The sequence below is a fragment of the Lates calcarifer genome, linkage group LG8 (genome assembly GCF_001640805.2).
Source record: "Lates calcarifer isolate ASB-BC8 linkage group LG8, TLL_Latcal_v3, whole genome shotgun sequence".
In the NCBI taxonomy this organism is placed as follows: Eukaryota; Metazoa; Chordata; class Actinopteri; family Centropomidae; genus Lates; species Lates calcarifer.
In genome coordinates, this window is record NC_066840.1 from 16,494,311 (window position 1) to 16,632,467 (window position 138,157).

Here is a 138,157-nt window from a genome sequence, read left to right on the forward strand (position 1 = left end):
CAACTTAACATTTTCTCAGAATGTGTTTTATGATATTTAAAGCTAATTTCTAGAAGGCAGGATTGAGCTCAGCAGAGCACAGGATTTTGAACCCACATCATGGTTCTGGGTCCAGTCTCTCTTAGCACTGCTAATAAATCTGTCAAAATATATTTAGATACACTTTTCAAACTGCAGTAATGACTCCAAACCACAAACAGTAGAGTCCCGGCTGTATGTTTGTCTGCTGTGTCTGCTTCAGTGGAAGTAGCTTCATGGTCACAGTTTACTAGAAAACTCTAACTATAATGACCTCAGCTGCTGGCAGCTCTCCACAGACCTTTCACCATGTGCCAGCAACACAACTCAAAAGACAACAAAAGGGACACCCGAACAAACCTTTGGCTCTTTCACATACTCACCATCTCCTGAAAAACAGTGCAGCTCTGTGCTCAACCTGGATATTTGACATGTTATTATCCCATTAGATATGCTTCATTTACAGTCCAGACAATATATGAGAGCACAAGCCAACCGCAACTGAGGCTTAGAGATAGAGATCAGCTGCTCCTGGCTGTGGATTTAACCAACCAGTGTTTGTTTTTCAGCCTATTAATGGTCACTTATAACTTGTCTGAATGTTTTTTATAGCAACAAACCATTGAAATTATTTTCCGTTTAGGGTTAGAAAAATAGTTAATGTATTTATCAGACTGTTGTGCCTTTGATTATGGGACTCATTAGCATAACAAAGTCTATTAATGATTCAAAAAGACTTGAACCTCAACTCTGCCCAGCAAAAACTAACTATTTTGATTGTCTTTGGAAGCTCAATGCTTTTGACAAGACTTTACAGTACATTTTAATATGAACCAAAGAGTTCTATGCTATCTTTAGAACAAGAAACATTACATTTTAAAGTCTTGTACCTAAGTTGCACTACTTACATAGTTAATGGTGTTTGGCCATAAATCACATTGTCATAAATCATTTTTAAAACATTTTTAAAATGAGGCCACTGCTTCCATACCCTGTCACCTTGAGGTCATTTCATTTTCAGCCTGAGTAAAATGTTCCTTTACACACTGAATGTTTAGGTACTCTGTCAGCATCAAGCCAATTGCTTCTCTGTGTAATACAAAGCATGAGGTGGGAATGTAAAACATGTTAAGGAGCATGGATGACTCTTGGATGCCATGTATCAACAGATCCCTGAAATTTGTTTTGACACAGCTACACATACATCTGCTTGGGGTACCGGTTTCTAATAAGTCACTCTTTAAGTTGCACCTAATGGCTTTAATAAATCAGTTACTATATCTTTGAAGATCAGTTATGAACCATTAACAAGAGCAACTTTTTGGTGACCAGGTTGTGATAAATCTCTCAGGCTGTTGACTCATTAAACACTCAAGTTATTAAGAGAGGGTCAAGAATTTCTCCCTTAATGAGCCATCAAGACTGTAGTCATGAATGTTTGTAAGGCATCAAGAGTAATAAACATCAGTAAAAGTCATTTAATCATGTGCAGCCATAAGCCATTAATGAAATGTTCTTACATTAATCCAGTTCTGAAGTTATGAATGTTAATAAGACACTTTGCTTTATGCTAAGCTAATTGGCTGTAGCTTCATATTTACCATACAAATATGAGACCAGTGGCAGGATGTCAAATGAGCATATTTCCCAAACTGTACCTTTAACAGGACATTATGTGCAGTTCCTACCCCCTGCCATCAGATCTCACATGTTCTTCAACACAGTATGTATGAGATCTGATGTCCCCATTATAACATGTACATCTCTCAGTGTCAGTAATATTGACATACACACAGGTCTCTTCTTATCTATAAAAAATTTCAGTTGTGTATAATCCTCAAGACTTTGAACAGGGAGACAGATGTTTATGCAGTCGCCATGGCAAGTGTCCTTTATTGAGGAAGCAGCAGAGATGCACTTCACCCTTTCAGAGAGTCATTAGACAGCCCCGGTTGTGTCAGCGTCTGAAATACCATCCTCTAAACAGGGTGGGCACAATCATTTGGGAACGAGGTCACGTGCTGCAAAATATAGACTGAATTTATTTTTACATAAATTGCCTTTTCACCCCAAAACATCAAGGGAGCCACTGATAGCTTCTGCACATGATGAAAAGTAAATATTCCCACAAATGAGGACTATATCCCACCGTAACAAATACACTTGAACTTCAGTATTTTAGATTCTGTGTATTATTGCTTGCATATTAAGGTTTCCTTCTCTGCAAGGTATTGTATATCCATAAACATAATACACTCTAAAAATATATTTTCTCATAGAAATAAATATAAACAGATTTGGGCTAAAAGGAGGAAACTGGTTTGGATTTCCTTTGTTTCTAAAGTTAGCAGTGCCTGAGATATATCCATAAAAATTCACAAGGACATTGTGTGGTCATATTTTAGGAGGCCATGGTTCTAATTATCAATTAATCTGCATTATTATTCTCCTTTACCAGAATCAGGCAGCACATATGTGCTGTTATGTATACAGGATACTTTGATTACTGCTAATAAAAGACCTTTTTTCAGTCCTACCATTCACAAGTAATTTCCTATAAAAGTTGCAATTTATTCAGGTTTACTGTTCATTTCATAGTACAACAACGTTTTTTTTTCGGGTACTCACATGAGAATAATTAAAAACATATATATTGTTAACATCACGCTCAAGGCTACTGGCAAAAGCAGTAGAAAATATTGACATGTGCTTAGAGCTGGCCAATAAAATCAGGGGTTTCAGTGCTGTGAGATCTTTGAGGTGCATATCTGGCGCTCTGTCTGGCCCCTTCTCCAAACATTTGTCTTCATCTTGCAGGATGGCTGCTGGCCCTGGCCTCGCCGCCAGCTCCTCACTGCTTGTTTGATGATTAAATACATTCTGATTTGCCGGGCCATGTTGTAAACTTCCTGTGTGGTTGCACCGTCAGGTCTGTGTTCCACACCGCTGCTCCCCAAAGGCCTCGCGTGAACACCATTATTATCCCTGCAAATTAGCCCAGTTAACCCGCCCCTGCTCCAGTTCACTCTTTGTTAACCCCTCATTTTTCACCATGTCTGGACCTTGGACCAAAGGATTGTAGAAACTGGTTTCCCTGCCCCCTCCCACTCCCAACCATCCCCATCCACCCCTGTCCCAGCAGCTCCTAACCCCTGTGAATATTAAACAGCACAGACTGCAGGAATGCCACAGCTAAATTGGCAGCAGATGTTGTTGAGGGGATTTGGTTGTGAAGTGTTTTGTCTGCAAACTGAGCTGTAAAACATCGCAGGCCTGACAGGTTCTCTGGTGAGCCTCTAAGGTGAAACGGCACAAGGGCAATGTAGCCCTGTAGTCGCTCTACTGAGGCTCACTGGTGGCTGAACACTCAACCATCCATTTAATGGTCACTTATGAAGAAAGATTTCAGGAGACAAGCTGAACAAAGAGTCTGCTTCAAGGTTGAAATACAACAAAGATTAGGAGCATTTGATGTGTCGCACCCAATTGTAAATAAAATCCCAAAGTCAGAATTGGTGGATAACCTACTTAACACCACAAAGTAATCTCAGTTGTGTCCATATGCTGTTGCCCTTTACATGACACTGAAAGGTTTTTGTCAAATAAGACAGATTTCAATTTAAATGTGAAAATCATGTCCACATACAAGCAGATTGCATTTTAATGTATGCTAAAATATAAGTTACATGTGATCCAAGTATGGAAAATCTTGCTTACCTGCCGGTCATGTCAGTTTGAGAGGAAGCAGGCCTGAGATGTCTGGGTGTCTGGGAAAAAGATGAATGACTGGTGCAAAAAGAAAATGATTTCGTAGTTTGTTCCAAATTCTGAACCAGCCATGGCTCCAGGCTACGGCTGCCGACATAAACTGTGGCACATGTGATTTCTTACTCCCAGCACAAATTATGATAGTTTGGACTACTGGTGCTCTGGCCCCAAGTCCTCAGAGCCACAGGAAGAGGAATCGATTGTGGGCTCAAATGAGTCGATGGATGGTAACAAGAATAAATGTTTTCATTCACAAGCAAAACAAAGCATTTTCAATCCCAGTACATGAGTTTTTAATTATTTAAAGCTGCACTTATCGATGTATTTACATGAACAATGGGTCAAATGTCTATGTGTAATGTGATGCTTGTGGTGATGAAAAGATAATTATCACACACCTCTGCAGTTCCTCTCATCTCTATGGAACATTTTAGTGTCTTTCAGCTTGTTGTTTTGGTTCTTACGGCCCTCAGTTGTATTGTTTTTGCTCACTTTCTGCTGCTGCTCTGAACAGCTGTTATCAGCAACAAAAAACCCTCCCCAGCACCAAGTGACTAACTAGACAACAGTAGCAACACATTAACAAACAATAGCATTTAGCAGCTAAAGATATTTCCAAATATTCTTCTCAGGAGTTGGTGTAGACCAAAACAGAGCAATAAAGTTGGTGAATATTGGATGTATATTCATAAACTGTACAAAAAAAAAAGTTCTCGATATCGAATTGATAGTGTCAGTGCTTACATACTGTACCACTGCCCCCAAGTGGCCAAACCCTCAGAAAATGCAGATAAATAAAATACATTTTTGGCCAGACTTAATCTGAATATATTGCAGTACAGAATGTTCAGATTGAGGGTCCTTCTGATGTTCTGTAAATGCACTTAAGATGTTGTGTGTTCCTCCTTTACTTAAAAGAGAGATTGCTGTATATAATATAATTCAATCCAATTCATTCCTATAGTGTATTTATATGAACTCATTGTATATCAGAGTATGCCATCCATCAACAAAGAGATTCCAGAGAAAAAATCAGTTTAAGTGCTACAGTACGGGGGAAGACCTCTTGTAGCAACTATGTGGTATGATTTTCGTCCAACTGATAAGAAACCATTACAACCAAGACATAAGTTCCTATATGTAGGGTAAGTGCAGGGAGCAGCCCATTTACTGACAAGGTGAAGCTTAACATGAGAACTCAATTCAAGGGTGGCCAAGATCCACGCAGGCCATCTGCCAAGAATCCAATACAGCAAATGGTTGAATCTGTGTAAGCCCTAAGCTGACAATAAAGTCACTATGCTTAAAAAGATACTAACATCCTTTAATGGGTATGAAAGCCACTGCAGCAGAATACAAATCCTGGCTGTTTTTTCTCCTGTTCCCTGTAGCCCAGACTTTTATCCGCTTCCATCAAGCACGCCCTGTGAAGTTGATTAATTGAACACTTTGGGACAAAAGAGAAACTTTTATCAACTTTGGCTGTGACTAACCCCACTGTGTGGAGTTTGGGGAAATTAAAAAAAAAAAAAAAAAGCTGCTTTGCTTTATCTCCCGATCACAAGACGAAGGCAGTGAAGTGTTTGCCAAGAAATAAAGGTATCCAAAATTCACATATAGATGGCAAATCAAGATGAGGAGTCTCGTGTCAGTGGTGTTTGCCACCTGCTGCGGGACGGACGTGAGGGGGAGCGCGGGGTAAATGTGGGGTCACGGCTGTCAGCAGTCTCTCAGTTATACAGGCCAAGTGGGACTGCAGATATGAGGAGGGCAGAAACTACAGCGATGACATGATGGAGGGACCTGGGGGTAATACAGTCACACTACCACCATCTTCATTCAGCATTGCAAGGCATATAAACTCTCTCTCTGTGTGTGTGTAAACATTCCTTTAAGCAGTTTTCTCTCAGGACTCTGCCTCTGTCTTATGTGATGCTCCCACAGTGGAAGTCTGTCCACCTCCCCTATAAAAAGAGAGGGATGCCCACTTCCTGCTACCCTCAGACGTGCCAGTCCTGCCTCAAGGGAGAGGGGCCCCATTATTTATTATTTGTTCCCCTCTTGTTAAGGAAATACTTTCTCAATAGCTCCCTCTCCTTTGTATATTTTCACTATTCTTATTTTCTTCCTTGATTCAACCCCGTCCTCTCTTATTTATTTGCTTTCTAAACACCGGCTTGGTTCGTTACATCAGAGCTGCCATAAAGAGACTTTAAAAAATTACTTTTGTCCTCACTGAAGACAAGTGTTTATTTGTCTGAGTGAACCTGCAGGGATAAGAGTATTTTCAGGGTACCTATGTGGGCTGAGCCAGGCAAGCTGACCTGGGTTAACATTACCTCAGGCCTTAATCAGATTCCACTGCTTCAGATTGAAGATATGTCGACTGATACAATGAGCTCAGATGTCATAATTTATCAGCCTGGCCCCGTCACTCTTAATGTTAGAGACATTCCTGCTCCATGTGAAGTTAATAGGATGTTATGGCCGCAACATATGTGGTGTGAAATGGTTTCTTTCAGCACAAGCAAACCATCAGTGAGCTGAAATGTTCAACCTCACACCAAAAGGGACCAAACACCACATTTATTCCCAGAAGAGACTCCTTTGTTTATTGGTGTTGGTCAGGTTTTTGCTGCTTTTTCAACCCCCTCATCCACTAAAGGAAAAAAAAAGGTGGGATGAAAAGGCCAAAGCACTGGCTGACCACTGATGCATGACTCAGCTTTGAAAATCTCCGCCTTCAAATCAAATTGTCCGGGCTTCAAGGAGCGGTGGTGCCCGCAGTCCTGCCCCGGGCCGCTCAGTGTCACTGACCAGCTTTGAGGGGTTAACGCGCATTTTTCTCAGTTGTCAAGGACGTGTGATGGGGGCAAAGGAATAAGGAGGAGCACAGGGGTCACCACACTCGCAAATATTGAGAGTCTTTGAAATACTTAATTGTGTTAGAAAAGAAGCTGGGACTTTCCAAATCCAAACACAAGATATTTAAGATCTAAGCTTTTTGCTTTTATGAGAGCACCCTGACAGTCTATTTATTCAGCCTGTGTCAGTATTTGATCAGAGTTGGCTTATCATGAGGTTTTTTGTGGTATCTTGTGCTGTGGATGTTCACCATGTTATTGCCAATGTGGAAATGAATGTTTTCTATACATAAGGTGTGTTTTCCAATGCACTACTTCACTGCTTTATATTTTTTGAGAATAATATTTCCTCAAGAAGCTCCTCAGAGCTCTGCAGAGGATAAAAGTGGAAAAACTACTTATAGCAAGACAATTACTCTCCTTTATCTTTTTTTTTAAAAGATATTTTCATATTCACCACAAGGCAAAGACAGTGCAGCACCATGAGATTAGGAACACTGTGTGGTCCGTTGGCTTTTGATTTGAGAGATACAGAGTGGAGCGCCAAGGGAAAAACAATGTCCTCTGGGTCCTCTCCTCTGAGGTCTTGATTGAGCTCTGCAGTCCTGAGAAAACAGACACAGCGGCTTCCTCCTGAGCTGGCCATGTTTCATGTCGGGGACAATTAAACAAGTCACATGCGGCCACCGAGCAAGCCCCCCCCCCCCCCCCAAGTCCCCTTCTCCAGACACTGAACTCAATTATTACAGAGGCTAACTCCTCATCACCACAAGTTCACTGAGTGTGGCTAATCTCATCTGATCTGTTATTAGCAGCATTTTTCATCTTTATGGCAGAGCTAACAAGCCTTTGAGATTGTTAATAGCTGGGAATGTTCAAATCTCATGTTAAGCATGAAGATGAATGAAAGAAGGATCACTGAACATAAATCACTCTGTTCTCCGCATAGTTTTAAAGTGCTGGAAAAAGTCTTAAGCTCTGGGATTCACAAGAAATCACACAGTATGAGGTGATCTCTCAAACAACTAGTTTTATTTAATTTAAATCTAAAACACATTCTGACGCTTGTGCAGAAGCAGGAACAGAAATGATTTATCACAGACAGCTCGTTTAGGAAATAAGGAAAAGATTACTAAAGAATGTATTACCAAATGCTTATTTCTGAAATGACAGCAAAGTGGGACATTGCTTTTTTTAAAGAAGGAATAATGAATCACACAGGCTGTTCTTGTAGAAAGATCCAGGTGCTGGATTTGTGCGAGCTGCAGAGAAAAAAACTTCATGAACCATTTGAAAAGCAAACTCGGTTATATGTAAAACTAACAAGAAAGCCTGACTGTAAAAGCAAAAGGGACAGTGAGATGCTTTTAGTTACCAAAGAGAGGGAGCTGTCAATACGTTTGTTAACAGTGAAGGGGTCAAGGGTTAAGAGCTGGTAATCAGACAAAGTTTAAGTGATGGACGAGGTGGTATTAAAAGGGGAGTGACTCCACAAAGTGTGTGTGTATGTGTGTGCGTCTAATTTGTGTGCGAGACTTGTTCGACAAAGAGGGGACAAAACATTTATGAATCATATCAGTGAGCCGGTAAAGATAAAACCCACTTAAGGAAATATCACTGCCAGACACTGAATGGATACACACTCATCGCAGAGCCCACGTCCTCCCACCTCCCTCACAGTTTTAGACAGCTCCATCTTTCTTGGAGTCTCGGGGTCGTCTGCCAGCGACCTGTTATCAATGGCCCGGCTTAGGCCTCCAGACAGCATTAATCTGTCATGATAAGTTTACATCTGCTCAAATTGCTGTGTTGGTACCTCAAGCTTCATCTGATTTGGGTATGGTTTTCCCGATTTCTTTTCTCTGTTTCAAATCCATGTGTGTGTGTGTTTGTGTGTGTTGTGTTGGGGGGTCTTCCAGCCAGTCTCCACTCTTTGGCCTCATCTCACATGTTGCACAGCCTATCCTCCTCTTCCTCCACCAGACTCCTGAACCAGAAAAACACATGAACACAAAGAACAAGTGAGCAGGTACCCAGCTGAATTTTGAATTACTAACAAACACATGAACTCATAAAACTGAGATGCTTCAGCTTTAGAACATTTGTCAGTTTGCTTAAAAAATTACTAAAATTATTCATTGATTATCAACATATAGTTGGCAATTAACTTTCTGTCGATTGATCATTTTGGCTTGGGTAAATTCAGTAGCTTTTCTGGAGCTCTGGATTGTTTGTTTAAGTGCTATTAGTTCAGTAAGACTGAACTTTAACTCAGCTTTCAAGCCAACATCAATGGTCAGGATCATGTGATTTGATCAAAAGCACTGCAACAGCTACTAAATGGATGTCAAGGTAAGATCGTTTGTTGCAAATAACGCAGCACACAACTGAAACGTTGATTATCATTGTGCTTTCCTGATTATTTTCATCTCCTGTGAACACAACATTGACACATCATCACCTTTTAAGTTGATATGACAAACTTGGTGGCAAACAGTTTCCCATTTACACATCCAGGAGAAACATTATCATTCATTTAAAGCCTGTTTGCATCCAGCTGGTCAATGTAAGTCCAGTATTCACTCTATTTTCAACTCTGTTTTTTGTCTCCACCAGCTCCTGAGGGAAATATCTGTGACTACCAGCTCGTTTCTAACCATGTCTCTGTCTGCTGCTTAGTGCTGGGACAGGCAGTGCACAGTTTGACAGATTTTAAAGAAATTTCACTGAAAACATCTGTCTGCTGTATCTGGAAACTTTAGTGATGAGAGCAGCGAGAGGCCAGAAAACCAAAACAATGAGCTTGGAGATTAAATAAAGCTCATATTGCTTCATTGTTAATATAAAAATATTGATTACAGCAGCTTTAAAACAGACCCCACAGTCATCCAACTAAATGTACACTTAACTAAAAAGGATCTTGTCCTCAGTTGAGCTACTTGTTGCTGTGTCATGCAGCAGTGAGAGCAGACATCATTGAATGAATTACAGTATAATATGGTTCACATTAGCAGCGAGCATCTGCCCAAACTGCTCTGAGATGCTTTCACAGGCCATAAGCCACCCGGTAATGGCAGCCTGGGGTCATTAGGGTCTGTTGTGCAGACAGTTTGCCACGGCACGGAGAGAATAAACAACCACCATTTTCATTTCTTATTCATGGTTTTAATCACGGATGACAAAACATCCAGTAAATAAAGAAAGGGAAGAAGAAAAGGTTGGCACAGACTGTGTGCCTTTCCTGTGCCTAAAATGTCTTTGGGAAAGTCTGTTGGGTAACGAGAAAGAATTAAAACTGTGGCGAATTTAGGAAATGTGTGTAAGTGAAGGTGGTGGTGGTGGTGGGGGGTGCTGACATTAACAGGCTGGCGTGGAGAAGAGCTGGCAGAGGCCCAGCACACAGCACTGACAGTGTGAGGTCCTCTTTGCCCATTCTAATGAGGTATTGTGAGGGTCTGAGCTCAGGCCTGCAGCAGGGCCCCCTGGGGGGGTCACAGGCAGTCGGACGGGCGATGGAGGGTCTCTCCGGAGGAAGTCCGTGGCAGCGGACTGAGATGGCTGAAGTGCGTCACTCCGCATACCAGGACGGCAGATGGTTGAACAACCTCGGTGAACGGAGGGAATGGCATGAAACGTCTTCAAGGTCACGTACAGGAAACTGCATCAGACTCAGGAGCTGTTTCCTGTGACCTCAGCTGGCCCCTGATGTCAGCCTTTTGTCTGCAGAAATACCTTATTATGGACACTGCAGATGTCCAGGTGACACTATATGAGATGCTTGGACAATATTGGACTTATTCACAGGCTCTTGCGGAAATACTTCTTGTATTATTCACAGTGATGCTTTTGTAGAAACTCCTTGTTGATGTCAGAGGACGGACGGTGACAGAGAATGCGTCATTTGCACTTGGGTTTCCTTGTGTACTTTAAGACGAGCTCATGTGTTAAGAATGTCAAAAGTAAACACAAGCATCAAGCTGATTTAAATCTAATGAAATCATCCCAGGATCACTACGTGCTTTGCCCCCGACAGCTCATTCTCCTTGACAGGTTTAAATAACGTGTGGTACTTTATTGAGCACCGTAGGGGATGCCTGTTTTCATTTCGCCCCCTCCTGCCACAAAGATGGGAATCTACAATATACAGTGTGTCAGGGAAGGCTCAGAGACTAGAGATTTTAATTGCAATCAGAAACTGCAGCAGCTTTAACAGGAGAAGACAAACTAATCAGTGAAGTCACCTGGTTCAGTGTTTTTCTTGGAATGAAAACATGGTTGACCACCTTACTGACTGACAGCCTCACTAACAATTAGACCTCACTGTCCCTGAGTCTTCATATGTCTCTGGTATTACTGTATCATACTTTATAAGACGCAAGTTGTGTTGTAAAAATTTAAGAGTCTCATTTCAGAATAACAACCTGCAGCTACATAAAAATGACAGTTAGAGTCATGAAAGCTCTATTTATGGCAGCTTGTCATTGCAAAATGTGCAAAAGAGAAGTGATCAATACATTATGGTCTATTATTGCATATTAGGTCTTCACATTAAAATGTAATTATAGCTATAAAGTTAAACCCAGGAGGTAAGAATCAATTATATCTTTCAATCACTAAAACAAACAACTGATCTGAAAGACAGTGTTGTATAGCTGCACAGAGCTTCTTCAGATTGTAACCTGTTACCAACCTACATCAACAAAGAGCATTAAACTCCATCAAGTGTATTTTAGGTCAAATGTAATAATCCAAATTTGTAATGTTTCAGGCTTTTGTTTTAGTGTGGCAGGCAGTCGGATGGGCGATGGAGGGTGGCAGTTAGGTTTATATTATTAGTAATTCCTAAGTTAAGTATTAACTCAATAATTTTGAACTCGTTTCAAATAGTTTAAAATATATTGTTGTTTTTTTAATATTACTCATAATTTTGATATTTGTAACTTGATGTCCTGTTTTTTGTTTCATATTATTTATGTGTATTCATGAAGCTCACAATGACTTGAACTTGTATTAATAGAATCTAATAAGGATCCTATAAACAATAAACAATTATAATGATCCTCAGAAACTACATGCAAGTCTCTTACTGGCAGTGGTGGAAGAACTCAGATCTTTACAAGTAAAAGTCCTGAATTACAAATGTTATTAAAGCAAAAAGTACTAAAAGGAAAGTAAAAGTATTCACTGAACATAAATACTTCTTTCAGAGTGTTTTATTAAGAATAATTCATTGTATTATTGAATACTATTACTTAATGTTGTAATTTGCCCATGTTAGGTACTTTATATGCTACTTAGTAAAGCACTGCATCATATTTTATCAGCTCATCACATGTTTTGGTCATGTGTAAAATTGTAATCTGAAAAGTAACTAGTAACTAAAGCTATCAGATAAATGTAGTGGAGCAAAAGGTACAATGTCTCCTGAAATGTAGTGGAGTAGAAGTATGGTATATAGCAGCATCAAATGAAAATAGTTAAATGAGAAACAAGTACCTTATGATTGTACTTACTTGAGTATCTCTGTTACATTCTGCCACTGGTATTGGTTATTTTTTTTTATCTGATTGAAACCAAAACATCTATTATTCAGAGCAGCTTCACAGAAACAGAAAAAAAAAAAACATGTGAGCAGGTTTATTACATCAGACTGACCTGTAGGCAACTATCTCCATGTCTCTGGCCATCTTCTCACTGAGCAGCTCCTTGTAGTCTTCACACTGCTCCTTCATCTGCACTTGGAGGTCGGCCTCCTGGTGCCGCATTTCATCTATGGTACACTGAATAACATAGACACACACACACACACACACACACACACACACACACACACACACACACATACACATACACACACACAGAGGATGAGATTAAATGACATTATTAGTCCAAACCACCGGTCCATTAAAGCCTATGATTACATTAATCAGTCCACTCTCATACCTCCAGCTCAGCAATCTCATCCATGTACACAGCCTTCTTCATCTCAATCTCGTCCTCCAGCTCCTCATTACACTTCTCAAGCTCAGCAAGCTCCTTTTGTAGCTCTGAAATCTACAGAAGCACAAACAGCAGAGGTAATTCATTCAACATTCAACAAACATCCCTTATTATCTTGTTAATAATAATGTAACCTAGATTATAAAATTCCCTCTGTGGTCATTTTCAGGTCAAGAACATTAGCCCTGGAGATGGCAGGCACTCAGGGTCTAGCTCAAGAGCACTTCACTCCAGCTTTCTGCATAGATTGAGAATTGAAAACCAAACATCTGACGTACAATGTTCAACTTGTTATTAGCATTCATTTGCATTTTTCAGGCCGCCCGACAACTTCGTATTTTCTCATTTATCTGCTTTAGTTTGATCTTGCCATTTGCCATGAAACTTTGTACAGACATTAATTGCACCCACATGATGAATTCTACCAACTCTGGTGATCATGACATTTAGTCTAGCTCTACTGTGACATTCACAGATGATTTTAGGGTCAACAACTATTGGATGGATTGCCATTAAATTTGGTAAAAACAATCTCTCTCAGGATTAACTGAAGTAACTGCGATCCCTTGATGTTTCACACAGCGCCATCATGAGGTCAGAATTTTGATTTGTACTTTGGTTTATGATCAAACACCTGAAAAAATAAAGACACTGGAATCAGAAACAGCTGTGCTTTGTGTTTAGAATGAATTGGCAAATGTTAGCATGCTAACATGGTACACCAAGATGGTGAGCATGATACAAACATTATACCAGCTAAATGTCAGCTTGCTGATGTTAACTTGCAGCTCAAAGCTCCACTGTGCCCGAGTACAGCCTGACAGAGACACTAGCACAGCCATAGACTCGCTTTCTAACAGCTGCATTGCTGGAAATGTGAATGAGAGCAGAATTTTTGTGCCAAAAAATCAAAACAATGAACTGAAGGAAGCTAAAAAAGAGAGTGAAACAGCAAAGTCGGGTGATGATCACTGTTGGTTGGTCACTATACTACAACTTAGGTATGCCAATTAACCCGACTAACACAGATAAAACCGTTTACTTTACTGCTTCCACACACTAACTGAGGAGCATCCCTCCCCTGGGTCTGAGGCTGTAGTGTCCTGCCGTGAGTAATTACAGCAATCACAGAAGTTCAACAATTAGCTGTCACAGCCAGATGGGGATCCAGGCGGTCCTGCTCGTCATTCACCGAGCCGGCCAGTTACTACTCACAGGCTGATGATGACTCCCTAACCTGAGCAAGTCACTTACTCACACACTCCTCCGTTCTCCCTGGCATGATAAGTGAGGCCTGGCCATGTGTGTGTGTATGTGTGTGTGTGTGTGTGTGTAGGGGAGTAGTGGCGTACAACCCCATCAGTGCCTGCTCCATTATATACATTTCTGTGTCAGGGCTGATTTCACCGCAATCTGTTTGTTTGGCCATGTTGTGTCTCAGTGAGAAACCAGACCCGAGGCATCCATCACAGGCGAGAGAGGAAACAGAGCAGATCAAGCCGTGCTGTCCATCCGTCAGGCTGGATTGAGCAGAGCTGGGGCTTGTGTGCTGCATATTAGAGAAAAGTAGATGATGTTGGGAGAGCTGTGCTGTGGTTACAGAGGCTGAGTGTTTATTTAAAGAGCTGGAGGTAGAGCCACAGCCATAGTAATGAGAACCAAACCACCATGTTTGTTACAGATGTGGTTAGGTGTCAGCTGTGGTCAGACCACTGATGGATGTTAAAGAGATGAATGTGAACCAAGAGGAGGTAGTTTCTGTTTACTGGAGCCACTCTGTGATTTTACCTGAGTCACAATGCTCGTTTGCTTTCATGGCATTTTTCTGCTGGCTGGATGAGAAATATCCGACAAAGGTTTATTTCCTCTCCTCCATTCGCAGAGGAAGCCTCCAGTCAGTGTGTGTGTGAAGTTTTAAGACGTTTATGATGCTGCAGGCGCTCTGAAAGACTGTACTTAATAACTGAGGACGTGGAGGGCAATAAATCCTGTCTGAGCTGAAGTCGAGCTCTTCACATCTCCTGCTGAAAGTGTCCGCAGAGTAAACACTCTGGTCAGCAGGATCTCCCACATTGTTGCTCGGCTGTCACTCAGTTGCTCTCCACTCCCTTGGCCTACTGTGGGAAACCATTCATTTGCACCATTATGTCTGATTTAGGAGCTGATGGCCGACGCAGAGCCAGTTGTGGGCTGTAAGACTCCTCTTTTCTTTGTCGGTGAAGAGGAGGGAAATGTATTATGGGAAGACCTAAATCAGTAGGTAGCAAATGCAGGATTTAAATGATGTATAAACATGAGACTTAAGGGGTCGGTTCACCTCCAGAAAATACGTATTTTCTTACTTAGCAGTGGCGGTAAATATCCATCCAGGCTGAGATTTATACTTCCAACAGGAATTTTGTTTATGGTTCTCATAGCATTGAAAAATTACACCTAAACAACTTAAACCACAAGTTTCTTTCAAGAAACAATGTCCTCATTTCTGTGAAGAATCCACAGATAAATCCAAATATAAAGCTACTACTAGAAACCAGCTAACTTAGTTTAGGATAAAGGATGGAGACAGGGGGAAACAGCTAGCCTGGCAACCTCATGGTGATGATAAAACTTCAGAGAGTGACCACACCCAGTCAAGAAATAGTCCAGCATACAGTATAACCCATAAAACCTAAATCTGTTGTTTTTATTTGATGTTTTTTTGTTGTTTTTTTTGTATGAATTAAACAAACAACATATAACATGTTATTGAGTGAGCTGTAGAGGGGCTGGTAGGTTGATTTTGTTATCTCTGAACAGAACCTGGCTTGCTATTTCTCTATGTTTTCAGTCTGTGTGCTAAGCTAAGCTAACTTAGCTGCTGTCAATCTTCTCATCTAACTGTCAGCAAGGAAACTAATGTCCCCAAAATGTGGAGACACACTAACACAACATGCACAGGGTTCATTTGGAGACATTTCTTTTATACTTGTACATAAATCTTGTATGGCATTTAGAGTTTTTTTTCCCAACACACTGTTGAGATGAGGAAGATGTGTAGGACAGAAAGCTCAGAGACGGTTACCACATAAATAAACCCTTCCTTTATGTAAAGCATCTCTTGTGTAATTCAGGTAAGCTGAACCTTTAATGGGTTATTAAAACAAAAAGGGAGTCCACTCACCAGCATCTTCATCTCATTGATGTCCTTTATCTTTGGCAAGTCTTTGACCTTTGACCCTACAGCTTCTCCCACTTCCAGTTGTTTTCCATCACCTCTGCGAACGACAGCAGAGGAGACCGCACCACACTCATACTGCAAAGACAGATGGTGAGGAAATCAATGCATTTGTGAAAGTTTGTAGATATGACAACCTTTCAGTTTTAGTCTGCTAAAGACCACAGAGGGTAGTGCTCTCTTTTGGGCAGTTAAGTGCACTTTGACAGGGGAGCAAAGAGCAATCAGAGCCTCTCATGCGGGCTGATGGTTAAATCTCTCCTTGTGCACACCACATTCCTGATTAGATGGAACAAATGCAGCCGAAATGAGCAACATGAGGGTGCACAGGTGTGTGGGAGTCAGCCAGCAATCACCATTACTGTTCAAACCCAATAGCAATCATTTTAACATGGAGACAATTGCGTCCCGTAATCGAGGCCAGGCACAGACAGGACGGTGTCCAGCTGGCAGGGGAAGAGACAGAGTGGGAGTGAGACAGAGGGAGAGAGAGTAAATAGACAGGGTTTAAGAGAGAACAAGAAACACACCTTCGTATCTAGACAGACACACAAATATATAAATACGCCACATACCCTTCAGTTATGCCTCCGACACACATACACACACACACCAGCGTCCACTCCACTGCTGCCGAGGAGCCTGGGAAGGCGGCCAGCAGTCTGATTACAGCCTTGACCTTTGAACCGGACAGACATCCTCGCCCCAGAGGGGGTCAGACCCACCAGAGCTATAGTCTGACCCCAATGGAGCACCTCACACACACACACACACACACACACACGTACGCAGGTAGACAAAGGCATTCTGTTAGGGTCCAGAACTGCAGCTCTGATTCTCAAGTTCTTCCCTGGTGTTGTGTTAAGAGGAAAAGAAAACAAGTGGGAGTATCGCTGCGTGATTTGTGAAAGTTGAGATTTACATCTGGAGCTGACCGGGCCGTTTCAGAGGGAGAGAGAGGGTGATGTGGTGAAAATAGGAGAGGTCAAGTGGTCAGTAGGAGGATGAAGATGGCCGCTAGTTTCTGGATACTCTGTATCAGTGGTGAAAGGAATACTCAGATTTTCTATATTTAAATAAAAGTGGCAGTACAATGATGTAAAAATAACTCATTACTTCGTTTCTTGATACTGATGCATCCATGTGTGAGTGGTATTACACTGTTGTAACTGGTGGAGCAAGTATTAGATTTATATACAGCTCAGTTATTTACTCCACCTCCCAGTCCCCTCCAGGGGGTCACAGGATAAATGAAAGGGGTTGTTAGATGATTAATGTGAGAGAAAATAAGAAAAGGAAAAGTTCTACTACACAATTTTCAATTAATTCCTTTGACTTTTCTCTGATTTTTGCCCTTTTGTGAAATATAGAATAATTTTAACAGTTATGGAACCATATAAAGAATCAAAAGGTGACATCTCTCTTTGGTGCAACTATCAACAATGTGTGTTTAAATCTACCAGTTTTAATGTGTTTTTTTAATCTGTGCATAAAAAAACCTGGGGAAAGACCCTGCATCAATAAAAACAAAGTGTGACTAAATGCAATGGAAACAAAGTTAGCAAATAAATTCTGATATATACTAAGCAACTGATTTAAACATTCACCAGAGAGACTAAAAACAGCAGCAGATGAAAAGATCAGATCAGATCTGTGTGAAACAACAAGGAGACTGTAATGCTCCTCAAATCAATACATGAAACAAACATAAATGTCATATATCTGTCTCGTTTTCCACCATCTAGGGTTTGACTGGTATTTTTAATGACATCATTTAATCATGCCCTTTTCTTCTGCAGTGATTTAATGGCACCTTACTGGAAAATTAGTGTCACCAGCTGGTAATCTTGATGTGCTCAGTTCCTTTAATATTCACATAACAGTAGTGACTGGAGGCGTCCATTGATTACCTTTTCTTTGCTGATTTTAATATAGTATTTGAAAAATGAAAAGGTCACCACTGGTTTAATCAATAACTATGTATTTTCTCATCTTATCATATGTTTTGTTGATGTAAAATCTTAATCTGAAAAGTAACTGGTATCTTTAGCTGTCAGGTAACAGATACAGTATTCCTCTCTGAAGTTTTGTGGAGTAGGTGTATGAGTAGCACAAAATGGAAATACTCAAAGTACAAGTACCTTAAAATTGTACTTAATTAAAGACTTACTTTCCACCACTGGTGTGCTGTGAGGTTTGTCTGAGTCCACTCGTGCATGTGAGTGTATCTTAAGCCAGAAATAGGACTGTGACTCTAAAAATGTACACAGGCATGCTACTGTAAAGCATTTGGCACAAAAAGGCTTTCAATTCATGACATGTTTATGTGTTTTAATGCTACAGTGTGTCGTACCTGGAGGCTCTCAGCCAGCTGGCAGTAGTACTCCTTTACATCCAAGGCCGGAGTGATGTCAGGGCTGCTAAATCTAACAGCTGCCACCGCTGCTATGGTCCCTTCAGCCGGCTCCAGTAGACTCTCCACTGCCTGCACACACAAACACACAGTGGTGAAGAAGTATTCAGATGCTTTACTCAGTGGTGGAATGTAACAGAGTACATTTAGCCAAATATAGTTCTCAACTGTGATTTTAGGTACTTATACTTACTGTACTTATTGAAACAAATTCAGATTTTACATGCAAAACATATCACTTAATAAAATATGAAGCTTTGTACATAATCAAATTACCTAACAATATAGTGAGTAGTTGACTCCACCAACAACATTAAGATGCTGTTTATAACAAATCAATAATGCATAATAATTCATCACAGGGCCATTATTTATAATGAATACTTTTACATTTGATACTTTCAATTCATTTTCTGACTGTACTTAAATAACTTTTATTCAGTTAGATAGTAGATAGTAGATAGAAGTAAGACCAAGCAAACTCCTGCACTGAAAATGTTATATTAGTAACTGTATGTAAATATTAGATGCAAAATGACCTTAAAGTATAAAAAATAGCACCTGCGTGTGTTATAGTGTTACATATTGTATTATTAGATTAGAATTATTAACGGGGGCGACCCAGTGACTGAATGGTTAAGGTGCATACCAGATGCCCTAAGCAGCTGGCCCCTGACTCGACTCACGGCTGTCCAAACCTCCTGCTGCATGTTATTCCCCTGCTCTCCTTCCATCTCTACTGTCGCTATCAATAAAGGCATAAATGCCCAAAATAATACTAATAATAAAAGATTATTGTTACTGATGCGTTGATATAAAGTATCATTTTACTGTTGTTATCATGTTTTCTATGTGAAATCTTAATTTGTTACATAACTAGTAACTAAAGCCGTCACATAAATGTAGTAGAATAAAGTGCAGTTGAAATATAAAGTGGCAGGAAATGGAAATACACACCTCAAATATGTACCTAAATGCAACACGAGTAGTTAGTTACCTTGTACCACTGCAAATACAAACACACACAGTACATTTTGATGCATCTACATACACTGAAGACTCTGTCATGTGTGCCTACAGCTTTCTATATGTGGTTCAAAAAAACAAAAAAAAAACTCACATCCATTACAGAGAAAATGAACTGTTACATAGCTGCAGTGGCAGTCTGACGTTTTTCTCCTTTCCCTCCACCTAAATAATGACATGGCTGCCGATTCGTCAGGGGAATGTTGGGTATCTGGAAGTGCTGATAATAACAACAGTTAATAAAACAAAGGGAACTTCTGTTTTCATTTGGTATTCAGCCGCATTTCCCGGACTGTGAGTTATCGAGCGTGTCCCAGAGGGAGTGTGTTAAACGCCGGGCGGCCTGGCTTTGCAGAGAAAAACACAGAGTGATGGAGCTGCTCCTGCTTCAGCTGCCTCTCTCTCCCTCTCTCTGCCTACAGCCTCTAGATCTGATACTGGGGCGCGTCTGTCATCTCCTGGTGATGTGGAGAATACTGTAGAAGGTGGAGCACGCAGGGTGTGTGTGGATACAACATAAGCAGTGATGTGTGTTGTATACGGTTGCAAACATGTGCCTGTTTTAAAGGAGTAGGTCGACATTTTGGAACTATGCTTATTTGCCCTCTTGCCAAGAGTTTGATGGGAACATTGATGACACTGCCAGTCTGTTAAATGTAAAGATTTGTTCAGACAGGAAGTGAAGTCAATTATCACCTGGTGTCATTTGTGTGAATTTGGCCAATGTCAGTTCACATCTTTTCATTGTATGTATTCATGTATGTAGCCATGTCTAAAATTTGTTTTCGCATTTGGTCTGAAGACACAGTAAGGCTACAGCCCACGTTTTTGTAGGAATTAAACAAACAATATGTGTTCTTCAATGAGCTTTAAAGGCTCTAGCAGGCAGATTTTGATACCTTTGTACAGCTGTTTCCTCTTGTTTCCAGTCTTTATGCTAAGCTAAGCTAACTAGCTGCTGGCTGCAGCTTCATATTTAGCATACAGACATGAGAGCAGTATCAATATTTCAATCTAATGCTGCCAGAAAGTCAATATGAGAATTTCCCCAAATGTCTGACTATTCCTGTAAGAGACAGGAATATGTCCTAAAATGAACATAAAACATTAGAAAGGGCTTAATTCTGACTTGTTGCACTGTTTACTAGATTATATATTTTGTGTTTTAATCCTTCCCTCATATGTTTCTGTTGACAGTTGGGCTGTTTTTGGCAACAACTCTTCAACAAGGTGACTGGGGTCATCACAGCTGTGTTTGTCACCACAGATCCGGGCATTTCTCCAACACTCCTGTCTGACCTAAGTGCTACATTTCGAGTCATTTTTAAGGCTATAAACTGTTCCTGTTTCATCACACTGCAGCTATATATCTTCTCTCCCTCTCACCGTCTTGTGCTGGGCCTCCATGTTGGCCAGCTGCTCCTTGTAGATAGCCACTTGCTCCCTCAGCGCCTAAACACTCTGCTGTCACAGCATCCACTTCCTGCAAAGAAAATCAAGTTAACAGAGAACAGGGCTGAAAGTAAAGAAGTTCAACTTAATTTGCGGAGGTGTCTGAGAGGAGCACTCTGCAGTTTGGGGAGTAAATCACACCACAGGTTGAAATAAAGTGGAAAAGGTCTTTGATTCCACCCTGAACACCCATTTAAAAAAAAAAACACAAAAAAAACATCAGCACTGGCACATCCACCCTGTTTCACTGAACAGCAAGTAGACACCGCAATGCAGAGGAAGGGGGAGGAGGAGGAGGAGGAGGAAGATGAGACTGAGGCTAACTAGACACAAAAGCCCTGTCCACCAATCCATCCACCAGCAGGGGTTCTGAGCTCATCTACTCTTTTTAAAGAACCAGATTAATTGGTGTTGGATGCAATTACTGTGGGTGCCTGCATTTACATTTGGACACATGCAGGGAGGGTTTGGTGGTGAAGTTGTGGAGCCTCGCTGGGAGGGTGGCAGAGTCCCTGATGGACAGCAGTGGGAAAAAAGTAGTCTGCTGCTGCCTGTGTTCAGATATCATTCAGCAGCTGGAGACAGAAACTTGTTGTACATCATATTCTGTATAACTTTAAAGCTGTATTACTGATTATTTCTGGACACTTGAGGACAACAGAACAATCTGTAACCACACCACAGACATATTAGCACCTTATAAAGTTAATTTGGTGTCCAGGAGTTTTTGTCCACCTGACAGATTTAAGTCCAATATTCAGCCTTCTTTTAACTCTGCTTTGGTCCCCACTTACTCATAGGGGAAATCTCTTGTTCTGCCTAAGAGTGCTTGAAGATCTTTTACTATGAGCGTGACCATTGTTTTCACCTTCAGGAAAACCTCAATGAACTGCACTCACTACATGTATAACTGGCTGGCTTCTTCATTCATCCTTTGTATTTCAGTCCTGGTGAGGACTGTTTAACTCTGTTTACTTGATCTGTTTTACTGCAGCCACCAACATCTGGTGATGCAAGAAGATCACAGTGAGAGAGTGAAGAGGGGAAATTTGTGGGCCTTGAAAATGGAGCAGAATTGGCAGGAGGGAAGCAGCATAAAAGCCAGTAGTACACTTCAAAATTAAACCAAACGTGCCTTGTTTCATCAATGTCAGTCTACCATTATGTTGAGAGAACTGCAGCTAGTTGTGGGTTGAGCTGTGTAGTATTCGCTCCTCTCCTCCGCATCCCTGCTCTTCCTCTACCGCCCTGTTGATTTCCCACCAAGTCTTGTCACTCTGCAGCTGCTTCCAATTCAGAACCAGAGAACGGAGCCAGCAGGAACATTACGGCACCGAATTACAGCCTGCATTACATCTGTAAGGGAGAAATTAAAGCTTCCCTCACATCTGGTCCGGCCAGGAGGAGATGGCCTCTGGCATGCGTGAAGGAGGGGAGGGGTTTGGAAAAGTTGGTGGCTCAGGTTGCAGTGGGCCACCAGCCCAGACTGTGTGACTGCTGGTGATCAACACCCAATGGGTAGCGCTATGGAGGAGCAGCTGTGGCGGGTTTAAGCTGATTTCATCAAGACACTGAGGGGAGAGGGAGCTTGACAACACTGCCATCTAGTGCTGAAAGTACATTATCACAACACAGGCCTAAATGTATAGAACAAGTATACTTATAAAGTATACTGTAGTTTGTAAATTGATTTCTCATCATACTATTATATTAAATTATTGTCTGTTGTTTGTTTGACCATATAAAAATATTTCTGTTCTAATTACAATTAGAATATTCTCATCTGAGTCACCTTCAGTTATTACCATACATAAGCTTACAGAGAAGTGGTTTCAATTCTAAGGCTACATTCAGGCTGTCATGCCTTGTTGGCAACAGTATGCAGCCTGAAAGACAACACCCAGGGTTGAAAAAAAGTACATCCAACCGTTTTTCAGATTTAAAAAAAAAATCTTGAAACTATATTTTTTATTTGCAGATACCACTGCTGGAAAAAGAAGTAAATAAAGCATAATAAAGCTGTTTGTAGTTTGTAGTGTAAATACAAATGAAATATTCAGCAGAGTGAGTATCTGGTATCTACTTTATAAAGGAAACTAATATGGGTTATTAAGGCTACACTAGAGAGGTTTGGATTGCATTCCATTTTTTATTATACCACCATCATTACAGAAAGCACAATAACCAGTGTTGTATTTGTTTTAACTTGATTGTTTGAAAAAGAATAAAGGCTTGAAAGTGTGTGTGTACTAATGACTTACCAGGATCTATAACTGCAGGGTTCATTTGTTTTTAACTTTTAAACTCACTAGGTTGTTAATGTCCTTTGTTACCTTTGCATCTACCTTCCTTGCAGCTTTCTTCCAGCCCTGGCTTCCATTAACTTTTCAGTTGTCTTATTCCAACAAGGCACCAGGTACAGACACTGCTCTATTTACAACTGTTACCTGAACAACATCTTGTCTATCCTGCTGGAAGAGGATCCTCTGCTGTGCAGCCTCCTCGTAGCTCTTCCTCAGACATTCAAGCTCTTTCTGCAGCTCCTCAGTGTCACACAGAATCTCATCCTGCAGGGAGACGCAGTGAAGACAGTGATGGATCTTGACAAGGTTATAGATCAGGCCTGCCTGTCACTGTACAAACTGAAGGAAAATGAATGGGATGGGATGAGACGTGCACTGGACTGTCTGTGAGAAAATTTAATTAAGCCATGCCATCAGACAGAGAAACATGCAGCAGACACACCCAGCAGCAGCAGCAGCACCCTACCCTCTCCCTGCGCAGTCTTTCCACCACTGCATCCAGGCTGTAGTCAGGTCGAGCCACAGTGGAGGTGATGCCGGAGGCGGCTTGTTTTCTGTTCAGCTTCTCCTCTAGCTCCACAATCTGACATTCAAGAAACTCGTTCTCCCTCTCAAAACAATGGGCCTGCACAGAGAACAAGGGGGAAAAGTGGGGTACACGTATACATATAAATAGATTCACTGCTTCATTAAGCAAGAACAAAGGTATGACACAGCACAGGGAAAATAAAGTGCTGACGTGTCACTGGGAGCAGTCATACTGTTTGTCCTCACCAGTTCAATAAGCTTGACCAGGCGGTCATTGAGGGCGGAGATGACAGTGCGGTCCTGAACAAACCGGTTCAGACCCTCCTTGTTGAGAGACTTGGCAGCCACGAAGTCCAGCTTGTCACAGTCACACTCATCAACGGCCGCACCCCTGAGACAAGGACGCAAAGTACCAGAGACTGCACTGAACATTTGGGTGGACCCTAGAGAAAATGATCTGACCCACCTTCTAGTATACATACAGTATACAGACATACTCTCATTAGAAGCTACTATAGTGAACAAAAGCTATTACAAGTAAAGCATCATTCATCAAATGCTTCAGTGCATTTCTGCCCTACCTGCCACCGTAAATGAACACTGTACACCATGACACACATTTTTTCCATGATGACAAAAAGCATTTATCACCACCATTCAAACTAATGGGTAACACTTGACTTTAACCACCCCTACTTAGCATTTAAACATTTATTCAGTGGTTTATAACACACTATAATGCACCTCTCAGCAGGTCATTTAAATTGTTTATTAATGAGCAGTATCATTTTTACTACGACTGCTTTTATATTGTCATTAATTATCTGTTCATACATCCAGTCTTTCTACACTGGCAACAAATACATTAATAAACACTTCCTCCTGCTTACAACATTAAAGAGCGTTAAAAACAATAATTAATAAATTATTATATACTGCTGGGTTAAAGCCAAGTGTTACCCCCCTTTCAGGAACAAACAGATTAACGTAGCCCCAAAACATTCACTTCTGGTTCTGTTAAAATCTACATATTTCTGAATAGAACAACACTTGAACATATCACTATCATGTTAATATGTCAAAATTAGTAAGTCTAGATCAAACTAAGTCGCCCACACTGACCTGACAGAGGCCCGGTACTGCCCTGCACACTGCATACCCAACCCTCCATATCGACTCCAGCTATCATCCTCAAACAGCCTGCGGTATGAAGACACTCTGAGCATGGCCATGGCTTCAGATGGGTTCAAACTGGGCTACGACAAAAACAGGCAAACAGAGACAGTAGGTCCATGGCGGGGGTTTTATATTCACAGGGAATCAGAATGTGGCGCCGAGGTGAAAGATCTCTCATCGGCCGCCGAGGAGACTATCTATAGCGTGAACATCAGACAGTAACAATTTCACGTGTACCTGGGGATCGAGCCACAACATCCATAGTACAATTGTTGTTTTCTGTGAATTTATGAACAGCAAACACAAAACTACTTTATACATAGTTTTATTTCTGTTAAATAAATTAAAAGTACCAAAAAATCGGAAAAGTTGAAAACAGGTGCGAGTGTTTCCTTGCGTACCTTGAATTATTTTTATGAACAGAAACTGAAAACAAAAAAGCACAATGAATCCACACAAATACATCAGTTGGTACAGTGGCATAAGACAACACTTAAAATCAGAGGTTATTGATTATACTGATTTTTCCATTTGATGTGATGAGGGTAGTATTTCTCAAGACAAAGTGAATAACTAAATGGCTACCGTATATAATGGTTTTCCTAAATTTGAATCACCAGGAACTTTTCCTTCGGGCCAAACTCACCTTTTGGCAAAGCTCGTTTAAATTAAGGCCAACGGAAGAATCTAGTGTTGTGATGGCAATAAGGCAGAAGAAACTACGCAAGAATAGAGCAACTTCAGCCTAACAAGCTTAATATCCTTAATTTTAAGTGCCATGATTGTCAGCGTTGTCACGTTACATCATGTGCTCACATTGTCTCCAAAGATGAAATACTTTGAAGCGGAGCGTCTGGGAAGAAAACCTCTGGGTTTTCTCTAGCATCACTACCACTGCAGGAGAAATTCAGCAAAGTAAATTAATGTCATAAATGTGAATATTTTTGTCAAATGGGAAAGATAATGCTGACATCTCTTGGGAAAGGGAGGAAATACTGTTCATTATACCCAGCACAGAAGTTCCTTATTTCAATAATCATGACATGTTTTGCAACAGTGACTACAGAAAAAAAAAAAAGTCCTCTGTGGCACAAATGAGAAAAGGTGTTCAAAGACAGGCTGTATCCTGCAGAGTAATGAGCCATTAAATATTGTGCCCAGAAAATGCTGCATCGCTTAAAACGAGTATTACTCATCTGGATTCGCCATGAGGAACACAGCAGCTGTGTCTTGGCATCACACAGGCGTAAAACAACGAATAATGAGCTTTAAGATGCAGCAGAAGTGCGGGAAAGAGACATGTAAACAAACACAGACATTAACAGTACCACCTTCATGACAAACATGACAGACTGTAGACACCATCACAGACTCGCAACCACCATACCAACAGTCAAATAACCAGGAAACAGATCACTGCAGTATTTACACCATTTAAGACATCAAGAACCACAGAGGGATGACTTTATCTCTCTCTCTCAGTTGATTCCGGTTGACCAGGAAGTTAGTGTGTTAACAGACTTGTTTTGTGACTCAAGAGGAACTGGCAAAACGAGATGTAAGGCTCACGGCTGAAGTTAAAGGAAAACACAGCACACACTCACACCAAAGAAGTTTCTATAAGAGGATGACATAAAACGATGATGACGATGTGACTATTTCCAATGAAACTAAAATGAACTATTCTGCAGTAGGAACCAGAAACTCTACAGATGGTGCAAACTTGGAGAAAGAAAATATAAATAACAGTTAAAACACAGCGGATATCGTAACAAATAAATCTCTCGGATATTTTAATGTTGCCCCCTCAACTAAAATGCTCCAAAATTAATGATTGTCATGATTTATCTTAAGCTTAAACATTCTTAGAGATAGATTTCCACAATTATCCCGTTTCAAACTATTTAACTGCCTTGCATGTGTGTTCAGTCTACTTCTTAAAACTTTAAGGAATTTGCTTTTCTTTAGTGTAATCGAGTGTTTTCCTTAGCATCTATGGATACATAGTGTTTTCACATTCATACCACACACTACTCTGGGGTTATTTTGGCATGAGCACCTACAATAAGAAAGGTCAGCTGAGGACGAGGACAACTCTAGTCTGGAGGCACAGGTCCTTTAGGTCATCAGAAAGTGCATAGGCATCAGTCAAAAACTCTCCAGAGTGCTCCCAAATCCAGTGAGCAGGTCATACTGAGAACGAAGATATGACACCTGGTAAAATCGTCACAGTTCTAATGGAAGTCTGGGGTACCTCTGACGTGAGAGTTTGTGAAAGGTAGGGGTGCAGAACAGCTGCACTGGTCTCCAAAAGATGACAAAAAACCAAATGGATCAAGTTACACAGTGTCCTACAGGTCCGGGGGTTTGTGCCAACGGTAAGCCAGGATGGCAATCAGCTCCACACCCAACCTCATTTACTCCTCGTCTCCCGCCATGAGGAAACCCATGACAAAGTCGATGGCTTTCTGCCGCTCGTGTGATGTTTGCCTTCCCACCAGGTTGGGAGGTGGTCGGATTAGGAGGCTGGCAAAGAGGGTGGCTAAAATACGAACAGAGGGCCAAAAAAAGAAAGAAAATGATTAACCGTATGTAGGAAGAACACTTCTTGACTTCTGTAAGAAAAATACATGAATATCACATACTCTCTGTAATCACTAGTTTAACTAGAATATAAGACGTTCAACATAAAGATGATGAGTAAAATTCCAGACTAGCAGAAAATGTACATCAACATCATCTTTCAACTAGAAAAAGTTCTGCTCAGTAAATATCATTAAATATTATGGTCTAAATAATCTGTGTCAAAATGTGTAAAATGACTTTTGTCTGATATACCATTAGAGCTGGTATTAGTCAGGCTGTAGTTGTCCTGTCCTAAATATATGAAATACTTTGCATATTTGATAACTAGTTTGATAAGCTCTGCAGTGTGGTAACCAGAAATAAGTGTCTATGTCATACCTATGAGGTTGGCTGTCAGGTTGTTGTTGTGTGAGTGCTTGAGAAGTTCCTTCAGGAAGGCCATTAAGTAACGAAACACGTTGCGATGAGCCCGGGGCAGCTGGGAGATCAACTGCCATTCATCTAGAGAGGACACAGATTAGTCATGTAGAAAAATCTGCAATACTGCACTCTGGTCTGTGCAGTCATATGCAACACAATTCAAAAGTCTTCTTAGAAAACAAAGTCTAGCTTGCTATATGTCATACTTTGCAGCATTAACAAAAAAACTGGTGACCACTGCACCTGTTTGCAGAGGCGGCTGTCATGAGAGCAGTCTAGGCACCGTTGGTAGAGCTCGTAACAGACGACTGGCTCCGGCAAGGCCTCCAAGAAGATCAACAGAGCCTCAGCTACAGAGTGGTTACAACCAGCTACATGACGAGTTAAAGAAAAAATAAGCAAATATGGAGTCTAGTGTGAGCTTTGGACTTCGTCGTCTTCAAATCCTGTTTCTATCTCACTTAACTTTTAACCCTTGGTAAGATCACAATTACTGTTATTACTGTGAGTCATGCCAACTCATCCTAATGACAAAGACACAAGAAGATCCATGTTTTAGCTGAGTAAATATGTAAGTGTTCATGTGTGTCTGTTAATTTTTTTACTGTTTGGTATTTCAGTGATTGTAGGACTGGGTCTCAGTGAAATCTGGGCCAGTGTGAGTGGCTTCATAAATGAGGATACGGATGGTGTCTGGGATGCTGGTGTCCAGACAGTCGATGATGCTCTGCAGCTCCTCTTGTAGGCCTGGTGTCTGGAACAGGTCCTCCTGAGAGACACACAAAGACACAATATGGAACATTTCACACACAACACTTTGCAGAAGTACCTATCTAATGTGTGTACAGACACAACATGAAGCATCTTTTAGAGGCGGTAGGATTACATGCAAAGTCAATGGAATGAAATTTGATGTGTCCCAGGCCTTTATTAATCTGCTTCCTGAATGTAGGTCTATGTCAATGTAAACTTTATTATTGCAGATAGGGAAATTCATGTGGTCAAGGTGCAGAAATACACAGTCATAAAGACAAATATAAATGTAGAGACAGCAGAGAAATAAAAGAAAGAACTGGAGTTCCTACCGAGCTCCGAGATCAGTTGGAAGCTGAGCTGCCAAACAAACACAGCTAATGTCTTTACAACTGGTGCATCGACTGTTAGTGGCGAATCACCACAGGCTGCACAATGATCCAGCAGTCAAATTACACAGATGATGCAAGGTGAAAATTCACTTCACATCTGTGTCTGAACACACCTTCAGTATTTCAGCATCAGAGGATGCATTAGAGGATATTGTGAAATATGAAACTAGACTATCTGGGATTTAAAATAACACAGTTACTAGACCATTGTCATTTACTGAAATGAACAATAAATGTATCTATCTACTAAATCTGTTGGCATCTAAAAGCGCCAACAGCTATTTTCACAATATTACATTACATGCACATAAGCAAACAAGCAAATACTATGAAAATTCAGTTAGTATTAGTAGTATTAGTAGTTAGTATTTTTATGCATTACTCATTTGAAAAAAATAAATAAATAAACATACAGGTAGTAAAACACTTGCTTATAACTCCCAAAAGTTAACTTCACAACAGGTTTTATTCTCACCTGATCACAGGACTTGGTGAAGAGGTGGTTGACCAGAATCCACACCTCCTTGGGGATCTTTAGAGGTTTGTCCTCAGTACTTGCGCCATCCACCATCAGGAAGTTCACCTTTGACTTTTCCTGATGGGAAAACAATCACTATGTTTTACACTGACAGCACTGCAGGACAGACATTAGATCATTTCCTGGAATAACACACCAATACTTCCTCATTTATTCATTAGAGGAAAAATTATCTGGATTCATGACATTATGCTCATACTATGTGATTCACACTGCTCTGATCAAGTGAAACAGAGACAACTAGAATGGCTGCACATGACACATCTGATCAATTAGTGATGGAGTGGGAGCAGCAGTGAGGTAAAGATTATCTCTGGGGTCTGGAGACTTGAAGGAGAGCCATTTTACTAAGAGCTGGATATCACATTCTTTTTGTCTCTGCAAATGGATCCCTTAGACTCACGAGAGACATCCAAAAATAACCACAGCTAGTGAGGCTGCACATAAAGGCAGCAGAGACTGGAGTGGGCCTTTAAATTTGGGGCGAAGGGGATGCTAACATGCAGAACTAATGTGATACTCTTTAAACATCCAAGCTTTTCCTGTGATCATTACGGATATTTGCAGTGTGGTAAATCTTCAAATCCAAAAAGCTGGAATATAAAATGTGTTAAATTGCTACATTGTAAGGAAATGGGGACAAAATTATATTCTAAATGGCTGAGTGTTTACTCATGCAGCCATTTAGTTTCAGTAACAAGTTATGAAATGGAAGTAGAGACTTGTCATTAGGCTTCATGTGAGTGTCTGAGCTTAGCTGAAGAGACTCTAATTCTTCTTCTCATTAGCTTTAATCATGAGTATGAAGGAGCTGTGCAATGAGGGCGACCTGCTGTGAAATGAGATTTAATGTGTGTGTGTGTGTCTCTCGCTTTCGCTGGACTGGTGGACCCTGTCCTAAATGGGCGAGGGGAGATTTAATGGGTGACTGATCCACACAGACAGATTATAGCTAAGCTGGCATGGTCTGGTCTGTGATTGCCTGTGGGTTAACAACTGCTGCCCTCGTCAGCTTTCTGAAATGTAGAAAGAGTCTGCACTGATTCAGTTTTCAGATTAGCTTGTACAACTCAATTTTTTAGTTGTTTGCAAGCAGCAGTTTCAGTTTTCAATACTGCAGCTGAAGGGGACTGCATGTCAAAAGAATATTCAACATTTTAAGATATATTAGAATTTATTTAGGTTTGATACCACTCCTGAGTCTGTGCATTAATTATGGAGCTAGACCCATCAGGTGATTAGCATTGCTTACCATAAAGAGTCGAAGCAGGGGAAACTGTTATATAATTATATAAATAAACCTACTAACACTAAACCTTATCAATTGTTGTTCTCCAAGAAATAGTTACAGCACATACCCCTGGTAACCACAATTTGCTGTTTTTACATTTACATATGTGTAATGACAGACAACATATTAATTATACGGCTGTGTTTGACCATGTCCAAAAATGCACCCTCATCATTCATTTGTAATGAGGCCATGCAGTGGAGGTACCAACACAGAGGACTCTGTTCTGCTGTTTATGTCACAATGGTCATGATGAAAGATAACCTTGCATCCGAGTGCTATAAACCACTGTGTAGTCTTTTGGCGTCTGATAAGCCTTCAAACTCATGGATCTGTTATTCAGTCTGGACTTCCTGGATCAGATTTCTTTCTTTCTTTTCTTTCTCAGTGGAGCCTGAAGCAACGCAGCTCTTTTCAGTTTCACCACTGGGACGTTTCTGAGCTGAGCGCTACTTGGAGGTGATGAAGGCGTATGTATGACTTTGAGGAGAGAACGGCTCCCCCTGATTTCAGTCTTTATACTAAGTGAACCTAACTGCCTCAAAGCTCTTGCTCCATACTTAATATACAGATCGTGAAACTGGTATCAAACTTCTCATCTAACTCTCAGAAACAAAGCAAATAGATATTTTCAAAAATGGTTAAATTACTGTTATTTCTGCGTATTGGGCAACAAAATAACAAATTAATGGTTGAACCAAATTTATGAAGATTTCTATTGTAGTATGCGATCCTTAGAGATTAAAGTTACACATTAACAGGACATAGCCTACACTGGGGTTTTGTTGAGACCGTATCCTGGCATGACTGATTCTAATAATACTTGGCCCAGATTCTTTTTACAACATGAACAACTGAGGTGCCATAAAGAAGATACTGGGCTACAAAAATCTACGGTGATGTTGTGGCTGTTTTAGCTGATAGCTGATCAGTATCAGAGTTAATATTTTACCTTTTCCATGAAGCTGTCCTCTCCCTGAGTAAGAAGTCAGCCCACAACCACAGTGAAGAGTTGGAAAGGAATGATCAAGGCAAGGAGAGGCGATGAAGGGAAACAAAAGCAGAAAGAACTAAGTGGAGAGAAGTGCTATGTATAAATACAGAATCAGAAAAAGACGAGAGATTATTGATTGTTCTTGCATAAATCATTTGATCAAATACACCAGCAGGCCAGAAGGAGAATGGAACAGTTTAGAGGAGATAAAGGAGCACTGAATGATAGCAACACTATATTCCAAAGCCAAATCAGATTAAGTAAAAAATAGCATTATGGAAGCAGACAGAGGTGATCATGTTAAGACCAGAGGAGTCTATTTATATGAAGAAGGCTAAAGTGGGTCTAACCTGAGTCAGTTTTCCCTGTTCTTTAGGAGCTCCCTTCCTATGTTTTTGCCACTTCCTCGTTCCCTTGGCCCCTCATGGCCAGAAATATACAAGTTGAGACATTTTATGCTCTCCAAATATAGGCCTTCTCTGTGACTGAGTTTACCCTGAGGGAGTGAACAAGTCCTCATGTGTCCCTGCTCAGGTTTCAGGTAGTGAATAGCCACAGAGGCCCAGCCATCGAAATACAATCTGAGCTAAATTGCTCTGCGCAGGAAGAGGATGGTTTGTGTTTCACAATCAGGGCTTCAACATATCTGAGGGAAATATGCCTTTGTTCACTAATCCTATAACTTTTAAATTGCTCTGATTATGTTGCCCTTTTCACAAGCGGTGGATTAACTTTCCCTCACCAGGTCAATGAGTTTGGTGATGGGGATCTCTCTGATGGGCTTTTTCATGCGGCACAGAGTCTCCAGCGAGGTGCCAAAGCAGCTGGGCATGTAGTTGCCAGAGATGGTAATGAAGTAGTCCTTGCCACGGTCCAGATGGAGCACCAGAATGTCCTCTATGGAGTCCTCTCCAGAGTTCAGCAGCGTGACCGAATCTTTGCTGACATACACCTCCAGATAGATCTCCAGGGTCTCGGCTGTTCAGGAAGATAAGTCAGTGGTTTACAGAGAAACTTTCTGAGGAACATTGTCAGAGAAGCTGCCTCTGCTTTGCTGAGTTATTTATTGCAAACTAAAGGAACATTATCTTGCAAAGAACCCTAAACATTTTTAACTGTGCCTTATTTATCTGTAACTGGTTGAATCATGTTTTCCCTACTATTTGTCTTGTCAACCTTCAAATATGCACAGAAGAGTTGACAGAACACAAAATTATCACACTGAGAAATTCAGACAAGGTGTTGAGTGAGAATCCCACAATTTGAAAACTCCTAAATTTTTCTTTGAACCAGTTTGCTTCCATCTAGACATTGCTAATTTTGCTGGTTTAAACAAAATAATTAAACAAGGGTGACTTACATCATCCTTCAATATCATCCCTCAGCGACACTAATCCCCTATTTCATTCCAAATAACTAAAATGTTACATAATCATATATCTAAAATTTGCAGTGACAAGCCAAAGAACAATCAAAAAAAACAAGGGACTCATTAAGATAAAAGGACTTACTGGGCTCCAAGAATCCATCACTTGGCTCGGCACGCAGCCAAGGCTTGCAGTATTGCGAGTCATTGAGTTTGGGGATGAAGGCAAAGTGACAGGGGACCTGCCCGTCATTTGTTATTAAGAAGCGCTCCTTCTGAAGCTGCCGGAATTTGACATTCTCAAATGTAAACTGAGGGACCAGGAAAAAGAAGAAACATTAAACAGACTCCCAGTAACCGCATCCTAAGGGTTATTAGTGTCTGATTTTAGATGGAAACATACAAACAGACTCTCAGTGATGATGAACACATTTACCTCTCTCCTGCTCAGAGACACAGATGGAAGGAAATCATTCTCCATTCTGTCCATCGCTCGAACAATCTCCTCAAACACCTTTTTGTGTCGCTGCTCATTTACCACCTTCACCTACAAACACACGTCATTAAAGTATTTATTATATCATTACATACTGTCAAAATGAATGGCAGAACCTTGCATGTTTTTTATTTGACATCATAGTTTCATACCCCTATACTGAAGAGGGAGCTGACAGGCTTGTGGTCACTAGTTTGCAGCTCCATGTGACTTCGGTATTTGAGCTGCTTGACATTGTTGCCCCTCCAAAGGATCCTGTCACACCAGGCTGGGACACGGCACTTCCCGCTGCGGGAAACATTTGTAATTTCAGGGTGGAAATTCAGGGTTCAGACATGAGACACACTTATGCAGTACTGCTGACTCTGTGTTAGTGTAAGGATAAGGCCGGAAAAGGCTTCCTGACTCTCAAAATTTAATCAGGATTCCAAAGAAGACAAAGTGGAACTGAGGACAAACTGGCAAGAGTAAAACAAATCCTGGAGTGAGCTGCTTATTTAATCATTAACAAATACAACACAGGGATATGTTTTTACCTTGAGTCCCATCGATCTGTTTTGGGATCATACTTGTACGTGGGAATGAAGTTAATATCTCCCTCCATGAAGTCTGTGAAGGCTCTCTTAGTCTGCCTCTGAATGTTCAGCTACACATAAAAGTGGCAACATTGTCAAGTATTAGTTGCTGAAAGAGTCAAAACAAAATCACTGTCACTATAAACAGAGTTAACGAGGAAATCATAACAGATGCCAAACACTTTGTTTAGCAATCCTAAACATGTGTAACAGTGATGTTGGCAAAACAGCTTCCCTTATTTTTTGGCTTCATGGTTTTTATCAAGAAATATTTACTTCTGTTCTGCTGAGCTTTAATGTCACACATTTCACAAGTTCACATGGGAGGATTTCAGCTCAAGCACAGAAGATTGCTTGAAAAACAAACATATTTTACTAAAGCTATTGTGCAGCTACACTAGAGTTAGAGCCTAACAGATTCACCTAAGTGCTAAATGCTCTTATTTTATGTCAAAATGACTTGATACATGCCAAATTAGCTAATTAGAGACACACAAGCTGTAACAGGGCAAATTTTCTATATCTAATAATTATCGCAAAAGCTCTGACATTGTGATTTAAACCTCCTGAATTGTGGTGGTGAAGTTTTCTTTCTGCTGAATATGAGCACATAAACACAGAGAAAACCCACTGAGCTGGATAACAGACACACCTGATCAACCTCCTGAAGCTTCTTTAGCTCATTCTGAGCGATGAGCTGTTTGACATCAGAGGCATCGTACATGAACAGACGATAATTTAAATCCCCAAGCCAGATTACTACACTGAAAGACAGAAAGAGACAGAGGTGGCTTAAAAGCACAGAATGACACCAACAGTTTTGTATTGAATGTGATGATCCTCAGAAACACTAAAATCCTGTCAAAGAGAACTGCAGTCTGTGGCTCATGTTTGTAAATCTAGTGAAGGAGGTGACACTGATTAGGTTAGTGTTTTAAGTGATTAGAACTCTGAGGCACAGACTTCAGTTCTAGTTCGTAAAGATCAAACTGATGATACAAACATAATAAGTGAGTGTAAAATCAGATTTTGCACATTAATCCAGAGCCACGTTCTCACTCTGGACATGAATCACGGAGGAACTCACTCGTGCTTGACGATACTGAGAGGAGGATGTTCCAGTAAGTGGAAGGTCATGCGAGCGCATATGTCCTTATAGTCCTGGTTGCGGCGCTCAAAGTCTTCCACATGCGCTGCCAGATGTGAGTTCACGATGCAGAAACTAGTGTTGTGGAAAACAAACCTCACTGCCACGCCTCCTTTGTTCCCCTGCAAAAAAAAAAAAAAAAAAAAAAAAAAAAATCACATTGTTGTGTAGGATTAAACTCTGTGTAACACATTTAACATGACATGCATTTTAAAAAATGCAGTGTGGTGTAAATACTGTAGTTAGCAGAATCTCTTAAAACTTCACAGATTCCAGTGATATTTGGTGAAAAATTAGATCATAAACAAAGAATAAGTGATTTGTGTAGATGGACATGCAAATCTGGCAAATTTCAAAGTAATTCTAAACATATTTCTTAACATTTTATTCATTTCTAATGAGTCACTGCACTAAAATGCATAAAAGACACGGCACAATCACTATTGTTATTTTTATTTTGAAGCAGTCGGTCTAAATATTGTGTGAACCAACCATTTTTCCCATGATTCCTGTCCCCACATGCTCTGCAGCCACTTCTTTAATGTGATTCTTGTGATTCTTTTTGACAAAGACCACAAGCATCATCCCAACTAGTCGTATGATCCGAACCTGTAGACAAAAAAAACATCACATTAGTGCCTGTACCACATGTGTTCTGTCCTACTAACATGCAAACCATGCTTTCATCAACACAACAAGACCCAATAGCCCTAGAAAGTACTGATTTACCTCTAAGGAGGCATTTTCTCCTACTCACCCTCTTGTACTTGGCTTTTGGGTGCAAACTTCTCTCCACAGCTTCCACCCACAGCTGCTCCTTGGACGAGTCCATGTAGAAGAAAGCTTCAGTGCTGAGGTCCAGTTCCTGAAAACTAAAGTCATAAATCAAGTGGTTGTTATTAAAACAAGAAAAGAAGACGATTTTGTACATTTTCACAGTCAGGAAAGTGTTGTATAATTAATTATTACTGACCCCAGAGCATAAATATCAGGTGGTTCTGCGTCACAGCACAGCCACGGCTCAAGGCTGCTGTCAGGAGACTGGCCGTTCACGTTCCACGTACCCGTGAAAAACCTGAAAGAAAAACACATGGTGAAGGGTTATTGGTGGCAGAAGCAGCAATCTCCAGCATTTCTGAAATACAAGTCCCCACCCCCTGCATTGTCAGATAAAAACAAAATCAAAAATACACAGAATAAATACACTGCTCTTACTTAAAGTTCTGGATGTCCACATATTCGTTCTCCTTCTTCCCGAGGCGGTGTTTGATGAGGTATTCTCTTTGTCCTGCCTGGCTGGAGAACATGGCCTGTCTCATGCTGTTGGTGGTGGGACTCTCACACCAAGATGGTGGCCTGTCCACACGGTCAAACCCTGACCTAAAACTACTGGAATGGAAAAAGTGGGTATTATTTAACACCAGCAAAAACTTAAGACAGATTCCACTTTAAGAGCCTCCTGGATCTAAACAATTTTAATTGATATAAAATTAGTTTCCAGTGTTTCTGCTGTCCCAACAGTTTAACTTACTCTGGTTTGGTGTTAAAGGAGTTGTCTTTGGCCTGTAAGGACACAGCTCTTTCTTTAGGGACTGGTGCAGGAGGCAGAGGATTGGATGGAGTGTAGGAGGCTTTGCGAGGAGGTAGAGGAGGAACAGGAGGAGGCTCCCTGGAGGCAACTATGCGATTCTGGTGGTTCTTCTTTTCCTCCACTTTGAGAGCGTGGTTGAAGTTGTCTTCAAAGCCAAAGTCTGAGGCAAGTGACTGAACTGGATCTTCAAGTAAAAGTAAGTTAAAAAACAAAATAAAACAAAGGATTCAATCTAACAGCAAAAACAGGCTTTGTTTTCAGACCAGCAATCACTGATGCATCTTTTTTTCTGAATATAGACACTGTGTATCTGTATATTACCTGTGTTAGTCTGATTTGTTGAAGTGATGTTGTTGAGGTTGGGAGGCAGTGCACTGACAGATTTGGCTGGGTTGACTCCAGAACCCACAAGGTTAGCAGTCTTGTTTGCTCTTTGCGGTGGGATGGGGACTGGACCTCTTGGGGTCGTTGGGGCAATGGGCTCCATCGCTTTGGGTTTTGCGAGTTTGGATTGAACTGTGAAGATTAAACAGCGTTATCAAGAGGGAAACACACAACGATCCAGGGTCAACACAAGCAGTCGGAACATCTTCCCAGGAATTATCTTAGGCTGTGTAAAAAATAAATAATAAAAGGTGTTACAGGTTGCTCAAGAAAAACAAACAGAAGTATCATGAGGCAACTATGAATTCACATCCTGTTTCAGCTGTCCTCTCTCAGTGTAAATATGAACTCACATAAAAGCGAGCCAACACCCAGACTAGCTATGTTGTCATTACAGGAAGTAGAGGATACCAGTTAGAGGCCTGTTGGTGACAACACTGAAGAGGGCACACTTCCCCTGTAGTATGACTGAATACTACAACATGTTACTATCATTAACCAGTGAATGACGGCAAATGATAGTGGTAACAGTAAATCTGGGTGAACTGGCTCTCAGTGTAGGACAATTGCAACATTAAAACATTATTTCTCCAGGGTGCAGGTTAATGAGGTGGCAACCAAAACAATATGTCCCACAGTGATCTCCACAACAAAAGAACACACATGCTTACACAGCACAAGCAGTTTGTCTTCAGGAATGCTAGAACAAAAATCTGTTTTATCTTATTATTATGCAAATGTATGCAACACAAGACAGTTAAAGGGTAAAGGGTTTTCATGCCAACATGCCTGTCTTTTCATACTCCTTAAAGAATCATTATTTATTCCAGCCTACTACAGATGCAAATGTTCCTATTCAACTGCTTTTAAGCTCAAGAGCCTAATATCTATCTATACATAAATAGATTAAATATGTCTAAAAAAAATAATTTAAAAATACCACCCTTACCCAATATATTATATTTCTTTTCATCAACAAATTCAAAATATTCCCAGATGGAAATTCACACTACTTGGTGGAATTTTGTCACTGTACACTGGACTCACTGCCATATCTAGTAATTTGTTCATTCATTTGAAGGGTATCAGTTACACAAACAAAACAAATCTAAGTGTGAAAGCATAGCGATGTAAGCTTTATTCCCCTCTGTCTCCATTCACACAGGTGGGCTAGCACCTTTAAAGGTGGATCTGATTTCAAAAATGGCAGCCAAACTTTTCCGCCAATGTGGCAGAAAGACACAGGAAATCAGCGAGCGGTGTAATCCACCCTTTGTAAATAAATGTTAGATGAGTGATTAAATAATTAATCATCCAACTGCTTTGGTCTACTGACAGACAGTGGAGTCTTACCTTGCTGCTGAGCACTCTTCACCTGGGTAAAGAAAGTCTGAGTGCGATCGTCATCCTGCAGTTCCAACAGCAGCTCTGGGGCTTTTTCGCCTTTAATACGTATCCTAACAAAGGCTTGAGAAGGGTGCAGAAAACACACACACACACACACACACACACAAACGATGGGCACCTTCAGACTTTGCAAACACATAAGAAATGCAGACTGTCTAGAAAACAAAGCAAAGTGATTTAACATTGAACCAATTCAGCATTCTTTCAGAGAGCCGTGGCAACTCAGGACCTGCGTCTGCTACTAAATACAGACATTTAGCTGAAGGCATGCTCTAAAAATGTAATGTGGTTGAATAGAAGCTGTTGTTTTAGCTCCCTCTTGTTGCCACAATACAGGCCAATTTAATTTTTCCCAGCTTGCCTGAAGGGCCAAAACATAATCTGTTTGAAAACAAAGCTAAAAGAGGAATTATGTAACATGAAGAAAGGCAATAAGTACTTACAATCTGCTGAGAAGTCAATGAGAAGAGCTTCTTCAGCTTCTGAAACGAAAGAGGAACGACAACTTTAACGGTGGCTATGCAGTTCAAAGGTCTGTTGTGGTTGTAAATCAGTGGTGTTATAAGTTATTTCAACAGGCTCTGGTTGTCATGTGTTGATTTTTAAATTCTGGCTTCCAAGTGCAAAGGAAACGCTCCCCGGACTTTCACTTTTAGGCCTCTGTTCCATGACCCTGAGTAAACAGTGACACTACTATGTATAGGACTTAAAGAATCCGCAGTCTAATGCCACAGGCTGCGCGTGTTGGCAAGGAATCACAAACAGAGAACACAGAAATAAAAATAAAGAACAATCTGTAGCCACTGGCATCTTCAAATATCTTAAACATTTTATACTAAGCATACCTGGAGCAGTTAATACTGTGACAAAAATGAACAAAAATGGGCACGTACCTCTTACAATTTCAAAATTACCATTAATGGGTATAGACAGCTGAGGAACCGGACGAGACACAACAGCATCAGGGGTGGCCAAAACACCCAATCTGGATGAGAATAGCATAGACTCTCACTTAACATCAGCTCTGTGATATTTTAAAATCAATCAACATTATAAAGAAAATCATTTAAAACACAAATATGAACAGACAAGCTGCAGGGATTTTTCTTTTTTTTCTTCATTACAGCCATTTTCATGCAATTAAAATTGTGTTTCATGCACATCATTCAGTATGCAAATATTAGAATAACTGAATATTAGAGATGCAATATGTGCATATGAACTATCGGAACTTGATTATAATTATTAAGTGATTAAAATATGAACTTGCACATGCTCACATGCAAAAGTCTCCTCCAGTCAATTAAGCAGTTCAGGTATTTTAGTTAAATAAGCAAACAAGGGCACAAAATGGACTAAGAAGCTCCTGTTTCAGTCAAGTTTTGTTGACAAAACACTGTAAGAACCTGGAGCACACTTAGAGGGGCTAAGCTCTGGGGCATTAAATAGTCAATACACAGTAAGTAGCTTCATATCTTTGATGTGGGTTGATGTAGGCAGGGTCATGTTTCTCTCTCTAACAATGGCTGACTAACAGCCAGGGTCAAAGTAGCACTGCCCACACTTCCCGTCAACTTCAGTCTGATTACTGCTGAAAGGAAAATGATTCAGCTCCACCGCACTTCATGTGTCAAAGCAACTTGCAGTTCCCCAGAATCGGCAAGGGCCCCTCTGATGTTGCAAGCTACATGACAACCGATGACAGAGAACACCCCCTCCTCTAAGCAGTGGACAGAATGACCGAAATGCCTAACAAAACAGCAGCCCTGAATTAAATATGAATGTGGTGAAACTAATGGTGTCTGGGTTTAACTGAGGCTGTCAGGCATGTATAGCGGACAAGTCATTTATAGCTGCTATTATCTGTCCTCTTTGAACCTCAGTAAGCCGCCTTTATTATAACTGCACACGTTTACACAAGTATGAAGTGTGGCAAACAGAATAGTTTACACAGGAACAGACACATGAAAAACTGCACTAGCAAAGCAGTGGTAACAAGCAGATCCTCTGCAACACGACTAGAAGATGCTTAATGAGATCTTTAATTAACAACGCTAATATGCAAGCTAAAAAATTTAAACCAAGTTAAAAATATACAGTGTTTGGTTTTCTGCAAAAACTAAACACTGTCAGGTTTACATTAGTATTTACTGCAGGGCTGCTGTATTATAATGTGCATCTTCTGTCATACAATTCATTCAGCTGATGTCATTTTCACAGGTGGTCATGGGCATATGTTATAAAATGTGCACAGCACCAACTGAAACAAAGATAGCACCTGATTTCCATGACTCTTCATTGTTTCTCCCTGTCAGGGCCGCTCCTGAGTTCAGTGTGTGTGTGATTTTAACACTGTTAGCTGAGCACGAAGCTTGTGTGCCCATGTGAGTCTCATTACAGTCCAGGACTTAGTGGAGGAATTCCTGATAATGGGTAGTGAGCTGGCTAGTGGTGGGACTAATTCCTTTCTCCGTCACGTCAGTGCACAGCACAGCCTGCTACAAACAGACACTAAATTATTTAGCACAGCCTCTGCTTTTACCCACAACATCCTCTTTCATAAAATAAAAAAAACACGTGCTAGAGCTGACTGAGGGATAAGTCCCAACTGAGAGTAAATCTGATTGCGTAAAGAGTGTGTGAGTAGAGAGAGAGCCCCTCCCATTAGCTGGAGAACTTGGGTTAAAAACCTGTTGCTGTAACACTGATCCAAATCACCACAGCTCCTCGGTCAGCACTGTCTTGTAGCTCACTTTCTGACCTCTGAAGACTGACTGATTTCTACACCAACTTTCTTTTCAGCTAGGCTACTGTGCACATGACACTGCAAATTTTTACAACCATAACAGTAACATTTGTTTCAGGTCCTCAGGTGCTGTGTTTGGTTGCCTTTTCATCTGAAGAAAAAGCTAAATATTGCACCTTACTTACTTGATTTAGCCACAAAAATATACCCAACAATATTATACTTATCTAATGTCATTTGCTATAAAATGTAATCGCTACGTAAGACAAGACAACCAACACTAAAACACAGCAATAGCACAGTACAATCTGAATGATCTTGTCTATTATTCAATGTGACATTATCATGGTGCACACCCTACTGACATCACAGGCTGTAATTTGAACTATCTTGATGCAAGTTCACTTTCATGTGGCCCTAAATGCGGCACACACTACTTGGTGCATGCCAATTGAAGACTGTTTAAAATATAAAACACATTTCCCAAATAAAGAGCCCTGCCCAGGAGAGTAGGCCTGACTATTCAGATGCACCACAGCTGGCAACCAACTTCAAACACAGAGAGAGACAGAGACAGAGCTGTCAAAAACTTGGATTTCATCAGAGTAAAGCAGGATGCTGCAGATAAACATCAGAGCCTATCTGTGACATCTCACTTGTTTTATTTCCTGCCTGACAGAAACACATAAATAACCATAAATCACCAAGTTCCTCTGATACTTACATAAACTCTCCACTGCGCTCAATTAGCGACAGTAGCCTGGGCTCCTTCTGGCCAGATCTCAGCTCCTGACCTCTCACAGTGTGAGCAGCACAATCAAGGAATTATTGTGACTGAGGATGAGAAAAGGGCTTGGGCGCACATCACAAGCACCGAGGTGTTTATCATAACTGACCGCAGACAGACGCCCCTCTGCCGGATTTTAGGTTAACATTTGTGTGGTTAGACAGTGGTGATCTCTGTTAGAAGAAGCCATGCTAACTGAAAATTAGGAGGCAAAATTAATGTGACAGAAAGAGAGAAGGCAGTCCAGCGGCAGCTAATGGAGCTAAAGTTAAACAAAATCATGGCTAACGTTATTCTGTTCAAGAACAAGCGGGTTTAGTTAATTTAATTAAATGAGACTGGTCATAGTGTCATGGTTAATAGTGAGGTGAATCAAAGGGTAGCTGTGGCTGTAAATCAATCAGTTTGTTAAACTCATACTAGTCCAAGTGTCAAGTGATTTCAAGTTAGCCAAATTGCTAACGTTAACTGACGGCTAACGTTAGCCAACAAGCTAAAGCAAACTGGAAAGAAAAACACATTATAAAAAGGTTGTAACTTAATTCAAAAAGGATATTGCCAAGCACTCCTCGCCGCATATTCCCAAAGATGTATCCATTCTTACCAATATACAATAAATAGCAGTTTATCAGTGGCTAAAATGACTTGCTGGTTCAGTCCAGACGTTACGGGCAGAGAAAGTTAAATCTCCACCCGGTGCGGCGGCAGCAGCGGCCTTTCCGGTTGTGACAGCTGTTAGCTTGTTAGCCAGCTGTTGTTGTTGTTAGCGGACGCGGGTCACGGTTTTCAACAGAGCCCAGGAGTCGAGATACCCCGGTTGGTGTGCGCCATTCCGTCAGAGAGCTTCAAATATCCGGCTTCTCTTGCGCCCAGCTCGGTGTCAGGGAACAGGCTGGTCGGACTACATCGTAAAGAGTAGAGACAGTTTCCAATGTGGACTGCCCACTTCTCCAGTCCCTCTCCCCGCTGCACGGCTTCATCGCCTTCATTTTCAAGGTGGTAGGAAGAGACATAACGCCACCTCCTGCCTCGGAGTGTGGATCAGAGTCAGCCTCTCAGCACTGTAACACCATGTTGTAAATTCACAATTATTCTCATATCAAACTTTCAATAAATAGTAATAGATGGATTTCCGTGCCGCATTTAAAGCTACCATCTGTGTGCGTTGCCCTTTTTAGCTTGTCTGGGATCATCTTAGCCAGATTTTACAAGTCCAGGTATGGTGGTTTTTGTTTTTCTATGTGTGAAAATATCAGTGAAATCTCCCTTTCTTTCTTCTTATTAGGAAAAGCTACCTAAAGTATTAAAAGTAAAAAAAAAAGTTCCCTGTGACTGATAATATGATTATACATTTCATTATTAATATGGATACATCAGTGTGTGAGCAGCATTTTACCTTTGTAGCACCTCTGATTTGTTGGGTTTCCCTCTGTAAATTTTATAAGATAAAGAGTACGGTCTAGACCTGCTCTATATGTACAGTGCCTCATTACATTAAACATTAAACAGAGGCATTGTGTTCTGCACAAGTTTCACCCCACTGATACAATCTTTATTGGTTAGTGTGACTTACAGTGCAATACACTACAATTAACACTCAGCTGACACTTTATTAGATACAAATGTACAATTTAATTCCATCCAATACAACAGTCCAGCCACAACAATGATTATTTTTAATAAAGGTGACATAGCATGTCAACTTTGTGCATTTCCATCAAGTTCTTTCCTGGTCTCCCTCTCTTCTTTGAATAATGTTCAGTTTTTGTTGACATTGTTAGAGATGTGACTACAGAATATATTCTCAGTGTTAACACATACTGGTTTGCACTGGACTCTACATTTTGCATGTGATGTTAAAGAACAAATCATCCAATGTTAATCCAAATAATGATTAACCACCTAGTACATTAGGGCTTCATGTATTTGACTCATAATGTTTTATGACATAGATCACTGATAAAGAGGCACAGTTAACTCCATTCAAAAGTAAAACAAACGTCTGTGTATTGTATCAGTCTGCAACTTAAGTTTTATAGCAGAAGGTGCTGTAAAGTAGCTTCACTCATACATGACTTCTGTCAGTTGTTGTAGGTTTTAATCATGTGAATGGCGTAAGGGCTGGAGTCCCGATGTGGCCAAATGTCTCCATTGGGCAGATCCCTCATCTGTTCCAGTCCACGATCAACCATCTCCACTGTCAGCGTGGACGGACTGAAGATGTCTGCCGTGCGGTATGGACTGTGTGAGTCGACAGAAGGACGACGTGTCTGAGATCTCGATCATCATAGAGGCCCTCCATGAGCTCCTTGCGCTGTCTGCTAGACGCCTTCAGTTCGTCTTTCAAGTCAGAAACCAGATCCTTGACATCTCGCACTATTGTGGAGCGAAGACCAAACAGGCAGAGCAGGAAAACCAGACCAGCGCAGATACCAGAGACAAAGTACAGAGCCACTTTCTCTGGTAGACCTGGAGGAGAGGCAAGAAAGGATCATGGGTCAAACTAGCTTAAAAATATGTTGGTATTAGACAGAGAAAATTATCACAGTTGTTACTATTGCAGCAAATGGAACCCCATAGAAAACCATACAGGTGTTTTTGCATGTGTATTATTAAAGTATACATTCATTTTGTCCATATTAGTTTATTGTTCATCTTAAACTGTGGACACATGAATCCACATGGATGGATTATGAGACTGCGAAAGAATAAAAGACCTACCTACCAGTGTGTCACTGCATTTTTCAGTCGTTTGCTGTCTTTTTCCATCATATTTTTTAGGTTAAGTCCAGCTCTAAAGTTCTGTTTTGGTGGAAACTAATCTTCAATGTTTTGTTCATTTGGCCAACAAAACAAGGCTATTTTTTTCCCCAAAGCTTTATGAATTAGAAAAACAACAAATCGACAAATATTATAATGGTAGAAAACCATCAAAGGAAGCCTGGGTGCAGGTTATATTTTCTCGAAGTAGAGTTACTCAGCTGTCAAAGATATTTAGGTTACTCAGTTAATTTTAATACACTGTCACTGTACCTGTAATTGTGAAATTGTAAAATTTACTGTAATTGTAAAAAATTACTGTAATAAAAATAGTATCAGATCAGGCTTACAATTGCGTTAACAGGCCGTGATAAAATAATGTTACTTTGACAAAAATTAAAAGGGTTAAATGTTCACTATGAAGGTTTATATATCTTAAGCAACTTTTAAGCAACTTTGATTTTAATATTGTAATAAACTAGGGATTCAATAGGAAGAAAAAAATAATAACCTCATCATGTCAGCATGCTAAAGAAAATAATAAGCAGTATTACAAAGTATTAAGTACGATAATGGGCAAAAACACCTGTATGGGCCTTTAAGATATGACCTACAACAATGATAAGACCTGTACATGCAGCCCTAGCCTGAGGTCTACAGGCATCAGTGCACATACCCAATATTTTTTCAAGGATCTCCAGAGAGTTGGTTAAGAGCACATTTTGAGGCCTGTAGGTGGGGCCAGTGTACCATCCACCTGCAGGTGAGAGGGGTCTGAGCTCAGACACCAGTCAAACTCTGCTGCATTCCTATAAAACCTGTGAACATTCAGTCTTTTTCTGTTCTCACCGTGTGTGTAGTCCGAAATCATGAAGGGATCTGTTGACCCCCGACCCACATCTTCCAGAAGATAGCGGGGAACTAAAGAGGAAATGAGAGATTTTTACATAACTCAGCAAACCATAACTCCTCGGTCACGAGCCACATCGTCCTCTATCACTTACCACAAGTGAAGGACACTCGCAGGTGTTTCCTGGTGCCGGGGAAACAGGGGTCCCCAAAGGTTTGAGTATCAGCCAGGACTGAGCAGTTCGCTCTGCTGTGACACCTGCGTGACACCTTCCTCAGAGCTGAAGGTGACAGACACTCTGTAATAAATTAATATGAATGAATGAATAATTATAATAAGTGTAAGAAATAAGTGTAATTCTGTAAAATTATGATCTGGTTTCACCTCTAAGCAACATTATAATTGAGATTAAACAGTTTTACTTAAAATAGTCAGCAGGAAAATTAATCATCACTATGCATAATTTAACAAATGTTTTATTAATGTATACTAATGGATGAACAGGACACAGAAATTATTTATTACTCTCCATACAATGGACATGTGTTCTACTATTTGGCCACTAGATGAGGTTTAAGCGCCCTGTTTCAGACCCATGTCAGTTTGAGATCCGGGCTCTTGAGGACAGTGGGGACTGCCGTGCAGGAGGTGTCCAAACGTGGCCGAGTAGATGGCGAGGACAGTCTCATTTTTACATATCAGCCTCAGACGTTCATTTTCACACACCAGCCTTGTGCGGTGGTGCTCTGTAAGACAAATGAGTTTACAAACAGAGACATACAAAAGCATTTACAGTAGCAAAGCAACTTTCAGGAACATGTTGTACTGGGTCTAAAAACTATGGAACGTTTGACAGAATAATACCAAGTCAAGGTCCTCTTACTAGCTTTTTTTCATAGCTTTCAACCATATGATATCATCTCCATTAGAGGATGGATTTTGCTCAGTTGCAATGAAGATGAACAAAATGCAGAGGAAGTCTTAAAAGTGCAGTGGATGAAATCCAAAACGGCTACTGATCTCACATGTCTTCATCTCCATGACAAGTGAGCAAAATCAGTCTGTTGATGACGACTGTGTGACGTGGTTAAAAACTCAAGAAAAAACTAGTAAGTGGATCTTGAGTTATTACTGTTTAAGGTCAAGAATGAACAAGAATGACGTCCAGTAATCAATTTAAACACGCAAAACACAGTTTTGTTTGCTTAATACTATCAATTAAACAATATAAATAAAAAATAAATCACTGTATTTAAATGATGACACCCTGATCACTAATGTTTTGGTGATATTAGTGACCATGTATTTCATATAAGAGCTCAGTGGCCTACCTGGTCTGCACTTGTAGGAGACTAGCAGGTACTTGCTGGTGAGTGGACACGGGTCCTGTCCAAACACTGGACTGAAGACAGGGATGTGACATGTTCGCCGGTCCTGACACTCTGACAGCACTTTCTGCAAAAAGCAGGAAAAACGTGGAGACTGCTGTCATCACTGCGGTATGACACACTCACTGAAGCATTTTTAGGAGGGCAGAGTGAGTTCACATTCATCTCCCTGTGGCTTTGTGTACCTCGATAGCAACTGGCGAACTGCACGTTGTGTCCTCCTCCACAGTTGTGTTTGTGTTTGCAGAGGGGCATAGGTGCTGATTAGGAACACGTCGTCCATAGAAAGCTGATAGGACCGCCACAGACGTCCTGGAGGGACACTCAATAATGAGCATGTCTCCTTCACACGCATGAGCTGTGTGGTTCTTCAGGATGGTTTGAAGATAAACTGAAAGACAATATAAGATGATGCTAATTTCACTTTATGTGTCTGCTGATTGCTGAAATCAATAGCATAACTTATAGCAAATCAGCAGGCATCCAGACCCTGTGAATGGTCAACAGATTTCATTTACCTTTATGTCACTTTATTTGGGTGATCTGCCAGAGGGAATAACAGGGAATGATAGATGCCTCCTGAAAATATTGACTGCAGCAGCAACAAAAAAAGCAACCACTCATAAATGGTTACAGACCAGCCCACCTACAGTAGATAACTGACTTCAAATCATCAAAGTGATTCATGACCCCCACCTCCCACACTGACCACACCTATATATATGTCACGGCTGCAACCGCAACAGTGTTGTTGGACTGTGCTGTTCTCTTTGTCACAGAGTTAAAAAAAAAAAAAAAAAAAGTATGATGACAATTAAAACAAAAGCTGATATCTAATCTCAAACACACATGATTTAATGTGTCACTACTTTAAATACATAAGTAAGTATAACTCCTGTTTGATTTACTGTCAGTAATACAACAGGAGTTTCAGATGTGATTTGTTGCTAATAAGGCAATTATTTTCCCATGTTAATAAAGCATAAATGACTGGCAAACTCAGATTTATTATTACTGAATAATACAAAATTTAAAGTCCTCCATTGTTCATAATTTGCAAGTCAATAGTGTGACTTGGTTTTTTTTAGCCCTCACTGCTCAGTCCTGGTTGTTGACTGGGTGGTGTCTCAGTCACTGGGTGTAGCTGTCCAAGACATTATTTGGACTATGACCACACATACAAACATGAATGACAATGAAAAACAGACACTGAAGTAAGTCTCCCCTCCCATGTGTGCTTCCTGTACTTGGTCCCCTGTGTCATGAGTATGTGTGAGTTTATGTGTGTGTGTGTGTGTGTGTGAGACAGTTTGAAGCTTCAGAGAGCAAATACGAGGCAGTACCAGGCGCTCACTCACAATGAACTATTATTAGGCCCCTCTGAGGCTGCAGCCGCACAAAAAAATGGAGATCTCTCCCAGGGTCAGATAGAGAGATAGGCTGAGACAAAAGCTACCTTTGGCTTTGTCTGAATACATCATTGTTGTGATAATGTTATCAGTCATACTGTCCAAACAACAACTTCTAAACACAACTTGGCTGTAGTTTATTTATCACTGTGGGAGTATCTAGTCCTGTCCTGTGGAGATCTAAGTTCAGGACCTGTTCAGCAGCCTCTTCACCCTGATTCTGGTTCTTCAGCATGAGCTGCACCAGCTGTTTGGAAAGCAGGATGTGCAGATAAATTAGGGAATGTTGAATGTCTTTGTGAAGCATCCTTTTGCAAAACTGAAAAGCAAATGGTCAGCATTTTGACTTTCTTCAATAAAACCAGTTATTGATATGAAAAGCAGAACACTTACGAGAGAAATCAGGAGCCGAATGTGCGGTGTGTATCCTTAGAGCCAGAAGGAGAACCAGAAGACAGAGAGACCAGCAGAAACTCCATGGTACTAGTGTCATTGTGCATATCCTGCATGTCAGACCCCTGGGTTTTGTTGTAAGGAGCTGTTGTGCAGTTGACAGCCTGGGAGAGAGTGGTCAGTAGGTCAATGGCACCATTGTGTTTACAAAAAACAGCCGCCCCCCCTTAGCAGTAAAAAAAAATCACAGCTGACTGCTCTGAACGTGCGCTCAGATGCTAATAGATGAGCATCTACATTTAATTTCTAATTTTCATTGAATATCAAAGTAAATATGTAATGCACAGTTGGTCAGCTGCATAGGAGAAGTTGCACATTGCTAGCGCTACGTATATTTAAGACCTTTTTTTGATGGCTTGTTGCATCCTGTGAGCAAAAAAATGTTGCTGTACAGACCCAGAGGCAATTAGCTTAGCTTAGCTTAGTATGAAGACTGGAATCAGGGACAAAAACACTACTAAAACAAATTAACATATCAACACATTGTATCCTGTTTTTTAACCCAAAAATTGACAACAGATATTTTTCATGTCAGCAGGGAAATCAGATTTGTAAATAACTGAGTGAATGACGAAGTCCATTTAGCTGCTTCAGTTTCAGGGTCCTGGTGTTGTTTGTGTTGGCTTGCTGTCGTTTGAAGAGAATGGAGTCATTGTTAATGTTATTAGTAACACTTGTGCTTTTCCTATTATGAGGAGTCAAAATGTCTGCTGAGGAAATGGGCCTGTTTGTAGTTTAAGGGGGGAGTTATGTATGTGTTAGGGCTTGACTAACCAGAGTCACAGAGCATAACTCAACCTTAAACTACCAGTTAGCCAGGCTAGCTGTTTCCCCCTGCTACCAGTCTTTAAACTAATCTCCTCCCACCTCCAGCTTTGTACTCTCAGAAAGAAACTAAATAAGAAATTCAACATGTTAAACTGTGTTTAATGCCTGAAGAAGAAAAGAAGAAACGTCTCTTTTTCTTTATAGAAAAATCTGAACACAGACACATTTAATCCATTACAGAGCAGCAGTGACTCACCAGCATGTTTTTATTTTGTTTGAGGGATAACATCTTGACCTTATATGTGTGTGTGTGTGTGTGTGTGTGTGTGTGTGTGCGTGTGTGTGTGTTTAATGGCAAAATCAAGACTCACTTGTGGTGGAGTTGTCAACAGCGAGGGTCCTGTTTGTGGAGATAAGGTACTTTTTTCCAGGAGGTCATTTCCAGCTGCTGTGTGTGGCCAGTGGAGATATGTGTATCTCTCACTATGAGATTGGCCTTTCCTTTATCTTTTTGTCTGTAGAAGAGGAAGTTAAAGATCATTGCCATGTCACGCATTTCCAGAGCTCCCTTTTTTTTCCAGGAATTCTCAGGAAATCTCCCCCATCCTCTCTGTGCTGCCAGAATCTGTTGGTTTCAGTTTACCATAAGGGCTGTGATTTTAACCTTAATTTCCCTTTCACACATCCTCTCTTTCTCAACCCTCTGTGGTGGCTGTTGTCATACCAACCAAACACACTGACACATAATACTTGGGAAGTCATTCACCAGTGCTGAGCTCAGGACATTATCAGTGATCGCAGCCACTTGTGATGGTGAATCAAAATGAACTTTTGAATAGCACCCCAGTCATTTATCACACAAGCTGCAAGAAACACTCCCTCCATGGCAGCGGAGTGGACGTAACAACAGACGCTGATAATTCAAAAGGAGAAGCCCACGTTTTCATCGTGTGTTTAAGTAGGAGTGACACTCCCACATTATACTCCAGTAAAATTCCATCTACCTCCCTGAGGAAGTGTCAATAAAGTGACTAATTATTCATTAAAACTGTCTTCTGGCTGTCATGGAGGAGGGGTGGTACCACAGCATGGAAAGGGATTTTCAGATTGTTGGAAAATCTCAGGCTGTGACCCTCCCTGATTCTGTAGACATTTAAAATGAAGGAGGAGGATGTTTTTTGTTTGTTTGTTTGTTTCTACAGTTCTACACTTTCTTTGCCTCTGTTATATTTCCCATGCTGGTTGAGTGTAATTCATCAAATTTTCAGGATTTGTGTGGAATTTCAGTGTGATAGGTTTGTTTTTCATCCTCTGCCTCACTGATATAAATTCCCCAAATCCTCTTAAGATAAATGAGGCGAGTACATGGCACAGAGCCTCATATCTTCTGGAGTATTTTCTTTCTAAATTCCTACTAATGCATTGCATAATCTTGCTTGTGTAATTGCTTATGATTTTTTTTTAGAGAAGTCTGCACCACAGAATGGGGATTTTGTCATAAAATTTCCCTTCCCCTATTTACTGTAAGTGATACCATATTACAAGAATTACTGAACAATTACTGAAGTGAGTTTAGATCTCTGAGGACATGTGTTAATGAGATGAAAGTAAACTGTCACAGTCATTCATTTATGTAACAGAGAAATTATAAAATAGTTTTGACTGTAAAGCACTAAAGACTTTTTTTTTTACTTCTCAATGCTTTCTTCACTCAGTATCTCGATCAAAACAAAACCACCTCCGTCCTTTTTATGCCCTAAAACCTGGGGGATTCCTTTCACGATGACTCAATACATTACTCATAATACCCCTGAAATATCCCACCACTGCTTTAAATAATGGTGATAAAACTCACCATACACCTCTTCTTTTGGTACAGAAGAGTAGAAAACGTGCAACTAGTAAAATACACACTGTTCTCTTTAGTGGGCATTAAAAATACTTTATTACAAGTAAGTAAGTCCCGTGCCAAACTTTTACTGTGTGAAAAAAAATTTATCAGTAAAGGTCATCACTATGGAGAATTAGCCATCTCAGTGTTGTATCAAGATTAATTTATTGTCCTTCATTCAGAAAATATGATGATAAATGATACTATAATAAATTACAGTTGCACATACACATAAAGATGTAAAACTGACTTATAAGTTAAAAAACATAAATAAAAATTTCTATCTTGTACCTAAAAGCATTAGACATTACTGAATTATTCTTGCTGGTGTGTCTTTATTTGAGCATTTTACCACTGTAGCTCATTGAGGTGATGCTAATATTAATGATTTCATACTCTTTAGAGGTTAATTCTGTAACAAAGTATCATATTTTATAAGATAATTGCATGTGTTGTAATCTTAACCTGAAAAATAACTTGTAACTGTAGTTGTCAGATAAATATAGTGGAGTAGAAGTGTGAAAAGTATGAAATGTTAATACTCAAGTACAGTACTTGACTGCTGAGTTACTTTCCACCACTACCTATATCTGTCTACCACATTTTAACCAGCTAATAATTAAGAAGGAACAGGCATTTTGAGGGAGTACTGGGTCGATTTTGCTGCAAAATGAACTTAGTAATCATTATGAAATACACTAACACATGTAGAAAAATCAGTATAACCTTTTAACCGCATGTTCAGGTATTTTTTAAAATTCCTGTAGCCAAAGTAAATATATTGTACTTCATTTAGTCACACAGATGTGAGACTGAAAGCTACTTTTCTGGATCTAAATTAGATTAAGTGTTACTGCTGTTTCCCAGTGTTCCTCGGTACACAGTAGGCACTTTGTGTTAACTACAGCCTGCCTGAGAAAAGTATTCAACCCATTATTCCTTCTATATCTAATAGTGTTGGAATGTGAGTGGCCTAAATGAATTGTCTAAATTTGTGTGTTTTGAGTCACATGCTGTTATCAGTTCCTGTGTATTGCAATATGCAGAGGCTCCTACTATTTTAAGATCTTTCCTCATAGATGTTGGCCTGGGGTATATAAGAACGTGTACCCCGCCCATCTCTCTAGATCCTCCCTCTCCCCTGACTCGTAAAGTATGCTCAGTGCGATAGCCTCCAAGGAGCCCTCAGACAAAACTCAACCAGCCGTGAGGTGTTGCACTTTCTCCTGACATCCACCACCACAAAGGCACTTGAAACCAGAGCTGCAAGCTTGTTCAGAAGGCTTTTTATCACTATTATCAGTTTCCTCTTCAACTCTGTGGATATTTTAGGGGTGTACAAGACCACTGACTCAAGGAGACGCTCTGACTGAGGCAAGGAACAGGAATTTAAAAAGAAAGTGAATAAAACTTTTTTTGGGACAAGATGGCACTTCGACAGAACTCTGACAAGGAGCCAAGCATCGAGTTGTTCATTAAGGTCAGTCATTTCTTTTCAGTTTCTCTAAATACTCACAGGAGAAAGTCGACTGTGACATGTGAGGCAGAACCCAATTACACCTGAATTCACTGTCAAAAGAATGTGCTGCTTATAATTAGATGTAACTGTTTCATACACTGTCATCTGAGAGAAAATAAGCAAACAAAGGCGTCATATGAGGATTTTATCAGTATTGTAAAAGGGCAGAGATCTGCACTAAGTTTCTGTTTGAGCAGCATCAATCAGAGAACAACTCTTGCTTTGATGGGTGCCGTCTCCAGATACAATGTGCTACAGATGTTGAAGTGCTTTGTGTTCCTGCTGAGGGGGTCGCAGCATGGTTTTTGTTATTTTTTTTTATCAGTAACCTCTGGCCACAGACAGACAGTCCACCTTATCACCGCACGCCCAGAAGTAGTAAAGAGCGTGCAGGGTGACTGGCCCCAGCCCTAAAGCAGGCACACCCACCTCACTTGCGCACACATTCAGATACAGTCATCTATATCATGAAGTCACATAGTTAGTCATTCTGCTCATTTGTCACTTCATGTTCTTTCCTAATATCAAAACAGTAAAACACACTGGGATCTTTTTATTCCTCTTGTTCTTAACACAAATGTGTTCAAGTTGTTGGTATCAGTGCAGAGACAGTGTTTCCTGACATATAAAACAAGGTCAAATGAAGCTGAAAAACAATACACAGACAGTGCACAATGTCTTTGTGTAAATTAAACATTCAGTCACTTAAAGGAACAGTTTTCATTTTAGGAGTTTATTTGCTATCTTGCTATGATTTAGATGAGAAGATCCGCTGAAAAAGAAGCTACAGCCAGCAGCCTGTTAGCTTAGCATAATGACAGGAAACAAGGGGAAACAGTTAGCCTGGCTCAGTCTGAAAGCAGCAAAACTCAATACTCACATTTCATCTTTTTTTTTTTTTCATCTTGAACAGAGCCAGGCAAGCTGTTTCCCCTTGTTGTCGTTATGCTAAGCTAAGCTAAACAGCTGCTGGCTGTAGCTTCATATTTTTTGTGCAAACGTGAAAGTGATATTAATTTTCTCAACTAGCTTTCAGCAAGAAGGTGAATCATTTTCCAAAATGTGAAACTATTTTAACATACTGACAACAAAAGCTGAGGGAAAAACCCATGAGGGGCTTTAAACAGACTGTGTTGTCATGGTTTGAGTTGGCTGAAGGAGGAGGGCGAATGTTAGCATCTGTTGTTTTCCAGCACAAACACAATGCCTGCTTTTCCTCTACATGGAGGAAACTATGTTTAAATATCCCAGACACGCCTCTCACTCGTTTGTTTATCAGCAGAGGAGGAGAGGAGGGATATTGTGATTGTATGATATTTATTTGATCATAAAACTAAGTGTTTCAACACTGCTTTTCCTGTGCTTTTCAGGCTGGACATGATGGTGAGAACGTGGGGAACTGCCCTTTCTGCCAAAGGCTCTTCATGGTTTTGTGGCTTAAAGGAGTGAAGTTTACAGTGACCACTGTTGACATGAGGAAGTAAGCACCCCCTCCTCTGGCACAAACACTTCCTGAGCATCTGGTCGCGGGGACTTTCACACAGAACTCTATTAAGAAGCAAACGAGAGAGAAATTGAGAAGTTTTTCTCAGTAATCCAAACCATTTCTCACTCTGTCTAACAGAGAGGAGAAGGTGGAGCCTGCAGACTCAAAATGCACAAAGAGTTCTGTGTCACTTTCAGGCAAACACCTTCTTTAATTGAACCTTTATTGTGTGAATTTCTCAGGGTCATTACTGCTTGAGCAAATAAGATCAGGAAACTTTGAAAGGATGCTGATAATTGAATGATTCAGAGCACACACACAGCAGGCCTCCGAAATAGGCGACCACTCCCAGAGCTGTTTGTTTTTATAACTAATCCAACAGCTAATGTTGAAATCATTCACCCAGAGTGCAATATTTAATTCTGACAGCCTGGATAACCAGCAGGCTCTGGGTTTTAACAGGCTTGATAACAGTCTAAATGTAGCACTTAATGAATACCTGTATAATCAAGTCAAATTCTCTCCCTCCTTGTCCTCCCTCTCTCTGTCCATCTTTCTGTGTCTCCTCCAGGAAACCAGCAGAGCTGAAGGACTTGGCCCCGGGGACCAACCCTCCTTTCCTCCTCTACAACGGCACCCTCAAAACAGACTTCATTAAAATTGAGGAGTTTCTTGAACAAACACTGGCCCCTCCCAGGTACTGCTGCGCTTAATCATAATACAAACATTAATGAAGTGTGAATTTAGTTGATGGCTTTTTCTCATTGCTCAAGTTTACACCCAGGCTTCTCCTTTCTTCCCCCCCTGCAGATACCCTCATCTCAGCCCACTGAACAAAGAGTCCTTTGACGTGGGTGCTGACATTTTTGCAAAGTTCTCTGCTTTCATCAAGAACAGTCCAAATAACGCCTGTAAGATGGGTTTGTTGTAATTCATTAAACATGTGACAGCTCATAATGTTACACAGACAGAAGTGAAAGTAGTAATACTACAACATGAAAACACTATTACATTCTAAACACTCTATACTTTAGTATTAGTGCATAAGTATTAACAGTAAAAATGTACTTCAAAGCCAGTGGTGGAAAGTAACTAAGACTAAGACTAATGGACTAAGACAATGGACTTTCAGATTATTATTTATGTATTATATTATTATTATTGAGTTATTATTAGTGATATATTGATGCATATGCAGCATTGTATGGTATGTATATCTGCTGAGTAACTACAGATAGATGTCAAATAAATTTCCCTGAATATTTCCCCCCCGTAATGTAGTGGAGTAAAAGTACCTACTTTCAGCACTTAAATGTAAATGTACTTTGTTAAATTCCATCACTGGTAAAGATGGACATAAAAAACATGTGTCAACACGTCTCTGTGTTTCTGACTCTGCAGTCCATGAGAAAAACCTGCTGCGGGAGTTTAAACGCCTGGACAATTACCTGAACTCCCCCCTCCCAGAAGAAATCGACCACAACTCAACAGAAACCATCACCGTCTCCAAGAGAAAGTTCCTGGACGGCGACCGCCTCACTTTAGCTGACTGCAACCTGCTGCCCAAACTGCATGTCATCAGGGTGAGACACTGCATCTGTTGTGTTTGTCGTTTTTGGGGTAATCTCTGGTACGGTATAAGTTTCTTTGTTCTACTGGATGATAGAGTGGATCTTAAACATGGTTAGGCTTCCTCTGGACAGATATACTTGTCTGTTAGGGGCCATTAACTCAAGTATTCTAAGTACTTTATACTTCACTGACTGTAACTCTGTACACAAAATAGTGTCTGGTTGGAGATCCTTGTCACCTTTCAGTGTTTATGAGAAGCTGTATTTAAATAGCACATTTCAAACAGAGGCGAAGTGCTTTACATAGGCAGTAAAAAAGAAAACAAAAAGAAAATAAATACATAAAAGGCAAGTACAGATAGACAGATAAACACAGTGCAATAATATGTTGTAACTTGTCCAAAATACAACAAAGGAGATAAAAGTGCAGAAGAGAAACCAAAATAGTTTGACCTAACAGACATTTCCTCTTTAAATGTCTCACATGGTTTCATTTACATCAAATTCGAGGCTGAAATTCTCCAGTATTTCACAAAAACAGGAAGCAAAACAAACCTGGTGACCCTTTGGAGGGGCCTGACCCCTAGGTTGGGATTCACTGGACTAAACTACCTGACTGTATATAAAATGATTAAAAGTGGCCACATCTCCAGCAGCTACAACATTAAAATGTTTATCATTGTATCAGTCACAGGGGACATTAAGCTGAATTTTGCTCTTCCTCTCCATTCTTTTTTCAGGTTGCTGCCAAGAAGTACTGCGACTTTGAAATTCCCGCCGAGTTCACAGGTGTGTGGCGATACCTTCAAAACGCCTACGAGAGAGAGGAGTTCAAACAGACGTGTCCGGCCAACATCGAGATCGAGAAGGCGTACTTCAGCGTGGCCAACAAGAGGAAATAAACATTTCACACTCTGTAATCCATGTCCTGTTTTTCCCAAGTGTAACCATGCCTGGTGATCTGTAGAGGGCGCTACAACCTACAAGAATAAACTTTAAATCAGACACTATTCCACCTTAGAGAGCTTGAGCAGTTGTTGCAGTGAGACTTGGGGACATGCTCAAGCAAAATGTTTTATTGGTTGTATGAACTGACTATTTATCCATAGTCACTCACAGATAAATGGTATCTTGATGCCACATTAAAAAGGCCAAATGTGCAATTGACTGTTGATGTAATTTAGCAGAATTTTTGTTTATAGTGTAAATATAAATATTTTTCATGCTTTTTATGATCAAAACACCCTCATTGAATTCTATATGATTGTGTTAGTGTGAGCAGCACCTTCAGAAACAGTTCATTTTTATGTTAAACATGAAATTAACTTCTGTATCTTAACCTGTACAAACACAGTTTGATATGTTTGAATTGTGTCACTGTCACAATAAAGAAGAAATACCTAGTTCATTCATCATAATCTTAATTTTTGTTTGTGTGCTGCTACAGCGCTGTTGTGTAGGAAAACTTAAGAGATAATGCTGAATTCAATCGTCCATCTTTATGTCTCAAATGAAAAACATCTTTACCTTTAAATATCAAAACCAAGAGCAGGTCACACAAATGGCATTTCTGATATTCAAGTTTATTTTCAGCCACAAAAAAGACCATTTTACAACTTCAAAAATATATTTTCTGTTGATCCAGTTTTGACCATGATGAACATATTGTTTGGTTGGAAACAGAAATGATGACGGAGAGAGAAGTTGTTTCCGTCCAGGCCTCGCCAAAATCTCACCAAATGTCCTCTCGCCGCTGCCGCTGTGCTTTAGTTGGTCACACAGTATTTCCAGAAACACGCTGTCAGGACATCAGAGAGTGAAAAATTAGGAACAAATCCAACGACATCCGAAATTCTTTAACTTATTGCACTATTCTGTAATATATAGTGTAAACACAACATGTGTTTAATGTCTGTCCCTTTATTCATTTTGAAAAAACTGTAAAATCCCTTAAAGGAAATTTGTGATTTTGGTACCAAATCAAGTAATTATGTGACATTTCAGTGAGCTAGTACTTTACCTGTTCTGTTCTATAATTAGTATCACTAATTCCCTGTATTTAGCATGTGTAAGGCAGTATATACACATTTAAAACTGGATGAAACACACTTTTATGTTCTTGTTAGCAGGTATAAGTGTTTATTTATGAGTGTGGAACATCTAGTACTTCTCCAGTGGACACCTGTAAGTGGAGGCTGCTGGATAACTAGATAATTGTTTATAACACAGTGTAATGATATAGAATATGTCCATACAGGAGTAGTTATAAGTGTTTACAAACACTCCACATTAATAAACAGCTTAGTTTTACCCTGTATTACTTTTCATTATTATTTTCATTATTCTTTATTTTTTTGAATTTCACCACATTTTAAATCACATTTATTCCATCTGTCATCTGTGAGCATTGGTGGTAAGTTTAGCTTGTATCTTATATAACCTACATATAGACATAAAGATTTCTCTTATAAAATAAGTATTTAGCTTTTACTGAGCACTATAAATGAGTACATTTACTTCTACCTAAGTAAAATATCAGAAGCAGTATTTCTACTTGAGCAGCATGTTCTCATCCAGTCTCTGCCTATGAATAATCTGCCCAACTTTAAATAGCACAAGCCTCAGATAAACATCCTTCTGATTAGATCATTGTATCATAATAACGTCAGCTCAGATACTGCATCAGGTCAGGTATTGTTATGTGAAGACTTAATGCCTGAGGCCTCATCAGCGATGACGTATGTGGAGCAGCAGGAGTGGTTTGTAGCTTATAGAAAAACAATCAGAGTAACTCACCTCTTTTGTTCGTTTTTGGCAAGTTCTGCTCCGATCTGAGAAAACCCTGAGAGCGAAGTTTGTCGGCCGCCGCCAGCTTCAAAACAGCCTCTTTGAGGTCATCGACCTAAGAGATGTCACATACTCTCAATTTTTGCCTCTTTGCATCAGCTCACTGGCTGATTTTAATTTTTTACTTTTAAAGCACCCCACAGTCTGGTTCCAGCACGTATAACTTCAAAACTAAAACAATCACAGCACAATAAAACGAAACAGAATTACATGACATATTGCAGTCATGTACAGAGATTCAAACTCATCAGCCTTACCATGTTTGCAAACCTATCTTGTTGTGTTGAATCTTTAGTCCCTGATGGAAAAAAAAAGTTGCAACATCATTATTGTGAAAATCACCTGTCTATGTACTGCAAATATCTGTTCTAATTTTGAAATAATTTTTACCTTTATTCCAGGAGTCTCTGCCTCCGTTGTGCTGCAGCAGCAGAGGATACAGATTATTCACATCTCTTTGTTCCCCCTCAGCAGTGTTGGGCCCATCCTCGACCTCTGACACTAATTTCTGAATGAACTCTGTTGAAATGAAATAACTTCCTCTCATCAGTCTGTCATTAGGACATCAATATTCCTGCAGTGAGTTCTGCAGAACATTTTTTAAAATAGAGTTTTGGATTTTGAACCATAGATTAGGTTGAAAAACTCATTTGTTCACTCTCACATTAAATTTGTGAATAATATGAACAGAGTTTGGTTGAGATCTGTTTCATCATTAAGGTGTATGATCTACCTGCTCAGCTGATGACTCATAAGTCTGCAGCAAATCAGAAAGAGTAAATATCCCATTTTTTCAGGTTTTAAATGGTTTACCTAAATCAATCCAACTCTTTCAGTAATATTAGAAAAAAGGGTCTTACCTGCCTGTGGCTCCAGGTTGGTGTCAGGGTACAGAGGCAGAGCATGTGTCCGTCTTGCAGAACAAATCACAGCCACGAGGTAAAACAGAGCCACAGAAAGCATGGTGCCTCTTTCTTCAGATGGTCAAATCTGGAATATACCTCAGTCCCGACTGAGAACTTCACTTATATATCCTCAGCGGCCATCCATCACAATCTGATCAATACATTATCATCACACCCAGTCTCCTCCTTAATGGTTTGGACACGATGGATCAGGCGTCATAGACACAATTTAGGGGACCCTGTCAATTCAGCCGCAGCCTATCTGTGCTTGTACAGAGAGGCCTAACAAATGTTTACTCTGCGGCAGTAATCAGTGGCTGTCCGGCAGAGCTCTGATGGTTTACGTCTGACACCATCTCTCTGTGTGATGAGCTGTTCAAACGTGTCATTGCTCATGTCTGAGATCACAGAGCTGGTGGAATCATGTCGCGGCAGGTTTCTGCGTCATTTTGTGTTGACTGATTAACATTTCTGAGGTAATTAATTATGACTGTCTATAAAGCAAACAGGTCACATGGTGGTAAATGTGCTGTACATTTTCTTAAAGGTTCTATGCTTTGTTCTTGTGCCATGCTTTTTGTTGTTTTTGAAGCATGATAACTCGATACAGACAACAAACTGGCTGCTTTAATATTTTATTTTTCATTTATACATGTTGATTGAAGTAAGCTACACTTTCAGTATAAATGCTGCACTTTCCACGGTGTAAAATTTAAACAATTAGTGTGAGAAACAAGGATTCATCAGCTATTTATCAGCTGTGATGTGGTGTGCTATTTATTTATCTTCTTCCTTGTCCTGCACTGATTATTGCATGCTTATTAGTTCTGCTTGATTTAGACTGGGTGTGGAAAGAGGGTGGGTTAGGGGAGATAATGCTGGAGGGATGGGTGAGGGGGTAGCAAGATATGTAAAGACTACCTACCATCGCTTTGTACACATGTTCCATTTGTTCTCAGTAAACGTATTTATAAGAAAAACTGTGCTCGCTAAAAGACTAGTGTGAAAAATAAAGTTTGGAAAAAAAGGATAATATTTAAAAATAAATAAGTCTACAGCCATGCTAGTGACTCTTTTAAGCTGTACTTATGTTGCTTTGAACTAAATGCTAACACTTAGTTTTATTAGTTGTATTAGTTATTAGTTGGGAATGTCACTGTGGATATAAATAAACAATAATAAACACATGGATAAATACATGTTTAAAAAAAAGTGCAAATGTGCAGTGTTCAGAGTAGTGCAAAGGATTCACTGAGGACGATGTGGCTGATGAGGCAGATAAGATCGTCCTGATGACCCAAGGAAAGAAGTTTTTTCTGAACACACATCTTTCATGTGCAGACATGCAGAGAACATGCAGAGAACTGTGTCGAGAGACTTTGGGAATACAGAAAATTACAGTGTAAGATTTAATAATTAATTTATCACTTGTTTTTTAATAGCTTAAAATGTAAGAGCAAAGTCAAGAACTGTTTCCAAAAAAGATCAAGAGAAGTCGTGAGTTTTCCGTTTGCTCAACGAGGCTTTAGGCCGCAGGGCTTTTTATCAAACTGAAAGGTCACTAATGTTCCTCAGATGAGCGTACGTGGTATCAGGTGATTTATAGGGTTGTCTCCACGTCTCTGAAATTGCTGTTGAAAACAACAACATTTGATGCATCTGGTTGCTGAGCAGTCAACGAGAGGAGGGAGAAGTACAGCAGAGTTTGGTTTTAAGGTCAAACAGTGACTTTAAAACTGACATGTCAGCCACAAAAGGGCAACAACACAAACAATAACAAACTATCACTGTTAAAATTCCATATGTGATTTATGTGGATGTGTTAATCATGAAATTAAAAGTCATTATGACCTCCTTATCGTTGACCGAAAAGTCAAATCTGTTTGAAAGCACTCAAACTGATAGCTGTGTTTACTCCAACCATGAGAAAGTGTGAGTTTTAAATGAAGCCTCTGTTTAGACATTATAGTTAATATTTGTGGAAAGATTTAGGAAAATAATAGGACACTACTAATTGGATCAAGTGCTTAGTCATGGGAGAATGTCTGGTCTCTCTAAATGATATTATAGAGTACATATGAAGAGTGACCATGTATGATTTGACACTATAAAAATAAAACTGACTTGACTTGACATATAAATGGAGGTAAGTGATTTCATTGTGTCTCTTCACCTCTGAGACCAAACTCTGTTTTATCTGATTTCTTGTGAATAGTTGTGAATGAGTTCAACAGGTAGAATACACGCAATTGCGTAAACGTAGGTTCTTAAAATAGCTGCAGGAAGAGGTTGTCTGCTCTGTCACTGCTTTTTTTTCCAGTGCTTGAAAAACACTTCATGACTTTAATATTAATGTAATCACTACAGACGAATTAGTTGTTGGTTTAGTTGTTTGTAATCATGATAATGGAGGGATTAAAAGAGGAACTGAGGCTGCATGTGTATGGAGATTTTACAGCTACATCACATCATTAAATCTTCAGGAACATGGAAAATTAATGACAATCAAATATAGTTATAATCTATAAATATAGGAATAGGGATGAAATAAAAGGAAATTGGCTGAAATGGAAACTAATTCTATTTTAATTGATTAACTGTTTGGCCTATAAAACAGAAAACAGTGAAAATGCGACAGGACGATGTCCTTGAATATCTTGTTTTGTCCGGCCAACTGTCCAGGACCCAAAATGTTTTTGCTTGTATCCCTATTTTGATATTTATACGTTATATGTATTTTAACGTTAAAATCATCCTCTTGCAGAGTAACATACCACTGGATAAACTTTGTTTTAAAGACAATATGGCAGATGTGGCAGGGTTAATCTATATCTCTGATTGGCTCTTCTCTGATCAAAATATGATAAATATGTCTTATTGTTCATAGCCATTTTTTTGTACTTTAGAGCATTTTAATGAGATTTTTAGAGGTTTGACTTATACAGAATGAACTACCTCCAGAAGATGGCAGTAAATCGACACTGAGGCTGTCAGCTGCCGTTAAAACCTCAACGAAGAAGAAGAAGAGTGAACAAGGAAAAAAAGAGGACACAGAAGAAGAAGTTGTAGTCGTCTTGTGAAACATGCCCTCTCCGAGTTGATGATTAATTGTCCTGCCGGACGTTTGTAATCCCATCAAACAGGAAAAGTGTGAGCTGAAAGACAAGCAGAGCAGGAGCACCACTTGGCGCAGCAGCTTTAACTGGATCAGGTATCGTAAATACTCTTTATTTGTTGTATTTATGTCGCTAACTAGAGCCCACAGTTAGTGTAACGTCAAAAAGATGGAAGCTAACAGTTAGCCACAGGTACAGCGACTTAATCTGTAAACCCTGGTATTTATGAAGTTACTTAACCTCAGTGTCAGCTAATCTGAATTTAAACATCGACGTTAAAAATACGAAAACACTTGAAACAGACGGATGTAGATGATGTTTCATCGAAATTCTCAACGTTAAGTACCTTGTCACTTAGCATTTCAGTACTCACTGGACAGCAGGAAGTACTCACATCTGTTACTTAGTTTAAAAAGTACTAATATCACAGTATAGAAATACTCTGTTATGAGCAGAGCCGCGACAATTAGTCGATTAATCGATCGAACAAATATTAACCAATAACCCGATATATTTGATCAATCCTTGTGAATTTAAGAAAGTATCTCTCTCTCTCTCTCTCTCTCTCTCTCTCTCTCTCTCTCTAAATATATATATATATACTTTTTTTGACTAAATGAGAAAATAATCAGCAGAATAATGGATGAAGAAAATAATCCTTAGTGGCAGTCAGGTGATGTTTTCACCTTGGTCATTTGTTTGATGACAGTCCAAAGTCTAAATATATTTAACTTACTATCACATAAAACAAAGGAGCACAGTAAAGCTGAAACAAGGTGAAGTTTGGCATTTTTACTTGAAAAATTATTTAATGAAAGTTGATTGACAAACACTTGTATATTAGATTAATTTTTAACAGCTACTGTAATGTTTTTTTCTTTCTTCTCCAGTGTCTGCTGCCAAAATGTTGTCTGAAGGAGGCTCTTTCATGAAGGGGATGTTCATGGGAGCAATTTTCTGCTTAGTGCTGTCGCTCCTGGGTAGTTTCAGCCCCAGCACAGATTCCAGTACAGAGGACCAACACCATCATCATCATGTCCAGGCTCCGAGTAAAGACGAGCTGAAACGCCTCTCTGACAGTCAGGTGCAGGAGTTGAGCAATCAGGTCCGGGTTTATTGCATCATCATGGTCCAGCCCAAGATCCTTGTTTACTGGGCTACAGCTGTGGACACCTGGAGCAAACACTGTGACAAGGCTGTGTTTTATACCTCGGAGTCCTCTAAGGCGCTCGAGGCAGTGGACCTGGACGAAAAAGATGACTGGGCGAGGTTACGTAAAGCTTTAAAGCATGCGTATGAGAACGCTGGAGACCTGCGTTGGTTCTTTGTGGCACAACCCACCACGTTTGCCATCATCGAGAACCTCAAATACCTGGTGCTCACAAAGGACCCCAGTGAGCCCTTCTACCTTGGCAACGCCATGAAGTCGGGGGAGCTTGAATACGTGGCGTACGAAAGTGGCATTGTTCTGAGTTATGAGGCTCTGAACAGGCTGGTGAATGTATTCCAGGATGAAGACAAATGTCCAGAGAGAGGACGAGCCCTGTGGAAGCTGAGTGAGGACAAGCAGCTGGCCGTGTGTCTCAAATATACAGGCGTGTATGCTGAGAACGGTGAGGATGCGCACGGAAAGGGCCTGTTCAGCAGCAAGAGCGTCAACACATTGATAACAGACAGCATGAAGGATAACCCCAATAATGTAGTGGAGGGCTGCTGCTCTGACATGGCAGTCACGTTCAGCGGGATGTCGCCGAATCAGATGCAGGTTATGATGTTTGGAGTTTACAGACTTCGTCCTTACGGGCACGAATTTCATGACTCGTTAGTATTTTACCCTCCTGAAAATTCAGACAATGACTAGAGACTCATTCCTCATTCCTTCGTGCTGGATGTGGGATTTTAAATTGTTTTGCGTCTGTGATGGCAAAACTGAGTACGGGAGATGGTTTTCTTATGGTGTTTGTAAAATTTGATTGTGGGGGGGGCAACAACACTTTTATGTATATTCATACCTTTTGCACTTGGCACAATCAGCACCCCATTTCTTTGTGGTGTGGGTAAATAGAGTCAATGGGTATGCTGTCCTCTTGAATGAAGATAGTGACATGAGACAAGACTATCTGGAAGTTCTGGTTATTGTTCTATTGTTATGTATCTTAAATGTCTTTTTGTTGTCTTAAAGCTGCTTAGTTATCAAGTGATACACTGTTCTGAAATTATTTAACTGTTCAAAGTGCTTGGCCCTCTTAACTACATTATGAATGACTTATTTTTTTCTCTGTGAATGCATCTCCTGACTTATTTAAAGACGGTCCTGAAGCACCAATAGTCAGTATTGAATCATACATATCATAGCCTGGCCCAGTTCTAAATGAAGTGCATTTTTGCCATGTTACACTAGTTATCTCTGCATATGAAGAACTGGCCCTCACTGCATAATGAAATATGAGAAAAGTATATTTGTTCTGTCACATATGAAAAAGAAAAAAAGACAAAAAAAAAGAGAGAAGAGAGTGGAAGTGTCATTGTTCCACTGACATTTTAAAAACACACACAAAACTGACTATGACTCATTTTTTTTAAATAAGTGACTTGGATAATAAAAATAAATAAAATTAATCACTGAATAAACTTAAGGTGGTTTGTGTTGTTTCTACTCTGCTTTGATTACTAGTAACTCTGGAGACCACTTACACATCCAGTGGTAGAATGTAACCAAGTAGAATTACTCAAGTATAATTTTAGGGAATTTTCAGTATTTACATTTAATGTTACTTTATACTTTAACTCCACAACATTTAAAAGAGACATTTTTACTGCACTACATTTATCTGACATCACTAGTTAAATGTGATGACCTTGTAAAATATGCTGAAGTGCTTTATTATTGAGTTAACTAGTAGTGAACCTAAAATTGTAAAAAGTAGTATCCAATAACATAATGTATTACTAAAAATGTTTGTACCTAATGAATACTTTTCATTCTTGAGGGTTTATTTCTAGATTATGGTATTTATCTTTTACTTCCATATCTGAGCACTTCTTCCACCACTGGTTATATTTCAACACAAACTGCATGTTCATGTTTTGCTGCTGTCAGGTAAACTATAATAACACATTACTGATTCTCATTGATGCCCTGGTACTAATAACCACATTACCACATTCACATCACCCTCACAGATATAAACAGGGTGTGCTTAACAATCTATCGACACAGTGTCAATACAAGTGCATGCAGCATTTCTACCAATTCAACCGGTCAACAGCCTCATTGTTAAACTTGACTCACAAAAGACAAGAGCAGATTAACAGGTTTAGCAATTGGAAACGAGCCAACCTGCCACTCCTTCATTAAGTGTATGTAAACACACCTGCATCCTGTTTTATTGAAGAAGAATCATTACTCAAACTGTAAACCTATTAATCAAGATTACCCTGAAGTAATTAACTGGATGTTTCTGACATGTCAATCACTTGATTTTAATTCTAAAATCACCGGCAACATAATATCACAGGCATCCCTAATTGGATTCAGTGGAAAAACAGCAAATGAGAACCAGGTTTAAAGCAAGATCTTTCTTTTTATTTGTGCATAATGGCGATTGATTCAAAGCCTCCAGCAGGTTACACAGCTAAGTCCATAGGTGTAAACAGTTGACTGGCAGCTCATGCCTCACTGTCAAGAGCTCCACACTTTCCGGGGGGAGGGGTTGGTGGGCGGTGGGCGTCGCAGGCATTGACGTCATCATTTATACGTCTTCATGTGCCACAATCCATCATTCAGATAGTGAACGTTCTCAATTCCAATTCCCTTGTTGACTTTTTCTCTGTTTGCAAAAAGACAAATACAGATTCAAATCACGAATCATAAAGGCAGCAGAGAAAGGAAACGTTTGCTTTTGTAAGATGTACACAAGGCTTACATGCTTTCTGCAGACATCTTCATAACGCCAACACAAAGTGCGTGTTGTTTTCCCTCTGCCATTATGGCCTGCATCCACTTGTTAAAGACAAACTCTATGGCACAGAACACATACTCTGCAGTGTGAAAATCAAATAGGTTGAATGTGCATGGCTGGATTAACCACCTCAGAGGTCATGAGCAGGAAATTTGTTGTTGGGCCCAGAAACTATACATGGTAGTTTCATTATTTCCCCAACAACCAGTGCTACTAGAGCAGGAATGAATAATCAAATAGTCAATGGACAGAAGAATAATTCACTACAGTCTTTTTTTAATAGCAAAAATATCACTGGTATCCGATGGTTCTCAAATGTGAGTATTTGCTACTTTGTCAGTTTTCTATGACAGTAAATTCAACATTTTGGAGTTTTTGTTGGTCAGGCAACAAAAGCAATGTGAATATGTTAAACAGGGCTTCAGGGAATAATGATTGACAATTTTCTATATTTTTTATGATATTATTGATATATATAAATAATTGCTGGTTGCAGCCTAAAGGCCTTTTTACACTGAGGGTGTTTTTTTTTTTTGTTTTTTTTTTGGTTAAATGCGGTGGTCGCAACACTGGCAGGACCTCAAACTCACTGTATATGAACAAACCCTTATAGTACTCCTATGATGGAACAATACTACCTTGCCCAAGGTTTTCAACAACCAACCACAATATCAACTAAAACAATAAAAGTCGTGAAACCAGATTTTCACAGAGTTCCTTTATGAGACAAGACCTGTCTCAGTTGATACTGTGCTTAGGTGGTGCAAATGTCTAACAAATTTGGGATTAATCAATTATAAATAATATGGAGTGAACCTGGGGCTCCTGGGGGTAGCTACCCAGTCTGTATTCCCGCCTTGTCCACATGTAGCATTATGTATAAAAGGATACAACTACTGTGTCAGCTTCAGCTGGGTAGAGTTTAGCGCCTGGTGACGTCAACCCAGGGCACATGATGTTGGCGCCACTTAAGACAAATTTAATGGCACCTTTGTCAACTTGCTGGTGTGGCAGAATGAAGGGATCTATGAAAGATGAAAGGAATGTCTTATCAGTGTGAGTAAATTCAAATGCATTAATCAACAAGTTGACATTAGGAGAGCTTACATTTATGCAACAGTCTGAGGGTTGGGTAGAATGGTCCTTCTCTCTGTCTGAAGAAAAGCAGCTCTCCATTCACTGTCAGGATTTCAATGTGTTCATGGCTGGAGGAGGAACAAAAAGACAAACATCCATAAACATCCACTACACAAAAAGACACTGCGTATGAAAACACTGATGAGGAAAATGAAATGACAACTCGTACCATCTCACTATTTTCACAGGGTCCTTTTTTGGCATTATGTGATTGAGCCATGACTCGATGTCAGGAAACTGTTCCAACAGCTGATTTTTGATGCCTTTGATCACTGATGTTTTCAGCTGGATACAGTTTGACACATTTTCCTTCTCATCAAATCTGAAATAAAGGACAAGATATACGAGAAGAAGGCCATGAGATGTGTGAGGTGCAGTTGAGAGCTCTGGAGAAAAACAGTAAATGGGCCTTACATTAAGATTTATTTGCCTAACTACTGTGAAACTACTTTGAGAGGTATATTGTGTAATGCATACCTTAATACATCAAAAACATAATAATTTTGCAATAAAAAACACTGATTCAACATTGTGTTAAATAAAATATTAGCAGTCAACCAATCAACCAATACCTGTAATATGTAAATAAATGGAAAAGAAATCACTGAAGATTTTGCATGTGCTTATTCCTCTGTCTATTCAATTACTTTGATTACTCACACCTGATTTGATCAGATAGAGTAATGCGGTTACATAGACTAACATAGACCAGAAAAACAGCATGCTCACATTTAAGTTATAACAGATACAGAAATACATACAGCACATCCTTTATACCATCATGGATCCACTTAAATCTTATACAGACAGTTCCTGTTTCAAGTGAAATGAAGTCATAGCAGTGATGGAGAGTGAGTAGTAGTGGTGGTGCTTCTGCTTCACTATGTTTCAGAGAAATATGAAATATGGCAGAAATATGGCACTATTCACTCCTCTACATTTATCTGACAACTACAGCCAGTAGTTACTTTGATTCTACATAAAAACAAAACAAAACATAGGTTTAGCTTGATTTGATGTATTATTGCAGCCTAAAAGCCCTTAACACTCTCATAGGTGTGTGGCTGATTAGACCTGCAAAGGTTGTGGCACAAAGCTCTGCTGGGATTTACATAAGATCACAAATAAAAATGATATGGTCTTAAGGTGTGCTGCAACAAAACTAACAGGAAAACTCACAAAGTCCTGAAAATTGCTGTGTTTGATATTATTTTACAAGATAATAAGGTGCACAGAAAATAACAACTTTCAGGGCCTTAAGGGCTCCATAATTTAACACTTCTACAACATTAGCACTTACACTTAGAATAGTCTTCTAGCTAGCCAAGTTATCTCTCTGTATTATAGATGCAAGACTATTTGGCGAGTGTCTTCACACTGTTGTCTCATGATGACATGACTCGATTAGGATTTTGGATTTAAGGCGGTACTGTTCAGAAACGTTCAGTTTCTGACCTGGCTCGGGTCGATCTTATATAATTACAGAGGATTTCACAGCTTATTATAATTCATGTCTGCTTTCCTCACTGACATAAGACAAACATTCAAGCATTCAAAACATGATTTCTAATCAGTAACCGTTAGCCACCTAGCTGTGGTTAGCTAATGATGCAACATGGAAATAATCGTAAAACGTACTTTTTAAACATCCTCGTTGGTCGCCGTTATTGTTTTCCTCAACAGTGATAAAGTTTATCGGCGATTACTGCGCCAGATCGGATACGGTAAACACGAGTAAATAACAAAATACAACTCATCTACTAAGTAATGCTAAAACAGTTCCACGCCTGTCTAGCAACGGAGGGCCAGCTGCAGTGTGACGTTTGCGTCACTTTACGACAGTTATGAACGTCACACGGCAGGTCAGGCCGAATTCGACTGTCATCTAGGTAACTAGGTAACTGAGATATTTAGGTGTACTAAGTTACAAAATGTCTCTTTTTGAATCTTTCACAGACAGATAAACAAATTATAAGTAAATCAGAATATACATGTTAGGTAAAAAAAAAAAAAAAAAAAAAAAGTTGAGAAATATCCAAAGAAGTGAACAGATTTTTGCTTTTGCTGCTTTTGAATTGGAAGAAGTCCTAATATAATCTCTGTAATGCATTACTTCATGTGTAAATGTTATAAAGTTTTTTATGAATTCGTACTCTTGGGTGTGGTATTTGGCAATAATTAAAAATCAGATTTTTTAAGTTGTGATAACCAACAATATATCTCTAAAGACAAACAGAACGTGAGTGTAGATGTAAAATTAAATAAGATTGTTAATATCAGACCAAGATTTTTGAGAGTGATGGCAGAACCATGATAAGTAGAGCTCTCTGAGCATTCATTATGGAAAGAATAATATGTGTTGATGTGGGAGTAGGATTTTGCTATATTAAATTATAAATTATTGATATAATTTGTGGAACAGCTTGAAAGTACTTAGTACTTAGTTTTGTGGAATCCGTACTTTTACTTGATCAGGATCTGGAATGAAGTACTTTTACATATAATACTTTTCATATCGTGGTATCGGTACTTTTACGTAGGTAACCTGAACTATGTACTTCTTCCACAACTGGATAATTCAATTGGTAACCAAAAAACATGGCGTGGTTCTGGCGCCATCTTGTGTCCACAACAGTTACAGCACAGTAGTCTGTTAAGAAAAAAACACGCTTGTGCAAAAAGTACTTTTGTACAAAGTACTTCCGGTGGGGTCACCGACTAGCTTTTTATGTGCGATTTTTCCTCGTGTTTACCCTCTGAGGTTTTACTATGATGTGAGAATATTTTTTGCGGTAGCTACATTTCTTTTATTAATAATTTTCTTTAACGGCCGCTTCAGTTAATCACGGAACGACTGCACAACGCGGTTAGACAAGAGAGTCGAAAAGAGGAAGCAATAGCCAACCATCTTTCTTCTCCTGCCAGCAATAACAAGAAAGAGACCAGGCTAGGTCCAAGTAGAGCAGTGTAGTTTGCAATTTATTGCCTGTTTTATACAAGATAAAGGACTTGGGGAAAACCTCTCCGTGTTACGATAGATTAAAGCTCTCAGACACTGAGCTCGTCCCACCTCCGGCAAGTCTGGAAGTTTCGGATCAGAAGACTGGCTGTTAAGAATTAGTATTCCCGTTTTTTCATGTTTCCAACAGGTTTATCTTCCCCTAATCCCCCACCACCGCCAACCCAGGAGGCAAGACCAGCGGCTACTGATGTCAAAAACGACAGCGGTAACATCACATCTCCGAAGAAGAGGAAAATAAACGGCTCAGAGAGGGAAGACACTACTGACACGATCTCCTCTTCGCCTCCCAAGACCCTGAATTCCTCCTCTACTTCCTCCTCCTCCTCCTGCTCTCCCACTCCGCTGCACATTCAGAAGAAGTTGAGGTTTGAGGATTCAGTGGATTTCATTGGACTGGATGTGAAAATGGCTGAGGAGGCTGCTGCTGCCGCCGCTGCCGCCGCCGCCGCCGCTGCTTCGTGCTCTAATAACAAAAGCAAAGCCGTGTTCCTGCCCGGTGGTGTGGGGCACCATGCAAACGGACTGACGAAAACCGCTGGCTCCGGCACCTTCTCCAACAGTAAACCCGGTGCAGCCAAGAAACTAGTCATCAAGAACTTCAAAGGTAGCAGATAACACTGGTGGATGATGTGATTCAAGCAGCCAAAACAATCACTGGCAACTTAATTTCAACTGCTAACAAGTGCCCAGGCTCTGATATTGCCCTTACTGGGCAACACATTGTAAAATGTTGATGTAAGACAAGATAGAGGATTTGTGATGGTCTTTTCTTGATCCTAAAGGCTGCATTACAGTTAATTAAATGCTAAAATATTAAGAACTTAGATGAATGAGTGAATCATAATTTCCCCCATTTATTATTAAGAATTAGGGCTGCAATTAACTATTATTTTCATAATTGATCCAACATTTTGTCACCTGTTGTAATTTCCCACAGTCCAGTCTTGTTAAACAGTCCTAAACCCAACTATATTCAGTTTACAGTGATACAAAACAAAACAAAGCAGTAAATCTTTACACTGGAGATTCTGGAACCAGTTAATGTTTGGTATTGTTGCCTTTAAAAAAGATTAGAACAATTATTGGGTTATTTAGATTCATTTTCTGTTGATTGTCTAACCACTGCAGCTCTACCAAGAGCTGAAAAATATGTCAAAAACAAACAAATGGTAAAATGAATAAGTCTATGATCTTGCAGTAACCATAAAATCCAGTTACATTACATCTTTATAACTCAACACAACATACAGATCAGGAGTGGGCAGTAGGAATAAAATACTGATTATTAATAGATGAAATAGCTGGATGGGATTGCCTGTTTTTGTCTAATCCAACAAATTAAATACTTGAAAAAATGCCACAAAGATTTAATACAACCGAAAATGTGAAAGGGATAGACGGCAGAGTATCAGCAGTGTGGCAGTGTTACGCAGTCATATCGTCCTTAATACAAATGTCTGACTTTTTGTAAGCATCATTCAGCTCTACTTTAAATAGAAACACTCACAGTTGTGTTAAAATAGCTCTGCTGACACCGGTGACACAGCATGATGGTCCAGGGAGGTCCAGCTGTAAGATAGTCGGGACCTGCCGAAGTTGACGGTGTTGTCAGAACATTTTGTGTTTTGTTTTGTGCACAGAAAAGCCCAAGTTGCCTGAGAACTACACACAGGAGACCTGGCAGAAGCTGAAGGAGGCAGTGGAGGCCATACAGAACAGCACTTCAATCAAGTACAATCTAGAGGAGCTCTACCAGGTATTTCTGCAAAACTGTTGGCCTCTCAGATTTCTGCTCCTCTGCAGTCATGTTCACTCATATAGAAACAGTAATTTTTTTTTAACACAGTTATTTTGTCCCCTCAGGCTGTCGAGAACCTGTGCTCCCATAAGATATCTGCCAAGCTTTACAAACAGCTGAGGGCCGTGTGTGAAGACCACATCAAGGCACAGATTGATCAGTTCAGAGAATATCCTTTACAGATTCTGTTTGACTCACTCACCGTTTAAGGCATTATAAATCCAGTTTAACCAACTGTCGATCATGCAGTCATATCAAAGCAGACCTCACGAATGAATACCTGTTTTTGCCTTAACATTGCTCCTACGGATGCCCTGGACAGTGTGCTTTTCCTCAAGAAAATTGACAAGTGCTGGCAAGATCACTGCAGACAAATGGTACGTTGTATAAGCTTAATAAATTGAGTGATTGTTGCCATATCCCTTGGAAGTCTGTTAACATAACGTCACTTTCCATGCAGTTTGTTTGTTATTTAATTGTCATGTTTAAAGGGGTATTTCAGCGATTATATTGAGAGACATAAAGGAATGGTCAAAATCAAAGCAAGTTATTCCAACTTTTAGTCCCTTGTATGGTTCAAGCATGCTGGCTCCTACACTTCCCATAATGCAACACAGTAGCGTCTGTCATTAGCCCCTCCCTGTTTGGTAAATAGACAGTTGCACCATCCTGGATGTTAATGAGCCAGTGAGGTATTTGGGAATACCCCCGCACAAACTGCCCATCACACAATACAGTGAGAGGGAAGATGGGCATTTTTGAGAGCTGAACAGTCGAACTGTATCTATTAGGCAATGAAATCCCATCGTGGACAGAGAGAAAGACATTTTAATATCACATATATCACATGACATATGCGAGAACTTCACATCTGTTAAACACCACAACCCCTATCTATCAGCAGCTCCACACCCCCAGTTTGTATCACAGGCTTTCTCTTAAATAAGTGAATTTTTCAAGCTCAGAGTCACAGCAGACAATATTCAGCAGCAGCTCTCCCTGTGACGTGTAAAATCGGTGGAGTACCCCTTTAATTTGAACAAGAGGATGGTTAAAGAAGAATGTCGGTGGTGTTTCCTGCTCATTTTGAATGTTTATCATTGTTTCACAGATCATGATTAGGAGTATATTTTTGTTTTTGGACCGCACCTATGTTTTACAAAATTCAATGCTGCCATCAATCTGGTGAGTGATCCCTGATGTTAACTGTACAATAGTATGAGGCCGATTTCAGTTAAAGTGGGTATTGAACAAGTCGTCTCTTGGTCTGCAGGGACATGGGTCTGGAGCTGTTCAGGTTCTACATCATCAGTGATCTGAAGGTCCAGAGTAAAACCATCGATGGGATTCTGCTGCTCATTGAGAGGGAGCGAAACGGAGAGGCGATTGACCGCAGCCTGCTGAGGAGCCTGCTGAGCATGCTCTCTGACCTGCAGGTAACTTACAGTGGACTATTTCATTATTATCCTAACACTGATCCAGACATTAAGTGATGAATCTGTAAATGTAAAAGAGTCATTTGGATTTGATCTTTGTCCTGTAGAAAAAGTCTAGTTTTGGCAGCTGTGTTGTTTGTGATTATCATCTGCACAGGGCTGTGATGAGCTGTCAGCTTCCTGTTGACAAATGGATTTAATGAAACCTGTGTTCTTTCTGTCTCTGACAGATTTATCAAGACTCCTTTGAGCAGCGCTTTTTGGAGGAAACTAATCGCCTGTACGCTGCAGAGGGACAGAGGCTGATGCAGGAGAGAGAGGTGATTTATGTGCCACTGATACTCAGGGCACATTTTGTTTTTTCCTGGCAATTTTTTTCTGATTTCAGTGACCTTCTGGCTATCTGGTTGATCAACAGAAAATTCATTGCAGACTATTCTGATAATTGAGGATTAGCTTCTCACACATGAAGATTTAAAGCTTTGTGTTTTAGACTGTTGGTTGGATAAAAAAATTCTGCACTATGTTCTGACACTTATAGACAGAGAAATTAATAGATTAATCAAGAAACTAATCACAAGATTAATCAACAATGAAAGTAATCATTAGTTTCAGCTGGATTTACGATAGTTCCAGTGCAGTGTCATTGTAATTTCATCGCTCAAATATTTAGGCATTTAAAAACATGAAATGCAACATCAGGCCTCAGTCTGTCTCTCTCAGAGCAAAAAAGAAAGGACTCTGCATGTTGTGGTAATGTTGAAAAATATACAGTCCAAGCACACAGAAATTAAATCACAAACAGAAGTCTTTCAAAGAAGAGGGAAAAACACATGTATCCACCACTCACAGCTTCAGTCGATCAGAATGCAGCGCAGGCAGAATGAACGTGGACATGAAGGTTTTCTTTTATGTCAGATAGAAAAGCTTTTACTTGATTAAAATAAGTACAGAAGAACATTCACTTTGTGATTTCTAGCTTTGTTTACTTGCTGATGCACTGAAATGAAACATATTTTCACTCTTATCATTAACGCCTCTGGTTTTTATCCAGTGTAGTTTGATGTTTTTCTGCAGGCTGTAAAAACATTTATTTTATTGTTTGCTAATGTGAAAGTAAAATGAGTATTTATTAGGGATGCACTGATACCAATACCACCATCAGGTATCTGTCCAATACCCTGTTCCTGTACTTGTACTCGTATTCATAAAAGGCGGTGTGGAGGTATTTCAGAGTGGATGATGGTGACAAAAGTTAAGCAGACTGCAAATTATGCTCTGCAAAGGGGGACGAAAGCGAGTACTTTCAACACAAGCAATCTGATAAAACATCTAAAAAACCAACATGACGCTGAGTTCAAAGAGGGTTAGGGTCAGTCACAGCAATTTCTTACAGCCAGAGAAAGAAACAATATCTGATGAAAATAAAACATGTTTTCAAGTAAATGTACGAAGTGTAATGGCATTAATAAGTACTCATATTGGTACTCGGTATCAGCAAGTACTCAAATGTAAGTACTTGTAATTGGATTGAAAAAAGTGCATCCCTAGTATTTATTTTTGAGACACTGTGGATGAAGGGATTTCTTTCTTTACATTTATAAACTGTACTATTAGCACAATCAAGATTTAGGTGCACAAATAAACTGCTTATTAAATTTTAGTGCTAATATGTAAAAACTTGAACTCCTGAACCTGATATTAATCACCGAACAGAAGTAATATTATAATGAAATCAATCACAGTGTATTGTCTTTCCCCCTTTTCTGTAGGTGCCAGAATATCTCCATCATGTCAACAAACGGTTGGAGGAGGAGGCAGACAGAGTCATCACGTATCTAGACCAGAGCACACAGTGAGTGTTAGACTCTATTATAGTATTCAGTTTGCACTTCAACACTGACAGAGATTCATTTGTAACCTGAGTGTTTTTTTTCCTCTCAGAAAACCACTCATTGCCACTGTGGAGAAGCAGCTGCTGGGTGAACACCTCAGTGCGACTCTGCAGAAAGGTACACAACAGTAAACAATATAAACATATAAGTAAATGTTTATTTGATATTCAGCTCTCCTGCCTGTGACTACATAATGAGACCTGAAAGTAGAAAAGCAGCTAGAGTTCTCACCTCTGACTTTCTGTTGTGATCTTCTAGGACTGACTCACTTGCTGGACGAGAACAGAATCCAGGATCTGTCTCTTCTCTATCAGCTCTTTAGTCGAGTGCGGGGTGGTGTTCAGGTCCTCCTGCAACACTGGATAGAGTACATAAAGGTATGACAGCATTAATGTGCGTGATGAAAGGCTGAAAATAATGAGGGATGAAGGTTTGGAGCTCTCATTAGTCGATTCTCATTTTCGTTTGAAAATCACTATCTAGGCTTTTGGAAGCACAATTGTAATCAATCCAGAAAAAGACAAAACAATGGTGCAGGAGTTGCTGGACTTCAAAGACAAGGTGGATCACATCATCGACGTCTGCTTCATGAAGAACGAGAAGTTTGTCAACGCCATGAAGGAGGCTTTCGAAACATTCATCAACAAACGGCCAAATAAACCTGCAGAGCTCATAGGTCAGTAACTGAGTATTTTATCCATTTATAACTAAAGTAACCATGTAATCATATTCTTCATGAAATAATGTGAACTATTAATCTGCTTCTGTTTACAGCAAAACATGTGGATTCAAAGCTAAGGGCAGGAAACAAAGAGGCAACAGATGAAGAACTAGAGAAGATGCTGGATAAGATCATGATTATCTTTAGGTTCATCTATGGTAATATTTACTGTCACTGTTGTTTTAGTTTAGTTATTTTCCCCCTCTGTGGTTGTTCTTGATGTAATAATGTATCGTCATTGTAGGAAAAGACGTTTTTGAGGCATTTTACAAGAAGGATCTGGCCAAGAGGTTGCTGGTTGGAAAAAGTGCTTCTGTTGATGCTGAAAAATCAATGTTGTCAAAGCTGAAACATGGTTAGTTTGACTCATCAGTCACTTCTTAACACATGCAAACACAAGCAATGTGAAATACTTAGCAAAATGGGAGTCTTGACTCTGAGTCTGGTGAACCTTTGGTGTTTGTTTACTCAGAATGTGGAGCAGCGTTCACCAGCAAACTGGAAGGAATGTTCAAGGATATGGAGCTTTCTAAAGACATCATGGTACAGTTCAAACAGGTAAGAACAATAATGGTGAGCTAAATCTGTAAGAATATCCACACGACATGAGTTTTATATTTGATTCCTATGTGAGGGAGATTATGTTTTGGGCCGTTTTCAGACAGCCCTCTTTTTCACTTGCTTCGTTTTGTTTATGCAGTAGAGATCCAAATACAGAGAGCTGTTGAACCTGGCTCAGTTTTTGCCACAACACAAGGCAACATCATCTTGAAGTGGACTGGTTTGGTCAATCAAACACATGCTTTTACAGCTGCACCAAAAGATTCTTTTATCAAATAATCTACTGATTGTTTTCTTGATTAATAGTTTAATTTTTGACTTGTTTTGTCAGATGAACTGTGTTGGGAAAAAAAAGATCCACATTATCACATTGGAAATGGCTAGAATATGGGAATGTTTGGCATTTTTGTTTAGAGTGATAATCAAATTATTGGTAATTATTTTCTGTCAATTGACAGTATCGATTGATCAAGCAGTTGTCTCAGCTGTACCCTAAAATGCACATTCTGGCAGATTATTTTGGAACAAGAGCAGCTTAATTCTACTTTTTATCTGACCACCCTATGGGATTATAAACTACTGAGCAGTGGGTTTGTTGTCTAATACGCCTTCACACTCAAATTGGCCTTCCAGGATCATTGGTACCTGAAACGGTATCCCTCACTCCAAAGCAGCCTCTCGCTTTTTTTTTAAACTCCCTGCAGTTTATTGGATGTAGAAAGAAAACTTGGATATCACGTGTGTCACTTTTTTTGTTCCTGCAGTATATGCAGTGCCAAAACATTCCTGGCAACATTGAGCTGACGGTCAACATCCTCACTATGGGTTACTGGCCAACCTATGTCCCAATGGAAGTGCACCTGCCTCCCGAGGTGAGCACTGAGCAAATATTGAAATTTTTCGGAACATGCGGTTTTTATAACCTGCTGTGCAATAAATAAACTGAGTGTTGCTTTATAACGCCTCTGTTATCTTTGTCCAGATGGTGCGACTGCAAGAGATCTTCAAGACCTTCTACCTGGGCAAACACAGCGGCAGGAAGCTGCAGTGGCAATCAACACTAGGCCATTGTGTCTTAAAAGCTGAATTTAAGGAGGTGGATGACTAATGTCTAATAACGCTCTGCTGGGTTTTGCTCACTCAGTGAATAAAGATAAATATTAATTGTTCTTTAATTTTTTTTCCTCACAAAAGGGCAAGAAGGAGCTGCAGGTGTCACTTTTCCAAACACTTGTGCTACTGATGTTTAATGAGGGAGAGGAGTTCACCCTGGAGGAGATCAAACTGGCAACAGGAATAGGTCTGTATCATCACATCAAAGTTTGCTGTGGCAGCACTTTGACTTTTGATGAAGAAATAAGAGCTGTCAAGTACTCTTCATTCAGTACCACCACTTGTGCATCTGATGGTTTACAGAGGACAGTGAACTGCGCCGGACTCTGCAGTCGCTCGCTTGTGGAAAAGCACGAGTCCTCACCAAAATCCCAAAAAGCAAAGATGTGGAGGACGGGGACAAGTTCTCCTGCAACGATGACTTCAAACACAAACTCTTCAGGATCAAAATTAACCAGATCCAGATGAAAGAAACGGTACAGCTGTCGTCTTACAGCAGATTCCCTAATTTCAATATTGTCGGGGTGTTGGGAAATGATCTTAACTTGCGTCTTTTACCCCAGGTGGAGGAGCAAGCCAGTACCACAGAAAGGGTCTTTCAGGATCGTCAGTATCAGATCGATGCTGCCATAGTGCGGATCATGAAGATGAGGAAGACTCTGAGCCATAATCTCTTGATGTCTGAGGTGTACAACCAGCTCAAGTTCCCTGTCAAGGTGATGAGCACAACCCTGGCATTTTTGGCTTTTTTTTATTATTATATAGCAGCAGCAGAGAGATGACAGGAAATGAAGGGAGGAAAGAAATAAGTCTTAAAGCTGAACACCATAACCCTGAATCTTTAAGGTGTATTTATGAGAAATGTTGCATTGATTTTCTATGGAAGTGAAGCCAGTGTTTAAACCCCACATTACTGTTTCAAATTTAATTATGGTGTTATCTACTTTGTCCTGTGCACAGTCACCAGTTATTTGATACTGTTAACTGAAAAGTAGCTTTTCAGGTTCAAAAGTCTGAATGAATTTGCACCATTTCCTGGCATTAACGTTTGTGCCATGGGAATTATATCATATACATTTTTAAAGTTTAAAAAAAATTGGATACATATAGTTTTTTCAATAATTGTGACCACAGATTTACAGCTGAAAATTAACTTTCCAATGCTCTATGGTGGACAAATATGTCAAAACAAATTTGTTTCTTGTTCTGGTGACAAATACACAGATACCATCATACCTGTAATTTTGTAGTTTTACTTTAATTACCAGTTACTTATATAGTACATCTATAAAGGTTTTGTCTTTAAAATAAATAAAGTAACCTGCAGTTACATCTAAGACTTGATTCAAAACATTTTTACTGACTTTTATATAGACAGTTTCCATGGGCAGTGCGGTGGTTAACATGAATTCACTTTTCTTTGTGATTACCTCACATCTCAAAGTATAATAGAAACCAAAAATGTCCGCATGTGCCTCGTGTGTTAATGTCTGCCTTCTCTCTGTCCTCTTCCCTCCCAGCCTGCTGACTTGAAGAAGAGGATAGAGTCTCTTATTGACAGGGACTATATGGAGCGTGACAAGGAGAACCCCAACCAATACAACTATGTGGCTTAACAAAAGAAAAAGTGACAGAGAAAAAGAGATGCAGATGGTCCAGTCAGGCTGAAAGCTAATCTGAGTGATCGGTCTCTAAATCTTTTGCTCCAGTGGATGTTAACCATTATCATCTTCAACCTAGCGACCGACATGTGAATGGATACTGCTCCACAGGATTTTTTTTGTCAGGGGTCTTGTGATCCTGTGGACTGCATGCCCATTGAAAAGAGAATATTGTCCATATTTCTCAGTGCCTCTGAGAGAGTTGGGCTACTGTGGACAGACAAAGAAGACACACAGATGTTGTTCCGTTTGCTCCTTTTTTCTTTTTCTTTTTTTTAATGGAGAGGAAAAATATTTATTTTCAGACTTAGATTCTTCTTTGTCCATAGTTTGAATCAATATGCTCTTTGTTATTAAGTCACTTTTTTTCTCTTTGTTCACTCAGTATCCCAAGCAAATGCTGACACACCTAACAATGCTCTAAATGTACCACACGTTGGAGAGAAAAAAAAGGATCAAAAAAATTAAACTGATGCTTGTTTCTTCAGCTAGTGTCAAATGTGGGACTATTGGATGAACATTCAGATTAGAGAATTGACAACTGGGCAATGTCTGTGTCAAATGTGTGAACATGCAGCAAGGTTTTACAGTTTTTGAGGCCATGAAGCCATTTGATAAAGCTCTGATCATGAACATACAAAGTGTTCAAAGCAGAGTTTGTGCCAAAAAAGGAGCACTTCTTTTGTCATAGGGTGTATTCAAGCTGCTAAAACAGTTCAGTTGTACAAGTATACATTTAAGTTTCTCATTTGTTCTTTCTTTGTACGTGTTTGTACATACTCACAAAGGTAGTCACAAAGGTGACACGATTCCATCTGACAGTCAACTGCTTTTTAGGTTTTTGTTAACCCTTAGAAAGTATACTAAAAGCACAATGCCATCAGAGCCCATTTCCCCCATCTTCCCTGGTGTCATACCACACACATACACTATATATTTTTTGTAAGTCTCCCTGTGGGGCTTACAGGCCTTTGCTGAAAAGTGGGAGTGGATTGCCTCAAACCATGAGGAAAAACATGATTGATTAGACATGCCCTTGTTTGTATGAGTCTGTTAGATTTATTGCTTCAGATTAAAATAACTGTTTCAATCGGGTTTTCTTTTATTAATCATTGTTTTCTAAACACATGTCACTGTCTTGTATGAGAACAGGCCATTACTAAGCATTTTTTTCTCTGAAGCCATTAAACATTTTCATCCTCACCAGCATTTAAAATGCATACAGTACAATCATTAACTCTGTAAAAGGGGACAGAGATGTTTAAAGCTAAAGTGCAGTCCAGCCCTTTTCGTGGTTTGACACCCTGGTCCCTGTCATATGACTTACATTTCCTGGTACAGTCGGCGGCGGCTCTGCTACAGCTCAAACATCGCTGACTGAGCGTCCCTGCCGGGTTTTTTTCATTCTTTCTCCGGTGACTGACACTCCAAACTACTGGGCGACCATGTCCCGATATGCTGCATTTGTTTTGCTCCTTGCCTCTGGGATCGGTATGTACCATCACATTAATTAATATAAATAAATAAACTGTTTGAGTGGTTTTCAGTCCGTTTCTGTGAAGTGACGTGATTAAACTTAGGGGACTCTCTGGGCCTGGTGCTGCTGGGCTCAGGCAAAATGCTGGTGAAAAGAGATTTAAAGAGCATCTCATTGTGGTCACTCGTATTTAAATTTTATTGACCTAAATTTGTTCGTTTGGGCTCTGTGGGTATACTCTACAAGCATTAAAACCCGTCATCGGTTGTTGGTTAGAGGAGCAGTCCAGTCGTGATGTTGTGCTAATGTAGCTTAGCTTGATTGCTAATTGTTACCTACGTCAACAACATTAAACTGAAACAGCCAGACCGTCTTGTCCTAAAAGGCGCATTCATCCACATAACTGCTATTTGTCTGAACATACCACCGTATAACAACTAAACTATACATTAAAAATAACTGTCAAGGTAGCTTTAATGGGAAAGCTACTGTTATTTCGTAATATCTTGGCCAGTTAGCTAACTTAGTCGTTAGCTTACCGGTTGGATAACACTTGTTTTGATAGCTAAAGTTCTAGTTAATGACCGTCTGAGTCATGCCTGCTGCTAAATAACGTTAGCCACACACGCACAGTAAGGTTAAGAGAGAAAATGTTGCTTAAAACTCAGCCTGCGCATCATAAAACACCTTACATAAACTGGCTAAGATAGTTAGCATTAGCAACCGAGCTTTGGCAGTCGTTGGAGGTTTACAGTAACTTAGCACGTGACAGCAGAGCTAGAACGAATTACCGTTGAGTTAACGTTAGGGGATTTAGCAAACTAGCCGCCCTGTCTGACATAAATACATATGAAGATGAATAGACAATGACTTAAAACTGCCCTTGCCATAAACAAGATCTCTTTATATGTTCAGTGAGCGTTGTAAATGAGCAATTAGCTGTAGATTAATGTTTTGATACCATCTAATGTCTGGGTTTTTGGTTCTCTATTGGTGCAGAACATAGCTTAGATGATGAGATATCATGACACTTCTGTACACAGGTGATCAGAAACATAGGTATTGTTAGCATTATGGATATAGGTATGTGTAAAACAAGGTTTCCTATGTTCCATGTGTCCCAAAAATTATCAAAACAGGATATGACTCCCAACCAAGATAGTAATGAACACAGAAACTTAGTCTTGCACCATATTCTGTGACCCATCAGGTTCAGTGACTTAATCAATGGAATTTCAGCTATGTTGACACTGCAAATGATTTTATTATGACTTATCACATACTTGGATATTTGTTACGATAACAATTGCCCTGTAGCCCTTTTAGTTCATATAAAATTAAGAATTTAGCGCATACAAGGTAAAATATCACAAACATCTAGAGAGTCTGTAGCCTGAGGATGTGTAAATGTTTTAACTTTTTATGCTTGAAAAATGACCAAAACAATTAGTTATGAAAATAGTTTGATCTGTATACAAAACTCCAACAACTACACTTTTGTCTGTGTTACCAGAAATGTTTTGGAGTAGAAGTAGGTTGCTCTTCTGTCTTATAATACCTGTGCAAAATTGCAGACAAATTCATGGCTTAGGATGAGTGTCTCTTTAAAATCATTTTGGCTGCTAGCAAAACAGCTATCACATGGAATTGACTGCAGCCAAACCCTCCAACAAAGGACAACTGGACTGCAGCTGCCAGTGAAATACACTGTTGGAAGAAATTGGCCCTTACTTTAAAACTGTGATGCAATCAATTTGTAAAATACTCACTACGCATGTGTAGAATGTAATATTACACACTTGTTTAAGTATACTGTTGCCTATGTCAACCCTTATTATTAACTGAAAATGTCAATCACAGAATCTGTTATCAGTTTCTGTGATACTTGAGGCTCAGCTGTATGAAAAAGACTTAAGTGTAGGCCAGATATTGTCAGGTGAAGAGTAACTTAGCTAACATTATGTCTCCTCATCTGATCATTGTGAAACACTGTATTTTTATAGCCAGGTAAAAAAACATCTCCGTGTGTGTTTCGGTTCATGCCAGGTGCTTTATAAGTTAATGTTACTGTAGGTTTGTGGCAGCCAGTTGTTGAGTTGATGACAACACATACTGTCAAAACCATATAGTTAATCTGACTGGACCTTGGCCTCTCTTCTGTTAGATATAGTGTTGTTTTGTTGTCCACTTCTGTCAACTTAGGGTCATGTGATTCTTGTGATTGTTGGAAAGGCTCATAAATGCACCTATGTGACAGTCAAACTAGGATATCTTCAGTCTTTAAGTAGTGTTGGATATTATCATTTCACAAAATGAAAGTAGGCTTCTGTGCACTTGATTAGGTGCCTAAAATCATGGTCTTGTGCCAACATTTGTACTATTTGGGAAATTAAATATTCACTCATCTAAGTTGCATTTTAGCACATGGCATCAGTGGTGGATATAAAGCAGTGTCAGCTGGTTATTTACCTGCAAATGTGAGTTATTAGTCTCTCATATTGGAATAGACTGACGTCCTATGAAGAGTTTCCACCTTTCAAATTCCAACTGGACTCTTTTCTGCTGTATGAATAATAACTATACAGAGTAGAAAAATAAATAGTATGCTTTTTCTTTCTCTTTCAGTCTTCCAGGGGTCACATGGCACTCAGGTGAATGTCACAGACCAAGAGGGCAAGTTATGCCTCTTTGCCAACCTGACCGTCAACTTTGCCGTCTTATATGAAGTAAAAGCTGATAAGGTGAGTTTCTCTTCTTAGTCACAAGATTTTCTATTATGACCAATCATGTTTGGTATATTTATATCAGCCCACATGGTATCCTTATGAAATTAAAGTAAAGCAAAGCAGCTTTGCTCCTCTTAGGCCACCTCAACAGCGTGACTGTCAGACAACTCCTGTGAAAGCAAATGTCACTGTGGAAAGGGGAAATATGGGGAGTCATGACAAAGCAAATAGATTCTCGCTATTCAGCATTTATCAGTTAGTGTGTTTTCCTGGTGTATATCCTGCAATTGTTATGTTCTTTTGTTGTGTTGAAAGCAGCTCATGGAAATTTTAATAATGTCTATAATGTTTTATAATTTAAATTATTTAGACTTATTGTCAGATTTATTATTTTTGTTCAGCTCATCAGATGAACCCCATTGAGGTGTGTCAAGCGTGCCCCTCAACAATTTAACTTTGAACTTCTATTATTGTACTAAATAAGGTGACCCTCTGCTCTCATTTCAGAATGTTACAATCAGTTTTGAGCTTCCTAGTAATGCCACAACAGATGGAAGTAAATGTGACACCAAAAGCTCAACGTTGAAGCTTAATTTTGGAGACGGGCACTCCTGGAGTGTGGACTTCACCTTGAATGGAGATGTGTACCAGGCCGACTCCATCACCTTCTCCTACAATCTCAGCGACTCACGTCTCTTCCCTAACGCTTTATCAAATGGTAACTTCCACACCTGACACAAAAAAATTTAAACACACATGGATGAAGGGCATTTGCAGTGACGCTGATGTGCTTTTGAATTTCTCTCAGAAACTGCATCTGTGACCGTGAAGCCTCAGATTACAAATGTGGGTGTGGACACCTGCTACTCATGCAAGAGCAAAGACATGATCCAGGATGAGGTGGTCAATATGACCCTGTCGAAACGTGCTCATACAGGCTTTTGTCAGCAATGGCAGCAAGAGTGAAAAGAGTAAGTGCAGATGCAGCAACACATTACACCCTGGCTGTAATATTCCTCCTGTTTCTACTGATTATCTATTCTGTGTGTTTTCTCCTTCAACAGTAACCTCTTGTAGTGCAGATGTTCCCACAACCTCTGCTCCCCCCACCACTCACGCCACCAGTACAACCACTGCGGCTCCTGTCACAAACACCACTTCCACTGCTCTTCCTCCTACTACCACCCCGACCCCCACCCTCCCCACACCCACCACTGGGAAGTACAGCATCAAGACCGATAACAGCACAGCCTGTCTGTTGGCCAACTTCGGCCTCCGGGTTGGTTTCAAGCAAGGAGAGGTACGTTCACAAATACTGAATCACACACACTTGTAATCCTATTACAGACGTGTGTTTTCCAGATGATAGACAGGTGTTCTTCTACAGACCTCCTGACCTGATTTGATTCCCTTCTCTTCCCTCTGGTGTAGAAATATCAGGAGATGAACCTCGAGCCCAACGGGACCAAAGTCACTGGATCATGTGGAGTCAACATCAGTGAGCTGCAGGTGGCATCAAACACAATGACCATCATGTTCACCTTCACCAATGTAAGTCCTTGACAACATGTTGTTAATATCCATTTCATAGAACAACATGTGTTTACGTGTTTATAGATTTAAGGTTTAGCTTTAAAGGAATAGTTTGACATTTTGATGTTTGTATATGAAATAAATATAAATATGAAGCCACAGCCAGCATCTGGTTAGCTTAGCACAAAGATTAGAAACATGGGAAAGCTAGCCTGGCTCTCCCCAGAGATCAGGAACTTATTGGAGTCTCTGCTGGTTGCCTGGCAACTGGTTTTGTTCAATAAATAGCCTGGCACACAACCATCTGTGAATTGTCTGTTTTACTGTCCAGTTTTCGTACGAATTAAACAAATGAGATTTAACATTGCTGATTATTGAACTTTAGTAGGTGGACTTTATTATTTTGACAGAGCCAGGCTAGCTGTTTATCCCTAAGCTAAGCTAACCAACTGCTGGCTATCTATTTACTGTTCAAATGTGAGAGTGGTGTTTTATCAAAAATGTGGAGCTGCCACTTTTCCAACTTTTCACAGACAGATGACAGGTTAGATTATACATGGCAGGCAGAGACGGTGATAACCAGGAAGTTTGAGTTTTTATCAAATTTTAAAAACATATTTATTAAATGCGTGGTTCCCAACTTTGTTTGTCTTTACTCACGCAGTCCTGTGAGATGGATCAGATACTAGATATCAGATACCCCTTTGTTGTGCTTATTTGATAGATGGGATGGCTTTAGATGGGTTTGTTTACTGGATGTCATCTCTGATTACACAAGCCTTTGGTAGCTGAGGCAGCCAACAGGTGGGATTTTCATTTGCTGAAAATAAATTCTTTCTGCTTCTAAACTTATATTTTTCTTCTGACAGGACACGTCGAAATTCCGCCTCCATGCTCTCAACTTCACCGCAAAGACAAGCTCTGGTAATTAGAAACATCACATCAACCCACATAGACCAGGCACCACGCTGAGAAGCAAGCTAATGCTGTGTTTGTTTTAATGTCTGTGTGTTTTATTTTTAAGGTGTGGAGTTTTCTGAGGCGAACACCAACCTGAGTCTGTGGGAGGCGGCTCTCGGCAGCTCCTACATGTGCAACAAAGAGCAGAACTACACCATCACCAACCTGCTCACCCTCTACACCTTCAACCTACAAGTGCAGCCCTTTGAAGTCAAGAAGGATGTTTTCAGTACAGGTAGGTTATTCTTTAATGTCTCATTAAACAGATCCTGCACAGATGTCAAGGACAAGACAAACTACTTCATATTTAAAAGTCTGGGGTAAATGGCTTTGTTTTAGCTCATGACTGCAGAGGATGAAATGAGTGAGGTGTTTTTTGTTGTGTTTGAAGCTACCAAATGGATTTTATTGTTGTGAACCGCTACAAGGGTGGGGTGTCATTTAAAGATTGGTACAGACAGTGTGTTAGATTAAAGATAAGCAAAACAGTTAAGTTCATTTGTATATCAGCTTTCAACAACAAGGTAATTAAAACTGCTTTACATAAAAGGCATTAAGAAAAACAAGATAATATAAAAAGACACATAATATAATATAACATAATAATAAAATAAAAAAAAAATAATCTGTAATGAATAAACAGAATGCACTGACATGAAATGTAGAGTATGCAGTATAGTTGTACCAGCTAAACATAACAGTTTATATATTAACAAGAAAGTATTTATGGGTGATTATGCAGACTTAAAATGAGTGGTTCTTAACTTTTTAAGCTTTCTTCCCCTTAACATGAAGCAATATCTGGTCATGACTCCTCATCACAAGTCAAGTGAATGATCTTTTTTTTTTAGGCCTGAAGAGATGAAGGCATCTAGTATTTCACAGGAGAAAAAGCAGAAATTAGACAAAAACTTGTGAGCGCCAGTTTTGGAACCACTGTTTTACATTCTTAAAAAAGACAACACTATCTTTCATCAAGCCTATCCCAGGCTCAGCCTCCTGGAAAGGAAGTATGGTTAATGTGCGATTTCCTGATCACTTCAGAGAAATGACCTCCTACAGAATCTCTTCAGTGATAACAGTGCTGTGTTGTGGCTTTAAAGCAGAGAAGATAAATTGTTCCCAGCCGTTGTTTTTAAAGATGGCAAATAATCTGAACTGCTGTTCTGCTGCTTCACTCTTGTCTCTCAGGATGTGTTGTTAACCAGAAAATCATTGTTCCACCTGTTGACTGACTCTCTCTTTATCTGCAGCCCATGAATGTTCATTGGATGACACCAGCATCTTAATCCCAATCATTGTTGGCGCTGCTCTGGCTGGCTTGATTCTCATTGTAGTGATCGCTTACGTGATTGGTCGAAGAAAGACTTATGTTGGATATCAGACCCTTTAAATCAATCCTGAAATATCACGGGGCTCCCAAGCCTGGTCCTTGGGTTGTTAAAATCTATTGAAACTAAAATCTAAACTAAAGTCTCTGCTGGGAAAACTGTCAAAAAAATAGATTTTGCTGTCTGTTGGTATTGAAGTTATTGGTCATTATGCAACATGAAATGAACTCAGCATTTTTGAATTGTAGTCGCCTTAAGGGTCTTTAATAATGCTACAATAAGAGGAGTAAAATAACCACGTAAAGATGGAGGGTTTGGTGTAATTCTCAAGGACCAAACTTGTCTACTCCCCCCACCCCCTCGTTTGTGTTCCTTTTTGTTGTTTTCTAGAAGTCTTGTCTTTCCTTTTTTGTTGTGTTGTTGTGTTCTTTTTTTTTTTCTTTTTTTTTTTTTTGGGTTTAGGAGCAAGTGCAAGATCCGCACCACCTTCTTTTTCAAATTTTGAGACGTCTCAGTGATGTTGAGTATGCAATATATAGAGATCTTGGAGTTATAAAGGTACTGTAGGACCGTAATTTTTTAAAAAAGTTTGTTGCAGCAGGATCCTGCACTTGTTCTACATACATTCCCCTTTTTGTTTGCATTTGTCATCATTTAATCTTTGTGCACATTTGATTTGATTTTTCATCCCTATAATTGATTTACTTTGAGATGTACAAGAATTATAATTTTCACAGCATTCAAACAGCACTTCCTTCACAAAAATCAAAGGAAGATGGTCAAGCAGCTTTCTTTCTTTGTTCCAAGGAATTCATTAGCAAGGATGAAGGTCTACTCCATTTTGGAAAGTTGTCAAAAAGGAAATTTGCTTTAGCCCATGTTTGTCCCTGTAGAGCAGGGGAAACACTGGGATTATTGTCCTGATTATGTGGCTCCAATCATGTTAAGAATGTGAAATCAAAGTGTTAGTTGTTGGAGCATTAACAGACCTTTTTCACAGATGACATTTGAACGCATATGAAGCAGTTGAAGCCCTGGTAGAACTAATGACCTTAACAATGGCTTGTTTACATTCCCCAGAACTGACAAGACTGCATGGGGTGAAGCCATAGTTAATGATATTAATCACACCTGTTGCTTTTCCTGCTGTGCTGTGTCAAAATGTCTGCTGTGTAAAAAGCTCTCTTACATTTGCACATGCTCCAGCCAGAGAATAAATCTGAGGAGAAAGGTCAACTATTCTTTTTTGTCTTCCACAATGTATTTTGGCATTAGGTTTAGAAAAGGGATAGTACAATTGTGTAGATGTTCACTTTCAGCACAGACAATTCTGAAACGAGGATATTTACATAAAAATGCACTAAGATGCTCTTTATATTTTGCATTATGTTGAGACTGTTGTCACATTATTTCACCTGTGTATAAGACCTGGGTTTAGCCTGAGCTGCAGTTGGATCAGGGAACATTAAAGACCCTGAAAACTTATACTATTTCTCAATAACTTTAAAGGTCAGTGACAGAACATGCAACAATCAGAGTTGAAATGTGGAAAAAATATCTTTACTCATGAAGAGTTTAACACAGGAATAGCTGATATCACTCTCATGTGTGTCTGTTGAATATGAAGCTATAGCCAGCAGCTGGTTAGCTTGACTTAGCTTAGCACAAAGACTGGAATCAGGGGGAAACAGCTAGCCTGGCTCTGTCCAGTAGCTTTGTATTTACTGCACAGACGTGCATTTATTTACTTTCCTCTTAGAAGGAAAGTAAATGAATGCATTTCACAAAATGTGAAACCATTCCTTTATAATCTCAGCTAATCTGCCTCTTCAGGACTGTGTAGGAGTGGTTTTATCAGCAACATTAGCAAACAACCCCACAACAACTAAAAGTATTATAAAATCCTGGTGGATGTACAGAAAAAAAACATTTTACAGAAAAAAAAAACAATTTTATGTGAAACAGACTAAACCGTTGGCAGGAAATTGTGTTTTCATGTAGGAGCCTGTCAGTCACAGTCAGGAGGTGAAAACAGGTTTCCAGGGCCTTGAAAGTCAGTGAACCAGTGCAGGTTTCAGTGAAGCAGCGTCAGGGATGGTAGGCAAGCCCCAGCATGTGTAATTTTTTTATGATAGAAAGCCGATGTGACACATGGTCCTAGCTGTGTATTGTTGCTTCATTCTAGCAGAGTGCCGTTGTACTGTTTGACTTGTTCTAGCTCTTCATTCAGGACTGGAGCAAAGCAGACAGTAAAACTACACTGAAGATGAAAATAACTAGAAATATTTGCATTTTTAAGTTGCTTTAAAAATTAGCTTTCCCAGGACAATTGTACGTGTGTATGAATAATGGCTCCGAATCAAATATGAGCTTTGACCTTTTGCTTGTGATTGTTGCTGTCTTGTGTTTTTCAGCTTTGTACAAACTCAGTTGCCTTAATTACAAAGATGGTTTTGCAGCACCAGTATAAATGTTTATGGTTATGTATATCCTTTGTTCTCAATAAATCATCTAACCGGTTTTTCATCATGACAACTGTGCCTTTCTCAGTGATAATTTTCTATTTTGTACATTCATTAGCTCACTACCAATATTATTTTTTGTTCTCTATTTTATTCCCCTTCTCCACTTGAGAACATTGCACACACAAGTTCAGCAAAGGGAATTTGTGCTGCAAGACCATCTTGTTAAAGATCAATTAATGTGTGTTCTGTGGATACAAATGACTGCTGATTTAATCTCCATTCTCTTACGCTGTTAGCTATAATAAATTGGATTTCAAACTGTGTGTTGGACTGAAGTGGAGCTTTTTAGTATTTTAAGATTTATGAAAATAAAAATGCGTTGCTGTCCTGGACACTGGAGTAAATGTTTATTCCTTTTTCAAAACAGTTCTATGTTGCTGTTCATGCTTTTGATTCTTGGTTAGAGGGCTATTTCTCTTTTCCTGCTGCCCATGCATTAACAATTCATTTAAAAAAAAAAAAAAAAAAACTTCTTCTGTTCAGCCTGTAAAACGTTCACCTCTGTGCTCTCTTCACTCTTGTCTAGCTGTGGAATGCCAGGCCGATGCGGAGAGCTTCCTTGTTCCCATAGCTGTCGGAGTTGCCCTGCTTGTTCTCATTCTTATTGTTCTGCTGGCCTATTTCATCGGGAGAAAGAGAAACATGGCTACTGGCTACGAGTCCTTCTAGTTAAATTCGCTTCATTTAGATCTCTGTGCTATACAAAGCATAGTTGGTGAATCGCTGCTTGTTTTCCTCACTACCTTTGACTAATTGTGAAAAATTACTAACGTGTTGTTTTCATGTTTCCATGTAGTGTTTACTGCTGTTGACTGACTGACTGTATTTGTAAAGGAATAGTTCAACATTTTTGGGAATACGCTTATTTGTTTTGCTGAGATGATTGATACTTCTCTCATGCCTGTTCAATAAATATGAAGCAGGTTAACTTATCTTAGCACAAAGACTGGAAACAGGGAAACAGCTAGCCTGGTTCTATCCAGAGGAAACAAAAATCTGTCTACCTGCACCTCTAAAGCTAATTAATTAACATGTCATATCATTCATATTGTTTAATCCACGTAAAAACAGTCATGTAAAAATTGAGTGTTGGAGTTTTACAGGACAATTTACAGGCCAGGACCTTCTCCATCATGGCTGACTGAGAAAATCTAGTGCCATTGATAATAATTTCCATCTAAAAATGTCTTCACCGTTTGACAGCTGCTTTTTTGTAGTTACTTTTGTGCCAATGTGATCTTGTAATAATGGCCACAGCCAGAAGCTGTTCCTGAGAGCTTCCTGGAGGCTCCAGCTGCAGTAATCAAGAAGAAATAACAAGAAAATGGAAAGACACAAATTATAGTTTCAGTTAATAATCATAAAACTATCAAGGACGACTATACATGAGTGTAATAACACAGAGTAAGGTTTTAAATTAACTGACTAATAATAATATACTTTAGTGGAACTTCTGTGCTTTTTAACCTGCAGTTAGATATGTTGGAGCGTAACTCTGACTTGGATATTCAAATGACTGCTATTTAGAAGTGAGGAAATGATAATCAGCATAACATTGACTCTGATATGATGTGAGCACAGCATTGATGCTGACACCAGGGACTCACTGCTCCATGACAAGGAAAAAATCCAGCACATAATCGCTGTAAAAACCACAGCATGCCCCTTTTATACCTCGGTTCTTCTACAGATCAGGCAGATGGGATTTAACATGTTAATGAGCTGTAAGTGCTGGCAGGCAGGTTTGTTATCTTTGGTCAGAGCCAGGTTAACTGTTCCTGTCACCAATCTCTCTGCTAAGCTAAGATGACAGCAAGCATTTCCCAAAATATCGGCCTGTTCCTTTAACACTCAGAGAGAATAATGAGTCACGTCCAGTTGAGTGATTTCCTTTCTGTGCTTTTGGAATATTTAATAACCTTCTCTTCTAATCAACATTTACATTGTTAATTCCACTTTTTGTAGGTTCTGGTCTCTCCTGCTGCTTCTCTCTAACCCTCTGTGTCTTCTGCCGACTAAACCACTAACCTGCTGTCTCTGTCTCCTCTTTCTGTCTGTCAGCTGAGGAATGCTTCCTGGACTCTGATTTGAGCTTTTTGGTGCCCATCGCAGTGGGTGTGGCGCTCAGCTTCCTAATCATCCTTGTGCTTATCTCTTACCTGATTGGCCGGAGGAAGAGTCGCACTGGCTACCAGTCTGTATAATCCAACCCTGCCGCTTCCGCGTCTTTACACCTTTCCAACCCTCACAGCTCATAAAGAAAAGCAACCCAACCCCAACCACCTCTCTGCCCGTCAGTGCATCAAAAGCATTGCTTTTTTTTCTGTTTTCTCCCCGTGAGGCAGTGTCTCCCCTTTCTCCTGTACCCAGTTTAAAATTTCTCCCAGCAACCACCCCCCGACCATTTTCCTCTGTTTTGCTTTGATGCCAATGACTGAATCAAGTACCAAGACATTTATGATCGATATTGCATCGTTTGATTATAGATTGCATGTTTTAAAAATTAAATTTATGGCTGTGAGTAGCCGTCTCCACCCCCCCACCCCCCTCAGAGCCTCCACCCTCTCCCCCTCCCTCCCCTCCAGAGAGAGAGGCTTTTTCCTCTCGGTTTCTGTGCTGTATAATAGTATATGTGTAAATTACTCTCTTGTATAGAATGAATGACCTTGATTTTTGATGACGTGAATGTACGAGCAAGCTAATAGATCCACCGTTGTCATCCATAATCCCACACACCTCTGTTCTCATATTTCTTTAACCGTCACGTAACACTAATTAACAGCTAAATGAAACTGTTGCACTTCTAGAGTCACTTAATTGTAGCTTGAAGAAAGGGACACTAACTTATCAAAGACACTTTACCAGCTTTGGGACCAGGTTTTTTGGAAATGTTCGAGGTTGTGTTTTAATATTTCACTCATGTTAGGAAAATTTAAGACTTTTATTTTCTCAAAATGTACACTTCCTGTAAAAGATTTACTTGTGAGTATTTGGTGAATTAATTGTAGTGTTGTTCCTTTACCATGTCAAGTTTAACATGCATATTTTTGCCATCTGGTTAGTGAGTCACCAGAATGTACGTTAATTTGTTCTTGATACAGCAGCTAAACATTGGTTAGAGTAAGATCCGTGTGATGGTACAGGAACATTAACAGGATGAGCAGTTCAAGTGTGAAGACCATGACCATGAGTCACACCATTTTATTTATGATGATATCATGATCCTCAGTTCTCTACATTCGATCACCTCCCCGTCCCCGATAGTTTCGTGCCTTTCTGTTGTGCACCTCTTGAGTTGCTTGCCTGAGGCTTGTCTCCATCTGATGAAGAATGTGACACGATGAGCTTGTTCAACACAAGTGGGGAACAAATTAAATAAAGTTTCGTTCTTGTTTTGTATCACTGTCATTCTTCTGTGCCTGTGTCCTGCCTTTAGCGTGACCGTCTTGTGACAAAACTGTATTCAAAGGTTAACAGTTGTAAACTAAACGTTGACACGGCTGACTGAGTGAACTGCTGCTACAGCTCAAACTGTCCATTCGACTTTGATCGACAACATGCTTTTTATAACCTGTAATGGTACACAGAGGCATGACTCTCACTCCAGCTATTGCTGGCATACAGGCAGATATGCATGTTGACCCAGAGGTCACAGAGGTCGATGTAGACATACTGAACTAGTTACTGAGACTAGTCGTCCATATGGACCCAGCAGGTTTTCCATCTTACTTTCATACTTTGGCTGATGTAAACAGGTGTTAAATCATATTCTGTGTGTTCTTAAATTTAATCTGAACCCTGCAGAGAATTCTTTTACTTGACATACTTTCTCCAGTATGTAGAACAGCACTGAAGTGGTTACCATCCCCTTTGCCAACATTTTAGCAAGTTCACCTCAACTGTGAAACAGGATGCAGATATTTTCATGGTTCCCATAGGATGAACCCTAAAGACTTTTACATTTGTGCTTTTAAGTGAAGTGCCCATGGAGAAGTACCATCATCGTCATCATTGACATCAATACTTGTTTTATGGCCAGATATTATTAATGATATTCCATCATCCTTGGCTGTAGTTTGTGTTTACTGCTAATTAGCATAGCCGCTAGCTTGGCTGTAGTGCTCTTGTTACACCAAATGAGGATATGTTTCATGTTTTATAAGTTATATTGGTTAGGCATTTACAAAATATATATTCCCTTATACCTCTAATACCAACTGTTTTAAAACAGAAATCCAAACTCACTCACACAAGTAATGTGTAATTTTTTCAATGATGTTATCAGTGAAAAGTTCTGATTAATTGGTAAAAGACTCTAAATACTTTTTGTGATTGCAGGTGTTCAAATGTGTTTACCATCAAAAATGTAAAATCTATTTTATTACAGAGTTTAAATGTGTTGAAAGCTCTTTTTAAAAATATGTAATGCACAATAACATTATTAGTCCCATGTGGAAGAAAACTTAGAGTACATACCAGAACATTGTATTTATTATAAGAACTATAATAGGAATAAATACAACATTGATGCCAGGTTTAGTAGCACTGTTCAGGCAGGATTAATTCTACCACAAAATAGTTCTACTTTTAAAATGGTACAGACGTTTCACAAACTATTTCACAGTACAGTATGTCTCTTTATTGATCAGTCTTGTGTAGTATTTCATTTTCAAAAGCAAATGTTTTTACAAAAGAAGGCAAGAAGTGGCTTGTGATACTTTATCATAAATGTATAATTCTGCTCTATTCAACAAAAATATACTAATAGTGTATTTGCAGTCATTTATTATGTTTTTTTTTTTACTGTGTAAGTACAGTACAAGTCCTGCTTTCAGTGTTTGCATGATACTTCTTTGAATTCTTACAATATACATGTTTGAAAAATATAATGCAAAACAAATTAGTACACTTTGTCACACAAAATGTGCACACAAAACCATAATCTAACCCAAAAAAACAATATTTCTAATTGCCCATTAATGTTTTAAGTTATAATTGGATTTGCATAGCCAGAAATGCTAACTACTGGGCAGAGTGTAATTTAGTTTGATTAATCTTGCTAATCATTACAGAATATCAGGAATTGAATTGTAACTCACTCTACGCACTCGTCCTGTGCTCAGCACTGTTTGTTGTGGGTGCAGGTGCCAGTAGCACACTCAAGGTACAAAGATACAACAGAAACACAAGAGTAAATATCTACCTCTTGAGGAATTTGTTTCACAGCAGAAGACATGGATATTTTAAGTGAAAGATGAGGAGAAGGAAATTACATATTTCATGGAAAATAATGCTTCAACATAATTTTTTCCTCGTACATTTTCCAGCCTCATTGTCACAGGAGCATCCTGCTGGCAGCGGTATCTTCGCCTTACGCTCCGACCTCCAGGGTGAAGGTCACACTGCCCAGGTAGCGGTCAGTGGGTGAATCGTTAATGATGCCAACTCCGTTCAGTTTGCATTGCACTTGGATGTGAGTATCGTACTGCAACCCTGCAAAACGCACAGCCACCACCGGCGAAGAGTAGTTTACCTGAGACAGAAGAAGAGACACAGAAAATCACAACCTGACAGGCGCCATTTGAAACTTAAATAAAACTGTTTATACGCTGCAGTGACGAAACTCTCGTCTCATCTCGTCGTCTCGTCTCACATGTCTGAGCTTCCCATAGTATGGGTAGTACTTCAGGTCAAAAATGCTTTTAGGAAAAAACTGGATTTCTCCCAAGGCTTCTGGTGGTCCTTTCTGAAACAGGACAAAAGTTAAACTCACTCACTTACATGAAACAATTATGACATTTTTAGACATGTTGCATATTATTGATGTAAAAATGTTGATGGTTTCTGTACCTTAACTCCACAAGTCACATTTATTGGTTTTCCCTGGCCAGGTAAGTAACCAAGAATCTATTGAGGGGTAGAAACAGTGTATGTTGAAATGCTGCATCGATTCAACGTCTCATTTTTCTTTGTATGCTGTTTTTTTTCCCCCAGAAATTTGTGGGTATGCGCACTGTCCACCTTTTTCAGCATTACGCATCAAGTTCAAAATATAAACCAGCACAAATGGTGGTGCAGAAACGTCTTCATGTATCTTCATCCTCTCCCTGAAATGGCCACAAGGTGTCACTCACTGAGACATAATGGTACTTTTTAAAGTGAACTGTTGCATTGTTTCACCTACCCGGTTCATTCGAAGGAGGATGCATGGCTTTCCCTGAGAATAGCCATAGTGGGGGTCCTGCAGCCCTGAACAGTCCCCCAACCAGGACCTCTTAAACTGACACGCTCTCCGCTCCGCGCTCTCCTCCAAGTCGTCCTGCATGAAGTATCTGTCCTGTGTGCAGTGAATGTTCTTCCTCTCCTGAGCGCCATCGTTGTACGCTGGAAATGAGGATCAGGGAGAAAGAGGCAGAGAGGGAGGGAGGGAGAATGAGAGAGGAGGGCATAAATAAACCTTTGCAACATCAATGTCATGCCAGACTCAGGCCTCTGATTAAGGAAGCTTGACAAAAGCAGGGTGTGGAGAAAAAAAACGGAATTGAATGGCTGCACTCTGCCCACAAAGAGGCTTCCCTTCCCAGCATGCCTTGCAAGATCCAAAGGGAAAAAGGGGACAAAGGTGGTGAAGATGATGAGATTAACTCGTTGCATGCCGACTTCATTTTAAACAAACTCAAAAACCCCATCAGACCTCCCAGATTTAACACGAACCCCCCACGGGTCACTACTGACTCACGTCGTAGATATTCATCCATTGACCTGGCGTACTTCTTCCAGGATTTGCGATCGGAGGCGTTGAAGGCGATGTCGTGGCCTTCTAGGTGTGGGGCCATCGTCATACCTGCCAGTGGAGACCCAGAGACAGTCAACTGTGCTGAGACTCAAGTAGAATCAACAGACAGAAGGACAAAAAGACGAAAAGAGGAGGAAAGTGGCAGGGGCGCGGTTTGAGTTTGGTGTTATATTTACCTGGTGGCATCACTCTATCATTGAAGGTCGGATGGTAGGGACTAATAGACCACATGAGGCAAAAAATACAGCCGCCAAACATGGCTGCAAGAAACATATAAAGTGCAGCGTAGAAGAGAAGGATGAGGCCTAAAAGAGGGGTAGAGAAGTGAGTTATTAGGGTGAATATCTCTGATGTGTTTGCACAACATTGCATAACATTGTGGACTTACATAACAGACTACACATCTCTAAAAAGACTATGACTCTGATTTGAGTGAATGAAAACAATGACTGTCTGGACTCCAGCCACTGTCCTTGATTACTCATACAAAAGCAGAGCCCTCCACTCATGTCTGGACCAGCAAATAACTCCAAGAGTTTTGGTATAAAATTCACTGTACTGAGCTAATGTGCCCCCACCCCACTCCCCGTAATAAAACAACCCTGAGAACTAGAATTGTTATGCAATTTTCAATTAACAGTCCATTAGCAACTAATCAAACTAAACGTGTCCTAAATTAAATGGCTTTTGCTGTGTGGACAATTTCACAGGGGGACTTGCTGCAGCCAGCCTTGCATCCCCAGAGCCACAAAGGCCTTTCTGTTTCAGCCCAGTGAGAATTCTCCCAGCTGTCCTTTCACTCAGGAACACAGTGAACCTCCGGTTGCCATCGTAGTGAAGGTCTTTTGCAGCCATAGAGGCCCAGCCAGCTCCAAGGAGCCCCAATCACCCCACTCTGGTATTGTGTCCCCTCTTACACACTCGTCTCACAGGACACACAGCACAGACTTCAACTCAGGGCCTTTTCTTCGGCAGACACATGGGCCCCCACTCCTCCGCAAGTGTGCACACACTGGTTATGTAGCTGGAAATGAGCTCTTAGCTGTCTGCCTGGGATCCAGCACGGCAGCTTATGCAAGCTAACACGCACTTTTCCTTTGGATATTCTCTCTACACTCAGTTGGATCATGTTTGCCATTGTGTGCAGTGGAGCTGACAGGAGGGGGCTCGACAGCGTCACAAGGCAACTACCCTGGAATACCAAGAAGGCTGCTCCATCATCACTGACTCAACAAACTCGTCCAGTCTGTCGCCTCTGCCAAAAAAAAGTTCACCTGCACCAAAGCTCAATTTGGCAGTAAGCTCTATGGAAGAAAAAAAAAGAGGCATGAGCATCTCTACGTGTTTTACTGCAACTGAGGGGTCCTGAGCATGTTAAGTTCAGCAACGAGGTCGCCAAGGCTTTGGGAAAGAGGCTGTGGAGAGCATGGTAAGATGTAGAGGAATGTGATTCCTGGCCAATGCGAGGCTCGAAACAGTGCGCTCCTGCTGGGGACACGTCCCCAGGCAGTCTGTTTTTGTCAGGACACTCTGAATTGTCCACGCACCTATGTAAACATTGAGCATGAGGACACACACACATTCAAGACACAGTGAGCAGAGTCACTGGACTGGAGAGAGATTTCTCACCCCTTAAACTATCCCTGAGTGCATCTTTTAAAGATGTTCAAACACCATGTCTGCTCTGAGGCTTGTTTAAGATGAGTCAACTGTGAAGCGCTCAACGTTACATCTGCTAATTACTGGATACACGCAGTAATAAATAAAATATTTTTTGCATTAATCCAAACGTCCCTCCCCAATACCCCGACAACACAGAACCTTTCTTTTTTTTCATCAACTCACTCCAGCTCTTTCCAGAGCGACCCATGAATTCGTTGGTCTCTGCATTCCACAAGTATTTCTTCAAGTCATCTATTTTCTGGTGGAGCGTCCTCTTGGGTATCGGCCTGCGCTTCCATCTCTCAAAGTTCAGGTCTTCCTGCTCTAGAGGCTGGTGCTCGGCCAACTCCTCCTGCTCTTCCTCCAGCTCTTGGCCATGTTTGAGTATCACTTTGTGAGGCTGGTGGAAAGAAGAAGAAGAGAAAAAGCCCTCACCACACATATTCTCAAACTGCTAAGCTCAACCTGTTTTCTTTTCAAATCACTGCAGGAAAAAAAATGGCATGCCTTCTGATCCGAGTATGACCGATAATATAAGCTGCCAGAGAGTGCTCTGCATATTAATGAACATCGCACTGATGGTCCTGTCCCCTGTTTCTGCAAATTATAAACCCGCTGGTGACCTTTCTGGCACTCGTTGGGAGAGCTGACCTCCTCTGAGTGGACCCTCCTGCTTGGAGCAGCAGCTGCAGACAGCAGAACTGGAGGGTGACTCTAACAGCCAGATGTTACTCACTGACTCTCAGCATCCGCAGAGCCAGGACACACAGATCCCAGAGGAGCCGCAGGAACACTTGTGAGTGTCACCGAAAAGTCACTTCATTTGTGAGAACTTGACCTTTAAAAGAATCTGCTGTTACGTGTTTAAAATGCTGTAGTGAGCTTCGACTTTTGTGCCAGAAAAACCACTCGACTACCGAGTTAATGATAAAGTTGCTGGAGGAGAAAATGCTTTAATTGCTGCACTTGCTTCAGTGAACAAAGTAATTACAAAGTTACATGTTTTCTGTTTAATGTCAGCACTTACAGGACTTGTTGGATGATTTTTAAGGAGCGTCTCTTCAGCTCCTCCCTCTGTGGAACTGGGCTCCATATTCTTCACAGAAAGAAAAGGTACTTGTTAAACCAATCACATCTACCCTGCCCAGTGAGTTAAAGCAACACATCTTTACATCGGTCAAGTTCGAACAACAATTTCTACACTTTTTCAGAAAAATGCAGAGCTGTATCTGAGTAACTTCTACTAAAATCAGACACAGAAATTTAACTCTTGAAGCTGCAACACATACAATTTCAATTTTAAAAAATCTGACCTACCTGAGGTTTTCTTTTCAATAAAAAAACGCTGATTAATATGTCGAAAAACCTCTTGGCCCCTAGAGAGAAAAAAATTAATGTTTGTCAAAAAGTGTTTGGGGATTTCATTAGAAAGTTTTAGGCACGCAGAGGGGACCGGGTTGTGGAGAACCTCCTTCAACTAGGCGCGCATCATAGTGAATGAACGGTGGACAGAGAAAAACTGGGGGTGGGATACAAAGTGCTTTTTTTTTTCTTTTTTCTTTTTTTTTTCTTCTTTGGTCCCAGAGACGTTTTGGCAGCGGCCTGGACCACAGCACTGCATTCTGTACACGCACACCACCAGCCATTGTCTGCTAAGCTGGGTTGAGACTGAATCAAAGCCTGAATACAATATTTATAGCTTATCCCAACACAAGACACTCTTGTCAATCATTGCTTGGCTGCATACTGTACGCGCACGAGGACACGAGAATAATAAAGTTAGAATAAAGTTTTTTCCTCAGATTTTTTTTTTTCATATTTTTTATTATTATTGATCAAGCGTTTGGATGCTATGAAAAAAAATGCATCATAGATTAAATATCAGTGATTAAGTATTGTCCCTGCACATGCTTGCATACTAAAGCAGTTGCCAACGCCAGCAGCCTCACAGACTCCTGCAGCAGCTACTTACCATAAGATCTCCTCTGGTGCAAGTTCAAGTAGTCCTCATCCGGGTCCTATCTACACTCAGGTCACGTAGCGCTTTGTTACCCCATGTAAAAAGTGGGAGAGGGGGGACTTCTGAGGGTGTTTTTTTCTGTTCTTCTTCTTCTTTTACATGAAAAGAGTAGTTGCGTCATGGAAAAAAATCTGTTCTTTGAGATACGCGCGGCAAAACGTGCACGCGTGTGTGTGCATGCGTGTGTGTGTGAGTCATGTGAGTGTATTTTACAGTAAAGGCCAACGATTCTTCTCACGATACAAGGACACCTGCAGAGAGGCAAAAAGCACCAGGGCATTTCGCAGGGAAAGTCCTTTAGTGGAAGGCGTTTATTTCACGCGCCGGTCCATGCACAGGAAATGCTTGTGCAACTTTCCTGCGGTTAAAGAACTGCATATTTGTCCCTGCGTGTGGGCTATATGTGCATTTTGGCACAGCTAGTCTCAGTGCAGTGACCTTTGGAGCCATGGCCTGAGTGACCTGTCTGTGGTCCCCAAGGCCCCTGTTAACATCATGTTCATCCTGCTCCATGTGAATGTAAGGTTTGATGTGTAGTAATTCAAATAAATATGTTATATTCTGCAACATATATTTTTAAAAAGAGCATGACAGTCTTCAAACTACATGTTGACTCAGTCACCATCTTCAAGACAGGCCTCAGTATCAGGTTATAAAGCAGAACCTGCCTTTTGGTCCTCACCTTTGTGGATATTGTGTCTCATTGGTGCATATTGTTTATGTTACACAAATTAAATTTAAGACACTCCACTATGAACAAAGACAACAAAATATGCATCAGACATTTTTTAATTATCTGACAAAAGTTGCTTTGTGTGCCTATGTGCACAGCTATAGACAGGCTTTTATTGTTATTATTCTTACATATTATTTATATATGTAATTTTTTTTAATCCAGTTAACTTAATTCATACAATAAATACAATAAATCAAAGGTATTCCTTACATAAAGGTCAACGCTTTTGACGTGGCAGATAAAATTACAACCAGTCGTATATAAATAATATAATTTAGATGTTGCTGCAGCACAGGAAAGAACAGATAAATTAAGTAGAAAAGACAATAACTACTTGGAAATACATAAAATGAAAATAGGAATAGAAATAAAAATAGAATCCATGCAAGAGCAATTGAATAACAGGATAAGTAATAACGATACAGTACCCATGACCAGAGAGGACCTCAAACCGTAGGATACATACATGAAGGCAGCGCATGTCACCTTGTTGAATCATGCACGTGCTGCTGTCCGGTAGCTCCTGAACGCACCGTCGTATCTCTGACAGTTGGTGGCGCTCGGTGCCCACAACAACTTTTACTTCATCCCAAACCACAAGTAAGTAAGTAGCTTCAAGTCTATGAAATCAACACAAACAGTAGTTGAAGACCTCGGAGTATTGAAAACACACTGAATCTGATTCATTTTACTCCCTGTAACGTGAGGTACTCGAAGCTTTTGTCCTAGTATTCAGAAATTATCCCTCAGGTGTTGACAATGGTAGCTAGTGACAGGTTAAAGATCACTTTCCTCTCTCAGGGATGTAGTTTTATTTTCTCTCCCACTCCCTGTATTTACTATAAAATAGATACAAACTAGAAACTATACGGGGTTAATTTTAAATCTCAAACCCCTTTTTCAATATGACACTTGAAGTCGCTCATCTTGGAACGTTAGCTTGGAAGTTTAACCGTTGAAGTTACTCGCTAATTATCCAAAAATGGCGGACGGTTTGTCTCGCAACAGATTATGTTAATTTGCATATAGTTGAACAACAACGACCGACAGACAAGTAACGACAAGTCAGGGTTTTTTGAGTATGCTTGTGACATGCGCACATACAACCACCACCACCACCAGCAGCAGCAGCGACCCACTGTCCGACACCGACACACCGTGAGGACGGACACCGAGAGACGTACCAACAGACGCGGGGATGTAAATGAGACGGACTCGGGCTTAGCGGGCACGGAGGAGGGCTGCTGTCAGAGAATGCCACAGCAAGCGAACGCACCGTCGGCGTTAGCTCATGATTGTGAACATTTAGCTCCTACAGACATAGCGCTTAACATTTCGTCGTGATTTTTTTAATAATCTTATTTATTTGCAAGAGGATCGTCCGGAGGACTACGTTAACCATCCTGCAGCCGGCATGCCTCCACCTCAGAGCCTTCAATCCAGCGGACTGACCCTCTCAGAAACAAGCATGGGTAGGTGTGTGCAAGGTCAACGGCGTGTCTGCAGCAGGTTTTATCAATTAAATAATATACTCGTTTTACTACACTGCGGGGCTTTTATCGAGCACCAAAAGCTTCTTTCAATAGCTCGCACACACCAAGGTTAATATTTTTGACCATTCACATTTTTTATTTTAGTCGGTTAAAAACAAGAGCAGCCTTTTTCCTCTTACAAATGCAGACAAAAACACTCGTTGCATCACCAGACCGTGTGTTTTTTCTGGTCCAGGCCGCAGCGCGTCACTGCAGGTGCGGCGACGTTGAGTAACCACACCAGCCTGGATGTTTGGCTCTGATGGTGACTGGCTGACACAGATTTTTGGCAGGATGCTCTGCTGCTACCATGATAATTAAAACAAAACAAAAAAAAATGGCGCATTAATGTAAGGGAGACTCAGTGAATATCTTTTGTACAATGTAATGCAGCCTAACACAGGTAATTCTCATCACTAGATAGTAGTAGATTGTTGACTCAACTGTCTCAGGAAAGAGTAACCTACAGCTTTGCCGTTGTGCCACAAATAGTGGGATCATCCATGTGAGTTTTCCTTCAGACTTCTTATTCCTTAATCAGTGTTTGAGAAAGATAAGTTCTGCAGGCATCGAAAAGGGATTAAAGGCACAGATTTGTTCAAAAGAACAAGTCTGAAATTGTATTCACAAAGATCTGTAACACTTTTTCCAGTGTGCCATAGGCAGTTAAATTTGTAAAACATGCTTTTGTGTAGGATTTTATCAAGAATTGGCTTGGGAAATCTTTCCTACTATTGTTACAGACCACTGTATGATCACATATGTTAAAATCATATGTGAATTAGTTATTTTTCAATTTGATAATCCATCCGTCCTTTTATCATATTTTGCTGCATATGATATTTCCTGTATGATGCATTTTCATAGAACATTTGATCTAATTTAGTAATGATATTGCCAATTTCATTTAATTGCAATGTAGCATTTGAAATTGTTGTGCATATGTTTCTACATTATTAACCATAGACACAGTGTCCGTCATTGTGTGGTGACAAAATCTGACCGAAACCGTTTATTTTCTCAGTTTGGTAACAAACACTGACGTAGCTGATTTACGAAAGGAGAGCACAGTTTCTTATTGATTTCCAGGTTGGAGCATCAGTATTCAGTAGCAGTGAAGTCTGTCTGTCTGTGGCCTCCTACTCCACGTGTCCACAGACTGATAAAACAGAACAAAGAGGTGACTTGGCTGATGAGCTCTCTAACACAACAGAATAAATTGAGCAGATCTTTTCTGTCACACAAACAGAGGCAGGTTATTTTTTTTCTCTATCACAGTTTTGGTTCAGTAGTAGTTAAAACTGCATCTAAAATTACTAGCCACTCCTACCAGTCTGTCTCTTCAATTTTTAAAGTTTGACGTCACCAAAAGGCCCTGAATATTGTTAGAGACGACTATGATCTCACACAGCAGCTCCTCTCTTTGAAGAAATGACCTCTGAGAGGAGATTCAGACAAATCTGTCAGTTTAAAAGAAGCATAGTCCCTGAGGCCATTCAACTCTCAAATGGTAAATCTTTGGCACTTCAAACTACATTTTGTTTTTAGCTCATGATTGTCTTTGAAATCATTTATGGCATTTTTAATATGTTTAGGTTGTCTTATGAATTGCAAACCTCTCACCCTGTAAGGTTCATTGTTTTTAGCTTATCATGTCTACTCTGGTCTTCTGAAAACGATAACTCAAGAACAACACACAGTAGGAATGTCATACTCACCCCACAGGTACTCCAGATGGAGCTGATTGGACCTTGCTGCATAAATTTGCACATAAAAGAGAAAACTCTGATTCCTGAGAAAGTGCTGTTACTCATTAACACTTCAAGCTTACAAGTTCAAATTGATCCCAGTTATTTAGCACAGCTAAGACAAATATGTTAGTATAAAAAAAATCTTTCCTAATAAATGATCTAACTGGGCTAACTAGGAGGAAACAGACTTACTTTTAAACCCAATAACTCAAAAAGAGTGCACAGTAAGAAACTTCATACTTATACACCACAGGTACTCCAGATGGAGCAGATGAGCTGGTTGGATTTTGGTTTGGCTGCATATTAATTCCAAGGATGAAAACTCTGCTTTATAAGTATATGGTATACAGTCTCCTGACCAATTATACTGAAGATGAAACACATTGAGGATGTATACATGCATACATCACAGTGCAGCACTTGTAAAAGTATTCACACCCCTTTGGACCTCACCAAGAAGCAACACTAGACAACAGAGAGCTGACTGGTTATAAAGGACATTGTCATTATACGATCAGCATCTTAAAGCCACTATGGGCCACTATGACATGCAGTAATGATGCTTTTTGATACATATAAATGCAAAAAGGCTCTTTAATGTTGATGAAGTAACAGTTTTTTTTCTGTTAAATCTACTCCTTATAAGTTTTTTGTGGAACAAAAATGTAATTGTAAATACCTGCAAACAAATCAACCAGACCTCTGTAGTTTTCCTACTTTACCAAATCATCTGTGATTTTCCTCTTCATACTGACCATGGAACGATCTCTTATCCTGTTGCATCATCTTCAAAGCAGGATGCATTTCGATTCTTTGCTCTTAGACACTCTTAGCACAGAAAACCACTGATGGTCAAAGTCTCTTTAACTACTTCCCATTACATCAACACTTGTGGTGGGTCCTAATTGCAGGCTCGTCTTCTAATTTTACATCACTTTACCGCTCACGTCACAGTGTGACGCCAGCAGCTGTAATGTTCACTCATTTGCTGTCTCGCAGGTTCCTTTAAAAGGAGGAAGAGGAAATCCATAATAGTGACGGTGATGCTGCTCATTGTATCAGTGCTCATCCTCATCTTTGGCCTGGCAGCGACTACCAGGACACAGAACATCACAGTGGGCGGCTACTATCCAGGAGTCATTGTGAGTGCTTGTTCACACCTACATGCAGCAGCAGCAGCAGCAGCAGGCCTGCTCCCTGTCAGAGTTAAACATAAGTGAAGTGTGTGTTTCCAGCTGAGCTCTTCCCGCTCCTGGACACTGATGAACCTAATTACTGAAGGTCTCTGAGGGGTGAATTTTCCCCACATTCATTATTCAGCATCGCTGTCATTAGACGCTGAGTGAGGTAAAGTATCAGAGCCCATAAATTTGTTTTCTTTCGCAGTACTCAGCTTTTAACATTCTGCCTCTCATAAAGAGCTACCAGGAAAGCAGCCAACATAAAGATGCCTCTTCCAACTTTAACCTTAAATTCATCATATTAATAGCTCAAATCAGGCAGATTTACACAGAAATAGTAGTTACACTGCAGCATACAGTAAGATTGTCCTCAAATCACAGTAAATTAATCTTCAATGTATTGTGCTTATCTATAAAAGTGGATGGATATAATACTATAAATATGCTATAATGCTTCCCTAGAGCATGACAGAAACACTTAAATCTTGATTTATCTAACTGCACTATGAAAGCAAAGGTTCACTGTTAAATTAGATAAATGCCCTAACAGCTATTTTCTCTCTCCTCAGCTGGGCTTTGGCTCTTTTCTGGGAATTATCGGCGCTCATTTGATAGAGAACAAGAGGCAGATGGTAAGAGGATTTATATTACCGCTGTGCATTGAGATCACTTTCAGTGCTCGGTGTCTCCTTGTCTCTACAGTCACAGAACAGTGTTATTAAACCGCGCACAAGTCCAAATTACCTCTCAACAGCCTGCAGCTCGACTATGTTGTTAATGTGACAATACGAGCGGCAGACCTGACCCAGACTGCGAGTCCCACTTGGCCCTGAGGAGGTTCATGTTGTGTATCAGAGCAAGTATCCCGGGCTTCAGGGGCAGTCAGAAATAGAAATAGGGTGTAAGTGGAGGAGGACAGATGTCCACATTGGAATGTGGAGGAAGAAACTGCAGATGAGAGGAGCAGGTGGGAGGTGCAGGGTGGGGACTGTCCGAGCTGAAAATGAGTAATGAGTTTGTATCGTGACACCTTTTCCCACAAGGCAGCAGCAGGGTTCAGATGCCTGGAGTCACAGCCAGTGTACGTGTGACACGAGCGATTGAGCTGTGGCACGTTAAAGCGCTCTATCTCTGATTTGTTGTTTCCCATAAAACATAAATATGTTGTCATTATTTATGGCTTGTGTGTTGTTGTGAATAACAGAAAATTAATTGGCAACTATTTTGGTAACCAATTAATCACTGCTTCCAGCCTCTCAAATATTAATCTGTACGGGTGTTGTTTGTTTTTCACGGTAGTAAATTGAATAAACAGCTGAGTACAAGTAAACAAAATCCATGTTTTTTTGATTTTTGAAGTGAAAATACAACCTCTGCAGCAAACACGTTTCCTTTCTTCAAATGTTACTGCTATTACTTTAAGTTCCATGATATTAAAAAACAAACAAACCAAAAAAAAGTAATTGTGGCATGTGCAGAAATGTGGACACTCTACTCACAGGGATTACTCCATTTACCCAGGGAGATTTATTGGAAGCAGGTGAAAGGAGCTAAATTTAAGAGAAATGTTACTGTAATCCAACCAATAATCCCACCAAACTGTGCAAGGTGAGCCACTGTTTCCACCTTTTGGAGTTACAATTGAATATACAGGATTATGAGCACAGGTACAAGGTATAAATCAAGTCAAGGTGTGCACTGATGAAGATATATTTCAGAAGTCTTTACCACTGAACGCCACACAAAACTGTATTGTTGTCATGCTGTAAGCTGTCTTCTAAAAACATGTTTGAACATTTTGACGTTTAAAGCTTCTGAAAATGTGGTTCTTGTGGTTCTGTAGGATAATGTCCGATATCAAGGACTAAACGTGTAACCAAACATCAGAACTGCGTGAGATTTAATTGTCAGTGGCTTTGCAGGATGAGCAAACAACCTCACAGCTGTCATTAGAGTTCATTTCATTCCTGGTGCATGGAATTACCTCACTGATGTGACATTAAGTGTTTCTAACTGAGCCCCATCCACTTCAAATCAGTAAAAGGAGAGCAGACAGAAACACAAACACAGAAATCTTCCAATAAAATGATTCAAATTGTTCTTGTAGTCTCAGAAAATGGTGTGTTGATGGAGGACCGCATCGTTTAGAGCAGGAAACTGACAAATGCACGTCAGTCAAATCTTTAACAAGTGTTGCTGAAAACCTGTGCGGTTCGATACTTTCATGTTAGCATCTGGACTCAGAGCTGAGTACCTCGATGTTGAATCTGTTGCCTCAATTACACCACCTCCCCGCACACCCTGTGAGGTGGGGTTACTTCAGACGGGGTGGGGTGATGTGTAATTGAATACATGCTGTCTTTCATTGAGGAGTGAAAAGAGGAGAGTTAAGGGGCACAGTGCCTATAAAGAGCCAGGCACTGTGCCAGCAACAAACTCTGCTAGAGCTAGGTGACGACCACTGCGCTCTTCCACTGTCGTCCTTTACCCGGCCAGCAGTCCCCCCCCACCACCACTCACCCCACCCTCATCCCATTCAGAGGATTCATACTCGAGAGAAGCACATGTGCAGGATGATACACATTAGTGTCGCAAATGTAACCCAGTACAAAAGCGGTGAGAGGAAGCAATAAAAATAATCTCAACACTGCACGTTTAAATTTAGCCTCCGGTGTCTATAACAACTAAATCATTATATCATGATGAAGGGTGATGAAGCTGATGCTCGTCTGTTTTTGTTTACAGTTAGTGGCGTCTATTGTCTTCATCAGTTTCGGAGTGGTGGCTGCCTTCTGCTGCGCTATTGTTGATGGAGTTTTTGCTGCCAGGCACATTGTAAGTATCACTGAAGCTTCTATTTATTTAACTAAACTAATAAATTATGGATATGGATAACACTTACGCTCAGACTTATGCGCTTATTAATCAATGCCATTCCCATTATAGCTTAATATCCTCTGTCTGCATTACACACATAGTAAGACATATGCCCTTCTGCAAGGGCATCTCTCACATACAGCAGGCTGTAGCAGCTGCCGCACCCTGCTCAGCAAGACCCATATATTTTGTGGCAAAGGGAGATTATTCTCCATGACGCAAAGTACATAAAGTAATAAATAACCACTAATGCACTCTTAAAACAATTATGCCAAAATAAGTTAGGGCTGGGTGAAAAGGGAGATCAGCACCATTAGCAGGTTTTCATTTGCCAGTGGTGTCAGTGAAATGGAAAATGGCAGTTTTCCTTTCTAGCTTTTTGTACACTGAACTACAGAGGCTGTTGAATGACAGAGAAACAGCTATATGATGCAGTAACAGTGAAGCTAGTTGTTGGTTTATATTGTCTTGTCTGTTTTAGTCTGGCTGTTATTTACACTGAGCTAATTTCTTGCTACTTGTAAATATCAGAGAATATATATTCCCAAACTAAATCACATTCCGCATTTATTCACATTTACAGGAGCCATTTTTTCTTTGAGTAACTGAGTGTACATTAAACACAGGGCTGCAGATTTAGTGTGTAATTCAGATACTCAGATTTATAGTAAATTATCTCACATTTTGTATTTTTGAACAAACATCACTAGTTGGTTGTGGTGCAGAAAATAATTTACTGAAATAATGATATCAGTATTAGGATTTCGTGTCAGCACACACATAGTTCCTCTTTTCATGGGTTAAGGTGGGAGCACGTTTCCTCATTTTGAAGTTTTGTAGGAACAGGATTCGATGAAAATGAAGCTTTCTGTCTATGCAGAAATTTATAAAGCTGCTGTTTATTGCACTGCAGGACCTCAGGCCTCTGTATGCTGGCCGTTGTGAGTATCACTCCAGTGAGACAGCATCTGACCGCGATGTAAGAAACATATTTTTTCATTTTCAAGTTCACAGAAATAAGATCAGTTCCTCCTCAGTGCACATTTTTGGACCTGTATGCTTTAGCCATGATGTTGTTCAGGGACCCAAAGTGAAGGGACTGTAAAATAATGTTTGACCTCCAGGTGCCCTGTAACCCACCGTCGCGCTCGCCCTGTAACCTGCGTGTGAAGAGTAACACCTGTTACTGCTGCGACCTCTACAACTGCGGAAAGTGAGTACGCAGACCGGTCGAGCATCAGATGAAAATCTCTGAATCAGTGGCTAGTTGCTTTGGCTGTGATGCTTTGGATTGTTTTGATGTGTACTGTTGTGCCATTTTTTGTGACAGATTTTTTTGCATTGCAGCAGTGATTGTATTAGAACAAGAATGTTTCTTTTCTTTTAACCTTTGTTTCAGAGAACATCCTCTTATGGGACTTCAGAATAAAGATGTTTTGAAAAAGTTTAGGAAATCATCCATGATTTGGAAGTAGGTCCCTTTTTTCTAGACCCATAATAGCCATTTACGGTCAACTTTATTGTTGATAAGTGACATTTAAGTGTTTTTAATATAACCCATGATAGAAATGTGTTCTTAAGGTGCCATCTCCCCTGCATGTCTGTGTCTGACCAAACATTCATCCATGTCCTCACCTGTGTTTCTCAGCTCCATAGCAGCATCTTTCTCCTTTCAGATTTAGATTGAAACCATCGGAATCTTTACAACCATAAAAACCTGTCTCATGTCTTTCACTGTGTGTGTCCTAAATACAAATTCTCAGAGCCTGTTTTGGTGGTTGATGTAGTTTCATTTGAAACTTCTGTCAGTGACTTTTGTGGCTTGACTGTAGGCTGTTTCCCTCTCTGTCCCACCCACTGGGCTAGCCGTGTTGACGTGATGGGAGGCTACCACGAGTACACAGATGTGAGGAGCTGCCAGGACGTGGTGCACCTCTATCACCTGCTGTGGTCGGCCACCATCCTCAACATCGTGGCCCTGTTCCTGGGCATCATCACTGCTGCGGTGCTGGGAGGCTTCAAGGACATGGTGTGTCAATGTGAATGATAAATATAATCACTAACAAACACCATGTTGGGTGTGGGTTATGTCAGTACATTATTTACAGAATCTAAAGAAGGTCTTAGGGGTCCTTTATGAGGTCCTAGTGGCTATTGAGGAGGTTCTCAGGATTGTTCAGGGTGTTTTAGTGGTTGGTGAGAAGGTGCATTTAGGTTGCTCTAGGGGTTGTTAAGGAGATTTAAGTGGCTATCGAAGAGTTTCTACAGATGGCTTTTGAAGGTTTCAGTCGTCATTTAGAGGGTTCTGCTGGTCCTTTTCGAGGTTTATCAGTGAGAACGTTCTGCATGTAGTATTGGATATTTCAGTGGCCAGTAAGAAGGTTGTAGAAGTCCTGTAGAAGGTTCAAGAAGTCTTAAAGGTTGTAATGGTCCTTAAGGAAGTCCCAGAAGTCTTATGGGATCTTAGGGATCCTCCAGATGGTTAAACACCCATGGGAGATTTTGCAGTGATGTGATGTGCAGAACCAAATAAGTAGAGGACTTCAGTTCAGTACAGTGCTCAATATATTTGAAGAACTTATGACAAGGAGCACTGGAGATGATCTGGAGGCTTGTGATGTTTAATTTGTCACCTGTATGTATTTTATCATACATTTAACACTATTAGCTGGTGTGTGGGTCATTCACACAGCTCCATGTGCAAACCTTTTTGTCTAGTGTTTGTGTTAGATATGAAATAACACTCTGTACTTCTTTGTCAGACTCCCTCTCCTGCCTCAGAGAGCTCATCTGAGCCAGAGGCCATCGCTCCAGTCCCCTCAGAGCCTCCTCCACCCACCACCTCTCTCAACTCATATTACAATACTGCCCCCTGCCTGCCGCCTTACACTGCCTACGACGTGCAGGTACAGTGCTGCATGATACACACAGAGTGAGAGTGTTCTGCAACAACACAATCATTGATGTCTTTATGTATTAGATGTTATAAGATGTTTTTAAAAGGGAAAAAAAGCTGATGAATGCTGAACAACATGTAAGTTTGAATTCCACAAAATAGCATCACTGTATCTTTGCTGGACTTTTGTTTTTTGTGTTTTGCTGCTGTGCAACCAGTTGCCCTTTGGAAACAGATAAACTGATTTATTGACTATTCAGTGGTTATTCTGAGACCAAACTCTTAAACAAGTTGTTCTAATAAATGTTGTGCCTCTCCCGCAGGGCTCCTACATGTTCCCTGACTCCTCTGGTCTGTCAGATGACTCCCAGTCTGGAGCCAGCCACCTGTGGCCCACGATGATCCCGCCACGCTACTCCCCTCCTCACAACCATCCCGATGAGAAGCCCCCACCATACAGCCCGTAAGATGGCTTCAAGTAAAAAAAAAAAAAAAAGAAAAGAAAAGACAAAACACCTGAAACATTATCAGCGTGTTGTTCGATGCTGAATGAGTGGTTTGAATGCACAACGCTTCTGGGCTTTTCCTCACAATCGTTCAGGACTGCAGCGAAGGAGCGGTGGTGAGGAGGAGGAGGAGGAGGAGGAAGAGGAGGGCCACAGAGCTCACTACTTTGAGTTCAGCCCAACACCAAGGAGCGAGTGTTTTTCTCCCAGGGCGCCACTCACACCCTGGCCTGCAACTCTGTGTGTGTGTGCGCGTGTGTGTGTGCACATACACATCAAGAGAGAGACAACCAGTTCAAAGCCAGGACTGTTTACACATCTATCTGCCTTAATGCAAATGGACCTCCAGCGCAGCATCATGCTTTACATTCACCTCTCTCTAGTACGTAGTGTAAATGCTTCCTGCCTACAGGGGTACTGATGATAACATCTTTGCTGCCTGCACTGTGAGGATCTGGACTGATTAGCACAGCTACGACCCTCATGTGAGATTAACGCAGAGTTAGATGAAAGCTTCAGTGTTTTTCCCAGAAAAGAATTTTAAAAAAATCTGTAGAGTTGTAGGCCCAAGCTGTTGTTCCTTTAGCGGTTAATAGTGTCAGTGTACATTATCAAGGGCAAAGTTAGCAGTAACAGAGGTATTACATGCTCATAATGTATGTACAGCAGTATGATATACAGATGCTCCTTTAGCACAGGTAGGCCTAAGGTATGCAAACAGATCATGGTATCTTATTTATCAACTCTTCACTTTATGTCAAAGAATATCCTGATCAGTGTGTGGTGAACTTTGCAGAGCAGTGTTAATGAAGAAATAAGCTATCCTACCTCGTCGTCGAGGAAATACAGTTAACAATTACACTCCAAACCCTATTTATTGTATTTTCCACTAAAAGCCGCAAAGCAGGTTAAGCATACGTACGTCTCTCTCTTTGTAAGTAGTACTCATGTCACATCTGCAAGTTGAAATAAGCTGTTATAATCATTAGTGAGAGTGTGAACAGTCAGTGCTGGATTCACTGATAAGGGATGGGAGCTCATGAAAAGTCACAGAACTGATGGCAGAAGTGTAAACTTAACTCCATGTCCATGAAACCGGTCTCTGTCAGCTTTAATCACCGCTTTTTATAATTTAAACAACACATTCTCAGGGGCTGATAAAAGTGTCAGTTCCTTTTTTTTTGTCTTGCCATTAAAAATGGTTTTGTGTAACTCACACAGTGCGTTTCTTTTTCCACTTCTACCACTTTGGTACGGACTGAAACATCTCGACTGTCAGATGAGTGACTGTGAAACTGTGTGCAGATGTTCGTGAAACCGTCAGACTTTGGTGATCCTCTTGACTTTTCCTCATGAGGTTATTTTCGGCTTTCGGTGAAATGTCTCATATGGATTGCCAGTGAGAGCAGATGTTTCCCATCAGGATAAAATTGTCAGCATGTTAGCATTTGTGTGTTATTTAGCATTTAGGGCAAAGCTTCCACTGTGCCTGTGAGCTCTTAGCATGAGTACAGACTCTTAGGTTTGTTTAACTAAATTAAATCAGAAAGGTTGTCATGGTCGAGTCAACTTTACAGCTGAGGGGTAGGAAACATATAAGTTTCCCCATTTCTCTTAATACAATATATACCTGTCATGTCATTATGTTAGTGAATTCAACTCTTCCACCTTCTTTTAGAGCTGTACATACAAGATTTCTTCAGACTTATTTTATCCTAATGATCAGTTATCAGTTTGTTAGGTACACCTACCTAAAACTAATGCAGTCCTATTCAACAGTCCTGTAATGCTACCTTCATGAAGATTATAACATTCAGTTTTTGTTATTTTAGAGAGGTGTTGATTCAACTGAATGAGCATTTTGGAGACTGCATTTTGTCTCATCAATGAGGGTGAGATAACACCTCTCTATACAATATAATACAATGCTACAGCAGCACAGCCTGCAGCCTTTAAAAAAAGATCATACAGTTCAACCAGCAAAGACAGAACATTAAATCATTCATGAAGGTAGTCCTGTTGCATTAGACTGGACATCCTGAGAGACAAACTTTTGTGGCTCTAAATTGTGAGGTGGTACAACACGACGACACAATACAGTAAATAAAATAGCAGGTGTTTATATGCTGGTAGTGCAAGACAGTTATTTTAAAATAGTAAAATAATTTATTTACTGTCACATAATCCTCATTGCTAATCCACAGAAAAAGGACATATTGGTAAATGCCAACAGACCCAAGCATTTAATTACTATTTCAATTTGTCTACACTATAAACCTAATAAATACATATGAAACAATTAAAAAAAAGTAACGTTAACACAAATATATACTGTACATCACACACCAATGTTAATCTGTTTATTTAAAAAAAAGGAAATTGCATGATTTTATGAATGACATGAAGTAGAAAAGATTCCCATGTTAGCACTACTTTTTAATCTTACTGACCAATCACTACCTTCTGACACCATGGAAGAAATAAAAATATTACAAAGCAAATTTCCTGCATGATCCAACACTAAGTGTTATCTGAATGGACTGACATAATCCTCAGGTTATGTCAATCCTATCGTCACATTTGAATGCAAAATCTCTAGCCTACTGTAATGTAGCTGTCAGATTTTGGCATTAAAATAACATTTTATACAATACATAACATGGAAATCATTGGAAATAAAAACATACAAGTGCATCAAAATAAAACAGAAGGTGTTCAATGGACAAATAATGAACCATGATCATTTACCAACCACTGAAAAAATTAAATAAGAATTGTATATCTTCCCTGCCACAATACCCTGATGTGGGATTTCCAACAATCACATAATGAAAAAATATATTTTAGATCATATTCTCTTGTACAGAATTAGGTCTCAAACAGGGGCCAGGAATGATCAGATCTATTCCTGATTGATTCTTCAGTTGATGACAGATTGGACCGACCTCCTTTTATTGCATTAATGTATTTTATACGAATCGGAAACACATTAATGTATCCTGACCAGAAAACAAGGTCACCTGGTTACATAATCATCAACTGAGGTTTCACTCTCTGAAGTAGGTAACCCTGTTTCTATTTTGTTAAATGGGACTCAGTGGGCTGCTTAATGTCACTGACTGATTTCGGAAACATGGCCTATATGTTAAAAATCACTGCTGAAACAGGACCGAGCACGATTTAAATGTTTCATGTCAGTGATTTGTGCTTCAGATCCTGTAGCTGAAACTTCTGGCTGACACAGATTTTGAGGCCTCGTACTGTGAACATTTAAACACATGATTTTTTTGCCTTTTTATCACAGCTGTTGAATTAGGCCTTGAGCACCTTTTATTTCTCTGGGACAGTTTTTATCATTCATATAAACTTGTTTACTGCGTGTGAACCACTTCTATGCTTATTTGCTAACATCATAATGATCAAGGCTATTACAAAAGCAGAGTAACATGAGTAAAGGAACGGTCACATTACACTTCCGTCGACTGCGACTATCTGCTCCGTCTCCCATGACGGACATATTCAAGCATCCCTTTCCTGTTTTGGTGCAATCTTCAGCTGACTCTGGTGGACTCACAGTTCAGAGTTCACCTTCAACCATGTGCATCTGCATCATCACCATGTTTAGTGCAATATTACACCACCATTTTCATTGAGCGGAAGGACTAATGTGACCGAACCTTACGCCGACACTATTGAAAATTACTGAAGAATATTGTTGTCATGGAACCAAGAAGAAAAAAGGGTGGGTGGGGCACCTAAAAGGCACAGGCACTGGAGCAGCGAGTGTTGCTCAGTAGGTCTCTGGTATAACAAAGTCAAACTCTGTGGCGCCCTGTGCTGGACTGTTCATGGTTGACCCTGGTCGGGCGTGGGCGTCTGGCGGCATGTGTGCATCAGGCTCGACGAAGATGTCGTCCCAGTTCAACATCCTGCTCTGGGTGGAAGAGTGGACGTCTTCGCTGACAGCGGCTATGTGATGCACGCTGCCGTCCTCGGAGATGACGGGGACCCCCCCCTGCCCTTCAGTCGTCCATGAATACGGCTTCATCTGTACCGTTTTACATGGCAGCAGGCGGTACAAGTTGTTGTCGGCGTCGTCCTTCTCCTTCCTCCCGCTGGGATCCTGGTTGTGGACTTGCTTGCAGTGGGTGGACAGTAACTGGTAGTTTATGAACATTTCATTGCACAACAAGCACTGATACCTCCTCTCTCCTGTGTGGTGGATTTCGTGTTTAGTTCTGTACTCGGCTAAGGCAAAGACTTTGTTACAGTAGCGACACGGGTACTTCTTCTCCCACGAGTGTGTGTTGAAGTGACGGCGGAGACTCGTCAGACACACATAGGGGCGCTTGCAGACGATGCACACGTAGAAAGTCTTCCCGTCCATGATCAGCTCGTAGTGATCCTCAAGCTCAGTTTTGGTCTTCTTCTTGTTTGGGCCAGTCTTCGGTGACAGGGGCGTTTTGTCGAAGGGTTTTAAAGGTGTCGCCATGAACGACCTCTTCCCTTTATTGGCTTTAGAGCCTCCTTCGCCTGGATCTTCCTTCACTGGAACAATGTCATAAGTATTTTCTCCAATATTGGCGTACACTTTACAGCCTGAAGAAATGGAATCAATCTCTGTGGCTGTTTTGAGCGTCACTGTCTTTTTTGCTGCTATTGCTGATTTGGGAATGTTAGGCTGATTCGCTGGGCTTTCAGAAGAAACATCTAAGAGCCTTATTTTGAAATTCCCCTGCTGAGATGAAGTGGAGACTTGTTTCTTGTGGACTCCCATTATATCGCTGTTCTCCGAGGACTGAGAGGCACTCGAGGGCTCCGGGGTGAAACTGCTTGATCTCGCTGGTGTTGCGGGAGCACTTCCTGAGGAAACTCTGGCAGGGGAAGACGAGTTATTGGAGCTGGAGTCTGGACTGCACAGAGGGCTGCTGTCTGGCAAACTGGGGTTAGGACAACTGTCACTGGGAGTCTTTGCAGCACATGTCCTCACGGTGGATGTGGCTTTGTCTTTATGTTTTACAGCTGCATGATTTGATTCTTCATTTTGCTTTGACGCTACATTTTCTGAATCGGCTGTATCCACATCGATGACCTCACCAGAGTTGGCTTTGTCATTGGCTGCTCTGGTTTGAGCATCTGTTTGCGAGACGAACATAACATCATTATCCGAGTCCTCATCGTTACCTGCAGGGCGGCTCGTCTGATTGAACTCCTCTGCAGATATTGAGAAGGACTCAGTGATGATCGGCATCATCTCTGTGGATGTGTCACTTTTGTTTTCCGCCTCTTTAGACAAACCAGGCAGACCCTTCACTTGCGATAACGGTGACCCCAAGTTTGCAATGAACTTCACTCCCAGTATCTGTCCAGCATTTATGAGCTCCTCCAGCATGTCGGAGCGCACACGGATAATCTTGGAGCTATACATGTAGTTAAGAATCTCCTCAAAGATTTCTGCTCTGATGAAGTTTAACTCGATCACCTGTCCAGCCACACTGAAGAGCTGGTGGAAGTACGTACTTGAGGCAGACAGGATTGTTTTGTGAGCTCTGAATTTCTTGTCCTGTATGATGATGGTGACGTCACAGAATAATCCATGATTCCTCTGCTCGTTCATTGACTTCAGCACAGCTGCTGAATACTGTGTGTCGGTCGCAGATATCAGCTTTAGACTTGGCATGTCTGCAGAGAGGAAAAAAATCAAAGAGAGAAATCAGAATCACATGTCTAAATGCACAGCAAAAGTCAATTAATTACATTATTCTGACATCCAGAATGCTATTAAGTACCTTGATAAAACATGCAGTTAAAGAGTTCAGATTTGACCATTTCCTTATCTGGTTTTTCCGGTTCTAAAACTCTAAACTGACAACCAGCTGTCAGTAACTGAACCATCCAGGAAGTTTGTTTAAGGAAGTTCCACCTCAAACACCTCAGTCTTAGTTTTCTTTAGTACATGTACTTTCAGTTTCCTGTGTATTAGTTCGCTCAGACTATAGCAGTCAAATTTTACCATCCAGTTACCAGTCCTGCATGCACTAGGGTTGTTTTTTGTTTTCTTAGAGAGGTGCTGATTCAAGCTATTTATTACTGCCAGACATGGCTCATACAGTTCGATACTTTACTACTTTGTTGCAGTATTTTAACTTATTTGTTGATATTTTGTCAGATTTGTTGCTCTATGTTTTACCATATTTATTTCTGTCATAACATCAATTGTGAAAGTTGCAAACGTAATCTGGTATTTGTGCAATGACAATTATTATGTAATATCAATAAAGATATTGTGTTCTATTCTATACTGTTTGTGATGTTGTTGAACTGTGCTGCACTATATGTTTTACCCTAATTGATATAAATGGAGTGGACAAAATAATAGAAACACCTGTCAGTTCAACAGCACCACAAACTGCAGCCTCCAAAACGACCATACAGTTGTTTCAACCTCTCTAAACCAGTTTCACGGTAGCATTATTTATCGCAGCTTACATGGAACTGCTGTATTAGTTTTTTAGTATTTGACCACAATAACTTAACCTGATTGTGCCATATAAAGTAGTCCTATGATGGGGTGCAATCACAAATTCGTTATTACTACGATCATTAGAGAGTTTTAGGGTACTCTTTGATACAAACAGGCAGGACGAGAGCATGAATGTAAACAACTGTTATTTATGATAGTTTTGTTTGTCAGACAACAAAAACAATAACGTTACCTTACACTAACGTTAGCTAAATGTTAGTTTGCCAAAGTTGTACTGTACATGTTATACTCGCATGACATCACGCAAGCAGATAACTACATTTATTCATCTTTACAGGAAGATTATCAACTTTGAGAAACCTGTTATTGTTGTTATTAGTGTGTTTATTCGCCGTTGTTAGCCAGCTAACAAAAGGTAACGCTAGCTCCCTCACTCTTCCTCTTTAATGAAAGGGCATAGCGCGGCCTAGCATCCTGTTAGCTACAAGCACAGCACCACAATGAAAAACATCATTATTTCAGCGCTTGCTGATTTTAAAATAAACCCCGTTTACCTGCAACCTTGATGCTTTCAGCCAAGACTAAGCAGAGCAGCCACCACCTCCTGTAGATAGCAACTTATCCGGCTACAAACAATGGCCAACAACAGACAGCCTCCCCCGCTGCTCCCCGCTCACCGATCAGCCACAAGGAGTCGCCGTAGTGTAGTATTAGCATTAGCATTAGCAACATATTAAAACTATGTAGTCGTATCAAAACATAATGAAATAATACACGACAGGCTTCATTCTTAAAAAATAAATAAATAAAATGAAAGTGTGTATGTATATTATTAATTCATTAGAAAACTGTTTAGCGTCGAGATAACTACCGGTTCGCCTTCAAAATAAAAGACTATCTCAACAAATATTTCATAATAAATGAATTTAATTAAATTACCCGTGGATCTTCGGCCAAGTTCGGGTTTTCTTTCCCAAATCCATCCCGCTAAAGACACTTTGTTGCCGCTGAAATCTTTATGAAGCTGCTCGGACACTCTCCTCTCTCCCTGGTACTTATCAAACTGCCTCGCGTGTTTAGTGCTGTAATGTCATGTTCATGTTATACCCTTCAATGAATACTCCTTGGCCTGCAGGTGAGCCTCCTAGCGGTCTTAGTAAACTCCGAGAAGAAGTACTCTGATGTCACTTACTCCGGGAAGTGAAACAGGACGTTGAGTTTTTATATTTACAATCTAACACTTTCAAACTTTGAACAACACACACTGTGTGTATGTGCGCAGAGGTTATATTCTCGATAGTGAGATTATACACCTTGACAGTGTACAGTGTTTTTGAGTGTACCCAGATGTTTTGAAATGCTTTTATTTGGTATCATATAATTTCCCCCACTTTTTGCAACTATTTAACTGAAGCTGAAGTTTAGAAATGGGTGATGTGTACTGAACATAATAATATAACACTGTGAAAGTGTTATATTGTGATATAACACTGTGAAAGTACAATGTCGTCTGATTTTTCAACATATAGCATCAATTGCAAAAGTAAAACCATGTGGTAAAACATAAACCATAGAAACCAAACTGAGACATTTCTTTTTGTAGTCACTTTGTATTTCAAACACTTGTTTTTGAACAGTTTGATCATGACAAAAATCTTTGTAGAAACATGGTTCACTTGTAGTTTGTGAGGTGGCAGGTCAGAGTTTTCTTGGCTGCAAATAAAAACATGTCAAGTTATTACATGTAAGGTAAAGCTGCTTTCAGACTACTTTTCAGAGATGTTAGTGTCCTACCTTTTATATGTGATTGTTCACTCTTTATAATGCCCTCCACCTCCTCTCCTCTCTTCTTTTTAATGTTTTTTCCTCATCTCTTCATGTCTCTTATTGTTCTCCTCTCTGTAAAAATAAATGGCTGTCAAAAGGGAGTAATAGTTAAATGGTTATTTACCTTTACCAGGGTTTACACGCCCTCCCGCCTCCTCTCATCTCTCCTCTTCTTTTTTATCATCTCTCTAAACGAAAAAAAAAAAAACAGAAGACAAACAAGTTGTAGTTAAAAACTTTAGAAATCAGGTAAACAGAGGTTTAATTCATAACAGCATTAAATCTGATGATAATATGTACCTTTTACGTCAGAGGTTTTACCCGACATAATGCCCTCCAACCTCCTCTCCTCTCCTTTTTTCTAGTTTAATTTTCTCCTCTCTTCTTTTTAAAGTCGTTTTCATCTTTTAATGTCTAACAGTTTCTTCTCTCTGCAAAATAAATGGCAAACAGAAAAGAGTAACAGTATAAACTCAGAATAATGAACTAAATAATAAACCATAAAATCTGATTATAACATGAGATAAATGGATATTTACCTTTTACATGAGAGGCTTTATATGTCATTTTGCCCTCCTCTCCTCTCCTCCACTCTGACTTTTCTCTCTCTTCAACTGTGTCTTCTCCTCTTTCTAAAACATGCAGACAGGGGGAATATTAGGTAAAGTTTCAGAGAATAAATGTTAACCGATGGATTATTCATCATTTAGACAATATGAAATAAACTGATGTTTTTTTTTTAAATGACGGAGACAGTTCACTCTTCATATTGGCCTCCACCTCTTCCGCTCCTCTCTCTAAAAGAAAAACAGAAGAGAAAAGACTAAAAAATGAGGTAGAAATGAGGTAAACAGAAGTAAAATTCATCACTGCATGAAATCTGATAATAACAAGAAATATTTACCTTTTACATGAGAGGGTTATAGCCTATTGTCCTCCCACCTCCTCTCCTCTCTTCTTTTTAATGTTTTTTTTTCCTTCTGTTTCTCCCTTTTTAGGCACTTTTGACTAAAAAAAATAATCATGATCAAAATTGCTAGGAAAAATTGCTTTCTGCAAACTGCCAATATTAGAAGTCAATGTTGGACTCAAGGGCAAAAAACAACATGGGTTTAAATTTAAAAAGAAAAGAAAATCTCACATTTTCCACGAAAAAGTCCTCTTCAGGTTTTTCGAAGTTTCTTTCTCGAAGAAATCGTCCAGTGCAAATCGAAAGCCAAACGTTTTTCTGATCGTCTGGAGTTTGTTTGTGTTTGGATGATGATCAGCTCTGAACGATGACACCTCTAAACAACCATGGCAACCATGGAACCTTTAGGTCCGTTCGAACAGTACTTACAGTAGTGTTCTGAACGTCACATCTCGCCTGAGATAGAGGTGCTAACGTTAGCACCCGCTAGCTAGCAAATAGTTTAAAATTGAACATGGACAGTGTGCACATCGACATAGACATAAACATAAATATGTACATAGACAAATATATACATGAGACACGAGGATGTATTTTTGACACAATAACCCCACAATAAACAACAACAATTAATAGTTAATATTTAGTTATTTATTTATGAACAAAATTTCCTGTAGCGAAACACAAGCGGAACTATTTGTGTTACTTCGTTAAGGGAACCCGGTTTCCATTTGGGGACGGACGCGCTCGTTCTAGTTGCGTACATTAGAAAGAAGAGGAAACATGAGCGCAGTTTGTTTATTTCTCCACTAAACTTCTTCTAAATACCGTTTTTAATCTTCATTTCAGTCTGCATCAGTTGGTCGGTATGCCTCTGTCGGATCGATCGAGCTCTGACGGTGGCGTTGGGCCTCGGAGCCCTCGGGCCCGGAGACCGCGGACTCGTTCTCGCAGCCGCTCCCGCAGCCGGAACCGCAACGACAGCCGCGACCGGAGCCTGTCCCCGGACAGCTTCGGGCCCAAACTCCCGAAGCCGCGGAACAAAGAAAGGGAACGCGAGGAACGGGAGCGTCGTTTCCGAGAGGCGAGGAACATCAGACGGATCCGCATAGGAAGCCCCCGCCGCAGCCGCTCCAGGTCCCGGTCTAGGTCCAGATCCAGGGAGCGTCACAACAACAACAGCACCAACAACAACAACAGCCACAGCCACTGGTCCGAGCAGCGGGACGCTCCGGGAAAACACGGCAGCTTTAAAGATGATTATTACTACGAACAGCAGCGGGACGACGCTCAGAGACAGAGACAAGAGGCCTTTATCGCCAGGTAACAGATGAAAATACCTGGACCTCCCTTATCGATTGATTATTTAAAGATCAGCAATTTAGTGTTAAACTTCAACTCCCAAACAGACAAATTAGAAAATGACTGGTCATAATTGGAGCAACAGAAGTCGAGAAATCTAATCTCAGCCTACATTTCCCATAATACATCAACATTGTCAGACATATGCCAAGGTAAATATGAATGTCTTTTTAACTTTCCATGGCCCCAGTTTGTAATACAGACCATCTGTTAAATATGTGTGTGTGTGTGTGTGAGAGAGAGAGAGAGAGAGAGAGAGAGAGAGATAACCCTGGTATTGTTTACGTTAATTCTTCCAGAGCCACAAAAAACATCTGCCTCCAAAACTCTAAAAGTAAAGGGTCACCCTTTAAATCCATAAACTGTACAACACCTCAATGCAAAGTGATCCTACAAAAATAGAGGAGTTGATGTGACTGTTGCTTCAAAGACTTTCCCACTTTGGAAAGCAAAGCAAAACAAAAGGGGAAAAACATTGGTTACATCTGCCTGGGATGTTTTTTTTTTCATTCTTAACTTTTAACCCATAACATAGGCAGTTATTTGTTTAGACCGCTGCATCTGTCTGTCTGTGTGTTACAGGCGTCTGCAAGAGCGGGAGAGGATCGGTGAGTTGGGTTGTCCTGAAGTTTGGGGATATTCACCAAGAGTAAAAGAACCAGAGTAAGTAAAGAATCTCTCCTTTATCACAACGTGTTTATAACATGAGATTGTTTTTGGAGAAATATGAGACTTGTTGGTTTCACTTCTGTAAGTGCAGGTGCAGAGGGTTTATATTCTTTCTTATTGTGTTTCTACCAGCTCTGATGAATTCACACCGGTTGAAGAAGACGAGAAAAACAGCAGCTCAGAGTCGAGCTCAGAGGGTACAGCACACACAGTCTTTGAACATGAATAAACGGCAGTAATGTGGTGTAACTGTTTTACTGAATTTACAAGGTCTCCTGTCTTGTTGTTAACAGAGGAAAAGAAGAAGAAAAAGAAGAAGAAGAAGAAATCCAAGAAAAGAAAGAACAAGAAGCACTCAGAGGACAGTGAGCTGGAATCAGAGTCAGATGGTAAAACTGTGTTAATTACATTCATTTAAAAAAGCTCTATACAGACAGTTTCATCACAGTTGTAAGCTGAGCTGTCATGTTTTTATCTTCTAGAAGAAGAAATAAAGAAGAAGAAAAAGAAAAAGAAGAGCAAAAAGTAAGTGCGAATATGCAGCTACGTCTTCACACACACAGAAAGAGACGCGACCATTAAACCAAACATCTCACACGTTTTCCAACAGGTCCAAAAAATCCAAGAAGAAGAAGGTGAAGAAGAGTCGTAAGGAGTCCAGCAACTCCAGCAGCGAGGAGTCTGAAGAGGAGGAGGAGGAGGAGGAGGAAGATCCCAACGGGGTGATGTGGGTGGAGAAAACCTGCATGGACGAGCACCTGGTCGGCCCCGAGGCTCCGCTCACACACATGTCCCAGGACGACAGGCCTTTGGAGTGAGTCTGCCTTGACGTTTGCCCTTCTTCTTGCACTCTGTGTCACTTTTACATAGCTTGTGAGTTTTACATTCTGCTCATTTGATAAGTGCATTTTCCCTCTTCCTCCAGTTTCGGTCATGCGCTGTTGCCAGGTGAAGGTGCTGCGATGGCAGAATACGTGAAGGCAGGCAAACGTATCCCGAGAAGAGGAGAGATCGGTCTCACCAGCGAGGAGATCGCAAACTTTGAGAAGTCTGGTTATGTGATGAGCGGCAGCAGGTACGTGACGCTTATTATACAACTGATGCAGCAAGTCAGTAATAACCAATAATATTGACAAATTTTCACATCAACCCCGCAGACATCGTCGTATGGAGGCTGTACGTCTGAGAAAGGAAAACCAGATCTACAGTGCAGATGAAAAGAGAGCTCTGGCTTCGTTCAACCAGGAGGAGAGGAGGAAGAGAGAGAGCAAGATCCTGTCGAGCTTCAGGGAAATGGTTTACAGGAAAACCAAAGGCAAGGAGGAGAAGTGACCATCCACAGTCTTCTCTCAGATCACCTCTCACCAGACAACTTTACTTTGTGTCCTCTGACTTCAGGTGTTTATTTTTGAGAATCACATTCAGTGCTAGAGGAATGTACAGTGCAGAGGGAGGATTTTAACTGTAAAGAAAATGTGTATAAGTGAATGTTGGAAAAGTTTTCAGTTGTATTATTTGTCTTCATCCTATTTACCCACTGGAACTAGTCTTTGCTTTCTGCTGTTCAACCAGAATTTTCTTTTGTTAATGTTTGCATATAATCCTGAACAGAACGGTAAATAAATTTTCATTTTCAAGTCATCTTGTGTTCACATTTCTTTTAATTGTACTGTAATCTACTCTTCAATTAGAGCAGTGGTTCCAAAGTTTCTGTGGCTTCTGACTCCATAAAGTGTGTATTTGTGACCTGTAGTCACTCGTTGTTGTGTCCGGGTTGACAACAAAAAAAGGTCCAATTTTAAACAATTTTTTTAGATGTCCTGAGAGATCTTTTTTTAATTTCTAATCTTGAGATGTCTGAAAGCAAAAATGTTTTTATCTGCTTTCTTATTTTTGTACAGCCTCTTAGATTTATCTTCAACTCCCAGGAGGGTCCTAAAACCCAGGTCAGGAACCACTCATTTAAATTGTAGTCATGACTTCACGTTCATCTAACCTGCTACTATAAAGATTTCAGATGGTTAATGCTCAGTTTAGTTCACTAATGTTAGAGTAATGTAACTTCTGTGACATGTTCAACAACCATTAATAGTGTGATATTTTGGACATGAGTTTTTGGCAGGGTTGGCTCTTCAGTTGAAGTTATTTCATTACTGATCAATCTGTAATTTTAAGCTATTAGCAATTAGTCTGTCCGAGGTGACATCCTTAAATATCTTTGTTTTGTCCAATCAACACTCCAAAGCCCAAGTATATTTATTTGATGATTATGACCTGATTATTCAGCTGGTTGTCTCGACCTCTGTGGGAAAGCAGGTTGAGACATTCAAAATGAACATATAAACACATTTTCAGTGTGGAACAGTTTAATTGATAACATGGACAACTGCTTTGAAAGACTGAAAAAAGCAAACAGCTGAATGTTAAATAATCTTTTAATGTACAACAAAGAACTTTTCTCTCATCCAGGTCTTCATTTTCCAGGTCATCAGTTGATGTTCTCAAGTCCCTGTTGAGAGAGAAGAAAGGATAATCTGTTGATGGTAGTTTAAATGCTTATTATATGAAAATCATGCTGCTCAGACTCGAGCACAGAGAATCCTTCACAGGGACCATGCCATTTGTTTTTATGGCCCTACACACCTTTGATCCACCTATTGATTCTGATTGAAAAAGAGTTAGGAATGTGTGTGATGATGACATTAAATCAATATTCATTGCTCATTGACAAAATGATTGTCAAGATGACCTCAAGATAGCCGATTTACTTACTGAGCTTTAACTAGTTCCTACACTTTGAGTAGAAACCCTCCAACTAGCTGGAGGGAAAATGTGCTCAAAAAGCTCACAATAGTATCTGTTCTTTTTAAGAAAATATGCACGATATAAACATAAGCTTTTTTTCTATATTTTTTGCAGAAGGGTTTGACACACTGATTCTCACCTTGGAGTCAAAGTACTGTTTTGTTCCTGAAACTCGCTTGTCTCTCTCCATCAGATACCACTGCCACGGAACCCGAGCGATTCTTTTCTCCTACAGGGGAATACAGTAGACTTTAATGAACAAGTCTAAATTACAAAAACACTAACTGGCAGCCCGTTTTCACGGTTTACACTCCGCTTGTTAGCACGGCACACAGCCGCATTAGCAGACAGCATCCTCCTGCTCACCTTTCCTCCGTTAGTGAACCTGTGGATATACGCGGTGGCAACGCCGGGAATGATCAGACACGCGGTCATGATGCCGAGGCCGGGCAGAATCTCATACCACATGATTACAAAGTTTAACTGTCAGGCGACTGAGAGCAACTTTAAGGACAACGAAGTTGCCCCGAGATTCCCCTCGGCAGTTTATTTTGCTAAGAAGCTAACAAAATGTCGACCGTCCGAATGACCTGTTTTGAATCACTTCCTGTCAGTGTTTTTCAAAAGAAAAACTCTTATAAAATATTACACAAACAACAAGCTAAATATATAACATTTAATGATGCAACACAAGACAACATAACACAGCAGACCAATAAAGAATAAGGAAAAAATAAAGAAAGAAAAAAATAAATAAATCTGGACACACAACTTATAGAAGTTATACGTGCAATAATTTTGAAGGGCAGTCGACAGAAAGGAAGTGTTATTTTGCTGACTTTAAGGTCATTTTTAAAAACAGAACAAAACAACTAAAAAATAGTGCACCAGTCATTTTTTTTCTCTCTTCTTTCCCCCAAAAACCGACTAATAAAAAATACACGTAATTATTAATTTAAAGTTCCCGGTATACGTCACAGCGACACCTCCTGCGGTAACACTGAACTGCAGCCCCAACCGTCAGGGAGGAAGTTACGGTTAGTTCGTTTGCTACTAGCCGGCTAACTTGCTAAAAAAGTAAACAAGTCTGCGGGATGAGATTAAAATTCAGCTGCGGGACAAAGTAGCTTCTCAGCCATGAAGGAGGACAAGGAAAATACTCGGCCGAAGGAGAGAAAGGTGGAAATAAAGTGCGAAGATGGAGAAAAGACGGAGAAGTCCAAGGAAAAGAAAGAGGCCATGACAAAGGTGAAACTTGCTAGCCACGTTAGCTACGGTTGCTACAGCCGAAAATATTTTCATGAAATAACAGCATGTTTTTCACTAGCTGTGTTTTGTCCGACTTAATATGGAGAGCCTAGTTTCTAAATTATACGATAAGTTGAATCCAAATAAACTCGCCCAACTTTAAGTTAACATTAGCCAGTTGTTGCCCTCCATTTTCCCAGTGTAATTGACCTCCCAGCTGTGTTAATAGTTAAAACTGTCAATAATCCTCTCCCCAGATTGTGATCAGACGATTACCACCAAGTCTGACCAAGGAGGAGCTGGAGGAGCAGCTACAGCCGCTCCCAGAGCTGGACTACATGGAGTTTTTCTCCAACGACACTAGGTAAATTGATCTAAAGACGTTTTATTCGTTTTAAAAAATATAATCACTGCCTCAAATAGTTTAACCTAACATAATTACTCTGTTCTTTCAGCCTTTACCCCCACCTCTTCGCAAGAGCCTACATCAACTTCAAAAATCAAGAGGACATAGTCCTCTTCAGAGATCGCTTCGATGGATATGTATTCATCGACAACAGAGGTATGTAGAAAATGAATTTAGAGTTAAATAAACAAACTAACTGATTTTCTCAATAAAGAATCAAGGCCTCATGCCTGTCCACACATTGTTTGTCCACAACAGGACAGGAGTACCCTGCCATTGTTGAATTTGCACCCTTCCAAAAGACTGCCAAGAAAAGAAGTAAGAAAAAGGATGCAAAGTGTGGGACAATAACTGAAGGTAAAGATATTCTATTTTTTGTGGGATAACCATCAATATTACTGCATGTTTATGGTTAGATTTGTCATCTTTTATGAGAGCAGCAAGCTGGTTACCTGTGTGTCATTTTCTTTAAGATCCTGATTACAAGAAGTTCCTGGAATATTATAATGGAGATGAAGAAAAGCTGACATCAACACCTGAGACCCTGTTGGAGGAGATTGAGGCAAAGTCAAAGGAACTTGTAGGTATGTTAACAACACCTGAAACGTTACCTTATATATGTTAAAATAAACACGCCGCTCGAGGATTTAAACATTTTTTTTCTTTTTTCAAGCTAAAAAAACAACTCCTCTGTTGGACTTCTTGAAGAATAAACAGGTAAATGTGTACTGCATTGTTGAGTTATGTGAAATTGCATGATGAAGGGTGGACTCATGTGCTGTGTAAATGCTATTCAGAGACTCAGGGAGGAAAAGAAAGAGGAGAGAAGGAGGAGGGAGCTTGAACGCAAGCGTCTGCGGGACGAGGAGCGCCGTAAGTGGAGGGAGGAGGAGAGAAGGAAGCGCAAGGAGGCCGAGAAGATGAAGAGACTTGAGAAGCCCCTGGAGAAAGACAAGGACCATGTTAAAGAAGAACCAAAAATTAAGGTGGCTGTGCAACAGTGGGTTGAAGCAGTTTAAACGTTTAATTTCCAATAGCTCATTATGATTTTTGTCTTTATTTCCAACTGTGTAGCTCCTGAAGAAGCCAGACAGAGGTGATGATGCTGATTCTGAGAAGCCCAAAGAAAAGGCCAAAAAAACAGAGAAGCCAAGTAAAGAAGACAGATCCATGGGGAGTGCTGATCATAAGAGGCGTCAGAACATTGAAAACAAGGAGGATCGAGGAAGGAAGTTAGTTGCTTCAGTCATTTATTTCAGTTTTTTAACACACGTTGCTCGCTTTGAAGAGAATTCTTGAACAGGATTTGTGCTTTACACACAGAGCGGATGACGACGGGCGGAAGGAGTTCAGGGAGCGTGACGCAGATCGCGACAGAGAGCGCGAAAGAGAACGGGAGAAGGAGCGGCGGCAGAGAGAGAAGGAGCGCCTCAGGCGACAGGATGAAGACCGGCGGAGACGGAGGGAGCGCCAGGATGGAGAAAACTCGGGCAGGAAGCGGGAGGAGGAGGTGAAGAAAGAAAAAGAGCGTGCTGTGGAGAAGAAAAAGGGTGAAAACGTTGGAGACTCCGCTCACTCTGAGAGGCCGGAGAAGCCTGCCAAAGACAACAGGAAGGAGGAGAGTAGCAAAAGAGAGCGGCTACGAAATAAAGTACGACTCAAGTCTCTCGAGTTATCAGGTATTCTCTCATTGTTTCTTGCTTTTTAGTATTTCTGATATTGTTGTTTGTTTGTACACCAGGACCGGCCTGCTATTCAGCTGTACCAGCCAGGGGCCAGGAGCCGCAACCGACCTACAGGAGGAGGAGGCGAATCCAACTCTGCTGACAGGAAGCCAGATCCTGAGACCAAGAAAGTAGCTGACAAAGGAGACGACTGAGCTGATTTCTACTTATGGCATTTTTACGTTTGGCGAGGACAGGGTAGACGGGCCTGTGAGGCTCAGAGCAGCGATGTGGTGCCTCAGGGTGACGTGCACTGCCGTTGAAGTGGGGCTACATCTGGCTCTCCCAGCCTCCGAGGCAGAGGTGTGACGGTGGAGCCTCTTTGTGCCTGAACGTGACCCTCTTTTAGTTTTATTTGTTAGAAAAGGTAACTGTAAACCTTTTGGAAAGAGTTTGGCTGTAGGGCACAGTAGGTGAAGCCAGAGCTTTCCTGGACCATGTGAAGTCAAAGTGACCTTAATTCAGTATTGTTTCTCTGATGGAAAGCATTCACACTGCAAACATTTGCTTTTAACTTGTTTATCCAAATCACACTCTGGAGGTAGAAAATAACTTTGCAGTTGATTAAGATCCCAGATATTAAACACATCAACTTTGCCAAGCTCATCAATATTGTTTCTGCACCATCTTGAAAGAGATTTCTGTTGTATCATTGCCATTTTTAGTTTGAAGTGCACACATGGACATTACATCTTACTCTGTCTGGGGAGCTGGACAATCCAAATATATGCCTGTCATTAAAAATATCCATGGTTTGTAGTTAAAATAGTCTGAAGTTCATACAGTGACCAAGGAGAAATAGCCATTTCTGACCAGACTGCCGTGTGACAGCCATACCCGCATGCAGACTTAAATCAGAGTTATCAACCTGTGGCCTTCCCCCTTTTCTAATCTGAAACCCCCCTTAAGTATTCATCTGTGATGCACTAAACTAAACACAGCATGAAAACATATCACTCTGGTGATGCTAACATACAGTAGCTACTTTTGACTGGAAATAAAAGAGGTCTTTGCTAAAGTTTGTGTGTCTTTTTTCTCTTTGGTGTTGAGTTGCTCAGGTTTAAAATACAAGGAGACTCAGTGGTGGTGTGTTTGTATTTTCAAGTTATTTGATAATGTTGCAGCAGCTCAGTGTTGTTCACTCCTTTCATCAAAATATGCTTTAGGTCTGCCTTAATAACTGATGAAGACTTTGAAGGTATTACAAACCAAACAATTAATTGAGTAAAAATATATATATAATGAAATAATGATTATATAATTTTTAATGATAGTAATTAATTAAAATGAAAAGAATCATTAGTAATATGTGAAATAGAATAAAATTGGCTCCACCTCAAGCAACTGCAGCATTAAATGGTACATACACATTAATGCATCAGTAAATAGTAATCCAAAAATATGATAAACACTAACATAACACAGGTGACATTTCTCACTTTTTACTTGAAGTAGTACCTTCCCCTAATTATACTTATGTACAGTTACTTATGTAATATTTTCAATGCAGGACGTTTACTTGTAATAGAACATTATAAGTACTTCTGTGAGAGTAAAGGATGTGATCACTTCTTCCACCACTTGAAGCTCGTCAGATTAATGTCACTAAATGAGGGATCCCAGATGATGCCGCAGCTGCTGAGTTGAACATAAACAAACTTCCAGTAGGTGTCGCTGCTCGCAAACTGCACAGCCTGTTCGCTGGACGCCTATTGGATAAAAGCGCCTGCGTCACTTCCTTCTTTCTCTTCGACCACCGCCACAGTGAGGATAGGACTGTGGACAAAATGGTAAATACAAAATCTTTAAACATCCAAGTCAGTATCCCCCGTAAACCTGCACCGATACTTCAAGTGTTAAATAAATATCCTAGTGGTGCTTTATAAAGCTGTATGTTTGTCTGAAATGATGGCGTACGAGCACATTAAAGCGGCTTAGCGATGCTAGCCGGTAGCTTCTGTACAATGCTACACACGTTAGGCTCTGTTCTACTTAGTAAACGATTTAAACATATTAGTTTGGAGAGAGAGAAACGCAGTTTTGGGTAGAATAATTGCTTCTGTGTGATGCCATGATGTTAACGGAGCTCTTTGTTGTTTACAGTCGTCCCACAAGACTTTCAGGATCAAGCGTTTCCTCGCTAAGAAGCAGAAACAGAACAGGCCGATTCCTCAGTGGATCAGAATGAAGACTGGCAACAAGATCAGGTGAGTTCATAATACATGTGTGCGCGTGTTAGTGTTTTCGCTACCAGGTAAGTTGAAGCTGCTGTGAATGGAAAGCATGCTGTAGTGTTTTGACTGAGCTAAAACGCCATGGATTGACTGCAAACTGTGGAAATCAGCTGCCAGGCTTTAACTCGGGTGACGTTTAGTTCAAAGGCTTTGCCATCTCCAAAAACTCTTAGTTTGCTGTCTCTATATTGGTGTAACTAAAATATGCAAGAAGCTAATGCAGTCTGATACAGTAACCCTGCATTGAACCCTACCTTCATGGCAGCTAAATTGTTAAGTGTTCATAAAAGAAGTGTTTACTCATGTTTATAGTCATTTTAGTGGCTGTAGTTCATGGTGCTGTTCACTTATTACATTGTGCTAACTGGCATTTCTAATATGTAGTCTTCACTATTTTTTATATCAATGAATGTAAAGTACAGAGAAACCTTTAGTGCAGTGTGTTGCTGTCCAGCAGCATCACCACAGACTCCCAAAAGGATTCTGAAGTTGAACATCTATATTTAACTACCACCACAGCAGGGTTTTTTGCACAGCTGTTGTATTAGACTCCATTACTTCAGCTCAGTAAACTTAATAAACTGGAACTGCTATATTTACTTGCACAGAAAGTTCACTGTCATGTTCCATTTCCTCAAAGCTGTAGGGGATGTCATCATTAGCTATTCTTCTTTAGAGAGCTCGGTATCTTTTTAATGGTTTTGAAAGTTGCGCTTCAGCACTGCATTTCATTGCTGAGCTGTCTCACATTATCATTAAGTGCAGAGATGTATGACTGAGTGACTAATGCAGGAAAGAGGCAGGAACTTCATGTCATGTAAAGCAGGTCTGCAATTGCAGCACTCCATTGCAGTGGAGTACTGTCATTAACCCTGCTGAGAGCATCTTTCTGCGGTAGAGCTCTCACTCCTTGCTGTGATGGGGATGAGGAAGCTCTGCAGCTGAACATCACACTGTTTGATCAAAACACTGAACTGCCAATGAAATTGTTTTCCTGAAGAATTTCCCTGGTATTGGTCTCTCTGTGTAATTACTACAGCCTGGAACAAATCTTATAATTTCTGCAGTGATTTAGTGACAGTGGGAAGCGATGGTACTTGTAATTGTTTCATTAAAGGGGGGATCCACATGTAAAGAATCACTGAAGAATCGCCATCAGTCTTTGCAGTGAATTCAGTGATTGAATATTTGTTACACAGCACAACGTACTCTGTGTGTGTGTGTGTGTATTGTGGTTAGTTCTTGGCTTCTGAAACGAGCTGCAGCAACAGAATTTGCATGGTTTCAACTGAACCCTTGAACCCGCCCTTAATTTTACTGTTTCCTTGTTTGAATGTGAAGCCTGGAGCTGTTGTTGTTGGGTAGTTCTGTACAGCTCAGTTGGTCTTAACATTTTTATCTTTACCAGTAAACTCTTCACTGAAATGAGGCTTAACTGTAAGAATTGCACAACTAAGAGACCACAGAGGAGGTGATTGCTACAGGATGCAGAGGCTCATGCTTCGTTCTTATCATGAATACGGAAACCACAGCTTGCAACCAGCACAACTGATGACGCAGAGCTGTTTTTAATCACTTCAAATATTATGACAAGCTTTACTTTTCACCCTTGGACTAAGATCAGCAGACATTTGTGCGTAGTAGCCACAAGGCCAGAATAGATTGATCCCTCCCCTTAGTTTTACTCTCATTAAAGCCTATACGCTCTCTCCTGACATGTTTGTTTTTTTACGTTGTGTCATTTCAGGTACAACTCCAAGAGGAGACACTGGAGGAGGACCAAGCTCGGCCTGTAAACATGAGGGTCCCTGGATCCCAGTGTCCTTCCAGGCTGCCGTCTGCCAGGACCTCCAGCTGCTGGGCCTGACTGCGTGGAGGGAGCCATGTTATCTCGTCATGTTTGATAATAAAAGATCTGTGATCAAACTTGAAATGTAGCTGTTTCCTGGTTTTATCCCCCACATGCATGCATGCACACACACACACAAAGTGAAACTGAACTGTCCATTTACAGGCTGAGTGTTTTCCTGAGGCAAACCAAACATCGCGTGGGGAAGGGTAGTGCTGACACAGCTTTATGGAAAGAGAAACACTCACTCTGAAGGGGTTTTCAATCTGTGACCACACGGCAAAGACTTCTGAATCACTTTTTCATGGAAGATTCATGGTCTGGCTTTGTTGCTTGAGCCAAAGACAGCACTGCTATTCAAGAAGCCTAATGTAGTAGCAAGACCAACTACGACATGTTTACTCAAAGTGGAGAAAAACGTGGCCACGTCAGCAGCTGCTAATATTTGAGCTGTGGAGCAGCAGCAACAAATAATGTTTAAAAACCCAGATTATACAGTGTTTCATTGAATTTAAGTTTAATGCAAAATAAAGAATTCTTATGTTACAGTATTTTTTTCAAACTCCCTGGTAAATGGTATACTGAGGGGATTATCCTGGTGAAATAGTGCAGTGATTCCCTTTTTGGCTTGAGACTCCTCCAGATGTAGCTACTGGTGACCCCTCATCAGTCATAGCTTCAGTCTGGATGTGAGTTTTAATCCGTTTTCTTTCTTATATTGTTCATTTTAAGGATTTTTAGACAACAAAAATATCTCATCCCTTTGGTCATTGCTGTTAATCCCTATCTCATCAAGTTAAGTCTATAATGAAAGCTTCTGTATGTATAGTGGTAATTTAAGTCTGTTTCCAGTAGAAATAAACTTGTAGTTCAGATGAAATGTGTACATAAAGCAGACTGCTTCTCTGGAATTAAAAAAAAAACAACCCTGGTTTCAGATCTAGAGTAGAAATATTGACTTGTTTTAAGCTCCATGAGGACTCAAGTTGCAAGAAAACACGACTTAGTAGGAAAGAGATTGTTGCAGTGACCTTGTGACCCCTCGACCCACTACAGTAGTAAATTAAATGTGAAGTAATGCAGGTATTTTAAGGCTTGTGTCCGTTTTTGTTTCCAAGAAATGAAAACGAGGGTAGCAGCTTTTTAAAAGACCCAAATCTCCAGCTGTCTCTCCTCTTAGTCCGGTTAAAGGAGTTCACCTCAGCTGTCTGTCCAGCATCGACCTCATCACATGCGGTCAAGTTCATTGCGCCAAAGCTGCTGCTGCTGCTGCTGCTGATATTGCCGTTGTTGTTGCTGCTGCTGTTGTTGTTGACGTTTCTGTTGGCGTTTTGCGGCCAGCCGCAGCTGTGCTCGTCGTCCCAAGTCCCGAGCAGCTCCTTCATCTCCAGCGGGGCGTCTCCCTTCAGATACTGCCAGGCTCTCTTCCCGTTATAGTCCATAGCGTCGACGTTGGCACCGAAAGCTCCGACCAGCAGCTTGATGACCATGTACTGGCCGTGCATGCTGGCGACGTGCAGCGGGGTGAGCCCTCCGCTGCCCCGCAGGTTCACATTCACGGGGATCTTCGCTCCTTCTGCGTACCGCAAAAGTTTGATCAGGGTCTCGTCCTGTCCCCTCTTGGCCAACCAGTGCAGAACCGAGTACCCGCTGATGAAATCCCTCCTGGTCAACAGATACGGGTCCTCGGAGATGAAATCCAGGATGGTCTCATAGTTTCCCTCCACCGCGGACAACATCCACGCGTGCTCCATCGGGTACAGAGCCCAGTCTGTGTCCTGCTCTGCGGACACGCTCCGGGTCTGAGAAGACAGGACGCTGCTGAAGCCGCTGTGTGACGGGTTGCTCAAAATCAAGTCCTTTAGGTATTTTTTACGCATAGCGGGTGTGAGCGACCCTCTCTCCGGAGCCTCTCTCTGCAGTCCTCCCAGCTCGGAGCCGTCACTGACCTCTTGCTGCCTCCGCAGCCTCGACCTACGCTGGAAAGCGCTGGGCATGACCTGCATGCCATATCTCGACAGCCGCTCCACAACGGTGCCCTGTCTGACTGTCCCGCTGCCGCCGTGGGCGTCGGTGCTGCTGACAGCTGGTTCAGATCCAGTTGAGTCACATCCAGCTGCATCATCCGATCCGCTCTCATACATTCTGCTCGACTCTCTCTCTGCACGATGAGTTCAAGGCTACTTCCTTTTATTTAGACAACACCCTGAAGATATCAGTGTCAAATTATAAACTGGGAACGGTTTCCCTCCACTCTGGTGGACTCATTCCCTGCGCCATGGGAGGAAAAATGAAAAAGTTTATTTTTAACGCACACGATATACACGTCTAAGATTATTGATTAATGCGTAAACACGACATTTAAAGCATCTGAAGTGTAGATAAAGCAAGTTCCTCATTTTGCAAGCATGCAAAGACACACGTTCAGGTTATTCCCTGATCCCATAACATTTTAAATACTAACAATTCAGCTTTGTTTTACTCAGTCGCCGGGCTCAAACTGCTGCCACGCCGGTGTTACTCACCTGTTCTGTGTCCAACGCGCATACCGATTCGCTTTCCAACTGTGCGTACACACTCTTTCCAATTGTGTCATCCAGTAAGCGGTTTAGTCCCCGATAACATTATGAGCTAATTGATAAGGATAGGAATTGCCATACAAAGGAATTATTCAAATCACTAAGGCACGGATTCAAGCCGAGATTCTCTTTCTCTTTATGAGGAACTGAGACAAAGTTCATTCTAATCTCAGGCAAAAACCAATGGCGAGAATCCCTCACATGTGACCACTGATGGACTTCAAAAAGCAGGAAGTAAAACCCTGGATACCTTCCTACTACTTTCACAGCCTGTCACCATGATAAATAAAACACCAGATCGGAGCAGTGAAGGAAGACAGCAAGGGTAGATAAAACGACTTTATTTCAGTAAAAAAAAAAAAAAAAAAAAGTTACATGTAGACATAACAAAAAAAGTGTATTAACATTCAGTCAATGACAGATTCTGGAGGAAGTTCAATGGTCAGCTCATCAAGTGTTTGAAGAAAGGCGTCCAACTCTGAGGAATAATCTGGAAAACAGGAGATAAAGTTAATGATACAGTAGGTTAATGATAAGTGTAGTTAATGATAATTGTAGTTTCCAACACTTTAACTGCTACAATTACAGTAGTCAGACAGTAGTCACACAGAGTGTTGCAAGTTGTTTTTCAGATTCAGATATTTTGGAAAACTGGCCTTTATTCATATCAGGATAACATTTTACTCCTGAGAACCATTACTCCATGTAATAGTTTTGGCTATTTTCCTAGCTTTGAGATACAAGTCCTAGCTTTCAAATATACAGTGGGGTTAACAGGATTTTGGTGATTGAAGGAAAAAAAATAAAAATAAAAAATTCATGTGTGGGAGCATTAATTTGAGACAAAGTGGTTCCAGTAAAAAAACTCACAGAAACCTGGATTATCCACAGCAACCAGGACATTGTTTCTAGAAACTTGCATTTTTTTGGTATATGTATTTAACACAGTTCATTAATGCCATTCACCTCAATTTTACTGGGGTGGCAGCAGAACTAATCAATCAATCAAAACACACAAATCCCTGCAGGCTAGATAATGCAAGAAGG

At 40.3% G+C, this 138,157-nt stretch overlaps 19 protein-coding genes and 1 long non-coding RNA gene across 32 annotated transcripts in view; 8 read left to right on the top strand and 12 right to left on the bottom strand.

Annotated features, from left to right (window-relative positions):
- Window positions 1–7,977: 7,977 nt before the first annotated feature.
- On the bottom strand, window positions 7,978–24,938 carry vimr2 (vimentin-related 2). The gene is given in 11 exon segments (XM_018694218.2): window positions 7,978–8,637; window positions 12,306–12,430; window positions 12,594–12,704; window positions 15,811–15,942; window positions 18,218–18,349; window positions 20,690–20,755; window positions 20,757–20,786; window positions 23,203–23,322; window positions 23,525–23,683; window positions 23,833–23,977; window positions 24,709–24,938. Coding segments are annotated over 11 exon segments (1,173 nt in total). The 5' UTR covers window positions 24,819–24,938; the 3' UTR covers window positions 7,978–8,594.
- A 133-nt stretch (window positions 24,939–25,071) lies between these two features.
- Window positions 25,072–43,289, bottom strand: ocrl (OCRL inositol polyphosphate-5-phosphatase). Of its 4 annotated transcripts, none has more exons than XM_051072477.1 (24): window positions 42,791–43,289; window positions 42,173–42,251; window positions 39,596–39,687; window positions 39,146–39,184; window positions 38,649–38,762; window positions 37,233–37,427; window positions 36,852–37,095; window positions 36,536–36,706; window positions 36,294–36,395; window positions 36,078–36,192; window positions 35,813–35,929; window positions 35,261–35,442; window positions 34,826–34,937; window positions 34,135–34,244; window positions 33,751–33,886; window positions 33,539–33,649; window positions 33,248–33,413; window positions 32,479–32,714; window positions 31,695–31,718; window positions 29,389–29,508; window positions 28,453–28,537; window positions 28,012–28,139; window positions 27,727–27,838; window positions 25,072–27,304 (listed from the first exon to the last, which is right to left on the bottom strand). In XM_051072477.1, the coding sequence occupies exons 1-24, from the start codon at window positions 42,831–42,833 to the stop codon at window positions 27,180–27,182; spliced, it is 2,958 nt and encodes a 985-aa protein (XP_050928434.1). In that variant the 5' UTR covers window positions 42,834–43,289; the 3' UTR covers window positions 25,072–27,179. The 4 variants fall into 4 exon arrangements, with proteins under 4 accessions (XP_050928434.1, XP_050928433.1, XP_050928436.1 ...); XM_051072476.1 differs by having other exon boundaries at window positions 36,536–36,709; window positions 42,791–43,281; XM_051072479.1 differs by lacking the exon at window positions 31,695–31,718 and having other exon boundaries at window positions 42,791–43,283.
- A 472-nt stretch (window positions 43,290–43,761) lies between these two features.
- si:ch73-335m24.2 (protein eva-1 homolog C) lies at window positions 43,762–49,221 on the bottom strand. Its single transcript, XM_051072480.1, is given in 10 exon segments — window positions 43,762–44,472; window positions 44,474–44,515; window positions 44,517–44,704; window positions 45,672–45,752; window positions 45,845–45,916; window positions 46,000–46,143; window positions 46,439–46,591; window positions 47,177–47,300; window positions 47,419–47,624; window positions 49,036–49,221. Coding segments are annotated over 10 exon segments (1,266 nt in total). The 5' UTR covers window positions 49,136–49,221; the 3' UTR covers window positions 43,762–44,316.
- Window positions 49,222–52,870: 3,649 nt separating this feature from the next.
- Window positions 52,871–57,738, top strand: clic2 (chloride intracellular channel 2). The gene is made up of 6 exons (XM_018694230.2): window positions 52,871–53,234; window positions 54,644–54,753; window positions 55,331–55,456; window positions 55,570–55,670; window positions 56,161–56,342; window positions 57,071–57,738. Exons 1-6 carry the CDS (start codon window positions 53,181–53,183, stop codon window positions 57,230–57,232), a joined length of 735 nt encoding a protein of 244 aa, XP_018549746.1. The 5' UTR covers window positions 52,871–53,180; the 3' UTR covers window positions 57,233–57,738.
- A 154-nt stretch (window positions 57,739–57,892) lies between these two features.
- On the bottom strand, window positions 57,893–60,297 carry urp1 (urotensin-related peptide 1). Its single transcript, XM_051072481.1, has 5 exons — window positions 60,038–60,297; window positions 59,568–59,696; window positions 59,435–59,475; window positions 59,127–59,232; window positions 57,893–58,128 (listed from the first exon to the last, which is right to left on the bottom strand). Exons 1-5 carry the CDS (start codon window positions 60,138–60,140, stop codon window positions 58,097–58,099), a joined length of 411 nt encoding a protein of 136 aa, XP_050928438.1. The 5' UTR covers window positions 60,141–60,297; the 3' UTR covers window positions 57,893–58,096.
- A 2,821-nt stretch (window positions 60,298–63,118) lies between these two features.
- c1galt1c1 (C1GALT1-specific chaperone 1) lies at window positions 63,119–65,829 on the top strand. Its single transcript, XM_018694236.2, has 2 exons — window positions 63,119–63,293; window positions 64,089–65,829. The coding sequence occupies exon 2, from the start codon at window positions 64,103–64,105 to the stop codon at window positions 65,057–65,059; it is 957 nt and encodes a 318-aa protein (XP_018549752.1). The 5' UTR covers window positions 63,119–63,293; window positions 64,089–64,102; the 3' UTR covers window positions 65,060–65,829.
- A 933-nt stretch (window positions 65,830–66,762) lies between these two features.
- mcts1 (MCTS1 re-initiation and release factor) lies at window positions 66,763–70,128 on the bottom strand. The gene is made up of 6 exons (XM_018694237.2): window positions 69,936–70,128; window positions 68,467–68,619; window positions 68,268–68,365; window positions 68,052–68,185; window positions 67,125–67,192; window positions 66,763–67,028 (listed from the first exon to the last, which is right to left on the bottom strand). The coding sequence occupies exons 1-6, from the start codon at window positions 69,944–69,946 to the stop codon at window positions 66,947–66,949; spliced, it is 546 nt and encodes a 181-aa protein (XP_018549753.1). The 5' UTR covers window positions 69,947–70,128; the 3' UTR covers window positions 66,763–66,946.
- Window positions 70,129–70,984: 856 nt separating this feature from the next.
- cul4b (cullin 4B) lies at window positions 70,985–81,599 on the top strand. The gene is made up of 20 exons (XM_018694210.2): window positions 70,985–71,923; window positions 72,960–73,075; window positions 73,183–73,286; window positions 73,425–73,494; window positions 74,229–74,302; window positions 74,391–74,553; window positions 74,784–74,873; window positions 76,326–76,408; window positions 76,498–76,565; window positions 76,707–76,825; window positions 76,932–77,124; window positions 77,223–77,327; window positions 77,414–77,524; window positions 77,642–77,727; window positions 78,495–78,602; window positions 78,713–78,826; window positions 78,925–79,030; window positions 79,147–79,319; window positions 79,407–79,559; window positions 80,364–81,599. The coding sequence occupies exons 1-20, from the start codon at window positions 71,434–71,436 to the stop codon at window positions 80,457–80,459; spliced, it is 2,622 nt and encodes an 873-aa protein (XP_018549726.1). The 5' UTR covers window positions 70,985–71,433; the 3' UTR covers window positions 80,460–81,599.
- Window positions 81,600–81,755: 156 nt separating this feature from the next.
- lamp2 (lysosomal-associated membrane protein 2) lies at window positions 81,756–91,905 on the top strand. Its single transcript, XM_018694211.2, is given in 10 exon segments — window positions 81,756–81,995; window positions 84,607–84,722; window positions 85,215–85,425; window positions 85,516–85,628; window positions 85,630–85,678; window positions 85,772–86,007; window positions 86,139–86,258; window positions 87,110–87,164; window positions 87,265–87,435; window positions 91,583–91,905. Coding segments are annotated over 10 exon segments (1,260 nt in total). The 5' UTR covers window positions 81,756–81,949; the 3' UTR covers window positions 91,726–91,905.
- Window positions 91,906–95,529: 3,624 nt separating this feature from the next.
- atp1b4 (ATPase Na+/K+ transporting subunit beta 4) lies at window positions 95,530–101,021 on the bottom strand. The gene is made up of 9 exons (XM_018694213.2): window positions 100,832–101,021; window positions 100,542–100,610; window positions 99,698–99,914; window positions 98,029–98,157; window positions 97,796–97,900; window positions 97,241–97,440; window positions 96,907–96,963; window positions 96,710–96,802; window positions 95,530–96,589 (listed from the first exon to the last, which is right to left on the bottom strand). The coding sequence occupies exons 2-9, from the start codon at window positions 100,605–100,607 to the stop codon at window positions 96,428–96,430; spliced, it is 1,029 nt and encodes a 342-aa protein (XP_018549729.1). The 5' UTR covers window positions 100,608–100,610; window positions 100,832–101,021; the 3' UTR covers window positions 95,530–96,427.
- A 1,728-nt stretch (window positions 101,022–102,749) lies between these two features.
- On the top strand, window positions 102,750–114,231 carry tmem255a (transmembrane protein 255A). 6 transcript variants are annotated; one of them, XM_018694203.2, is made up of 11 exons: window positions 102,754–102,870; window positions 103,644–103,742; window positions 106,553–106,695; window positions 107,304–107,366; window positions 109,480–109,569; window positions 110,525–110,590; window positions 110,736–110,824; window positions 111,011–111,082; window positions 111,472–111,640; window positions 112,374–112,517; window positions 112,831–114,231. In XM_018694203.2, exons 2-11 carry the CDS (start codon window positions 103,685–103,687, stop codon window positions 112,972–112,974), a joined length of 1,038 nt encoding a protein of 345 aa, XP_018549719.1. In that variant the 5' UTR covers window positions 102,754–102,870; window positions 103,644–103,684; the 3' UTR covers window positions 112,975–114,231. The 6 variants fall into 6 exon arrangements, with proteins under 6 accessions (XP_018549723.1, XP_018549719.1, XP_018549724.1 ...); XM_018694207.2 differs by lacking the exon at window positions 103,644–103,742 and having other exon boundaries at window positions 102,750–102,870; XM_018694208.2 differs by lacking the exons at window positions 102,754–102,870; window positions 103,644–103,742 and adding an exon at window positions 102,898–102,977.
- Window positions 114,232–115,233: 1,002 nt separating this feature from the next.
- On the bottom strand, window positions 115,234–120,642 carry zbtb33 (zinc finger and BTB domain containing 33). 2 transcript variants are annotated; one of them, XM_018694201.2, is made up of 2 exons: window positions 120,437–120,642; window positions 115,234–118,695 (listed from the first exon to the last, which is right to left on the bottom strand). In XM_018694201.2, exon 2 carries the CDS (start codon window positions 118,691–118,693, stop codon window positions 116,804–116,806), a length of 1,890 nt encoding a protein of 629 aa, XP_018549717.1. In that variant the 5' UTR covers window positions 118,694–118,695; window positions 120,437–120,642; the 3' UTR covers window positions 115,234–116,803. The 2 variants fall into 2 exon arrangements, with proteins under 2 accessions (XP_018549717.1, XP_018549716.1); XM_018694200.2 differs by lacking the exon at window positions 120,437–120,642 and adding an exon at window positions 120,052–120,256.
- A 419-nt stretch (window positions 120,643–121,061) lies between these two features.
- On the bottom strand, window positions 121,062–122,849 carry LOC108895417 (uncharacterized). 2 transcript variants are annotated; one of them, XR_001962955.2, is made up of 6 exons: window positions 122,466–122,849; window positions 122,229–122,332; window positions 121,864–122,147; window positions 121,625–121,755; window positions 121,292–121,512; window positions 121,062–121,210 (listed from the first exon to the last, which is right to left on the bottom strand). It is a non-coding gene; the product is annotated as an uncharacterized LOC108895417 (long non-coding RNA). The 2 variants fall into 2 exon arrangements; XR_007813695.1 differs by having other exon boundaries at window positions 121,063–121,210; window positions 121,864–122,121.
- A 110-nt stretch (window positions 122,850–122,959) lies between these two features.
- On the top strand, window positions 122,960–125,906 carry LOC108895415 (NF-kappa-B-activating protein). The gene is made up of 8 exons (XM_018694232.2): window positions 122,960–123,557; window positions 124,179–124,259; window positions 124,398–124,462; window positions 124,559–124,654; window positions 124,748–124,790; window positions 124,876–125,079; window positions 125,191–125,340; window positions 125,423–125,906. Exons 1-8 carry the CDS (start codon window positions 123,103–123,105, stop codon window positions 125,595–125,597), a joined length of 1,269 nt encoding a protein of 422 aa, XP_018549748.1. The 5' UTR covers window positions 122,960–123,102; the 3' UTR covers window positions 125,598–125,906.
- Window positions 125,907–126,682: 776 nt separating this feature from the next.
- ndufa1 (NADH:ubiquinone oxidoreductase subunit A1) lies at window positions 126,683–127,673 on the bottom strand. The gene is made up of 3 exons (XM_018694199.2): window positions 127,437–127,673; window positions 127,210–127,299; window positions 126,683–126,774 (listed from the first exon to the last, which is right to left on the bottom strand). Exons 1-3 carry the CDS (start codon window positions 127,536–127,538, stop codon window positions 126,754–126,756), a joined length of 213 nt encoding a protein of 70 aa, XP_018549715.1. The 5' UTR covers window positions 127,539–127,673; the 3' UTR covers window positions 126,683–126,753.
- Window positions 127,674–128,063: 390 nt separating this feature from the next.
- LOC108895420 (regulator of nonsense transcripts 3B) lies at window positions 128,064–131,466 on the top strand. Its single transcript, XM_018694235.2, has 10 exons — window positions 128,064–128,318; window positions 128,576–128,682; window positions 128,774–128,880; window positions 128,983–129,081; window positions 129,198–129,308; window positions 129,398–129,441; window positions 129,522–129,710; window positions 129,799–129,956; window positions 130,048–130,375; window positions 130,466–131,466. The coding sequence occupies exons 1-10, from the start codon at window positions 128,208–128,210 to the stop codon at window positions 130,601–130,603; spliced, it is 1,392 nt and encodes a 463-aa protein (XP_018549751.1). The 5' UTR covers window positions 128,064–128,207; the 3' UTR covers window positions 130,604–131,466.
- A 651-nt stretch (window positions 131,467–132,117) lies between these two features.
- The window catches only part of rpl39 (ribosomal protein L39), a 55,115-nt gene continuing 49,075 nt past the window's right edge, over window positions 132,118–138,157 (top strand). Inside the window, exon 1 of the mRNA XM_051072491.1 lies at window positions 132,118–132,238. Coding sequence (XP_050928448.1) covers window positions 132,236–132,238 — 3 coding nt within the window. The 5' untranslated portion in view covers window positions 132,118–132,235. The remainder of the gene's footprint in view (window positions 132,239–138,157) is intronic.
- Window positions 134,450–137,337, bottom strand: LOC108895412 (ankyrin repeat domain-containing protein SOWAHD). The gene is made up of 2 exons (XM_018694228.2): window positions 137,057–137,337; window positions 134,450–136,802 (listed from the first exon to the last, which is right to left on the bottom strand). The coding sequence occupies exon 2, from the start codon at window positions 136,673–136,675 to the stop codon at window positions 135,620–135,622; it is 1,056 nt and encodes a 351-aa protein (XP_018549744.1). The 5' UTR covers window positions 136,676–136,802; window positions 137,057–137,337; the 3' UTR covers window positions 134,450–135,619.
- The window catches only part of sowahd (sosondowah ankyrin repeat domain family d), a 55,466-nt gene continuing 51,758 nt past the window's right edge, over window positions 134,450–138,157 (bottom strand). Inside the window, exon 3 of the transcript XR_007813694.1 lies at window positions 134,450–135,459. The gene's annotated coding sequence lies outside the window, so the exon portion shown is untranslated. The remainder of the gene's footprint in view (window positions 135,460–138,157) is intronic.
- The window catches only part of pttg1 (PTTG1 regulator of sister chromatid separation, securin), a 54,467-nt gene continuing 53,749 nt past the window's right edge, over window positions 137,440–138,157 (bottom strand). The window contains exon 5 of one of the 3 annotated variants that reach the window (XM_051072490.1): window positions 137,440–137,600. In XM_051072490.1, the coding sequence (XP_050928447.1) occupies window positions 137,518–137,600 (83 nt within the window). In that variant the 3' untranslated portion in view covers window positions 137,440–137,517. The remainder of the gene's footprint in view (window positions 137,601–138,157) is intronic. The other 2 variants (XM_018694229.2, XM_051072489.1) reach the window with 2 other exon arrangements.

Excerpts from the sequence above, each read along its gene's own strand:
- zbtb33 (XM_018694201.2), bottom strand. The coding sequence starts at position 118,693 with ATGCCAAGTCTAAAGCTGATATCTGCGACCGACACACAGTATTCAGCA.
- LOC108895415 (XM_018694232.2), top strand. The coding sequence starts at position 123,103 with ATGCCTCTGTCGGATCGATCGAGCTCTGACGGTGGCGTTGGGCCTCGG. Across the intron at positions 125,080-125,190 it reads CAGGACGACAGGCCTTTGGA|TTTCGGTCATGCGCTGTTGC; the intron begins GTGAGTCTGCCT and ends CTCTTCCTCCAG. Across the intron at positions 125,341-125,422 it reads TATGTGATGAGCGGCAGCAG|ACATCGTCGTATGGAGGCTG; the intron begins GTACGTGACGCT and ends TCAACCCCGCAG.
- atp1b4 (XM_018694213.2), bottom strand. The coding sequence starts at position 100,607 with ATGGAGCCCAGTTCCACAGAGGGAGGAGCTGAAGAGACGCTCCTTAAA. Across the intron at positions 96,964-97,240 it reads TCCTCCTTCGAATGAACCGG|ATTCTTGGTTACTTACCTGG; the intron begins GTAGGTGAAACA and ends ACCCCTCAATAG. Across the intron at positions 96,590-96,709 it reads ACTATGGGAAGCTCAGACAT|GTAAACTACTCTTCGCCGGT; the intron begins GTGAGACGAGAC and ends CTTCTGTCTCAG.
- cul4b (XM_018694210.2), top strand. The coding sequence starts at position 71,434 with ATGTTTCCAACAGGTTTATCTTCCCCTAATCCCCCACCACCGCCAACC. Across the intron at positions 71,924-72,959 it reads AGTCATCAAGAACTTCAAAG|AAAAGCCCAAGTTGCCTGAG; the intron begins GTAGCAGATAAC and ends TTTTGTGCACAG. Across the intron at positions 76,826-76,931 it reads ACTGGATAGAGTACATAAAG|GCTTTTGGAAGCACAATTGT; the intron begins GTATGACAGCAT and ends ATCACTATCTAG.
- c1galt1c1 (XM_018694236.2), top strand. The coding sequence starts at position 64,103 with ATGTTGTCTGAAGGAGGCTCTTTCATGAAGGGGATGTTCATGGGAGCA.
- LOC108895420 (XM_018694235.2), top strand. The coding sequence starts at position 128,208 with ATGAAGGAGGACAAGGAAAATACTCGGCCGAAGGAGAGAAAGGTGGAA. Across the intron at positions 129,957-130,047 it reads AAGGAGGATCGAGGAAGGAA|AGCGGATGACGACGGGCGGA; the intron begins GTTAGTTGCTTC and ends CTTTACACACAG. Across the intron at positions 130,376-130,465 it reads GAGAGCGGCTACGAAATAAA|GACCGGCCTGCTATTCAGCT; the intron begins GTACGACTCAAG and ends TTTGTACACCAG.
- tmem255a (XM_018694203.2), top strand. The coding sequence starts at position 103,685 with ATGCCTCCACCTCAGAGCCTTCAATCCAGCGGACTGACCCTCTCAGAA. Across the intron at positions 109,570-110,524 it reads TTTTTGCTGCCAGGCACATT|GACCTCAGGCCTCTGTATGC; the intron begins GTAAGTATCACT and ends ATTGCACTGCAG. Across the intron at positions 111,641-112,373 it reads TGGGAGGCTTCAAGGACATG|ACTCCCTCTCCTGCCTCAGA; the intron begins GTGTGTCAATGT and ends CTTCTTTGTCAG.
- clic2 (XM_018694230.2), top strand. The coding sequence starts at position 53,181 with ATGGCACTTCGACAGAACTCTGACAAGGAGCCAAGCATCGAGTTGTTC. Across the intron at positions 55,671-56,160 it reads GAACAGTCCAAATAACGCCT|TCCATGAGAAAAACCTGCTG; the intron begins GTAAGATGGGTT and ends CTGACTCTGCAG. Across the intron at positions 56,343-57,070 it reads CCAAACTGCATGTCATCAGG|GTTGCTGCCAAGAAGTACTG; the intron begins GTGAGACACTGC and ends TTCTTTTTTCAG.
- LOC108895412 (XM_018694228.2), bottom strand. The coding sequence starts at position 136,675 with ATGTATGAGAGCGGATCGGATGATGCAGCTGGATGTGACTCAACTGGA.
- urp1 (XM_051072481.1), bottom strand. The coding sequence starts at position 60,140 with ATGCTTTCTGTGGCTCTGTTTTACCTCGTGGCTGTGATTTGTTCTGCA. Across the intron at positions 59,476-59,567 it reads CAGAGACTCCTGGAATAAAG|GGACTAAAGATTCAACACAA; the intron begins GTAAAAATTATT and ends TTTTTCCATCAG. Across the intron at positions 58,129-59,126 it reads GCCAAAAACGAACAAAAGAG|CGTGTTTCTGGAAATACTGT; the intron begins GTGAGTTACTCT and ends ATGTCCTGACAG.
- ocrl (XM_051072476.1), bottom strand. The coding sequence starts at position 42,833 with ATGGATACATCTTTGGGAATATGCGGCGAGGAGTGCTTGGCAA. Across the intron at positions 37,428-38,648 it reads GAAGAGTGCTCAGCAGCAAG|TTCAATCCAAACTCGCAAAA; the intron begins GTAAGACTCCAC and ends TAATCTTCACAG. Across the intron at positions 33,414-33,538 it reads TGTCTCTGAGCAGGAGAGAG|TTTACATTTGAGAATGTCAA; the intron begins GTAAATGTGTTC and ends CTGGTCCCTCAG.
- ndufa1 (XM_018694199.2), bottom strand. The coding sequence starts at position 127,538 with ATGTGGTATGAGATTCTGCCCGGCCTCGGCATCATGACCGCGTGTCTG. Across the intron at positions 127,300-127,436 it reads GGTTCACTAACGGAGGAAAG|GAGAAAAGAATCGCTCGGGT; the intron begins GTGAGCAGGAGG and ends ATTCCCCTGTAG. Across the intron at positions 126,775-127,209 it reads AACAGTACTTTGACTCCAAG|GGACTTGAGAACATCAACTG; the intron begins GTGAGAATCAGT and ends CTCTCTCAACAG.
- mcts1 (XM_018694237.2), bottom strand. Across the intron at positions 67,193-68,051 it reads CTGAAGCTGACACAGTAGTT|GCCATAATGGCAGAGGGAAA; the intron begins GTATCCTTTTAT and ends AAGTGGATGCAG. Across the intron at positions 67,029-67,124 it reads AAGATGTCTGCAGAAAGCAT|AGAAAAAGTCAACAAGGGAA; the intron begins GTAAGCCTTGTG and ends TTTTGCAAACAG.